A 115,808-nucleotide genomic window follows, 5' to 3' on the forward strand; every position below is an offset into this window, starting at 1 on the left:
TTTTGTCATGTTGCAGCCTTTTGCCAAAATAATCAAAATAAAGACTGAAACAGTCTTTGTTAATGCATTGTACCTGCGATGGGGACTCTGAGCTTTCCCTATCCCATTATGCCTAAGTCATGTGCAGGACACTGGCATCCAGCATAAGCAGCCATTGGATGTAGAGCTGCTGGGGGTGTAAAACACTGCTTTCCATTGTCATCAGATGTTCTGGGGGTTGAGGACAGTGTTTTGTATGTCGGCCGTTTCAATTCTCAAGTCTGATGTTCTAGCTCTTCTGTTTTTTTTGTCTTTTTTTCTTTCCATTTTTGACTTCAAAAGTCCCTAACTTTTTATTTTCCTTGTACACAGCGGTGTGGGGGCTGCATAACAAATTGCACTTCATAGTGATGTATTTAATATCCAATGCCCTGTACCTGGAAGTGATAATTCCAAATGCAGTAAAATCGGTGAAAAAATGCCTTTGTGACGTTTTTTTGTAGACTTTGTTTTTACAGCTTCCGCTGTGCACCCCAAACGACATGTCTACTTTATTCTGTGGGTCAGGGATAATATATTTATTTAGGTTTAATAATGTTTGTATACATTTAGAAAAATTAAAACCACCTGTACAAAAAAAGAAGTCATTTTTCTATCTTCTGGTGCTAATTTTTTTGACGCTATCTTTTTCATACTTTGGTGAATGGAGCTGTGTGTGGTGTAATTTTTTTTTTGATATGAGATGACTCTTTCAGTGCTACCATTGTGAGGACTGTACAGCCTTTTGACCACTTTTCATAACATTTTATTATATGTTGTAAAATGGCATAAAAGCGACATTTTCAACTTTGGATGCTATTTTCCATTATAGGGTTTAACTTGTATGTGGTAAATACAAAGAAGGTGCATGGTGAAGGATTGGGGAATCCAATCTGGCAGGTGGTTTGTAAGTGGTTGTTGTGGGGTGGAGGCACAGGTGGATTTGGGATCACCCATATGACAGCTGTCCACGGTCACATATACACTTGCCTCTGTCCGCAGCGCTCATCACCTGCACGACGCTGCCAGTGATGCAGCAGAGCACCCGGTTACCTTGTGCATAGGGTGCTTTCTGTGGCTTCACTGGCCGCCTTGTGCAGGTGATGAGCACTTCAGATACAGGCATGTATATATGTGGCCACAGACAGCTGTCATACAGGGCGACACTAAACCACAACCTTTAGTGCACAGCTCTCTGTGTGAGCAGCCCCAGCAGCTCCTGACCTCTCTTCTCTGCTCCGCTGCTGTAGGCTCCATTCTGTGAGCTGCCTCACTCCTCATTCTGTTTCCCTGGGCTGAAGAGAAGGAGGGATGGGCACTGATCGGCTGCTACTGTCTCACTAAGGCAAAACTAGTGAGAGCAGAGCCGATCACCTTCAGGCTGCAATGGGCCAGTATCATTGGAGTTCTCCCGCGTGCGACACAATTTTATGCCTGGCCCGGTGCTCCAATGATAAACTTTGATAAGGCAGGGGAGATCGTACGCGTGCCTGCAGAGAGGGCACTGCCCTAGGGTACTTTTAAGCCTAGGCTGTCTGATCAATCCTACCTAAACTGCCATACTACAGAATGGCAGTATATGTGGCTTTTGTGCTACCAGCACAATGTAACAGATCTGCATAAATGATACAGCCTCAGGTCCCAGATGACACCAGGATCCTCACTCCCAGATGATGCTACAGCAACAATCAAATGGTTAACACCCGCAATCGGTGGGTATTTGATGCAATATGCAGTAAATACCCGACTTTTATGGAAAGGGCTCAGCCCTTTACCCCTCTCCATACAATCTTAACAGACTAGTAACTAATTCATTAGGGGGTTAAAGGAAATCTACCTTCAAAATTAAGCATGGATAAACCAGGGACACTTATTCCTAGATCCAAGCACCGTGATTGTGGTAATGTTCTTATGTTATCCATGGCATCCTTCCTTCTAAAATCAACTTTTAAAATTATGCTAATGATCCTTAAGGGCTCGTGGCAGTCTTACCATGCTCTCTTTACAGGCTGTTTCACTGTTACCCCCTCTGCTTGGGTGGGGGTGGGGGAAGTGTTCCTACTGTGTAACAGCCCAATGGATGTGCTCATTGGTGCAGGAGGGTGGGGTAGTGGAGAGTGACTACATCTCCTGTATTATACATCTCTTGGGAGGAAAGGGTCTCCATTATTATTATCTGCTTCACACAATCTCAATTAATGTACTAGTTATCGGACAAAAGGCAGCATTTGCGTTCCCTAGATGATGAGCAGCATGACAGTGTAGTTCTCGGACCAATACCACTTGTGCGTCCTTGATCAAAATGAATAGAGCAGCAAGCTAAAGGGGTATTCTGGGAATATGAACTTCTGGTACAAAAACCCATGATGCTATAAGTAAATGAATATACCAAAACTCAATGTCATTAGTCACAAAATGGAGCTTAAATAGTTTGATTTTATGATTCACAAAATGTTATGGCCTCTCTACAGTAAGCAGAGTTATCACCAAGATGGCCGCCACAGGAAACTACAAATCCCATGATCCTTATAACCCCTCCTCCCTCTTAGGCTCTGCTCCCAGTGATGATATAATAGACTGTCCTGCTCTGTTACCATAGTAATGATGTATAAACACCACCATCACTGCACGTCACCACAACACTGGCCATACTGGATGTACTGCAACCAACCGATTAAGGCCAAGCAAAGTGGTGATCGCATGACCTGCCCAGGCAGGACATGTGATGTGGACATGTGACCAGCGGCCATCTTCTGTTCTGTGTCTCCTCCGTGCGGTGAAAATCATCGGACTGATTCAGAGCAAAATTTTAAATAACAACTCATTACATATTATCTTATATTTTAAAGACCCATTTGTATATATATTATGCTGATTCCTGGAATACCCCTTTAAGCATGGACCCACTGTTCTGTCGATTCTCTATGGCACTGCTGGAGTGTTTAAGACCGTAAATACAAAGGTAATCTCTCCAGAACCTGCTGCTCCATGTATTTGGCAGAAGGGGCCCCTCACTCTTGTGATCCAGTAGGTCAGGAATAGAAATATTTGGGATCTTCATTTACCTCTAGCCTAATATTCCCATAATATTGTATGATAGTTGTTGTAATAATGCAGAGCAATATCCCGGAATGACACACTGTACTCATTGATAAAATCTTAATTTATATGTTACCATATGCCAGCAGCAGATTTGCATGGAATGTTTTAATGGAATGCACAGGAATATCTGAGACGTATTTAGCAGCAGAAGAGTTAATAACATATTACACATTTATAATTATATATTCACATTTACCAAGTACAGAGACAGAATAGTAAAATACATTGTAGCTCAGCGCTCACTATATGCCATCGGGGACACGAGACGCTTTCTTGGGTTTCTTCCTTCTTTCTTTTTTACCCTTTCCTTCCTTTCGGTTTTTCCTTTTGGGTTTTTCAGTGCTGGGTCTTGTTTCTTGTGGGGGTGTCGTCGTTATACCCTTGAACATGTCATTCTTGATGGTCGGGGTAATAGTTGTAGCTCTAGAATCTACATTCCTTATAGGTTCATCATTAAGGATATCATTGAATGGATCCTGTCCTATGTCCAGTATGGAGTCCATTGGTGTGTTCACCACCAAACCCCTCTCATTTTTGGCGATCTCCTCACCCCAGATGTCTTTAGCAGGAGATTTGACCTTTTCCTTGTTGAGCCGATTCTTTCTTTTACCTTTAAGACCTTTTCCCTTTTTGTTTTTCCTTTCTTTCTGCTTTGTCTTGTCTTTCTTCTTCTTTGCAGCGTTTGTTGTGGTGATCTGATCGGGGGACGTGGTCGGGCTGATTGTCACCATGATCTTCAGAAGATCCTCCGTTGCTTGCATGACTTGTCCTAGAGTTGGCTGTCCTGGTGGTAGCTCTAAAGATGGAGGTTGACTAGGTTCTTCATCCTTTGTCTGGACAGGCTTATCGATGAGATCTCCTCCGTAGTCATAAAGTCCAGACTCTCTAGGAACGGCGACTGTTATGTTTTTATACTTTTTACACCTGCATGGAAAGCAATGGGAACATTATAGATAATGGCTACATACACAAAATGGAACAAATCTGTGCAGCTTGCTACTCTTTCTGCTTCCTTATACTTCAGGTTTGCTATTTCTATTAACGGATTGTAAGAAGGTTCCTATAACAAAGCTGATTATAGGGTTTCTGCTGTAGTTCCACTACAAAAGAAAATCAGCCCTATATGCAGGGATGAATCTAAAGTCTGTACTGCCGGAGGCGAGCTAGAGAACTGCACCCCCTTCATCCTATCCAGCAGTAATAAATCAGATTAAACTTTTTTTTTTTGTAAGTGGGTTCTTCCATGCTGTGCTCTTACACTCTTGCATTGGGTGTGAAAAGACACTATTTTTAATCGCAGGTCACTGCACCCCTGATGCTGCCCTTCATCTTACTGCAGGTGGTGCTGCCTGAGGCAAAAGTGCTTCTCATTAAAGGGGATGTGTGTAATTTATAAAAACAATAGGGTTATTTCACTACTTCACTTACTACCTTACCACATATCAGTCAAATGACCATGAAGGTAGGTCTTTAAAGCATAAAGACCTTTTTAGAAATGAATAATGAAGATGGTGATAATGACCATAGGAACATATTTCTAGAATCAATTATATTACAGTGTCCTTCTTTTTCCTCTACCTTTCTTCCCTATTTAAGCAGTTTGTGTAAATCAGCTTTCTGTTCTGTATCCACTGAAAGCTGAGAGTCTGGCTTCAGTCCATGGATAGTCTAATCTCCTCAGAGAGCTGAATCATCAAGGGAAATATTCTTTAGGTACATAGAGAGTTAATCATTAGCCTCCTTATCTGTCTGCAGTGGAAAGTCCCTAAAATAGGGGTGTAACTACAGTGGTAGAAGCCATAACAGCTGCTATGTAGCCTGCAGTGTCAGGGGGCCCCGTCATCTGACCAGACACACTAAAGAATGGAGGATGTGCAGCATTATATACATATTATGTTGTACAGTATAATATGGATATAACTTATATGTGATTTATATATGCTGTATATGTGATGTGTGTATGCTGTACATCAGTATAGGACACTGTGTCCGTGTATATGTGATGTGTTCATGCACTAAATGTGTGTGAGTGTATAAATGACTGTGTGTATGAGAGAAGAACTATGTTTGTCTATGTATGTATGTTGAGTGTAATATGTATATGGGGGACCCCAATCAGAAGTCTGCTATGGGACTGCCTCTCCTAGTTACGCCTCTGCCTCACATACACTGCTCACTGCAGGAGAAAGAGCAGAAAACATCCAGAGAGCGGTTGTTTTAGATAATAAAGTATATATATTTTTTAAAAAACCACTATGACCTCCAATATTAATTTCTGAAATAAAAGGTCTAGTTATGTTTTAATATTGTTCGTGATGCAATCTCTGCAGTAGCTGGAGACTGTCAGAAACATCAAAATATTAAGCCTACGTGCAAATCATGATGAAGAAGTTGTAGTTTTCAGTCATCTCAATCATGTCTTGGTGGCTGCTTCGTGGTGCTGTTCTCTTATGGACTTGGAGATGAAATAGCTTAATTGTTTAGCTACTGACATTCACACGAACATATGGGGGACGTATATACGTCCCCCATACACTTCTATGGGCTCACGGCCCTGTACAGGAGCGGTGCGGTGCAGCACACGTGTCCTACATGTCCTATCTTTCTACGTAATATGGCGCCGTGCGCTGTATATTCCTGTAGAGAGGGGCGGGGGTGAGCTGCGCTCATCCCCTGCTCCTCTCCGCAGCGCGGATCTGTGCCCGCCGTACTACGGTATGGCGGGCATACATCATGTGAATGTAGCCTAACAGTATATGTGATGGTACAGTAGATTCCATTCTATCCGTTACTTACCAGCCATACCAATGCCTCTCCACACACTGCTCCGTAACGGAGAACTCAAAGCATTGCACCTGGATGACATTGAAGAAAGCCTGTCCCACTACACGGGAAGCCGTGTCATTCACTCTTCGAAGGCAATCTTTAAACCTAGAGAACGGAAATAATTAGATATTTCACTAAAACTTATCCTAATATTGAGTTTACCTAAAATTCTGAATAGACCAATGAAACTGCATGTTATAAGTGATGATTACCTTCCCAATACTGTGAACTATGATCAAGTAATTCAAGGGAAAATTTTAAAAAAAGCACCTAAAATCTTAAGCTTGTCATACACTCTATGGGGGAGATTTATCATTGGTTTCTGAGGTAAAACTGTTCTAGTTGTCCATGGAAACCAATCAGAGCTCAGATTTAATTTTATAAACATATGTGGGAAAATGAAAGCTGAGCTCTGATTGGTTGCCAGGGGCAACTAGAACAGTTCTGCTCTAGGAGGCCTATGATAAATCTCCCCCTGTGTAACTATTTCTCCCAGAACCCACACTTCTTGACAATCCCTAAACAGTGGACATCTTCTGGACCATTACCCCAACAAAAGCCCAGTTGGACATCAAGATGTTAAAGGAAATTTGTCATCCAAATTAAGCATGGATAAAGCAGGGACACTCATAGATCCAGGAATCATTCCTGTGGTAAATCTTCTTTTATTTGTCATAAAATCAACTTTTATAATGACGCTAATATATCATAATCACAGTGCCTGGATCTATGAGTAAGTGGCAAGCTTTGATTGATGGTAGATTTCCTTTATGTGTAAAAAGATATAAAAGATTCAGCATAAACCACTAAAATAAATTAGGCGCATCTTTAGATTACCAGATTAGGAAATCGGTGCCTTTGGGTTAATAAAATATGGAAGCTACAATTTTTTTAATTTGAATCTTCTATATTACAAATGTTCATTTACACAACCCAAGAAATACTTGTTTCATTATTAATTTTAATTTTGTGCCAACCAAAGGAACCCACATGTAGGCTCTTTCATTGTAGTTTATAGTCAAGGACATGGTCTGATATCAGTTTGTCCCTTTGTCTCCTCATCTTGTCCTTGCGGATGGTGCCTTGTTTTATGGTCCAGTGGTTAAACATTGCATTCCACTGATAAATCGGAGCGAAGGTCGCCATGATTGGAGGTTTCCATCCCCTGTTATTAATGACTGAATGTCCGATCAACCACACTGCCAGATACAGAGTCATAGGTACCATATATTCCATAGCCATGATCTGAAGCTTCTGAGCCCCCCAAGAGACACCTTATTTGTCCTCATAGATCCTGAGCCCTGGTACAACAGGCCCCCTTTACAATCTCTAAAGTTACATCTCGGGCTTAAAGTATATATACAAACCTATATTCCTCCATAGTATCTGCAGGCCCAGTATTGCACATATATCTCCATAGACACATCACATTAGTGCTTGCTAATGGGGAGGATATAGCAGGCCACTTACTGGGTGTCACACTGACAATGACTGATGGTGTGCCAGAGGAAGTTCCTGTAGCCATAGCTGGAGGTAAAGGGATGGATGACGTGTTCACAGTGATCGTGAGTCCTACAACATGAGTCCGTCTCTTTATGCTCACCTGTACGACAACAGAGATAAAGAAGACATTGAGAGAAGTTTCCAAATGATTGACTACTGAAATGGAGGATACATGCTCCCCCTATGTATAATATCATTGTTTTCATAGAACCAATAGTAAGCTGGGTTAATTATTTTTCAACGGAATAGGGTCACTCGGCCGTTTTAACCCTTTAGGGCTCTTTAAAATATAACTTTAATTCTTGTACAATTAAAAAAAGTGAAGAAGAGAGTAGAGGTTAGCCAACTTTGGTTTTTTGATCTCTTGATCTCTCAAGTTCCTTTTGAAAATATCTTAGCTTGTGTTTCAGTCTATCATTTTGGTTAGCATTCAAACGGGAAGATTTAGGGGAAGATTTAGGATTGGGGTAGGGTAGTTCACACAATGCACACATCCCACTCTGTCTATCTGCAGTATCCTATACCTGTTAGCTTTCCCCTCGTCTCCCTCTACACCTCGTTTTGTATAGAGCTCCTCCGTGCAAGAGCCTAGCTGACTTGCTATTTTGTTGGCTCCTCTGTATCTCTGCGTTAAAACCTAGCGTCAACCCCCCCCCCCCTCCCCCGGCATGTTTCACCACCTAGCGTGGCGCCCTCAGGGGTTTTAAGCTAAAAAGTCAGGGGAAAAAGTCTTACACAAAGTGGTTAAATTAAAAGTATTTATTTCAGTATTTAAGGTCCTTGGAGGCAGGAAGAACCTAGGCCCCTGGATGTCTACACTGCAGTCTGTTTTAGGTATTAGATGTTATAATTTTGAAAATGGTATAGAGGGCTTTATATAGATTATAGAAGAATATGGAGAAAGTTTTATAAATTATAAATATTTTTTATGTTGGGTGGGGGCCAAATATAAATTGTAGATCATAAAGGGCCAAATATAGATGATTGGGGAATTTTGAGGAGTATGTCTAGAATCAAGACAATGCGTAAGAACTGCAAGGTCCTGGCTACACCTCATGGCACTGCCTTGTTAGAGATGAAGGGTCCTCATTAGCTGCTCTTAGGGCAGGTTTCTCCTCCACCTCCCTGATTCCAGTCTGTGTTTGTAGCCTCCTGCCCTCTGCAGTCAGTCACAGCTAGACCCCCTTGGCTGTCATGGTCCATGGCTATTAACAATATTTATCAGTGTGTGGTCTTTTTTATGCCGATGGGTGGATCAGGGGGCCACCCAGACAGTTGAGAAACCTTAACTGGACGTCATAGTGATTGGCTGGTGTGAGGTATGAGATTTCTTTGCATAAGATTTTGCATCTAGAAAAATGTAGATTGTAACAATTTGCATTGTCTGTATCTCTTATTAAATTGCATCTGCATGTGGCCTTCAGTACAGGCAGTCCCCGGGTTACATACAAGATAGGGTCTGTAGGTTTGTTCTTAAGTTGAATTTGTATGTAAGTCGGAACTGTATATTTTATCATTGTAATCCCAGACAGAACTTTTTTGGTCTCTGTGGCAATTGGATTTTAAAAATGTTGGATTGTCATTAGAATCAATATTAACACTAAAGCTTCATTACAGACACCTGTGATAACTGCTACAGCTGATCATTGTAGCCTAGGACTAAAGTACAATAAATTATCAATATCCAGAGGTGCGTTTGTAACTAGGGGTCGTGTGTAAGTCGAGTGTTCTTAAGTAGGGGACCACCAGTACATGTTACTATAGAGTAGTCGACAACTATTGGACTATGGTCAGCATTCTGGTGGTGTGTCCTGGGCCATAGCCATCAGTTTTCATTTAGGTGCATTTTGCGGATGTGGTTTAGGTTTCTTTTTAAGCTTAGATTGTCTCAAATATGGTTACAATATCGCTTTGTTTAAGGGGTAATGTACAGGGTAGAGTGACTTATGACAACAGATTTAAAACTGCACCGTAGTGTTCTGAAAGTTGATACAGTCTCCAGCCATAAATAAATTCCCATTTGGGGCTCCAGGAGTGTGTATGGCAATGATGGGTAAGGTGCACAGGGATCATTAACGGCTCAGTACTAACACTGTATATGGGATTTAATCTTGTGTTTGAGTTGTCACTGGACGGAATAAAAGGGAACAGGACCGTTGTGTTACATATACTGGATATTAGTTTTGTAACTTATCTGTGATGTCATTTATTTTTATTACTTGCTTGTATTTGCTATTGACGCTTAGTATCTGAGTTTGTTGGAATCCAATTCCTTGATTTTATTTATGTATGATGATTGTAACATAAGTATAAAATAAAATCATTTTTATTGAATATATGTGGTGTATAACTTCTTTTTCTGTGTATGAATACCATGTTGAATTAGGCACACACCATTGGACCCATACACCTTAGTAGCCACAGTGGTCAGAAAGACACTTCCATTGCATAAAATGTAATACTGTGTTTGTGTGAAGATATGATAGGAGAGCTTCAAGTTAAACAGACATGTTTTGTTGTATTTTGACCTTTTCACCTTTAAAAGACATCTACTACCGGGATGAAGGACTGAAAAGCAAGCACACTGACATGCAGGGGTGTGCCCCCTCTGGCAGGATCCGCCCTTCTTTAAGCTTCTTATGCCTTGTTTATAAGGAAAAAATGGTTTTAAAAATTATGCAAATTATTTTGATCGGCTCCAGTCCCTTAGGCTCATTTGCATAATTGTAAAAAGCTTTTTTTTGTAAAAACCTGGGGATAAGAAGCATAAACAAGAGCAGGTCCTGACAGAGGGGGCACACACCAGTATGTCTGTGTGCTTGGGTTACAATCCTTCATCCTGGTGGTAGATGTCTTTTAAGATTTATCTATCTATCTATCTATCTATCTATCCATCTATCACTTCTATACATGTTTAGTTAGTATAGTAAGTAGTAGTTAGTTAGTAGGTTGCATTCATGTATACCTTATTCAGATGAATGGGTGAGTTTTATGTGCTGATATTTGCTCTGTGTGTGTGAATATACCCCTTGTAGTATATGGAAAAGTCTGGTTTATTTTACAAAATGAGTAAGAAGCTGTCACAGGACTTATCTCTGTGTGTGAGATGATGCTCCTTGTTCTTTCACCTACTTGTCCAATCAGTTTCCTTAGTATTCGATGTTTGGACTACTATTACATGTAACATTCTCCCATTCATTCTGCTCATTCAGACTCACCCCCTCCTTCAATAGTCCACTATTATCTATGTGGGAGAAAGACCAAGAAAACAGTGGGCACAAACACACTGACGTCTATATATACTGCTCAAAAAATAAAGGGAACACTCAGATAACACATCCAAGATCTGAATGATTGTTCTGTACAACGTTGAATCACATTGATTTTTAAGCGGACAGTTTGATTTCACAGAATTTTGCTCTATTTGGAGTTATTGTGTTGTTTAAGTGTTTTTCTTAATTTTTTGTATATATATATATATTAGCATTGGAAAAATAGTTTGTATTAATATTAATAGACTGATCTATTTCCCATAGTCCAGACATAGTAGGTGCAAAGTAAAGTATATATGAGTCCTCTACTGTTTCAATAGGATTACTGCTTTGCGTTCAAGAATTTATGATAATCTGCAAGGTTATGGTAAATTCCTGAAAGCTCTTAATGCAAACATGACAGATATGTAATTGCTGGCCAAGGTCTAGATCTGCAGCTCCTAGTGCTATGCCAAAATCATAAGAAGACTAAGAAAAATCACAAAACAAGTCCACACTGAAAAGTAACATTTTGCTGGATACGTCTCATCTATATAATTAAGCAACAATCCATAGAATAAAGTAGAGTAAAATCATTTCTTACCTAGATCGCTTTCCTGTTCCGCATTGTTCCCAGCTCCACACCACAGGGTCCCTGGATAGGTGAAGCCCCTCTTGACTCTGTTGTGCTTCCCTGTAGTAGATCCTTTCTGTCTAGATTTGTTAGACGAATCTGCATTCAAGAAGATCAGGCATGCCATTCTGATTTCTGCAAAGCCCTCAAAGCCAAGGTCCAACAAACCATCTTGTCTTCTTCTTTGACACTGGGAGATAAAGTCTCTGAGAGCATCAGCATCTTCATCCAAAGAGCAGGAGACCAGCTGCCTCCTCTTGTCCCACATGGAGGTCACCAGTTCTTCCCCATCAGTCACCTGGTACTGGACATGGTGGCCCTGGAAGGATATCCTGGAACATCCATGCACATCCACATTTCTCTGGTCACCAAGGGCTCCCAACACCCCATATACAAAGCAGAAGAAGAAGAAGAGAGGCGGCATCTCTCCCCAGGCCCCCAGCAAGTTCAGCACCACTATTAGGAGACAGCACCAGGCTGGAGCCAACTCTGCTTATAAGGGGATTTGGCAAGATGGTATGAGCACAGACTTTTAGGGAGGAGGGACTTGTGGATCAGTAATGTTTCTCTTTCTTTTAGCCCTATAATATAGCAGTTTTAGCAGCAAATTTCTGCTGCTGCTATGTGCTTGGGACATCTAACCTTATTCTACAATCCTGGCAGATCAAATGTCTAACCCTCCCACATGTATCTAGTTCTCTATACATAGGGATACAGATCTTTTCATCCATTGAATCTGGGACCTGTTGCTTTGTGAGAGCTGAAAGCTGTCCAATGAATAGAAAAAGGCCATTTGTACATCATCTGCAGCATTCAGGAGGCTGAGCGTCCCCGGGTAACTCTTTGAGTCTGAATAGGATTAAATCTGTACATGGAGATAGAAATAAAAGTCTCTTTCGAATATATATCTCCTGCTCAATATTTGTTTGTAACTTTATGCTTATTAATTTTTCATGATAAAATGAAAATTTTCAATTAAAACCTAAATATAAAAATGCAAAAACACAAAAAAGTAAATGGTAATGTCAAGGTAATAATGTTAGGGATGTAACTTTATAGTTCCACGTACTGGGTAATGCAGGGTCATCACTGGAGGAAATGATTACCTACATCCCAAACATCAGAGGTCTGAGCAACCTATGTGTAACCTAGTGTAATATATGTGATAAATTAGTTTAAAAAACAACTATAACAATAGTAGACTAGCAAGAACCCTGAAAATTCACTTTAAGGGGGTTTTTCATTGAAACCACAATGTAACGAAAATGGGCTACATTTGGATAATTAACATAATGAAAGTTTACTGGTTCAGATATTGCTGTGCCCTAATTTTCACTTCCTGGTATCTTCGAAAAAAACAGGAAATCATAAAGTTAAAGTGGGTCAACAAGACAGCCAGTGATTGGTCATCTATGAGCATTTCCTGTTTGTCGGGACAACATGCGCAAAACAACATGCGGACTATATGTCTATTGCAGCTCATCCTCATTAAAATAAATCTCCCAATACTAGATACCATCAATGGTCCAGTTTCTAATTATGGACAACTCCCTTAAGTGACTTTGTATCTGTTTTATTCACACTGACCATTGTTATTGCACATTAGGTTGACATTCCCGCCTATTCAAGATGTGGGAACTGTCAGAAATGTAACTTCTGAATTATTTGACAGCATAAGGTCACTATTCACATGTTCAGGATTTGGGACTAGCATTCTGCGGATGATGCATGTGAAAGGAGTTAGGTATGTCTAAGGCAAATCAGAATTGTGTGGACATTCCGTAATTTAGTCTCACATCACATTTTTGAGATATTTTAGTACATCCAACAGGTCTTCTTCCTTGAGTATTCATTTTACATACAAAGCTATAGCATATAATGATTTACTCAGAGGGGTTGACCACAACTACTGAAAGTTTATCAGGATAAGTACAATCCCCTAGTAGGGTCAACAATATTGTACAAAACCTTTTAAACTTCCTCTGTCGTCAGTGGCTTATGGGACTTCTGATGATGTCCCATGTCCTGTGACACTTCCAGTGGGGCCAGGAGGCCGAGGACTAACCTGTGCTCATTCCTGGATGCACAGCCCTTCCCTCAAACCAATCCCATGACATGCGCATGGAGTGGAGGGAGGAGGTATATAATAAGTGGTAATAAGTGGCGGTCAGTGCTCACCCCCTGACATCACCGGAAGTCCCAAAAGCGGCTGCCTGCAAGTCAAGTGACCCTCAGCTCCTACAGAGAGAAGAATTTTACCAGAGTAAGTACAATATGGATGATGCTACTAGGAAATTGTACTTATCCTTGTACACTTTGGTATTAGTGGTCAACCCAACCTATTTTTAGTTTTCACTTAACTTTTAACATTTGATGTAGCTTTGCAAGAAGTACAGTTGATAAAAAGTGATATGACAGGACACGACTACACAGGCTTTCTTTGTAGTCTGTAACCATGGAGACATAATAATATTTTTAAATACCTACAGTATAAAGATATTTTTTCAGCGTCTGAGCTGTTTTCTAATTGTTATATTCCAATAGTTATTATATAAAAGTTTCATATGTGACATGATGTTTCTGGTTTCTAATTTTCATTGTCCTAAATAAGAAATCAATTTTAAAATATTAGAATAATGTTGTACAGGAAGTCAAGTTGTTTTAGCTTTCTTTCCTGAACGAGTGCCTCTTTTGTCTATGGACAATGTTTGGTATTGCAGATTATCCCTACTTCACTGAATTATGCAATACCAGTTGTCTCCTATGGACCAGGGTGGCATTGTTTCAAGTCATTGAATTATAAACTTAATTTGAAGTAGCTTTCTCTGTAAGAAGTATTACGTGTACCACATATGACTTGTCTAGTTATCCCAATTTGCCATTGATTGAACACTGGAACTGAAAACTAGATGAGCCTTTATATTGAAGAAATGGACATAATTCAGAATTTTCAGCATAAAAAATAACCCTCCCATTTCAGCTGATCTGTCTTCTTGCATCGGCAATATGCATGAATGCTTCATAGATTCAGCTGTGAGTACAGACTACATCCTAGTGTACAATACTAATCCCCTTCCCAGTGAACTAGAGTTACCTCCTCAACTTGGTCACCTAACTCCCAGGGGCGGACGCTGGAAGTGTTGCTGTGGTGGTTTGGTGGTGTGATGCAAATGGACCCATAGGATTCCTCTTTTCTCAATTAGTCCCCAAGCACCACATCATTTGTCATTCTGCCTTTCATGTTGTTGTCTTTTATTATTACTATTCCCTCCGTCCCTGGGGAAAGGCGCCTATTGTGCTCTGTGGCACAGGCTGTGACCTATTTCTAGTCTGTGATCTGCAGGGAATGGAAAAGAAAGAGTCTCTTTATTACAGCACATTAATCAAAGTTGTATTAAGAGACCCGGCGAGTTTTCATGGGGGATTACAGAGAAAGCTGTGAAGTATGTAGATACATTCCACAGCTACGCGGCCACCATTGGTCATCTCCCATCAGCTGTTGTACTACCGGCCCCTCTGATGTCAGCAGATCCCTACTGAATTCTCATGTATATCAGATATCCACAGATATAGTCAAGGTTGTGCACAACAAAAATATAATCTATAAGCAGAGTTATTGACCCAAAAATGATTGGTCATGGAAGCAAATGATTCCTCACTATTTCCTAGGTCAGTGATGACACTCACTATGGGCACCCTTGCTGACACCCCAGCACAGAGTTAACCACACAGGACTCAAGGCTTCCTTCTGCAGTCCCAGGAAGCCCAAAACATGCCATGTTCAGCACCATTTTAAAGTAACTCAGTGCGGGTGGAGTGAGAAGGTGTGAACAGAGCTGGAACATCATTAGAGCTCCTACTCCTTGCCTCACTATTCTACCTGTTCAGAGGAACCTGGATGGAAGCTGCAGTGATAATCCAAATTTCTCCTTCTCTTTTCTACTGTATTGGTGTCCTATGGACATGCAACATCCCCCACCGGGGCCTAGCCTTTTCTTGGGGCCTAGAGACAGCCGGGGCCCGGAATACCTGAGTGGCTGGCGGTTGCGGCCTAGGCACGCTAGTGTCACGGTGCTTGGCATGGGGACCGGAGGGCTGTCCTACAGCCTGGCAGGTCTCCAGCAGGGTGGTGTTGGCAAGAATAGATGAGGGAGAGGATGCTAGAGTAGTTCTCCCTGGGGCAACCCTTTGGAGTCTGGAGTATGAGTCCCTGTGTGGGGCGCCCGTGATGGTGACAGCCATAGTAGCAGGGACCAGACAGAGGCAGACGTTGAACAAAAGTAACTTACAGTTCTTTATTGGAACCGACAGGAACAGTAGATAACGTGCCTTGACAAATAGTAGAATGCTGGAGATGCAGTTGGAGAAGGAGCCACAGGAGTAGATCACCAGCCTGGATGCAAGGGCAGGCTTGAAGGTAGCTGTGTCCTAGTAGGATGCTTCAGCTTGTCCTGGGTTGCTTCAGATATCACCCTTGAAGGAAGAATGATATCCCTTTGTTCTCACTAACTAACTCTCTCCACTCCACTCAGGCAGGGAGCTGAGCTCTCCTGCTCTGGTCTGGTGTGCTGACTGCACTGACTCTTCACTCTAGACCAGGGGTCAGGAACCTTTTTGGCTAGGAGAGCCATGAACACCACATATTTTAAATGTTATTCCATAAGAGCCGTACCATTTGCATATACCCCCAGTAGATATGTAGTTCCAGTGTCACTGGTGCCCCTGCGATCTAGGTCTTCCCGGGTTCCTATAAAAACTGGCGGCTACCAGATAGCCACAGCACATGCACCCCAGTAGATAGATAGTCACAGCAAAAAAAAAAAAATTCTCTTACGAGCACTCCCTGCAGCTCCTCATCGCTCCCACACTCTTCTCTTTGACCCAGGCTTAGATGATAGCGGCGATGGCACCTAGGTCTTACAAAGGACATAGGCAGCAGTAACATCGCTGCCTGTGTCCTGTGATCAGTCTAAGAGACACACAGCAGCCATCACTATTTATTAAAGATCTGTCTGAGAGCCAGATGCAGCCAACAAAAGAGCCATATCTGGCTCTCGAGCCATAGGTTCCCTACCCCTGCTCTAGACTAACAAGTCTGACTGAGCTGTTCAGACTCCCTGGTCTGACTCACTCTAGAACTTTCCTGACCAGGGGTTTTATTACTCCCACTGGTCAGGTGGTGGTTCCTCCTCCAATCGCATTCCAGCTCACAGATACAATATCAGAACACATGTGATTGGTTAACACAGATTACATCACATTCTACACTTAACTTCTGCCTTACCATGCAGGATCTACCGCTGCAGTGTTCCCCTGTGTTATGTAGTGACCTGCTGTGGGGTTGATCAGACCCTACACAGGCTGCAAGCTACATGGTGGGGCGTATTCGCAACAACCCCTCTGCCTTGCATCAGCAGGGGTGTTGCAGACATCAATATGATTGTAAGCGGTGACAGAGCAATGAGTAATAAATTGCTGTGTTGGCACTTTTCAAAAATGAGTGGATTTTGGTTGTAGTTTGGGCACTCAGTCTCTAAAAGGTTCCCCATCACTATCCAAGGTGGTCAGCCCATGTACAAAGGGGTACTAGTTAATTTGTATTACAAGTATCCTAGTGACAATTGGCTGGCAATCCTCAACTAAGGTTGTCTATTATGGCAATACTCAAACTGGGGTTTGGGGGTTCTGGACAACCCATATGATGTGTATAGAAGTGTCCTGGCTATACTAACAGCTTACACATAGGATTGGACATCCACTATTAACAAGGTACCCATGGGGAAATAGGATTCTTATAACTCTTGCAAAAAAGGCAGTACATGATAGAGATAAATGCTGGTTCTAAGAAGGGTTCACAATAAAATCTCAGAAAAACAACACATAAAATATAGCACTTTGTCTCTTATTTATTAAACTAAAACACAGAAGCAGTGAGCATTTCTCCCAACTTTTGGGCGAGAAAAAGAGTGACAAATAGCTCCTCCTCCTTTTTCTAAACCACACCCATTACCTGCCCATTGCCCCACCCACAAGCATAGTATAATATTGACCTTAATGGCCCCCACCTAGTATAATGCTCCCTTACTGTGCCTAAACCCCCTCTTTCATTTTATCCTCCCTCTACATTTAGTTGACACTTTTATCTCCCCAAACTTATATATATAACTATCTGTTGTCCTATCCCCACCCCTCCTATTACCTCCTGTCATCGATGCTGCTGATCTTCCAATTTCTGTGGCCCCAGTCCACTGTTCCAGGGTATTAAACAAAAAAAAATGTTACCTACCTTCGCTCATCCACCGCAGCAGTTTTACTTCTTCTTCTCCTGAGTTCACACTGTGACTCAGAAGAGGAAATGGAGCCAGCCAAGGGGAGGAACTACCTTCTAACATGACTCCTTTAGACATGTTAGGAGGTAACAGGGAGTTGATCCCACCAACTCCTGTCCCTGATGCTTCAGTTGCTCTGCAGCTGTAAAGTACGGGATCAGTAGGATGAGTGACAAACTGGGGGAGAGAGGGACAGCCCAGGACAATCTCCCAACTGCCCTGGAAGGCAGGACAGCGGTTGAAAACCAGGATTGTTCTGCTGAATCTGAGACAGTCGAGAGCTATGGCAGTGGGCTATGGAAGTAGCTTATTGCACCAGATTAATCATCCAGCATCAAACATAATAATTAATCTGGAGCAGGAGAGATATGTCTAGTTCTACTCTACACTGGTCTAATAATCAACAACACATTAATACATGTCCCTGAGTGTGTGAAAAATGACATCCTTACTGCATCCATAAGGAGAGGGTCTCTAAAAGCAGTTGATTAATTGATTATCAGCAAATGTGACCACCTCTTTATAAGCAGTAGTTAGGGCAGCGTCCTGGTTTGCAACATTAAGGCAAGATCAGCTATGATTGTAAAGAAACAATTATTATAGGGTTATGAGGCCATTGTTATAAGGAAATTTTGAATGCAGGTACAGCAATTTCACAAAGAGATTATGGAATTAGAGGCAGTATTTGATGAACATGTGTATTCAAGATATCTTTGCATGTAAATTTGTGGAGTATCCAAAGGATCGTCTTAACCAATTACACAGTGGTTTGTAGTTAAAATTCGAGTTAAATAAAAGATAAAGGAAAAACGGTATAACCAAACTATGGAGCAAGGCACAAAAAATTCAAAAGCAAGGCAGATACATTTTTAGGTCCATCATCATCCAGTCTGAAAGACTACGTCACATTCCCTGTTTATTGTGCTGGTCTGAGAGGTAGATGAAGGTTAACATGTTAAGATGTTTTGCTCAGATGTCTAAGTCATCCCATCAGCCTCCGATAAAGTTGTATGGGGCTGGTCTTCTTAGCCAGAGATTCTTTTCCAGTGGTTTATTTACTACCTCCTGGTTCATGTTTTCAATTTTTTAACTACTTTAATATCTTGTCTTGGAATGTTTGACATGCTCCAGAAAGTGGGTACACTCTTATCAGGGTGGTCTATATGCAGCAGACATGGCGCTAGTGTGTAGGGATGCTGCAGGGTTGGTTTGCCACGTCCCCAATCTGATTGAGGAGGTGGGGCCTGGGGGGAAATTATGGGTCAATCAAGCTTTATTAAACAAGAACCAAAACAAAGATATGTTTTACAAACATGTATAAGAATCATAAGTACAGTATAGTACTGAAAAGGAAAAGGCAATAAAACGGTTACAAGTTCCGTTAGCTAAGACTCAACACTTATGGAGTAGGTGCCCCGTGATCACTTTGCAGTCTGTCTGTTGCAGACCATAAGTAAGTGGGTAGCATGCGTATTTGTTGGCGATTGTGAATAAGTACACAATAAAGATGATGGGGACGGTGGTGACTCCAACAGAGTCCAATAGGTGCCGCTGGCTCTTTACACCACTCAATCACTCATAGTATGCGTCAGCAGTGCAGTCTTTATGGTCTGCTAGATTCAAACCCATCAGGACTCCGAGCCACCTTTGTGAACCTGAGTGCTACCACTACTCTATTCGGACAGATCATGGCATCTATAGATGGGATGCAACTTTAATATTGGTGGAAATATGAGTATCCCTAGGGTCTATTGACTGACTAGATAAGCTAACGTATTAACAAGAACAAAGAAGAGAGAAGAAAAGTTAGGGAAAGGATAGGAAATATAGAACAGGAAATAGGTGCCATAGGACACCGAGTGTTAATAGGGGTCTAAAAGGAGGGAATTTAGAGAAAGAAAAAAGAAAACACATAAAAGGTGAAAAAGGGGGGGGGGGTCAGAGTTTGGGGATGAGCCCTCTGCTGGGGAGAAATTATCCTGTGTGGAAAGATACTTCATCTAGATATCAGCTCTGGTAGAAATACTAAGATAACTACAAGTTATTGCTGCTAATGGTGGCTTGAATCATGGGAAAGGGACTTGGTTCTTAAAAGATGACTTTTCAATTTTGGCTTCAATTTTTGGTCGAATCTTACGTTGTAATTACCTAATTTTAGGTCTTTTTAAGGACCAGATATTTTTTATTACTGCAAAGAGGATATGCTTTACATTTCTCCTGGCGTTATATATATTCAGCTATAGCTACATATACTTTTCCATAAGCTCCTTCTAATTGTGACAGCTTAGAGACACAAGGACTCGACATGGAGCTACAACGCGCCTCACAATGTACTTAGTCATGTCTGACCTTTGAACAATGCTCTCACAGAGGGTCTCCTGTGCCATGGTGAGAAAATCCAGATTGGTTTTGCCCCTTCTATTGTAAAGACATGGGAAGCAATAATGGCCTTGACCGAGGCAGCAAATCAAAGATGCCAGGAAGTACTGCAGGTCATGATGGCTTTTGGTGAATGAATTAAAGGGAATACTGTTATCCGGTCATGTAGAAGCCTCCTGTGTTACAGCCTTATTTCCACTTTTTCATCAAATACACAAGTAAAATGTATTTAAGTCCCTTAAATGCACATAATAATATATGAGTGACACCAACTTTTCAGACACAGCGAAAAAAAAGCGCTGTTACAGATAATCTGTCCTAATAACCAGAGAAAGGAACAGGTACAAGTAGACAGCGCCATTCTCAGTGAAGTTGCTGATCCGAATAATTGAACTTTAGCTCCTGGTATAGAGTATATCCCCAATGGGATATGTATTCAGGCCTTGGGGAAGGGGTATATTCTGGGCTGGGGTAACTAGCTGGGGTAACCCAGAATATACCCAGGTATAATATGGGATGGGGTTATTATGGCCTGCTATACTGGCAAAATATAGGATATGTCGTATGTTTTCTGGCACAGCTTTATGGCTCTGACAATACTGTGTATCACTCATTGAGTTGAATGTGCCCTCTCTGTGTTACCCGTATTAAAACTGCCCTCCTTCTGCAATATTTCCTGCTGTGCTTGAAGCCTTCTACACCGCCCAATGATGTCTAATTCATATAAGTGACAGATACAGAGCCGGTCTTTCATCCCAGAATACAAAAACCTAGGATCTCTTCTCTATTGAATCCTGTGAATATAAGACATAAATATTGAGCTTGGCCGTTAAACCTAAAGTTTAATGTTCTTGAGCGGGGATGAGTTTTAACAAAAGCTTGAAGTGTGTGTTCTGTAAAGCTGATGATACACGTTATACTTATGTTGGCTGACCCCACAGATGGGAACGGCTGACCCTCTAATGTGTATTGAGGCCTCCAGACTCTTCTCCTAACAGACAGGGGCAGGTCAGGGATAAAACGTATGACCTGCTTTTCCCATGTTAGAAAATACTGTATTTGATAACCAGTTGCATTTGATAAAGTGACATTTTTCCAGCCTATAAAAAGTCTATCATAATCTGGTAATTAAAGGAAACCTACCACGACGGATCTACCTATTAAGGTAGATTTGGTGGTAGTTGCATATAACGAATGTAAGGATAGCCCCTTTTAGGGCTAATCCTTTAGTCCCCACAATCTTTTAGAAAGTTTAATGGCCTTGATATGCAAATTTTCGAAGCAGGCTACTGGGGCGTGGAGTAGCCGGGGCTGAGGCTACATGACACGGCCACTCCAGGCCCCAGTAGCCTCTTTGATCCTCCTACCAGATATCTTCAACTCGCAGCTACACGGAGCTACGCCCACTCGTCCATGAAGCCGGAGATCTGCGCATGGCTTTGGCGCAGAGATCGCGCAGCCGCTGCACGCTGAAGATATCTGGTAGGAGGATCAAAGAGGCTACTGGGCCATGGAGTAGCCACAACGTGAAGCCTCAGCTCCGGCTACACCACTCCCTAGTAGCCTCTTTAGAAAATTTGCATATCAAGGCCATTAAACTCTCGAAAAGATTGTGGGGACTAAAATATTAGCTCTAAAAAGGGCTATCCTTACATTCGTTAGATGCACCTACCACCGTATCTACCTTAATAGGTAGATCCGTGGTGCTAGGTTTCCTTTAAAAGCATTAGGAGCCTTCCCCTTTAATCGTGCAGGGATTTGTGTACTTTGACACTATTGTAGATCGCATTATCGTAACCCCTAAATGTCTCACTATGCCTTATTCAAACATTATCAAAGAAGCTAATTTGCTTCTAAATGTAAATTGCCAGTAATGAAGCTACAATTACCATCGCTAATGAATGTATTACTGTACATTGTGCAAACTGATTGGCTCTTAAGAGGGTCAGTGGTTTCCCAATTACTTCCAGCCCTGCCAGAGGTCTCTCCCGTTCATTCACCTCCAGTGCGGGTCCCACACAATCCTCTTTGAGGCAGCATACTTACCATTCTAGGCGGCAGCTCAGCTCAGAATGAGGCTTTGTATTCCGAAATGTGAATAAAAAAAGAAAGTGGCGTGAGATGGTGTAAGGAGACCCCCACTGAAAAGGGAATTTATACAATATGCTTTAAAGATCTAACTCTAATCCACCTCCCTCCCCAGTGTAAGGCTGGATCCAAAACTTTCCTACTGCTTCTCTATTAACTCTTGCTTTCCTTCCCTAAAAAATAATGTCCTTTCAAGCATTCCATCTTTTATTCATCTTTTATGTTTTACCTAAAATAAATTAACTCCAAATGAGCAAAGAGTTACTTTTTGTCTGAGATTATTCACTTTTAAGGTCTGGAGGAGGAGCCTCATTTCAGATAAATAGAACCATCCTGGAGTCATTTTAGAGATGAGAATCTCACTGTTCAAATCACATCAGGCTTGTGGTTCTCTGAGATAGGAATGTGACTTGAAGATACAATTCCAATTATTGTCTGTAACTAGCTCTATTTCCTGTTCTGTAGGTTCCACTATTTGAAAGATTAGATTTTAATCTTTACAATGACTCCAAAACCCTGGTTCTCGGTGCTATGGGTGTGTTCACACATTCAGTTTTTCAGATGCAGTTTTCAAAGCCAAAGGCTCTCTTTTTTAAACTCCACTTCTGGTTTTTGACATCGAAATCTGCATCTGAAATACTGAACATGTTAAAGGGGTTATCTGGGTTTAAAAATTTTTTTATGGCCGGGCTGGGGAGGGCTATTTAAACATAATAAACATGTACTTACCTCCTCCGGTGCTGCCGATGTCCCGCGCCGCGGCCCGTCTTCTCCGTGCGCCGGTTTCAGTACAAGGGCGCACAGGGAGCTTCCGGCCAGCCGGATGCTCCAATGCGACACCATCTCCCAGCGCTTACAACGCTGAGAGATAGGGACGGATGGGAGGAGCCGTCCACAACGCGGACCGGAAGCTCCCTGTGCGCGGCTTCCGTGCCCCTGTTTGTTTACAGGGGCATGGATCGAAGGGACCGCGGCGCGGGACATCGGCAGCACCGGAGGAGGTAAGTCCATGTTTATTATGTTTAACTAGCCCTCCCCAGCCCGGCCATAAATTTTTTTTTAAACCCGGATAACCCCTTTAACATACTCTAAGATAGGGGCTTTTTTAAGTGACAACCCCCCCCCCTCCCACTTCTAACACTGACTCGTCTAAGGCAAAAAGTGACTCTTTTCAGTCTGTTGGCATATGATTTTGGAGGCGATTTAAAGGGAACCTACCACCACGGATCTACCTATAAAGGCAGATCGGTTAGTAGCTGCATTTATAGGGCGTGAGGATAGTAAGGTGGCTGTGCGGTCACTGCACTGAAGCGGAGCTGCTCAGCCGCGGGCCTGCTGTTCTGTGCATGCGCAGATGGCAGGTTTCGCGGACGAGGGCGCACAGCTACAAGGCTACTGGGGCGTGAAGTAGCCGTGCCGTGTAGTCTCAGCTCCGCCTAATCCACGCCCCAGTAGTCTCTTTACAAAATTTGCATATTAGCGAAATAAAAGTTAGTAAAATATTGCTGAACGTGATTATTAGCCCTCAAAGGGCTATCCTCCCGTCCTATAGTTCCACCTACCACCCGATCTACCTTTATAGGCAGATCCGTGATGGTAGGTTCCCAGGGTAAACAGGGCATATTAGAAAATATATTTCATACCTGCTATACCAATACCTGCTATTGGTTTAGTGGTGTAAACACTGGTGAAAGAGTCACTTTAAATGCCTGTTAGCAATATACCATGGCCCTCTTTTGACATATTCACTAGGAAAAGTTCCTTCCAATAGAAGGGTATGACATATAGATAAATAGAGACATATGTCACTTATAGGCCATTTTACACTGCTGAGTTAGGTTTAAAATCAGTTTATGTGTCACAGGAGAAACGCAGGAGTGTTGTTCTGAATAGCGGTATATTCCTATCAGAGGATTCAGAAATTTGTGCTGTTTTGTGAGTAACGTATTGGAAGAAGAAGGACGCACGGAAGCAAGAGAATCGGGAGCTCCGGTCAGAACTTATTTTTTTTATGTGTAGGGTAAATGAATCAGATTTGTGCTTTATCAGAAGACTGCACAATATCGTATTGTAAATATTAAGGTTTGTGTTATAACAGTGTACAGGTGGTCCCCTACTTAAAGACACTCGACTTACAGACGACCCCTAGTTAGAGACGGACCTCTCTGCCCCCTGTAACCTCTAGTGAACCTCTCTGGATGTTACTATAGTCCCAGGCAATGATCAGATGTAAGGCGTCTAATGAAGCTTTATTGATAATCCTTGGTCCCATTACAGCAAAACATTTTGAAACTACATTTGTCATTGGGGCAAGAACATTTTTTGGCTGGTGCTACAATTAGAAAATATACCAGTTCCTACTTACATACAAATTCAACTTAAGAACAAACCTAAAGAACCTATCCTGTAAAACGTAATGAATGGTATATGTATATATATATATATATATATATATATATATATATATATATATATATATATGTTAACAGAGCACCATTCAGATACTGCAGTTACTTTCTTCTATGACATCGCAACATAGAACATAGAATGTTAGTTGCGTCTTCAGATATTGCACCACTAAACAGTTACCAACTGTTACCTGCTGAATACCGGACTGTAAAATGGATAACCAGGGTTTTACTTTTTCCATGTTTCATATCCCTATGAGTTACCTCAATATGCAAAGCTACAAAGCAAGTTGTAGGAACAACTTCCAGCCATACTCTCGAGAACATGAGCTTAGACAGATCCGGGATTATCCTTACAGGTTTAAGAGGAAGTGTTCCAAGGTACATTAGTTACTAGAATAAAATGGGTGAGGCTGAGTTTGATTAGCTGTATATTTGGCATATATTATTATATATTTACACTGCCGTATAAAATATACTATAACAATGAGTGACATTGTTAAATTCGGGACACCAAAGTCCGGTTCCCGCCAGGATCCATTGCTGCTCACTGATCTAGGAAATCACCACTTCAGAGTGGATGTCAGGATTCCCTAAGCAAAGCAGATACCAGCATTGAACTCAGGTCATGGAAGAAAGTTGACTATACGAAGGGTATCTCCATTTTGTAGATGGAGGAATCCCAGTGGACACAAGATGTATTACATCATTATGTAAAATCCTTGTCAGGCTGCATTCACACGATCGCATGGTGGACGTATGTAGGGCCGCAAACTTGCGGCCATGCATACATCCCCCATAGATGGCAATGGCCGCACGGAGCGATACGGTGCCACACAGGTGTAGCAGTGCACCGTTCCGTACACAGGGAAAAGATAGGACATGTCCTATCTTTCCCTGTTGTGTGCATGGCCCTTATGCCCTGCATTTATATGGAGAGGGGAGGGGTCACCCCTCCTCCTCTCGATTGCACCAGACATATGCCGTATGGGCATACGTTCGTCTAAATGCAGCCTTAGTGATAGGATCCAATCCCCAGACTTCTTGGATGGGAGGTGGGAACATAAATAGTGAGCCATAGGCTCAACTACTGTCTATGGGAGAATTTTCTGTAACTATAGATGTCAGTAGTGTATAAATCTCAATTTACAGCAATACTGTATGTTAATAATAATATAATAATAATTTTTATAAATAAACAATTTTAGCATGAAAAAGTACAGGTTTTTTTTACAAAATATAAAAAAAACATTCACAAAAAACCCTAATTTAAAATTTAAATGTGACAGCGACGTTTTGGCTTTGACCAAGTCTTCTTCAAGCCGAATCGTCACTGTCATCTAAATATGGAATAAAGAGGATCACTTTCTATAGACTTATTTTGTGCAACCACTTTAGCATTTTACCTTAATTTATTGTGTTGATTATTATTGTAAAATAATGCTTTTTCTCTCCTTAGCCACCGAGGCTTGACACCATAACTGAGCACCCTGATGAAGATGATCCAGTGCTTACAGAAAATTCAGGGACACCCCAGTCACCTCCACAAAAACCTAAACCTCTAGAATCTAATGTTACAGAAAGAGATTTCACTAAGAAGCCAACATGGGGCAAAGCATCAGAGACTTCTGCCCCTCATCGTATGACCGCAGGGTGAAATCTTAAAAGCTGGACTGGAATCAGAGACAATCTTAATAAATTACTTCAGTCTCATATACTGTGTGCAGATATGTTGTTTGGGTTTTTTTGGAAAAATTCTGGTATATTTTAGATAACTGACGCTATTGGTGTCTTTCAGCTGCTTATCTTATTCTCCACATTCCTTAGTGTGTATTTCCATCCAGTGAAGAGATAGGGATACATTTACTTACCCGGTCCCTCGGAGTGCAGCGATAATGCACTGTGTCACGATTCACTAAGATCATGCACCCGATATCCTGCATGTGTCGCTTTCCCCCTCAGGTCCGACAGAGTTCACCATCTTCTTCCCGGTTCATGTAAGTGCATTGGATACGACACAATTTGAATCTGAAATCCCGCGCTCAGTCCGAATCCGTTGAATCATCTGACGGTCCACCCCCGATTTCTGTCGCATGAAATCCAGCGCAAAAATCCGTAAATAAGGCGCAATAGGCGCAGCAAGGGGGATATTGTTTAATGACTGTAGATAGAGGAGCTCTGTGCTCTTTCCTATAGTCCAGACGCTCATAAGAGGAAGCAGGTAGACAAGAAGGTGGATTCATATAGAATAATATTAACCTTAGGGGAAATTCTCACCTTTCTTCTCTATGAAGTGGAAAATAATTGTATAACACTTTTTCATTCTTCTTACAATGAAAGCAAGAACAGGTACGTGCTGCATGGACTTCATATCTGGACACCTGAGATTCTGTACTCCTGGAATGACTGAAAGGTTGGAAAATAACCAAGGAGGCTGTTATCTTTGGTAATAAAGAAGCAAAAGGGATAGTGGTAAATCTTTCCAGGGGGATGGGGGGGCACTATCAGGAATCGGGATTAAGATGAAGTTATAGAGAATGAGTAGTTAAAGGGATTGTCCAGAAGTTGAAAAACATGGCTGCTTTCTTACAAAAATAGCTCCTATCCTGACTATGGGTGGTGTGTGCTGTTGCAACTAAACTCCATTCATTTCTATACAGCTAAGCTACAGATCATGGTCGTGTACAGCGTTCTGTTTGGAAGAAAGCAGCCATGTTTTCCAACTTTTGGACAACCCCTTTAAGTACTGATTCTTCATAGCTTCAACTTAATCCTGATTCCTGGGAGTGAACCCCCCGGAAAGATTTACTAGTATCCCTTTTGCTTTTTTATTGCCAAAGACAACACCCTCCTTGGTTAATTTCCAACCTTTTATTCATTCCAGGAGTATAGAATCTCAGGTGTCCAGATATAAAGAAACAGCTCCCCTCCTGACCATGGGTAGTGTGTGCTGTTGCAACTAAGCTCCAGTCATGTCTATACAGCTGAGCTGCAATACCGGCACGAACCATCATCAGGTGTGGCGCTGTGTTTGGAATAAAACAGCCATGCTTTTCAACCGCCAGGCAACCCTTTTTAAGGGGTTGTCCAGGAATTTATATGCTCTGGATAGTTCACCAATATCTGATTGGTTGGGGACCATCACACAACCGATATCAATTCCTAGACAACCCTTTTAACATGTGCAACTTATCAAGGGGCTGACACTTCTTTGATTCCCTATGACAACAGGGTCAGGCACAATTGCTGCCCTATACACCTATGCCCCATGCTGACCAGCAAAAATAAACCTAAGCAACCACAAGACAATATTAGCTTATGGATCATGGCCTTAATAAAAAGATTCTTACAAAATTAGGTTTCAGTTTTAATGCTTTAAGACCATAGCAATCTGTGACCCACATTGGGAGGAATTTCTGTCTCTCTTCTGAAAAAAAGATAAATAGAAATGAAGGAAGAACATGTATTTGCTTACAAATGATTAGCAAAGTAACTATGCATGTTATGTAACAATTACTATGTTATGCTTCTTTTCTCAATGCCCGCCCTGTCCCAGATATACTATTGTCTAGTGCTAGTGCTTCTCAATAAATATTAGAATATCCACTAAAACTCAATCTTTTTTTCCAATACCGTGTATACTCGAGTATAAGCCGACCCGAGTATAAGCCGAGGCCCCTCATTTTGCCACAAAAAAGGGGAAAATCTATTGACTCGAGTATAAGCCGGGGGTGGGAAATGCATTGGCCACAGCCTCCCCAGTATATAGCCTGCCAGCCCCTGCCCCAGTGTATATAACCCCCCCCCCCTTGTGCAACACAACAATACCATTGCAGCGGATGGATCGCACAGAAGATCTACGGGGGCCGCCGGAAAGGTAAGTTTTGATTTATTTTTTTGACTCGAGTATAAGCCGAGTTTGGGTTTTTCAGCACATTTTTGTGCTGAAAAACTAGGCTTATACTCGAGTATATAAGGTAATTCAATTCAAAAAGTGAAACTCCTATATTAGGAAGGGTGCGTTCAAACGTTCAGTTTATCAGATGCAGTTTTTGAAGTCCAAACCAGGAGTAGAGTTAAAAAAGAGGAGGAGCAACTTCTCTCAATGGCCTCAAAAACTGCATCTGAAAAACTGAAGTGTGAATGCACCCGAAGAGTCATTACAAACAGAGTGAACTTTTTCAGGTGTTAATGTTGATCAGCCAAGGAAAAACCAAAAGTCATTGGCCCAGCTCTATTAAACTGGTTGCGCCAGTTTTCTGTCTGACTTTGCACTAGAAAGAACGTGCAAACTGCTTGTACATGTAATGTACTGATGTGGAGTCAAACCGTGTGCCACATTTACTACTGCGACTTGACAGAAATGTGGTGCACTCAGTTTAAGCATGATCAGTGCATCCAGGGTTAATAATCTGGTGTACCCTGCACATAGTACATTTTACATCACTATTGGTACTATTGGGTTATCGGAGGGTATAAAAAAAACAAACATCGGTGGCTGGGATGAGGTGGGTTAAAAAAAATAAACATGTACTTACCTCCAGACGCCCTCCCAGCCTCCAGAGCTGCAGTCTCTCTGGTCCGTGCTCCATGTAAACAAACAGGGGCACGGAAGCTGCATTCAGCTTCTGGCCGACCAAGGTGGTCGGCCACACCCACCCGTCCCTATGCCCAGTAGTATCATGCAGGATGGGTGGACGTGGCAGGCTGGAGGCTGAGGCTTCTGTGACCCTGAGGCTGGGAGGGCATCGGGAGGTAAGCACAAAAACCAATGGGTTTTTTTATGCCCTGGGATAACCCCTTTAACCCAAAACACCTTCAAAGGATTCCTAAACATTTTAAAAGGTCCCCTTGTCTGGTTCAGTAGGCAACACAATTATGGGGAAGATTGCTGACTTGACAGATGTCCAGAAGACATTGACACATCTCACAAGTAGGGTAAGCCACAAACGGTCATTGATAAAGAAGCCTGGCTGTTCACAGAGTGCTGGATCAAAGTATATTAATGGAAAGTTGAGTGGAAGGAAAATGTGTGGTAGTAAAAGGTGCTCAAGCAACCAAGATAACCGTAGCCTTGATAGGATTGTTAAGAAAAGGGCATTCAAAAATTTGGGGGAGATTCATAATGAGTGCACTGCTGCCGGAGAGCGAGAGTCAGTGCTTCAAGACACAGACGTATCCAGGACATGGGCTACAAGTGTCACATTCCAAGTGTCAAGCCATTCGTGACCAATAGATCCCATTAGAAGTGTCTTACCTGGACCAAGGAGAAAGAGAACTGGACTGTTGCTTAGCGGTCCAAGGTGTTGTTTTCATTTTTCTTTGGCTGTAACTCAAAAAGTTCATTCTGTTTGAAATGAACAATAGCTAATAGCTTTCTGCACCATCCTGTTATATAACTATAGACACAAGGGTTGGAGTCAGTGGTGGCAGGAGCAGGGTCAGCACCCAGAGAATCAGAGAATCTTACTTTGAAGCTGTGATTGTATTTGTGATTGATTCTTTGTATGCATGCTCATATCATTATCTGATTAGGAGCTGAAGGATCAATACATTTAGAGCTGCTTCCAGCCGCCTTATGTGTTCAGTTATTTCCAGTTTTAAACATAAGACATGTTCTGTATACCAATACGGTTCTCTGCTCTTCTCTCTCACCTCCCCTATGGTCAGTCCAAAGGCCTCTCAGTAGGCGTAGACTATTTATCCGCCTAGGAATATCAGCAGTCTACGCAGAGTAACTATTTCCCCTTATAGCAGTGGATGAATATAGCCTGGGCTTGAGTTACATAACAGGGCGAGGAGCAAGCATACCAGCCAGGGAGCAGAGTGTGAGAATTCCCAAACTTTTAACACTTTAAAATGCCAGGTAAGAGGAAACCATGTGGAAAGTGGGTGCATTGCAGGGGCTTCATGCAGTCTGTGGCATAGAATGAATGTAACTTCTCTTAAGTAAGTGGATATCTATGCAAAAATACAAAACACACCCAACCATCTATACTGCACAATGCAGAGCGACCAAACCCCCTCACTATCCAGTGAGGGGCTCACACAAAGCAGGGACAGTGCTTCCTGATTTATCCATATGTTGAAATGGCAAAGTTATATTTCTAAATTTTCCACTGTAATAACACAATTTCATTGTGTGTAAAATCCACTTCATTCCAGTATAGCACACATACAAGATCTAGGGTGTTGGATATTGTCTGCATCTGGTTGATATGCTCATTGTATGCAGTAATGAATGTGTTTTTCTAACCACTTCAGATGCCCTGTTAGATTTGCTGTATAAATGTATGTGTTACTGTGCCTTCCAAAGACTACTGTAGGATATATTGCCATTTGTAAGAAAACGTGGCTTCCTGGTCCACTAAACATGGTGTGAGCTGCTGGGGAACTGTCATTTACTGTATGTGCTGTGCCACATGTGCAGGTTAATAGTAGTAGTCATTCTGTACAGTGCTTATCTACGCAGGATAAGGCCTTTGTTGCAAGAATGTATGGGCACCATACAGCCGCTTCCATTTCAATGGGCAGTAAGGTCGTCCATTTAAAAGGCTGCATAGTACACTGTATTGTACCATGAAAATTTTTAAATTATTATTATTATTAAAATTATACAGCATGTCCTATTTTCCTATTTCAATTCCCCCTATATAAGTCTACGGAAACATTTAAAATATGTTTTACATGCTGCAAACGTCTGTGCACCATATGCAGCCATATTTAGGTGCAGAACCAGAGACCAGAACTAGTGGGAGGTGCATTCTGACAGCCAATAGTCAGCCAGCCATCAGCTGCCAGCTCACCGTATTTGAGGATACGGTAGGTATACCGTAACATACGTGCACATGCGGATGAAAAACATCACATATGTAAAGATTCATACAGCACAGAAATACAGGACTGGAGAAATCATCATATGTTCACATGAAAGGGGCCTAAGAGTAATAGTACTGCATGCTGCCTACATATAGATTAACTGTCGTCATATGTTGTGCCACGTATGCAGGTTAATAGTAGAAGTAGTTTCGTTCATATATGCAGGATTAGAGTAGTAGTACCATGCAGTGGCCATACATACAGAAGAGTAATACTGTAGTCATTTACTGTGTGCATATACGCAAGATAAGAGTAGTAGTACCATGCAGTGGCCATACATACAGAAGACTAATACTGTAGTCATTTACTGTGTGCATATACGCAAGATAAGAGTAGTAGTACCATGCAGTGGTCCTACATACAGAAGACTAATACTCTAGTAATTTACTCTGTGCATAAATGCAGGATAAGAGTAGTAGTACCATGCAGTGGTCCTACATACAGAAGAGTAAAACTCTAGTAATTTACTCTGTGCATAAATGCTGGATAAGAGTAGTAGTACCATGCAGTGGCCATATATATAGAAGAGTAATACTGTAGTCATTTACTGTGTGCATATACGCAGGATTAGAGTAGTAGTACCATGCAGTGGCCATACATACAGAAGAGTAATGCTTTAGTAATTTATTGTGTGCATATATGCAGGATAAGAGTAGTAGTACCATGCAGTGGCCATACATACAGAAGAGTAATGCTTTAGTAATTTATTGTGTGCATATATGCAGGATAAGAGTAGTAGTACCATGCAGTGGCCATACATACAGAAGAGTAATGCTTTAGTAATTTATTGTGTGCATATATGCAGGATAAGAGTAGATACAAACAGAAGAGTAGTATTAACATATTGAATAGTAGACAGCCCAAAATGCCCACCTTATAATCCATTTCTGATGTTGCTTTCTGAATGTGACCCTGGTAGCATAAGTTAAATAAGTGACAAACATTCTTGCCCTGAGCTTATAGTAAGTAGTTGTAGGTACGCCTGTGTAGTTACCAGAGAGTCTGGATTGCCCAGGAATGAGCCAGCAGATGCTAATGTGTGAGGGGCATACAGTTTGCCACCAGTTGCCACAGATATGCAGCTGGGGTGTTCAATCCCAGACTTTTAACTCTAGGGACATGTTTCTTGGCTAAGCCGTGTAGGCCAGTATAGAGGCTCACACCCCATTGGCTACAATACACCACTGGAATTGGATCATCCTTCTAAACCTTTTAAAAACCTATAACAGGTCCAAATATGGCTAAATGCTGGAATAAACGCCCCCAACAAGTGTAACTACTATAAGAGATTATACTATTGATTCCAAATAGTTTTCTTGCTTAAACCTATTGAATACTGGATTCAGATTTGTATGTATCTTGTCTGTCCTGGAACTAGATCTCGGCTCTTAAAAAGTTGTCTGACCGAGATGACACTCGTTCATATCCATATTTGGATGTTAGGCCTCTTTCACACTTGCTTTGCAGATCACGTCTGATCAGGGTGCGATCAGGGTTTGGTCAGTGAAAAACTGAGTTTGCAGTCAGAGTTTGTTCAGTGTCTCAGTTTTTCACATGTGGTTTTTTTTGTGTGTTTTCAATGCGTCTTACACTCGCAGGCAATGCGCATGAAAAAGACTCACTGTGGTCTATCTATGGTTTTAAAACCGTTGCACTTGCATGTGTCTCAGAGTGTGATGCGTTTTTGATGCGTCTCCATAGAGTTGCATGGAGCATTTTTCATGTGTGTGACTTTCAAAAGTAGAGCGTGCTGAGATTTTAATATATGTGTGTGTATGTGAAAAAAAAATACAAGTGTGTGACAACACGTGTGTGAAAAACGTGACTGTGGAAGGGGCCTTGCTCTGTTGCCAGAATAGAGAGAACACGGCCCACATTTACTAAGAACAGTGCAGTCTGTACTATGTGCAGTTACCTGTGTAGTGTGCAGGGGGCGCCAGATTCATGAATTGTATTGCATGTTCTTCATGAATCTGGCGCCCCTGCACTGCTCCAACAGAGTGCACCAACTTTTTTGGTGCACCTTTAACACAAGGGGGCAGATTTACTTACCTGGTCCATTCGCGATCCAGCGGCGCATTCTCTGCGGTGAATACGGGTCTTCCGGCGATTCACTAAGGCAGTTCCTCCAACGTCCACCAGGTGTCGCTGCTGCACTGAAGTCCCCCGAGGTCCGCCAAAGTTCACGATGCTAAACCTGGTGAAGGTAAGCGCGTGTCCAGCAAAAATTTTTTTTTTTTAAATGTGGCGGTTTCTCGTTGGGTTTTCGTTCGGCCATGCCCCACAATCCGATCACGTGCGCCAAAAACCTGGGCAATTCAGGGAAAATCGCCGCAAATCGGCAATATTCGGGTAACACGTCTGGAAAATGCAAATCGGCCCTTAGTAAATGACCTCCACGGTTTGTGACACGCAAAATTTGGGAGAAAAGAGAGGTAGGCACTCACCACGTTTTCTTAAAATTCTTCGTTTATTCGTACATCCTTAAAAATGGCATACACAGGGAGAGGAGAATATTGTGCTAAGGAGCGTTCCAGGGACGAGTCGTTTCGCGTTACTGTCAACGCTTCATCTTGCCACTTTTGTCGGACTCTGCATGTTAAATGTGTCGCATGGTCCGACTGTGCTCTGGAAAGCCCATTTCAGTGCAACATTTTTGTTCGAGTATAGTGCAGCTGTGCCACAAATGTGTCCCAGACACTTCTTAAATGCTTGTGGAAGCAGTTCGCACTGAAAAAAATGTGCAAAGACTGACAGAAAACTAGCACAAACTCTTTATTAAATGTGGGCCAGTCTGTTGGTATCCAGAACCCACCCCCCCTCCCCCAACCAGGGTCTATGCCCTAAATCCCAGTACTGTACCCTATATAAGGACAGACCTTATAAACTAATACTGATGGGAAAGGAGATGTGTTTTGGATGGATCTTCTAAAGAAATCTATCATTGTAAGTATTTATATTGCAGCCACTGACTTTACAACCTGTGGTGATGAACCCTTTGCCTGAGAAAAGTACATTACAAATGTTTGTTGTCATTGGGAAAACATATTCTCAGAAAATAAAATACATTTTATATCACTTGAAGTCTGCAACTCATCACTTGTCCACTTGGACTTGTACAAGAAGCCAGAGAAGAAAACCCGAGGCTGGTATCTGTCATTAATGGCTCCTAATGAAAAAGGACCTACCTATGCTTGGCTGGACCCCTCCAGGCTCTACTGTCACCAGGAGGTTAGTTTACTACCATAAATAGATACATTTTATGGGTTATGTTGGGAGTTTGAGTGCGGGTATTTTTGTTGGAATTTCTTTACAATGTTTTTCAGGCTGTGTATTACTTTTCTGGCCACATCAGTAGGGGTTGTCAGGTTTAAAAATCGCATTTACAAATATCATATTTTAATGGAAATCTACCATCAAAATCAAACATGATAAACAAGGTCGGACTAGGGGGAGTGGATTTGATTCTGGGTTCCTACTGCTATATGAAAATATTGCTTGCATATTTTTAGACCTTCACATTTGGCCCCTCTCATCTCTCCATATTATTGTGGCCCCTCTCATCTCCTCCTTATATTGTGGCCCCTCATCTCTCCCTCATATTGTGGTCCCTCATCTCTCCCTCATATTGTGGTCCCTCATCTCTCCCTCATATTGTGGCTCCTCTCAACTCCTCCTCATATTGTGGCCCCTCATCTTATCATATTGTGGCGCCTCATCTCTCCCTCATATTGTGGTCCCACTCATCTCTTCCTCATATTGTGGCCTCTCATCCCCCCTTATATTGTGGCCCCTCATCTCTTCCTCATATTGTGGCTCATCTCTCCCTCATATTGTGGTCCCACTCATCTCTTCCTCATATTGTGGCCTCTCATCACCCCCTCATATTGTGGCCCCTCATCTTCCTCATATATTGTGGCTCCTCTCAACTCCTCCTCATATTGTGGCCCCTCATCTTCTCATATTGTGGCCTCTCATCACCCCCTCATATTGTGGCCCCTCATCTTCCTCATATATTGTGGCCCCTCTCATCTCCTCCTTATATTGTGGCCCCCCATCTCTTCCTCATATTGTGGCTCATCTCTCCCTCATATTGTGGTCCCACTCATCTCTTCCTCATATTGTGGCCTCTCATCACCCCCTCATATGGTGGCCCCTCATCTTCCTCATATATTGTGGCTCCTCTCAACCCCCCTCATATTGTGGCCTCTCATCACCCCCTCATATTGTGGCCCCTCATCTCTTTCTCATATTGTGGTCCCACTCATCTCTTCCTCATATTGTGGCCTCTCATCACCCCCTCATATTGTGGCCCCTCATATTCCTCATATATTGTGGCTCCTCTCAACTCCTCCTCATATTGTGGCCCCTCATCTTATCATATTGTGGCGCCTCATCTCTCCCTCATATTGTGGTCCCACTCATCTCTTCCTCATATTGTGGCCTCTCATCCCCCCCCTTATATTGTGGCCCCTCATCTCTTCCTCATATTGTGGCTCATCTCTCCCTCATATTGTGGTCCCACTCATCTCTTCCTCATATTGTGGCCTCTCATCACCCCCTTTGATTTTAGAAGGAAGGAGACCATAGATATACAAATATAAGACGATTACCACAGTCACTGTGCCTGGATCTATGAGTAAGTGTCCCTGTTACCCTAGTTTATCATTATTGAATTTGATGTTTTTGTTTTAAAGTTTAAATTAAACTACTTACCTAAATTTTAGCAAAACATAAAAAGAAAGATTATAATTAGTCATTTAGGTTATTCTGTTAGCATATGGCATGTCTCAATTCCTAATATACACCAGAATATAGTATCCACGAACCACAGTAAAATATATATAATCTCCATTCAGATAGTATTTTTTACCACATCTTGCAAGACTACACCCAGAATACACAAATCTATGTTGGAGAGGATGCAACCTTCCAGGGAACCTTTTCCACATATGGTGGAGCTGCCTCAAAAATCACTAACTTTTGGCATCAAGCCTCAGATCTGATAGCAGGAATGTCAGAGGGAATAATGACGCTCTCTGTAGAGAAGCTGCTCTCAAATATTTTACTAGGAACATTACTAAAAGAGAAGAACATCAATAAATATAACGGGTAATACATCAAATATTATCAGCTGCTATTATCAGAAACTGGGAAACAAATTGCTCCCTTACAATTCCAAACATTCCTGAAGGAAAGTTGGAAAATTGTACAATGCATGTGGGAAAAATGTGGAGTTTTTGCAATAACCTGAATCAAAACTGGCGTTGCTGGCCACATTACATAAGATTGAGACATAGAATACGACAAGTAACTCTATACTAACGTAGAATGTGTTGCTCCTCACCCTGGGTGTCCCTCTATTTGCCTGCATCATGTCCAAATAGATCCCAGAGATAGGATCAATGCATTGTAAACAGTTCTGTTTTTTCCTCTTATTGCATAACTTTTTTTGTGGAAAATTTTAGTTAAAAAAAATATTTTAGACATTGATGTAACCATACTGACCCAAAGACTGAAGGCTTAATGCAAAATTTAGAAACTAAGAATTAGTAAATACTAAATGTTGCTATCAAAAATACACTCTGCATTAAGGGGATTGTTAAAGAAAATCTCCCACCAGGATGAAGGATAGTAAACCAAGCACGCTGACATACTGGTATGTGCCCCCTCCTGGAGGATCTGTTCTTCTTTTAGCTTTTTTCCCCTGTTTTTTTTAAAGGGGCTTTTCAAATTCTGCAAGTGAGCCCGTCGGGAAAAAAAACCTAAAAGAAGAGCAGATCCTGCCAGAGGGGGCACACACCAGTATGTCAGTGTGCTTGGTTTACAATCCTTGATCCTGGTGATGTCCTTTGAAAGATTACAGTTTTTGGAATACGAAAATAAAAAATGGCTTGACATTGTGCACCTTACACATTTGACTTTATTTATTTAAACATCCCCCTTTTCAAAACATAAAGATCCAGGTAGGGACCATCACTTAAAGGGATTGTCCACTTTCAGCAAATAATTGACATGGTTTGTGTAATGAAAAGTTATACAATTTTACAATATACTTTCTGTGGACAACCCCTTTAACTGCATACTGCAATATAGTTTAAACAAATAGATATTCCAATATTAATGATTGGTCTCCAATCTTTTATTTAGGCCCTACAGGACTGCATTGAAGATTTGCTACAACCCTTTAAGAATGACCAGATAGATCTTGTTGCTGGGATTGATGCAATGGGATTCATTTTAGGTAAACCTCACAAACATGCAATACAATGTATGATTTATAAATCAATATAGTACAACTAGATTTAGGTAAGTTTAGGTGTATTTTATCTTAGCAAAAAAAATATTTATTTCTCCACTTCCTCCTTTCTCTTCTAAGCTCTTCATTCTGAATTGCCTGATGAGGCTGTCTTTGTCTTACAAGACAGACTGTCAGCTCACTTCCATCCCTGGACTGTGCTCACTTGAGTATGAGCTGAGGAGGGCTTTTTCGCCATAAAAAATGTGTTAAAAAAAGTTGGCTTATACTGGAGTATAATAATAATAACAATCTTTATTTATATAGCGCCATCAAATTCTGTAGCTCTTTAAAAATTCATATAGATAGGGTGGTATGTTGGCTTAGTGGTTGCATTACAGCCTTGCAGCGCTGAGGTCCTGGGGTCAAGTCCCAGGGTCATCATCTGTAAAGAGCTTGTATGTTCTCTCCATGTTTGCATGGGTTTCCTCCGGATCCTCCCACACTCCAAAACATACATAGGTTGATAAGATTCCGAGCCCCATTGGGGACAGCGACTGATCCAGCAAACTCTGTGCAGCGCTGTGTAATCTGTGTGCGCTATATAAATAAATAATAATTATTATTATTATATACAGTATTTATAAGTCTCATCTAGTAGGACATAAATATATGGCACAAGATAAAATCAACTAAAAAAAACGTATTAAATAATAAAACCTTTAAAAAATATATTACTAAAATGAAATTTTGATGAGGACATGAAGCCACAAAGTCAAGGTTTTAATACTTTTACAAATGCCTATGCATTGGGCTCCCCCTAGTGGTAGCTGGTAATTTAATCAGCTCTATGAGGTGAAAGAAGTTTTTTTTTCATAGAAAAGCAGAAAAAGTATTATATAATCAAAAAATATTACTTGTCAATTTTACTGCTGTAGATTTCATATAAGAAACTGAGACTTCTAGACCAGAACTCAGCCCCAGCTTTTTGTCAATTATATAACTAAAAGGAACCTGTCATCAGGAACCCTTTTTCTAGCTCCCCATAGAGAAGAGTGTGCACATGGCCAAAGTGATTTTATAATAAAACTGGCTTTTTCAGGTAAAAAGAAAAGTTAGATGAAAGTTTACCTTTTTCTCTGTCCTGTGGCCAGTGATGAGTGGTCCCCCTCCCTCCCCCTCATCCTGGGGAAACTGCTCCGTAATGTGTCTATTTCAAATAGGAGGGATATATGCATTTAAAAAAAAATTGGAAATAGACGTATGATGGGCCGGTTTCATGAGGGAGGGGGGAAACCGCTTCTCACTGGCCACTCCCATGTGACATGGCTCTGCAGAGGGAAAGGTAAACTTTCACCTCACTTTTCTTTTTATCGGAAAAAGCCACTTTTAATATAAAAACTGTTTCTTAGTGTTCACACGATTCTCGATGGGAACATGGGGTAGCCAGAAAAAGTGCTCCTGATGACAGGTTCCCAGGTTTTTTTGAGGCACCAAAGTGAGCGTCCCCTTAAATGCTAGATTATAGAAAATGACATTTTCGTTCTCTAAATTCCAAAACCTACAGAGATATTAGTGTTAAATCGTAAAGTATAATTGGTCTCAATGGTTCATAACTGCAGCATATTTAGACCACTATCCAGGCTCGGACTGTCCCACAGGTGAACAGATGGATCCACCGGTGGACCCCTGAGTTAGGTGGGCACCCTGGCCCTGTATTAGTACTGCTGGACAAGGTACTCTCTCTGTAATTTATACATATATTTAGCATAGAGTATCTCAACTATCCTATGAATATATACAGTGGCGTAACTAGAAGCTGATGGGCCCCAGTGCAAAGTCTGTGCCAGGCCCTTTAAACTATAATGTATGGTTTATAGTAATAGTCTTCTCATATGGGAAAGTGACACCATAAGGGCCCCCTAAACCTCTTGTGCCCAGGTGCGATCGCAACCTCTGCACCCCCTCAAGTTACGCCCCTGTATTTATACGATTTTATTAATAGATTATGCAACAAACTTATAGCTGTGCTGGGCCCCAAGATCAGATTTTACTGGTGGGCCCAGGGTATCTCAGTCCAACATTGCCACTATCAATCTTACTTGAGTCAATGAGTGAAATTTATTAGGAATGGTCTGTCGTAGATCAGGGTGTGCTCTGCCCTTCTCCCTTCCCTCCCTCTCTGCTCACTATTTGGAAAAGTGGCGTGAGGGTTAGAAAACCTTTAAAAAGTGGTTCACAGCCAGGAATTGTGACATCTATCATACGCCAGAAATCATGTGATTGACCCCAGGATAACTACTCTTTACTAGTGTGTTTACTATTCAGGGAACCATTCCAAAACCATCAGTTCTGTTATGAAACAGACATTAAGGAGAATTTCCAGAGAATTAAAAATGTATTTGCTTGGTCCAACAAATTTGTCCCTCTAACCATAATTTTTATTCATGTGTACTACCTATCATAGCATAATAATAGCAAACGTAAGCATAAGCAGGGTCCACCAACATGCCTGGAACTTCCCCTTAATAGAAAATCCTGCTAAAACATATAGGGGGAAACTCATTATTTTTGGCACTATGTGTTCTCTTTTGGTGCTCGATGTTAGTGGTGTTTTGCACTGTGATGCTCAGTGGTTAGCAAGACAGACTTGCAGCGCTGGGCCTCTGAGTTCAAGTTCCATTCAGGTCAACATCTGCAAAGAGTTTGTATGTTCTATCTATGTTTGCGTGGGTTTCCTCCAACACTCCAGTAGCACAGCGTCTTTTCCTAGAAAGAGCAGTGCACAGGTCATCTCTAATCCTGGACAACCCCTTTAAGTAAATGATGTGTCTTATAGAACTGTTGCATGGTTTGCTTTATTGTTGCTGATTCACTAGATGTGACGTTAATTTCTATAATGTTTTCTTCTCACCCAGGAGCTGCCATCGCCTCACATCTAGGGAAAGGGTTCTTAGCCATCAGGAAAGCTGGACACCTCTGTGTTAAGACTTATAGCCAGTCATATGTTGACTACTCTGCAAAGGAGAAAAATATGGAGATCCGGACAGATGCCATTAAATCAGGTGAGAGGTCATTAGCCGTATATTAACAGCAATGCACACAGTCACGCGTCTCATGGAAACATAGGTCCACCTGTAGCCCATTGCATTGAGATGCATAAGGCGTTGTCTGGGGTGTCTTCCCTTTCCGTGGTGGTCTTTAAATAGTTGGCTACAGCTATTCCCTGTTACTAGTACAGGCAGTCCCCGGGTTACATACAAGATAGGGTCTGTAGGTTTGTTCTTAAGTTGAGTTTGTATGTAAGTCGGAACTGTATATTTTATCATTGTAATCCCAGCCATAACTTTTTTGGTCTCTGTGACAATTGGATTTTTAAAATGTTGGGTTATCATTAGAATCAATATTTACACGAAAGCTTCATTACAGACACATTTTATAACTGTTCCAGCTGATTATTGTTGCCTAGGACTAAAGTACAATAAATTACTAATATCCAGAGGTCCATTTGTAACTATGGGTCGTATGTAAGTCGAGTGTTCTTAAGTAGGGGACCGCCTGTAGTCTCTTACTAGTGGGTAAATCTCCATGAAAATTTCCTGTAAATGGTAATTTTCAGGATTCAGCTCCCATCTTCGAAATGCACATTCAGGGGTGGTGCTCTATGAAAAAGTTTGAACACCCCAAAAAATTTGCCCACCGCTCCCTTTGTCTAGGTATCCTAGACAGAAGTTCCTAAAACTTCGATCTTAGGCCGTATTCTCAAGAGAGAATCAGACCTTGTGTTTCACAGAACTTTTCATTTCAATGAGTGAACTTGGATACTTCCTGGTTGTGTGAATGGAGTCTTAAAGATTTGGAATCTAGAATCCAAGTGTCTCATGCCCAGTGCACGGCTGTTTTTATAGGAATGCGAATCTTACTAGTGGATCAGTGGATTGAGACTGGAGGAACGATGAGAGCTGCCATTAAATTGGTGGAAGATCAAGGAGGGGTCGTTGCAGGTAAGAACCTAATGAAGGAGTAATTGTTAGTGGTTTGGGGATATTTTGACCAGGAGAGGGACTTGTACTCTACTTATGTATATAAATCCAACAGAGGGGCATAACTAACCCCTCAGAAAATATACATATTTGTATAGTCACACATTTATACACTTCTTATAGATTTATATCTGGGGCTCAAACCCCTAATCATTGTAAGGTGACTTTCAAATTAAATGAGTCTGTGTCCAGCGCTGGAATTTGACTAACTTGAATGAAAAGACAAGACCTGTCCTTGCAGGAAGTTAGCAACAAGACTAATAAGTTTATTGAGGGACGGACATTTATAGAAAACCATAAGGCTCTTTACATAAGGCGTGTAATTAGGAAAGCAGCAACTATAATTGGGTGTTCTCACCCAGGAAATGTAATACTATTGGATGTAAGCATGCAAAGGAGTCTAATACTATTGGCTACATGCAAATACTGAAACTTCACATAAACCAAATGTCCAGATGTCCACCTGGATACCTTCCACTAGGTGGTGCTAGTGAGCACTAAGTCTTTGTTTGAAGAGGGAAACACCCAAACTTAGTTATCACTACACAAAGTTATGTGAAATAATGCTGAATCTTTAAAATGTCCGACAATATGTAAGATTGCGTCTGAGTCCAGTGTAATATCTTTAACAATTCCCCCCTTTTGAGCTTTGCATGGCCTGTAACTTTTGTCCAGGGTGACCTCCTCAAACTCCAGGTACCCACAGGTAGGCTAAGCCCTTACCTGCTGGACTTGTTAACTCTTCACCAGATCCCCTGGAGGCCAGTCACTCGGGGGTTACAGGCCTGCATACTCAAATTACATAATTGTGTTTCCATAGTTTATGGGTTTATTAACAGGCTGGTTCTTCAACAAGACGGTATCCTCCACACCGGGACTTCTCCTGTCATGGTTCTTACCACCTGGACGGCCATCTGGGACATGGTGGACTTGATGAGGGGGACCACACAACACGCAATAAGTGACGAGAGCAAAATCACAATCCCCAATATCACCCCCACTTAAAGGAAACCCTTCCAATCTCCCAACTACAAAGTGAAGGACAAAGTGTCCACCCCAGAGTTTCTCTCGAGTTCCCTGGACAGTCCTTCAATCTCTTCAAGTGCATGGGTAATGGATCCATAGGGGGCGATGTCATCCGGGATGTACATGCGACAAGCCACTCCCACCATCTTACAGACTCCTCCCTTCTCAGCAAGGATCATGTCCAAAGCGGTGCGGTTCTGGGAAGCATCTCGGATACAATCACAAATCTCTGTTGATTACAATACAACCAGTTAACCCAACCAACATCTTTGCTCATAGCTCTCTGGGGAATAATGGACTCTAGACCTGCCCATATCTGATTGTGGGCCTTGTACTCATCCGGGACCCCCCTTGGTGCTCCCACTGTATCTATATAAACGTTGTCATCTAGGGGCTTCTCTCTTCTAGAATCCTTTGGGATTCTCTACCTTTACTTTATGTGTCTGATCAAACTTATCCCTGGGGATCCCGAGGAAGGAATACACAAGTGTTATCACAGCACACTCACCTTCCCAGCCTCTAGGCCTGACCTGACTCTCCTATCCCCACAAATCCAGTACACATCAGACACTGCTAATACAGGGTTATCTGTGCGGTCGGTGTTATAGAAGGTCATTGTCTTGTCTGCACCAACCGTAGGTAAAGTCTCCTACCCTGGGGGCATCCTGGTCACCCCTATAGTTACAGTGATAGTCATGGTTGGGGTGTCCCTGAGCATACAGTCAGTCAGAAGAGACCAGCTAGCAAGAAGAATAAGTAAGTTTGCAATAGTAAGTGTGGGAAGCATGCTGACTTCCCTCTAGCTTCACACACGTGGCACTGGTCAGCAGGACTCGGAAAGGACCATCTTAGCGAGGCCTCAGACTCTCTCTCTGGTGTCTCTTTACCATCACGTAGTCTCTGGGCTTCAGGTTATGCATCCTGAGGTCTCTGTCTGGATCTGAAAAAGGAATCAGAAACACTTTTGCGGACCTTTTCCAAGGCCTGGCTCAACTGTATGGCATGTTCCACCTGGTTTCCTGCCATCAGCTATAGGGTCTATGGGAAGTAGGGGCCTAGTCTGGGTGCATAGCCAAAAAATACTTCAAAGGGGGACAATCCCATCTTTCTGTTGGGGGTGTTCCTAACTGAATGGTGGGCAGCAGGAAGGCACTCGCACCATGGTTTCCCTGTTACTTCCATGGCCTCCCGTATCTCTAACTTAAGAGTGCCGTTTAGTCTCTCAAACCCACAACTAATTCGGGAAGGGCAAGGGGTGTGCAGGGCCTGTTCTACACCCAGGAGGGACAAGGCTTTCAGTCTTTACCTGTCCAGTGAAGTTGGTTCTGCGACCGGACTCTATGGTCTCTGGAAGTCCAAACCTGCAGAAAAATCTCACTCACCACCTTCTTGGCTGCGGCTCTGGCAGTAGCCTTGGTCATGGGAGAAGCTTCTGGCCACCCTGGAAAGAGATCAATGCACACAGGCACGTATTCCTACGTACCACTTTTTGGTAGCTGGATAAAATCCATCTGCAGTCTTTGGAAGGGATACAGCGGCTTGGGTGTCACCTTCTGTGGGGTCTTTACCACCTTACCCGGGTTGTGGCGGGTACAGACTATACAGGCTTTCACTAGTCTAGTGACAGGGGTAGTAATGCCCGGGGCAAACCATTGATGGTTTATGAGCACTAGCATGGCCATTTTGGATGTGTACGTGTCCGTAGGCTACTTGACTTACTGTCGGGTGCAGGGCTCCGGCCAGGCACACCCTCTCTCCCAGCATCCAGGTCCCATAGGCATCTGGGCTCCAGCTTTCCTCCACACTCCCTTCACTTCTGATGACTCTCGGGCCACCAGGGACTGGAACACCTGTGGATCAAACTTTTAGCTCAGAACTCAACGCTGAGACTTCAGGACAGTCTCCGGGCTCCATCTGTGCAGCTGCCTTCGCCATCCCGTCAGCCATATACTTGCCCTTGGCTTGTGGAGTTACCAAATTGTGTGTGCTTTAACTTTACTATCCTCACCTCTTGTGGACGTAAGAGAGCATCCATGAGCTCTATAACCAGCGTGCCATGCTTAAAGGGGTTCCCTGCAGAGGTGAGGAAATCTCTAGCCTTCCATATGGGTTCATAGTGGTGTTTAGACCCCAGAACTATACCTTGAGTATAGATGTTTGCCCTTTTACCTTCCACCAGCTGTAGCACTTCCCTGAGTGCCATCACTTCACCTCCTGCGCTGACCTGTGTGGAGGGAGTGGTTCTGCTTGTACTACCTCATGTGCGCCACTGACCACTGTATATCCAGTGTAGAACCGTCTGTGTTCTCCTGCAGACCTGGAGCCATCTATGAGAAAAAAAACTCAACATCTGCGTTACTCACCCTTCTCTCCCCCTCTCTGAATCCTGGAAGACTGGCGACAGAATGAAGGATTCAGAGCTGTGCACCTTCTCAGTGTATCCTGGGGCATCAGGAGTGCACACTGGAGTCTGAGCTGTCTGGCCTTTGCTCAGATGCTTGGGCTGTACTTGGGTGAGGACACTGTGCAAGGTATGTGGGGTTTGCACTGTAACTCACTGGCCTTGCTGAGCAGATTGCTGGCTGCAGCTACTGACACCTGAGGGGCTCCCCTCATGACTGAGTCTAACCGGGCCTAATAATGGGCCACTGGGGAGGCCACCACGTTCCTGGACTAGACACCTGTGGCGTGACCTAGATACTCAATGCAAAATAAAACAAAAGTTTGATCCAGTGGGATGTGCTTGAGGCCGGGGCAGACAGGATTTGCCAGCTTAAGGCTATGGAATGCATCAATTGCCTCTTGACTAAGGGCAAATGGGGAAGAGGCAATTCAGTCAGAAAGGGGCAGCATTGGGCTGGAGGCAGCAGACCTTATCCCAGGCTGCAGGAGCTGGCCAGTCCTAGAAACATGTGAAGAGGCTTAGGGCCTCAGGGCAGGGGCACATTCTGGACTGCCAGCTTTCTTTTTCTCTGTCAGGTGTCTACCTGTGGCTGAGAAGCAGTGGCCTAGGAAGACCACCTTCTCCTGGCAGTACTGGAGTTTGTCTCCGGAAACTTTGCAACCCTTCTGGAATAGAAAACACATAAGGTCAATAAATGCATCCTGGCAAACAAAAACAGTAGGTCCTCCACATACTGAAAAGGAGAACATCCAGTAAGGGGCTAGTGTGCCAGTCTACTCCCTATAGGACCGTGTAGTATGGAGTACTGGCTGGGGGAGTTTTACCCCCCTTGTGGGAATCTGCATCAGATATACTGAAATACTACACTGGTAAAGGCAAATAGGTACTGGCAATCTTCATGTAGGGGCACAGAGAGGAGAACATTTGCCAACAGGGAAGAGTTCTACAATGAAAGGCACTAACTCTATTTGGGGGGGGGCTTTCAGAAGAGGGGGACTATTCTTGCTGACATCCTTGTCCATTACCACCCCCTTGTCCCGCCCTGTTGGGGCCGTCTACGTTTCCTAGAGTGTGTCTCTTTGTATTCTTATCACAAGCAAATTCCTTTAAGTCTTTTAGATTGTCAGCTCTGTTTCCCCCACTCAACACAGATGCTTTCTGTGTGCTTCAAGGCCACTTCTCACAGACATAGATAAGACAAAACAAAGCCCAGCTGCACAGAGATCTCCCCCTGATTAACTCTTTCAACTCCAGAAAGCAGGTACCAGAGACTGCAACACTTTTTCTAGTAATTTTTCTGCAATTGTCAAGATCAAATAAGTTTAAAAATAAAATAAACAAAATAAACAAACAGCGTTGCACACTCAAGACCCTTAGCAAATGTTTGAAATTAGTGAAAATATTCACCTGCCGGCATTTATTTCAAACGTCCGCCAGGATGCCTCAAGGGTGACTCGGCTGCTATCCTACAACCAGCCTACAGTGTAGAGTTATAGGCAATTAACTTTCAGGGACTTGAAAAGAATATACTGTCTTAAGATGGCCACCACTGAAAAATGGTAGGGCGTGTCATCTTCTCTAACCCCCAGATACGGGGGTGGAGTCTAAGAGGGTGCTCTTCTGCATTCCAAAAGATTTTTTTTTTTTTTTTTTTAATGAGCACTCTCTAGGATTCCTGTCCCTCTGCCCTGGTCCGTCCATCCGTAGTCACTGGTCTAAGTCTCCAGCAATCAACCCCATCCACTTTCCTTTGTCATTAACTCTCTACTTACATCAAAACAACCTTCTGCCTGGGTGTGCCACTTTTGTCTTTGAGCCAGCCACCATTCTCATCAAGTGCTGTCTCCTACCTCTGCACACTCAGGGAATCATCTAACATACCCAAAAACTTCAATACCTCATAACTTCCTTTTACCCACTCTTTACCTTTCCTGTGTGACACTATGTCAGTTGCCTTTTTAGGTCTGCAGTGTCCAGCTACAGTCTTACTTTGCTCACTACCCATTTTGTGGAATCTGTGGAATACCTGATTTTGTTCAAGGGCTATAGATATCCTCCGTACATACAGCTCCAGACTACCCCGCTAACTATCAGTAAGTACAAATTAGAGACCTTCACACAATATTTCAGAAATCAAGGAGAATCCTCAACTGTAAAATTCCCGTCAGTGTCCTTCCTGCCTCTACTGTCCTTTCCGCATCACGGGGCCGCATCAATCCCGAAGGAACGATACGTAAATTTGGCCAGAATTTGTCTCTGCAAACTTCCAGATTCTATCCGCGCTTACATGAACAAAATCTCAACACCATCACAAACTTTCTGAACTATCTCAACAATCCACAAGAGGGCACTGCAGACCTTTTTCTACAACATACATTGTCACGTCCAGTCTCTGTCAGTCACCGTACAAGTGATCCTTTGCCGAAATCATCGTGAACATACTATTATATATGGACATTTAAGGCAAAGTACATAATATCACACAAGGAGATGACCTTACCCAGTCCCTTTCAGCCAGTGAAACAGAACTACAGTCAAGGTAGACAAAAATAGACTTGACTTACCCCGACGAGCGCTCATTGTCAGTTCTGGTCACTGGCCGCCTGGACTCTTGCGGAGGTCACCTCGATGGTTAGATGTCCATAAAAGTATGCCCAACCCAATGGGACGCCAATTCTTATAGATTTATATCTGGGGCTCAAACCCCTAATCATTGTAAGGTGACTTTCAAATTAAATGAGTCTGTGTCCAGCGCTGGAATTTGACTAACTTGAATGAAAAGACAAGACCTGTCCTTGCAGGAAGTTAGCAACAAGACTGATACGTTTATTGAGGGACGGACATTTATAGAAAACCATAAGGCTCTTTACATAAGGCGTGTAATTAGGAAAGCAGCAACTATAATTGGGTGTTCTCACCCAGGAAATGTAATTCTATTGGATGTAAGCACACAAAGGAGTCTAATACTATTGGCTACATGCAAATACTGAAACTTCACATAAACCAAATGTCCAGATGTCCACCTGGATACCTTCCATTAGGTGGTGCTAGTGAGCACTAAGTCTTTGTTTGAAGAGGGAAACACCCAAACTTAGTTATCACTACACAAAGTTATGTGAAATAATGCTGAATCTTTAAAATGTCCGACAATATGTAAGAAGGCGTCTGAGTCCAGTGTAATATCTTTAACAACTTATGTGCACATATTTAGGCACTAATATACATATATACACTTACACAGATCTGTCCACAGTAGATGCTAACCACATGGGGGGAGAGCAAGGCAGGAATTAGAAATGAGAGATCCCAATTCCTGTTGTTCTGCTGCCCCCTTCCTCTCCCCCGACATTTATCTGATCTGATTCATGTTGTGTACTGTGAAAGATTTGCACTGCTATATATATCACATATATGTACAATGTGTAGCATGATATGTATATAATGTTTCACATCCTCCATTGTTTATTGTGTCAGGTCTGATGCCAGGGCCCCCTGACCCTGGGGGTCCCATACCATCTGCAATGGCTGTAATAAATGTAGGGCCAACCTTCATGGCAATGATGTGGATGACAATATATACACAAGTCACTGGATCAAGCATTGTCTTTATCTTCTAGGAATTGCTACCATCTGCATTGAGGACAGCGAAGGAGGAAAGTGGGTGAGAGAAAGCTACAAATGCTCTGACTGTGTCCCCGATGACTTAAGGAACCAGTTCAATGGACACTTCTTGGAGAGTTTTCACGCCTTCCATGCCGAGAACAATAACTGATATCCTCCCTGGTTGTCCCATAATTCCCTACATCTATTATTATCTGAATGAATAGTTGAAATGTCACTCTCTAAACATCTTATTTGCCATAGGTGTGATAATAAGATGTGTCTCAGATACTGTAATATGTCAGTATCTCAAGATCTCCAAGTATCTTGGTGTCCAGCTGTTTTTCACAATGCTGCAAGGAGAGCAATGAAATGAGAGTGAGCAAGTGATATTTCTTTATGGCGGCTCTTATTAAAATGTGAACTATATGTACAGCTTCATAGTTCAAGAAATTTTTGTTATAGGAAATTTGATTGACCTGCTTCTCAAAGAAATAAAGTGAACTTTTAAACTAAAGGAGTGTGGTGTCTCCTTCTCCTGACCACCCGATGCCATAGTCTTACAGACCAGGCACATGAGCTAGACCAGTGGTGGCGAACCTATGGCACGGGTGCCAGAGGTGGCACTCTGAGCCCTGTCTGAGGGCACCCAGGCCATCACCAAAGAGGAGACAAGGGATCTTCATGGTTTCCCAGACAGCCCATGACTTTCTGCGCTCAGTGCTATCTTAAAGCGACAGTGCTGCCTGAGACTACAGGAGGAATGGGAAGGTGGGGGCAGATCTGGATTATCATTGTCGCTTCAGTTCAAGGCCCGAAAATTCTTCCTATTTAGGGGAACCTGAATTTGTCACCCTTTCTTTCTACTGTATTGGTGTTCTTAGGATACTGATACGATTGAAAGCTATGACAGAGAAGGGAGCAAGAAGTTACTGCTTAAATTGTACTTAAATGTTGACACTTTGAGATAAATGAGTGGGTTTTGGTTGTAGTGTGGGCACTCAGTGTCTAAAAGGTTCGCCATCACTGAGCTAGACTTTGCAACAATACTTAAAGGGATATTCCCATTTCAGCAAATGAATGATATTGTTTGTATTATACAACTTTTTAATACACTTTCTGTACCACTTTCCTGTTGGTTTTCTAAATCTCTGCTTGCTGTCAATATATAGAAAGCTTCTATGTTTACTTCGAAACAGAAATCTGACCATGGTCACACAGGTGCACGGCTCGTTATAAGACACAGCTCTGATTACTCTGTGTGATACTAATGAGCCATGCTTCGTGCACCATGGTCAGATTTGTGTCCACTGGAAGTAAACATAGAAGCTTTCTATAGAATGACAGCAAGCAGAGATCTAAAAAAACATGAGGATTTAATACAGAAAGTGCAATTCGAAAGTTGTATAACTTTTTATAATGCAAAGAATTGCATTAATTTGCTGAAATGGGAATACCCCTTTAAGGGTCAGTCATTGACTTATAGGGGCTCATTTACTAAGGGTCCGAATTGCGCACTTTCGTTGGGTTTCCCGACGATTTCCGATTTGCGCCAAATTGCCCCGGGATTTTGGCGCACGCAATCAGATTTTGGCGCATCGGCGCCAGCTTTAACGCAACAGAAATTGGGGAGTGTGGACGTCGGACAACCCGACAGATTTGGAAAAACCGCTGAATTTAAAAAAGAATTTGTGTCGCAATATCAGCACTCACATGCACGGGACGAAGAAGGTGAACTCCAGCGGACCTCGACGCTGCAGCAACACCTGGTGGATATCGGGTGCACGGACCTTAGTGAATCCCGGCAGACCCTAATTCTTGTGGGAGAACACGCCACTGGATCGCGACTAGACCGTATAAGTAAATGTGCCCCATAGAGGAGATACATCAAAATAAGTTGCATGTAGAAGATGGTTTTCTTGCTCCAGATGTATGTTTCCATACATCTGCAATGTGTTCTTCACACATATTGTTCTTCACATACTATTGTGAAGAACACCGTTCGGCACGTGTGTCTTCGGATAAGTTAGCAGATGTACGGAACAGCGCTGACAGGATGATCTGCAGTCGGCTCTTCTCCTCCCTGCAGTGTGGAGACACAGACAGCGCAATCTATGAGTCATAAATGGGCTGTCTGTGGAGGACAGAAGGTGCAGGGAGAGGCCGCTCTGCCCACACTTCTGCCTCTCTACAGCCCCAGATGCCAGGGCCCCCATAGAGAGAGGACTGATCCCGGGGCCCGGCCCTGTCTACAATAAAACAAATGTACAGCAACTGCACCACTAAATTCCCCTTTCTTTAATCCTGCCGCTATGAGTAAGAAAATATGGTAAAAATGTATGAATTCAGGCAACTTAATCACCACATCGATAGATCATCAAATAAAATCTACACAGCTGACAATTTCTTTAATAGAGGCCCCTGCATGTTCATAATTGGACACTTGCAAACTTTCCCAAACCATCATTGTTTATTAAAACTCCTAAAATTGATACATTTCCATTTAAACATTGTCCTCATTAAATAACATCAGCATAGATGACCCCCATCCCACGCCACCCCAAGAGCATCTAAATTTCTACATTCATTCCTGATTGCAGCAGATCTGCTGGTAATGTATCATTTAGGCACCGCTGCCAGCCCGGGCATAAGTGACATCCTCTGCCCATCTACCACTAATATAACAATACAATAATACATATAAATATATTAATTCCTCTGGACACTGTACTGCCATGTCTGCTGCCCACAGTATAGATGGCAGAGCAGGTACATGATCCAACTAGCAGGCAGGTGCCACCTGAGCATTCCGTGACCTCTGACCTGTGACCTGCACACGGCCAACTGTCAGTTACCTTCAACTGTCGAAGGCAGCGACTGGATTGGATTGTACTGGATTCCCAAAGATGGCGTCTACAGGACACAGAGAAAGCGAGAAGAAGAGGAAGAGAGAAGAAGAGATGAGGAAGAGAGAAGAGAAGAAGAGGAAGAGAGAAAAGGTGAAGAGGAAGAGAGAAGAGGACAGCAAGAGCGGATTGAAGATAAAGAGGAGAGGAGAGATTGCCGGATTATTAGAGGATGACGGGCCAAGACCGGGCAGCAGCCAGGACCCTGTAACATCAAGCCCCTACCCCGACTTCTATGTCTACCGCCTCACCATCCATCAGGTGCTGGGTAGGGGCGGCTTTGGGAAAGTAAGTGGCATCATTTCTTATTGGTTACATTTTGCCTTTGCCGTTAGTTTCTGTTAACAGACATTTTTATCCAGTGAATGTCTAGAGCTGAGAATCTCCAGTAATATTTGTAGCCATATGTATGATATGTGGGGTCACACTGAGATTGGGAAAGATACATTGTTATGTTTTTTATTTACTTGCTTATTTTTTGTTATTTACTTTGCCATATTATGCTTATAGTTATGTGTTCAGCATTGTATTTGTTTCCTTCCGGTCAGCTCTTGGGTCTAATTGCTACCCATTGGACTAAATCCAATATCCAGACAGTAGAGCAGCAAAGGCGCCTGTAAGGGGAATGGGTCCAACACGGATCTTCTCCTGACAATGATTGCTGCATTTCCCAGCAGTCACACTAGGGGGAGCTCTATTCAATATACTTTTTAAGTTCCTTTAAGAGCAATAAAAGCTGTATTTTTTCTATCCACTGAGCTCCCCCTAGTGGTGATTGTATGCACAAAGTTTCATCATTAAGAGATAGATAGTAGAGATTACAGGCAGTCCCCGGGTTACATACAAGATAGGTTCTGCAGGTTTGTTCTTAAGTTGAAATTGTATGAAAGTCTGAACTGTATACTTTATAATTGTAGCACCAATCAAAATGTTTTTGGTCTCTGCGATAATTAGATTTTAAAAATTGTATTTAAGAGTGTTTTATGCCATTTTTCTGCTGTAAATACATTGAAAAATATCATGATTTGATTGAGCTCCATTTTTAAAAAGCATGAGGGTGAGATGGTTTAAGTGGTTTTAAAATAAAACTTTCCCGCTTCACAAAAATATGACATGGGCCTAATACATTCTGCTATCAGGGCCTTGATATCATGTAGATAACTCAGTGTACCCCACTGTCATAGTGGAAAAGTATTTTTCAAGGAAGAGATGGTTTTAAAATATTGTCAACAGATTTATTTTGTAAATGATAGCATAAAATAATAATACTACAGGTGGTCCCCTACTTAAGAACATCTGACTTACAGACGACCCCTAGTTACAAACAGACCTCTGGATGTTGGTAGCTTACTGTACTTTAGCCCTAGGCTACAATTATTAGCTGTAACAGTTATCAAATGGGTCTGCAATTAAGATTTATTATTAATCCTGGTTTTTAAACATTTTTAAAATCCAATTGTCACAGAGACCAAAAAAATTTTGACTTGGGTTATTATAAAGAATACAAACCTACAGAACCTCTCTTATATGTAACCCGAGGACTGCCTGTGCAGAGCCACCTGTCTGACCATAGCCTGACTACTGTCATTTTAAAGATTGTGCACTGGTGAGCTGGTTGGTGCTTTATGTGAGGGCTGTACCCCACTGTCATAGCCAGAAGAAATGTCTCACCCCCAGCAATTACTCAGCTATCGTATGTAATAAATGTATAAGTATCTCCCCTTTCCATCTTTAGGTGGTCCTGGCGTCATTCCCTGGCCGAAACACCTTCATGGCCGTGAAAGTTGTCCTCAAAACACCGGACAATACAGCAATGTTGATGAGAGAGCGACGGATACTCCAAAAAGCCCGAGAGTGCCCATTCCTATGCCATCTGTATGCCGCACATCAGTCTCAGCACGGGGCGTATTTAATCACGGAGTATCTGTCCGGCGGCAGCCTGCAGGCGTTAATCAGAATGTGCGGCAGCTTGAACATCGATAATGTGAGATTCTACACAGCAGAGATAGTATGTGGCCTCCAATTCCTCCATGGACACAACATCGTCCACAGAGATCTAAAGCCAGGAAACATCATGCTGGATAGAAGTGGGCACATCCGCATCATCGACCTGGGCCTTGCCCGCGATGGTGTCACCTCCTCCAATAAGACCCGTGGAGTGGTGGGCACAACCTGTTTTATGGCCCCAGAGGTGCTGCTGGATGAGGAATATGACGCAGCAGTTGACTGGTGGAGCCTGGGGATTGTTGTGTCCATAATGTCATCCGGATACTCCCCATTTTACTATGGGCCCATCAGGAGTGAGGCGGTCGAGTCCATCATCACCGAAATGCCAGAAATACCACCCTGGCTGGCCTCCGATTTAAAACATCTGATTAAAAACCTGCTGCGGAAAAATCCTGAGATGCGGCTGGGTGTGTCCGGTAACATCAGACACCATCCCTTCTTTGACAGCATTGGCTGGGAGGATCTTGAGGCCGGGAGAGCACAGCCCCCATTTACACCATTCAGGGCCGTTCTGAAGAACAAACACCTGCAGTGGCCGGGAGATGAAACACCTACTAACCCCGTGGCCGAATTCTCCTACATGTCACCTAGCTGGGCCCGGTAAGATCCTTCTCCTGTACAAAGTTTACATGTAATAGCCATTACTAACCTGATGTAGTCTCTTCCATAATCTTCTCCCTCCTGTCCTTCATTATTATTGCTCCTAACAATTACTATGTCTCTGCTTATTCTTAGGATGATGGAGAGATCCAGATTGTAAGATCTATGACTGGTGAGTTCTCCATATATCCATATCTAAGCACCTATAACAACACATCTATATACACATGACATATAATATAACATAACACATAACATATACACATTACAACAGATTTTCCCACATGTTTATTAAAAACAATTTCCTCTAAATTACCTTCCATGAGTTTTTGGAGAATCTAGTAGATCAGTATTATCCCCTCTATCTTGGATCCCTCATGGGTAGGACTAACAATACATGATATTGGAAAAGACAGTTTTGAGCTTTTTACAGAAATTTCCACATTTATATATTAGACACAAATCTCATAAGAATAAATATTTTCATGTTACATTAGTTCTCTTGTCTATATATGTACAAGTGGTAGAAGTAACATTTCCCTCTTGTGTCTTGTAGGATCAGCCCGTGCCACTGCCCAGAACTTAATGCCTCCTGTACCCACCTCTGCTGCTGTGTAAGACCTCGGCTCGCCTACAACATCCTCTCTATGACATCAGGTTGCTGTACATTTCCATCATGACGTTGCCTCGGTGCTTGGCTTCGATCCTCTGATATCCGGCAGCGTCTGACATCACTTCCCTCCTGAAGAAACGTCCGGCTCCTGGAGAGGCCTGTGTGTCCTGCTCAGCACAGGCCTGGTAAGTTACACACACTACACACACATAGATACACTGATAGACACTTAGATAGATGTAGGTATAGACACACACATACATATATAGGATAGGTGTAGATATTGGCTTTGGTCCTGGGAATTGTTCCGATCGCCATATTTGGGGTCAGGAAGGAATTTTTCCACCTTGAGGAGCATTAGTTTGCTCTTCAAGGAGGTTTTTGCCTTCCTCAGGATCATACAGAGCCATAAATAGGTATAGTATGATAGATTTACAATCCTAAAAAATATATAATTTATATAGAAAATATTAGACAAGTAAAATATAGATTTCCCCTCCCCCACATATTAGAATGAATAATGTAGGTTATAATATGGATAGCAGATGTAGTTAGATGATGGTATTTGATCCTGGGATTTGTTCTGATCCCCATATATGGGGTCAGGAAGGTGTTTTTTGCCTTCCTCTGGATCAACTCAGCCATAAATAGTTTTAATGCTAAACCTCTTCAAATTATTATTAATTATTAATATAAATAAAATAAAGAATAATCCTCCCACCCAAAATAATAGATGTAGTCTCATAATAATCATTTACATAGAAAAGATTAGAGAAGTAAAAATATACACCCCCTCACACACTAGGTAAGATAATGTGGGTTAAAAAGTGAATAGTGTAGGTAAGTAATTATTAATTAATCTAAATAAGAAAAAAATCTAAAAATCTAAAAAAAAATAGGTGTAGTCTCATAATAATATTTTACATTGAAAATATTAGAGAAGTAAAAAATCTAGACCCCCCTCACACACTAGGTAAGATAATTTGGGTTTTAAAGTGGATAGTGTATGTAAGTAATTAATATAGATAACAAAAAAAATCTAAAAAAAAGGTGTAGTCTCATAATAATCATTTACATAGAAAATAATTGATAAGTAAATATACCGTATTTATTGGACTATAAGACGCACTTTTTAACAAGAAAAAAATCTTGCTAAAAAGTCCCTGCGTCTTATAGACCGGAGGTCAGGAGGATCCAGCACTGCCAGACCCTCCTGACCGCTGTAAGGGAGATCGGGTGATGCCCTGATATAGAGCTGTACCCGGTCTCCCAGAGAGGAGAGCATCCATACTGCTCTCTTCCTACAGGTACAGGACCCGCGGTGATATCAGAAACTGTGACTGATCACATGTGTCTTACATCACCACAGGTCTGATACTGCCATGCTGCCCTGGGACAGGGTAAGAAGAAGGGGAATGGGGGAAGTATGTGTGTGTGTGGTTCTGTGTGTGGTTTTGTGTAGCTGATCTGTGTGTGTGTAGCTGAGCTGTGTGTGTGTAGTTGAGCTATGTGTGTGTAGCTGGGCTGTGTGTGTGGTTCTGTGTGTGTAGCTGGGCTGTGTGTGTGGTTCTGCGTGTGTAGCTGAGCTGTGTGTGTAGTTCTGTGTGTGTAGCTGAGCTGTGTGTGTGGTTCTGTGTGTGTAGCTGAGCTGTGTAAGTGGTGTTGTGTGTGTAGCTGTGCTGTGTGTGTAGTTGGGCTGTGTATGTGGTGTTCTGTGTGTGCAGCTGAGCTGTGTGTGTGGTGCTGTGTGTGTGGTTCTGTGTGTGTAGCTGAGCTGTGTGTGTATCTGAATGGATGATGTAGAGCTGAGTGGGTGTAACTATGGATGATGCAGGGCTGAGTGCGTGTAACTATGGATGATGCAGAGATGAGTGCGTGTAATTATGGATGATGCAGACTGAGTGTGTGTAACTATGGATAATGCAGAGCTGTGTGTGCTATGCTTTAGTGCGACCAACAGGGATATTTTAATTGGTGAAAAATATATTTTTCCTTTTTTGGAAGCCTAAATGTGGGGTGCGTCCTATAGTAAGAAGCGTCTTATAGTCCGAAAAATACGGTAGATTCCCGCACACACTAGGTTAGATAATGTAGGTTATAATGTGGATAGTGTATGTAAGTAATTATTAATATAAGTAACAAAAAAAAAATTAAAAAAGCTAAAAAAAAAATAGGTAAAGTTTCATAGTTTTAATAAATTTATGAATAAATGGTAATATAGATAATAGTAATATAGCTTAGATTTATAAAATAAAATACACAAAATATTAATAACAAAAATGATAACGATAAATAAAATATTTTCCCCACCCCCTTACATCTTGGTGTCTGTGTCTTTATTTCCCTTGGATTTCCATGTAGTGTTCTAATACACTGGTCACCACAGTCGTCCCTGGAACATCCAGTCCTGGGTCGCACCCAAAGAACTTTAGGAAAAATAACCACCCCTTCCCCCAGTAGTCCTCTTCTCCTCTGTACGACCACTGTACGCTGAGCTGAAGCCGGCAGACGTGATGATGTCATCACACTGCGTCTGTCGGCATCAGAGCTGCACACTGCACAGAGTAGAGGAGAAGAGAACTGCAGGTGCCTCAGGGGTGGGGAATGGTGAATATATGACTGGTTTTGTAATTATTCACAGTGAAAAGAAGTAGGGAGTGTGGGTGGTGATCTGCATGGAGGGGGCATACATCAGGAGGCTACATATAGGTGTCCATTATAAGTATGGGTGGGGCTAGAGAAAAGGGAGTGTTATGATGTCCCCTTTTCTGTGTCCAGCCCTTATAAGGAGGGGCCTATGGAAAAGGGGGCACTATATTGAGGAGGCTACAAAAAAGGATACTATAATGAGGAGGCTGCAGAAAAGAGAGCCCTACAAGGAGGGAGCTTCAATAAATGGGGCACTATATGGAGGAGACCACAGAAAAGAGGGGACTATAATGATGAGGTTGCAGAAAAGGGGGTACTATAAGAAGGGGGCATCTGGACAGAGAGCACTGTAAAGGGGACACTATAAGCGGGGCTGGATTAAGAGTGGTGGGGGCCCCTGGGCGCAAACTGGTGGGGCAGTTCCAACAATGTTTTTTCAATTAAGCCAATGTTGCTTAAGGAAAATAATGATGGTTCTCCAGATTTCCCAGATAAGGGACCGGTCACAAGTAAAACACATGCGCCCGGTAACCAGCACAATGATTTTTCAATAATTTGAATGAAAGACACTGGGAGTTGGTTACCGATCGCATGCATTTCACTGGAAACATATGCAACCAGGCTGCAGCCCACCCCTGTGCGCTAATGTTGTGTTAGGAAACGCAGCACTAGCGGCACGTGTGACTTACCAGAATTACCCTTACACTGATAGAAAACTGATTTACAAACTTTCTACTAACACAGTGTTTCCTCCAAGCCGAGCAGTGATCAGTGAGTAAACATACTCACGGCTCATTCTATCCTATTTGCTGCCTGAGCCGGATTTCAAAATCCTTACAAAATGACCAATAATTGAGGACATCCCTACACAGCGTCATACACAAGCTGATGTTGTCTCACATTAGTATCAGTCAGTGACATAGACATTAGCGGCATCCAGTACCTTACAGGTGATGATCTGTACAAAAGTGGAGAAAAAACGGGGCAAAAAAGGTTGGGGGGGGCGCTGGACGGCCTGAGTTGGTGGGGTGTCTACACCAGCAATTGGATTTGACTGATTCAGCCCACACCAGAAGATATTTTTAGGCTATGGACTCTTTAATGGATGGATTAAAATTGCAATTACAAAGGCAAGAACTTAAATTAAGTTAAAAAAGAAATAAAACTGGTACTTGTGAACGTACCTATGCATGTAGCAGTGAGTCTATGAAATAATAGTCCAAAAAGTGACGCGTTTCGGGAGGATGCTCCCTTCTTCTGACTAAAAATGGACATATGGTGTTGTACACAGATACTTACATATATATAGAGTAGACAATATCATTAATTAGACACAGGAGTGGTAAACAGAGAACCAATAGGATAAGAGATGGGTGAATTGATATGGGAATGACATATGTAAATTAGGTAGGTACTTACATACACCTCGTGCACGGCTGAGTTTCTGTGCACGCCGGCGGTTGCGCAGTGAGGGAGGCTCATCGCGCGCGCCCGGAGCGAGATGACGTGTGTATGGGAGGTGCGCATGCGCACTACCTCGCGGTGAAGTCCGGGGCGGTGTGCGCATGAATGGATAGTGGCTGTGTTCTAACGTGCTGTATAGAGAGAGGCGCGTGCGCACAGCCGCGCGGAGGGAAGCCGCAGCGGAGTGCGCATGCGTGAATGAATTCTGCCTAGGACTGGGAAGATAAAAAGTCCTGTACTACAGGAGGAATGAAGATGGGTATGTACATATATATAAATGGATGGGGCGAAGGAAATTGTAATTAAAATGAAAAATAAAATGAAATAAATAAATAATGAATGGAAAAGACTTGTGGCTAGATGTGCAGAAATTGAAAGATGAATATACATATGAATAGACAATATAGAAATATATAAATATATATAAATAAATAAATAAATGGATAAATATGAATAAATCAATATGAATCAAAACCGGTATCCCTATACATATGAAGACATGAGAACACAATTGGGTAAATAGAAATATATAAATATATATAAATAAATAAATATGAATAAATACCGGTGTCCCTATACATATGAAGGCATGGTAACACAAATTGGGTAAGTAGATGCGGTGAGGTTGATGCATCATAGAGAATCTTAGAGAATGCATGGGGAACATATGTGTAAGAGGATGTGGAGCGATGCAGAATTGCAATACATAATAATGCACATACATAGATGGGTAGAAATATTGGAGAGTAATTCGTAAAATGGATAAGTAAAAATAAAGGTAACAATTTGCAAATATATAATTAGATTAATTAATAAATAAAATGAGATTTAGATAGATGTTAAAAGATGAATGGTGATGGTATTGAGTTGGTCGAGGGTGAAATGTACAATGTGTGTGAATGAATGGGATGAGCGTAAAATGAAGTGAAAAATATATATAAATATGGATACATGGATGGATGGATGAAGACATGTAAAAATGGGTCCAGAGATGGATCAAACGAATGGATGGGTGTCTAGAAGACACTTTCTAGACTTTCATTTAGGCCGGCGGGCATTAAGGTCTGTAATTTAAAGATCCAGTACATTTCCCGATTTTTCAGCTTATTAAAGCGTTGGGGGATATTTGGACCTATATGTTCTATTGGTGTCACCTTAAAATCTTTATAGTTTTTATTGTGATGTATGGCTGCGTGTCTAGAGACACTATGTAGACAGAAGCCATTGGTGATGTTGGATCTGTGTTTGTTCAGTCTCTCTCTTAGCGGTTGTATGGTACGCCCTACATACTGTAACCTGCATGTACATTCTATCATATAGATAACATAGTTGGTACCACAGTTGAGAAAGCTTTTTATGTCGAAGGTCTCTCCAGTGGTGTTTGACTGGAAATTGGTCTTTCTATGTGTTATGGTTTCACAGCATTTGCATAAACTTCGATTGCACCTAAAACTCCCAATGGTTCTGGGAAAAAAAGAAAGTTTGTTAGTGGTCTGGGTACGGAGTCGGCTGGGGGCCACTATGCTTTTCAGCGTTCGTGATCTCCTGAAAGTCACCTTGGGGTGGTGGGGGATGATATTCTTGAGATATGGGTCGTGGTGTAGAAGGTCCCAATGTTTTCTGAAGATCTTTTTGATAGCCACACTGTCATTGGAATAGGTGGTGATGAAGTTGATCTCATGCTCATTGGTGTTGTTGGGGCGATTGGATGGTACCAGACAGTCTTGTTGTGTAAGGGACCCTACCCTCTCAGAAGCTGATGCTATTAGCTGTGGGGGGTACCCTTTAGCTTTGAAGCGTTCCGCTATAATCTTACTTTGTGTATTGTAGTCTTCTGTCTTGGTACAGTTTCGACGTATCCTTTTGAATTGGCCATAAGGAATGTTGGTCTTCCATTTCTTAAAGTGGCTGCTGGAAAAATCTAGGTAGCTGTTGCTATCTACTGTTTTGAAGTCATCTCGCTCCGGGCGCGCGCGATGAGCCTCCCTCACTGCGCAACCGCCGGCGTGCACAGAAACTCAGCCGTGCACGAGGTGTATGTAAGTACCTACCTAATTTACATATGTCATTCCCATATCAATTCACCCATCTCTTATCCTATTGGTTCTCTGTTTACCACTCCTGTGTCTAATTAATGATATTGTCTACTCTATATATATGTAAGTATCTGTGTACAACACCATATGTCCATTTTTAGTCAGAAGAAGGGAGCATCCTCCCGAAACGCGTCACTTTTTGGACTATTATTTCATAGACTCACTGCTACATGCATAGGTACGTTCACAAGTACCAGTTTTATTTCTTTTTTAACTTAATTTAAGTTCTTGCCTTTGTAATTGCAATTTTAATCCATCCATTAAAGAGTCCATAGCCTAAAAATATCTTCTGGTGTGGGCTGAATCAGTCAAATCCAATTGCTGGTGTAGACACCCCACCAACTCAGGCCGTCCAGCGCCCAACCTTTTTTGCCCCGTTTTTTCTCCACTTTTGTACATTTTCATCACTGGTCCATCGGCTGATGGTACCAGTCACCAGGGGATCTGTGGAGCTGCAGGAACGTGTTGGACTCTAAGGATTACAACTTTGGAACTATACAATGCATAATACCAAGTGGTAACCAGGTGAGCACTTTTCGCCTACTCCTTATCCTGCTACTGTGACGGTATCACACGAGGCGCCGCCCTCCCGTTGTTCTTGTTTCTCTCTCATTTACACAGCCAACCGGAAGTTTCACGACCGGGCACCGAACACTGGAGTGATCTCTTGGCTTGCCCCGCTGCATTGTGTATCGTCGTTACTGTTGTGGATTAAGGAAGTTACCAACAATAATAGTACTATTATCATTATATATTATATTTTATATTTTATACTATCGACACCTTTAGCCCTACCATCATCTTACTCTTTGCTTTTGGTCACGCACGTTGTGAATATGAACAAAAAGAATACACGACTCCACCAAAGAGAACTGAATTTTGTGGATTTTACGAAGTCCACCCCAGATATTTCTTCATCATCAGCAAGTACTGTTATACAACCACCTAAAGAATCAGAGACTCAGACTATATCCAACCTTTTCTCACGCCTTTCAAAAGCGATGAGATCAGAAACCCAGCATCACCTTGATAGACTTTTTTTAACTACCTATGTAAAAGAGAACATTATACCACGAGGGCTCAGATTACATCCCGAGCCCGCTTTCAAAAATGATACAGAGTTTGTTAAACTTTGGGACTCTCTTTTACATAATTGCTCTATATCCATGTTAAAATGTTTATGTGACAAAAGAGCCCACCTTACAGATAGTGCCACTCTCTCCATAGACAACATCCTTTCTGAATTAGCACCCCACGCACAACACCCAATATACAAAAAACTTGACCAACAACTTACTACGGACATTGACACTTTAGAAAAAGAGATACTCACCAAGAAACTAAAAAAACTTGATAGAGACAGAAATGACTATAGGTCAGGAAACATTAAATTCTGGACCAAAGAAAATAGAGCTAGGCGCCATCACACTAAGACTAACATATATCCCATCAACTACCAAACACAAGATCAGTATCCCACAATATCAGGCCCCCAGACGAGAAAAGACTATCCGACTGTCCGTCAAAATAAACCCCGTCCATCAGGCACCCATAGCTCCTTCACCCGTGGCCGTACCTTCAAACCATCCAACACACCGCCTAAAACAATCACGAGGTCTTTTGATACCACTCATATAAACAAACCCAATATCACCAGAGACACAGGCACTAGACCTAAAACTGTTTCATATAAGCCACAAACAAATATTCCGTCTACTAATAATCCCTTCCCATTACATCTGGATTTACAAAAACCCATACTACCCTCTGGTAAATTCAGCAATGATGAAACCCCATCCATAGATCTTAACCTAACCATTCTCACCACACACCACAATAGCCCTACAGAATCCAATTCTCCAGAGGATAACCAACAATTCTTCACCCCAATTTTACATCCCCACCGCACGATCACCTCCACAGAAATCACACATACGCTAGAAGCCCCCTCGTCCAACGAATCGATTTCTTTTTTAGGGCTTCCCCAGGAAGTGAGGAACACCCCAGTGTTCCAATACACCATCGATCCCCGCATTAAAGAAACGGTCTACAAAGCTCCCCCACTAGGCCTAAAAAGAAAAAATCTAGAAAAAGAGGAGCCAGAGGAGGAAAACATAGAAGAAGACACCTTCACCTCCGGAGAAGACTCCCTACTAGAAACACCGAAACACAAAAGACAGAAATAGGCCTTCCTACCCTACCCACCCCAACCATTAATACTCTGGGTACTGAATCATCCGATGCTTCACTAAACACAGTGAGAATCTTTAACCTTTCATCCTATATTTTAAAGGAGCAGGAGATCAAGATATTAGAAAAAGGCTTGTCCTTCTGCCCAGCCTCTTCCTCCAATGATTTCGATCTCTTTGTCGATTTAAATAAATTTATCAGAAAACTCACCTTAAAAAGACATTTCAATATACAGAAAGAGTCGGATAATACTTCTGATTCTCCCATCCCTGATAATACCACGAATCCGTCATTGTTTATACACACAGATTTAAAACCAAAGTCTTCCTTTTACCCTACCCATCACAAGGGTAACTACGTGGAAACTTTCTACTCCCTAGTTTCCTCAGATCTTCAAAAACTACATACAACATCTAAGAATAAACATAAATTTAAACATAATATCACTCATGCAGAAAATAAAGCATTAACTCAGTTGGCTCAGAACACTGATATCACTATTAAGGCGGCAGACAAAGGAGGTGGCATTGTCATTTTGGACAGAACTAATTACATTAAAGAGGCCCACAGACTCCTCTCCGATACCACATTCTATAAAAAACTAGATAATAATCCCACCCTTCCCTTTAAGAAAGCTATGTATGAATTTTTAGACGAAGGATTTACACTAGGGATACTGAATAAGAAAGAATTAAACTATCTGAAAATAGAAGAACCGGCCTTAGCTTCCTTCTATTTTTTACCCAAAATCCACAAGGATGCAAGAAACCCACCTGGACGTCCCATAATTTCTGGGATTGAATCCCTTACCACCAACTTATCCCACTATGTAGATATTTTCCTCCAGCCATATGTACGCAAACTAGAGTCCTTCACACTGGACACCTCTGACCTCCTGAAGCATGTCCTAACATTTCCCTGGGAGGATAACTACCTCTTCATCACAATGGACATAGCGTCCCTATATACAAATATTCCACATGACCAAGGTATCCGCGCCATCTCTCATTTTTTGAATAATGATCATGACATGCCCGAAACACAGTGCAACTTCATCACCAGAGCTATTGCCTTCATTCTAGAACACAATTTCTTCTCCTTCTTGGAGAACATCTATCTTCAGCTAAGGGGTACGGCCATGGGTAGCAAATTTGCACCCAGCTATGCAAATTTATTTGTGGGACTCTTCGAGGAGTTAAACGTCTACACACATGTGCTATTTAAGCACTGTGTGCTATACAAACGTTATATAGATGACATATTCATCATCTGGAAAGGGAGCAGAAAAGAGGCGGAAGAATTCATCTTTGATATCAATAAAAATGACTGGTGCCTCAGTTTCACCCACAATATTGTCTCCAATGAAGCAGAATTCTTAGATATTGTAGTCTGCCACGAAAAAGGAAAAATCCACACGAAAACACACTTCAAAACAGTAGATAGCAACAGCTACCTAGATTTTTCCAGCAGCCACTTTAAGAAATGGAAGACCAACATTCCTTATGGCCAATTCAAAAGGATACGTCGAAACTGTACCAAGACAGAAGACTACAATACACAAAGTAAGATTATAGCGGAACGCTTCAAAGCTAAAGGGTACCCCCCACAGCTAATAGCATCAGCTTCTGAGAGGGTAGGGTCCCTTACACAACAAGACTGTCTGGTACCATCCAATCGCCCCAACAACACCAATGAGCATGAGATCAACTTCATCACCACCTATTCCAATGACAGTGTGGCTATCAAAAAGATCTTCAGAAAACATTGGGACCTTCTACACCACGACCCATATCTCAAGAATATCATCCCCCACCACCCCAAGGTGACTTTCAGGAGATCACGAACGCTGAAAAGCATAGTGGCCCCCAGCCGACTCCGTACCCAGACCACTAACAAACTTTCTTTTTTTCCCAGAACCATTGGGAGTTTTAGGTGCAATCGAAGTTTATGCAAATGCTGTGAAACCATAACACATAGAAAGACCAATTTCCAGTCAAACACCACTGGAGAGACCTTCGACATAAAAAGCTTTCTCAACTGTGGTACCAACTATGTTATCTATATGATAGAATGTACATGCAGGTTACAGTATGTAGGGCGTACCATACAACCGCTAAGAGAGAGACTGAACAAACACAGATCCAACATCACCAATGGCTTCTGTCTACATAGTGTCTCTAGACACGCAGCCATACATCACAATAAAAACTATAAAGATTTTAAGGTGACACCAATAGAACATATAGGTCCAAATATCCCCCAACGCTTTAATAAGCTGAAAAATCGGGAAATGTACTGGATCTTTAAATTACAGACCTTAATGCCCGCCGGCCTAAATGAAAGTCTAGAAAGTGTCTTCTAGACACCCATCCATTCGTTTGATCCATCTCTGGACCCATTTTTACATGTCTTCATCCATCCATCCATGTATCCATATTTATATATATTTTTCACTTCATTTTACGCTCATCCCATTCATTCACACACATTGTACATTTCACCCTCGACCAACTCAATACCATCACCATTCATCTTTTAACATCTATCTAAATCTCATTTTATTTATTAATTAATCTAATTATATATTTGCAAATTGTTACCTTTATTTTTACTTATCCATTTTACGAATTACTCTCCAATATTTCTACCCATCTATGTATGTGCATTATTATGTATTGCAATTCTGCATCGCTCCACATCCTCTTACACATATGTTCCCCATGCATTCTCTAAGATTCTCTATGATGCATCAACCTCACCGCATCTACTTACCCAATTTGTGTTACCATGCCTTCATATGTATAGGGACACCAGTATTTATTCATATTTATTTATTTATTTATATATATTTATATATTTCTATTTACCCAATTGTGTTCTCATGTCTTCATATGTATAGGGATACCGGTTTTGATTCATATTGATTTATTCATATTTATCCATTTATTTATTTATTTATATATATTTATATATTTCTATATTGTCTATTCATATGTATATTCATCTTTCAATTTCTGCACATCTAGCCACAAGTCTTTTCCATTCATTATTTATTTATTTCATTTTATTTTTCATTTTAATTACAATTTCCTTCGCCCCATCCATTTATATATATGTACATACCCATTTTCATTCCTCCTGTAGTACAGGACTTTTTATCTTCCCAGTCCTAGGCAGAATTCATTCACGCATGCGCACTCCGCTGCCGCTTCCCTCCGCGCGGCTGTGCGCACGCGCCTCTCTCTATACAGCACGTTAGAACACAGCCACTATCCATTCATGCGCACACCGCCCCGGACTTCACCGCGAGGTAGTGCGCATGCGCACCTCCCATACACACGTCATCTCGCTCCGGGCGCGCGCGATGAGCCTCCCTCACTGCGCAACCGCCGGCGTGCACAGAAACTCAGCCGTGCACGAGGTGTATGTAAGTACCTACCTAATTTACATATGTCATTCCCATATCAATTCACCCATCTCTTATCCTATTGGTTCTCTGTTTACCACTCCTGTGTCTAATTAATGATATTGTCTACTCTATATATATGTAAGTATCTGTGTACAACACCATATGTCCATTTTTAGTCAGAAGAAGGGAGCATCCTCCCGAAACGCGTCACTTTTTGGACTATTATTTCATAGACTCACTGCTACATGCATAGGTACGTTCACAAGTACCAGTTTTATTTCTTTTTTAACTTAATTTAAGTTCTTGCCTTTGTAATTGCAATTTTAATCCATCCATTAAAGAGTCCATAGCCTAAAAATATCTTCTGGTGTGGGCTGAATCAGTCAAATCCAATTGCTGGTGTAGACACCCCACCAACTCAGGCCGTCCAGCGCCCAACCTTTTTTGCCCCGTTTTTTCTCCACTTTTGTACATTTTCATCACTGGTCCATCGGCTGATGGTACCAGTCACCAGGGGATCTGTGGAGCTGCAGGAACGTGTTGGACTCTAAGGATTACAACTTTGGAACTATACAATGCATAATACCAAGTGGTAACCAGGTGAGCACTTTTCGCCTACTCCTTATCCTGCTACTGTGACGGTATCACACGAGGCGCCGCCCTCCCGTTGTTCTTGTTTCTCTCTCATTTAGGTGATGATCTGCTCAGGGACTTTTATATTTCTTCTCCCGCTCGTGGTTCATCTTCCACAGGATGCGCCAGATGTTTTCAGCTCCCAGCAGCTCATCTCTCACACTGCAACCATAAAAATACCACAGTCACTTACATTATAATGTCACCTGGATAACAGTGTTACTAAATAGTATACACCCCTCACAACACAACTGGTCACACCCGACTGTCTCCCACAATAAAAAAAGCCAGTGTGGGGCCCTAAAAATGTACTTATAACATACACTAGATTACCCAATGCGTTTGCAATACATTTCAAAACACAAAGCAAACGCATCATGTGACTGCAGACACAATAATATAATGAGTGCTTTTAATACTATACTATACAGTATTCAGGAATCCAACAACAGGGAAGCAGCACTCCAAATTGAATAGAGGTATTTATTTCACCAGTGGAAAAAGATACAACGTTTCAGCTAACTCTATGTAGCCATTTTCAAGTATACCAAACAACGATACAAGGCGGGTTTATATCCCCCGCAGGATGTGACATCATCAGTGAAAACAAGTATAGTTAATCATATACATTTAGCCCCATAAGGGTATATTCAAAACATACAATGTGATATGTGTATTAAGCCCCATACATATACGTGTTGATAAAAAAATATAAAATATTAATCAACTTGCAACCCGGCGTACCGCTCAGCCACTTGTTTGTAAATAACGACACAGCGCATGTCCCGAGGCATTGCTAGGTAACCCGACTCAAACATAAAACAGATCACTTGTTACTAAACCTGCACTCTGCTGAATATTAGTGACTGATAAACCCACACTCACAGATAGTGACAGACCTTGTGTCGATGTAGGAGGGGTCCGGAGGTGACCAGCTGGGACCTTGTCATCGCGTTGCGGGACCTTATACCGCCACGACCCTCTACTCCAGTGGTTCTCAACCTGTGGGTCGGGACCCCATCGGGGGTCGAACGACCAAAAACGGGGGTCGCCTAAAGCCATCGGAGCCGCAATTTTAATGTGTTTTTACTGCGAGTTGCATGGTTTGGGGTCACCACAGCATGAGGAACTGTATTGTGGGGTCACAGCATTAGAAAGGTTGAGAACCACTGCTCTACTCTCACAGCGTTGTCTACTACTCGTGTATCCACCGTACTCTCGCAAGAAAACATCTGACGGGTCCGGAGTGAACCTGGAGGTGGGCATGCGCATTTCAGGTTCGTGTACAGGTAAGTATTGTGAAATGTCCATGCCGATGAGGTGAATTTTGCCCAAAATTTTATAAATGTACTTCTTTGCAATATTACTCGCTAAGGTTAGATATAGTGGGCTGACATCATCATTATCGATCAAAAAGTCGGGGTCTTCTAATCCAGGGTCCATGCAGGTGACCACACATTATTGGATATCTTATGAGAAACATAGAAGTGTGGACACTAATAGAACATATAATCGGTCTTGCATGATGTATAAATGGTGGCTGGTGGTAAACACTCGGGTGCGGTTGTTGGAAAGCTTCATGTGAATAGTGATCTACGTAAAAAGAGAGAAAGAGAAGTCCAATATTCCGTTCCTGGACACGAGTGTCTACATTGAAGGTAACAGACTAAAGACCGACTTTTTTGTTAAAAGCACTGACCGAAACAACCTTTTGAGATTTGAAAGTGCACATCCTAGGCGGACACTTGACTCCCTCCCTTACAGTCAGATGGTAAGCGTACGCAGAATTGTAGACGATTCAAGTCAGGTCAACGACAGACTTACTGAAATGTCCAAAAAATTTCTAGCTAGAGGATACCCTACCCAAACAGTCAGATGACACAGGGAGAGGGCAGAGAAACTTGAAAAATCATCTCTCTTGACAAAAACGCACGTGACAGAATACCATTTGTAACAACTTTCGGTCCACATAGCCAAAATGTAGCAGAGGTAGTCTGGAAACACTGGCCAATTTTGTCTCATTCTTATAGGGACATTAGAGAATTTCAGGCACCCCCTCTTTTTTCTTACAAACGTTCAAAAAACCTGAAAGATCATTTGTTGAAGGGCGACTTGGGACCGATTGACAGAAAGAGCAATTTAGCATCTACCCTTAAACCAGGATGTTTTCCATGCATGAGCTGCGAGAACTGCAGCTACATGATTAAGGGAGAGGTTTTAATTAACGCAATGAATGGCAGGAGATACAACATTAAACATCATCTTACTTGCAGGTCCAACCATGTCATCTATGTTCTGGTGTGCCCCTGCCCGAAAGTATATGTAGGGGAAACAACGACAGAATGTAGACTGAGGTTACACAATCATCGGTTGTCCATTAACACCTTGAAACTAGATTTACCAGTGCCAACACTCTTTAATGATTGTGGCCATACTATTCACCAATTGAGATTTTGTATTATTGATCATGTACCTCACCTTCTGCAAATTCTTAATAATATGAGCAATCTAGAAGGCTGCAGTATGGCCACTAGTGATGTTGTAGCCCTTTATCCCTCTTTACCCCACCATCTCACTCACAATCAGGATATTGGAAAAACACATAGAAACATACAGTACCTACAGTACACCACTCAAGGCATACATCATTATGGTTACATAATTCCTTCTCAGCAACAATTATTTTTTGTTTGATGTTGATTTTTATTTGCAAGTGAGGGGGGCCCCGATCGGAGCTAGATTTTCCCCCTCACTTGCAAATATCTACATGATAGCCTGGGAGGAATTTTTTGTGTTTTCCCCATCCAATCCCTACAAAGACAACATTAGATGGATGGGAAGATTTATAGACGACCTCAGGGGTCCTCCAGAAACATTTCAAGATATGCTATCCTGGATTAACATAAACAACATGAACCTTAAATTTACTTATGATGTGGGGAATCCTTGATGTAAAATTACACATAGATGAAGGTAACATTGTGGTCTCACCTTTCAGAAAACCTACAGCGGGTAATTCGATTCTACTATCCTCATCCTGCCACCCTAAACATGTTACTAATAACAACCCATATGGTGAGTTCATTAGACTCAAACGTAACTGTTCCAACGAAGAAATTTTTATAAGGGAAGCTGCCCTTGTCACAGAGAGACTAAAGGAGAGAGGCTATAGCAACCATCTCATCTCCACATCTTTTAATAGGGTTAAGAAACAATCTAGATTACAACTTCTAAACAAAAAACATGACAATTCTACTTAAATTGCAACAGGTTACCTTCTCCACTCAATATAGCAACCAATTTCATAAGATTAAACAAATTATTAAGAAATACTTACCCATTCTTTTATGTGACAGCGATTATCACGAAATCATTAGCTGGGGAGTTAGATTCGTAGCTAAAAAAGGTAAGACCATAGGTTCCACTCTGTCCCCCAGCCTGTTCATCAGTGAAAAATTGGAGGTTGATAGAAGAACTTGGCTAGACTTTCCAGGTTGCCACAAATGTGGCCATAAGCGCTGCAAAGCTTGTGAATTCATCATGCGAGGTGACTCTTTTACCCCGTGTGGGACACTGCGCACGCACCACATAAAATCATATATCAATTGTAACACTTCCTATATCATCTACCTGGCATCCTGCATCACTTGTAGAGTACAATATGTAGGATGTACTACTTGTCCGGCCAAAGTACGTATAACTCATTACCTCCCTCACCCGTCACTTTAGAGATGTCCATAAAGGCGACATCTCTAGTTTTAGATGAACAGGCATTGAAAAGGTGGAGACTTGCAGAAAAAGCTTCTGAATAGAGAATCCTATTGGATTTTCGTTCTCGATACTAGACAACCAAAAGGTATGAATCATAGACATGACTTGATAACCATTTATTAAAAAGAAATATGTTGTACCTTACCCGTATGTCTTATCTAGATATATAACACTCATCTTGTAAAGTTCATCTTTCCTGTTTTGTATCTTTGCCTGTATGTGATGTCTCATGTTAGGCACTTGCAGTATGTCTTTCTTTTTTTGTGAAGGGTTAAACTTTTTCCCCTCCCTCTTTGTCTCACAATTTCGGTCATGTGACCGTCTTTGTTAGTTTTATATAAAGTGTTAGACTCTACCTGTTTAATTATCTTTACTGTAAATATACCCAATGTACTGATGCACCAATAAAAGCAAGTTTTAGACCGTGGGAGACGTTGCGCTGGAAATCTTTTCTAAATTGTGTCGCATGCAACTATTTTTTCGGCACTGAGTCGGACTGTGCACCTGATTTAACTTTCAAACTCTGACGCACGCCCTATATTAAAGGTGTACCACAAAAAAAATGGGCCAGCGCAGTGAAGCGACAGATTTTTTAGTGCAGTTTCCGACATTCTTAGTAAATGTGAGTAAATGTCTCTGGGTCAGCGCACACAGGGGGTCATTTACTAAGGGCCGATTCACGTTTTCCTGACGTGTTACCCGAATATTTCCGATTTGCGCCGTTTAGCCCTGAATTGCCCTGGGATTTTGGCGCACGCGATCGGATTGTGGCGCATCGGCACCGGCATGCACGCAACGGAAATGGGGGGGGGCGGGCGTGGCCGAACGAAAACCCGACGGATTCGGAAAAACCGCCGCATTTTTTAAAAAAAACTTCAGTGCAGGAACTTAATAAATCCCGGCCGTACCCGAATCCAGCGCAGAGAACGCGCCGCTGGATCGCGAATGGACCGGGTAAGTAAATCTGCCCCACAATTCTGTTTCCCCTGTTTCATGTCTATCTGCTGTCGGCTCTTTGCATCACTGCAGAGCTGTGACTGGGAGTCCTGCAGGAGGCGATGACATCACTACGGTGGCCTAGAGCAGAAGGTGTGATGTAGTGATGTCATTGCACCTCTTACTGCAGACTAAGATGATAAAAAGTGAGGAGAGAAGAGAGGTAAGAATTATCTTTTATTTTAATTATACGGAGTGCGGGAGACTTTAATCTGGGATCATTACTTAGCGTGGGGGGGGAGGGGGATTTTTTGTGTTGGGGCCATCTTCAATCTGGGGGTGTTATTCAGTGTTGTCACTATACAGTACAGGGTATACTTCAGAGTGGTGGCAGTATTCATTGTGGATATATTATTTATCCCCCCTTATACTAACACCCATGGGCGAAACTTGAGGGGGTGCAGATGGTGCAGTCACAACCGGGCCCTAGAGGATAAGGGGGCCCAAAAGGTGTCACTTTCCCATATGAGAAGACTAATACTATAATCCATACATTATAGTCAGGCCCTGGCTCAGAATTTGTACTGAGGCCCATCAGCTTCAAGTTACGCCACTGCTGGCACCGCTAGCTACACATCTGGTCTCTACAATCAGGGCCAGATGAAGGGTCCAAGCAGTATGGAGCACCTCATTTAGGATGGGGCCCCCCCAGCTCGGCAGCCGATGCAGGGACCCTTCCCACAACAATATATGTGAAAAAAAGATACCAGATAGTTATAGTGTTTCAAATATCAGCCTAAACTCTACAAAAAAAAGAAACATTGGTATCTTTAGTTTCAATTGGTTCATAAATTCCTACCTTTACTAAACCAATTTAAATTTTGGTCCATGACAAATCAAAAAATACTCCCGCCTATTACCAAATAATGGCACCACAATACTGTAACCAGTTTAAGCCATAAGACCAATATACCAGACAATAGCGCTACCATTTCCAAACTGCAGCACAGCATCGCCACAACATGAAGATAATACCAACATCCGGATAATGAGCACAAGACTCTATACACAGACCAGTAATACCAATAACTTACCAACTATATTCTCCATTTACTGATGATATTATCATTATACAAACACGAGCAAAGGACAATATCACTAATGACACCTCTGTACAAGGCCCAAATAATAACACTAAACCATGATTATCACCACTACATAGTGACTGAATAATACTGCAATACTAAATGATAACGTACATACACAGACCAGTATTTACCACCATATAGTGACCATGTAGTAGTAGGTACCAGTCCTGCACAGAGGACCTGTCCTGCACAGTCATGACTTACAGGTGACGTCCCTGATGTTGTCTCTTCCCTTCTGTCTGATCTTCCAGGAGATTTCTTCCATCCATGACTCATCTCTGTGGGTTTATAAAACAAACATGGTCAGCATCATCCTACATAATCCTCACACCTGACCCTCACATACAAAACTGGCCACACTGTGCCCCAAATATATATCATATATAGCCCTCACCCCCCAACTAACCACACTGTGCCACCACATACATGATATATACCGCTCATCACACCACAACCGACCACACTGTGCCCCCATATATATCCCTCACACCACAACTAACCACACTGTGCCCCCATATATATTATATATACCCCTCACACCCCAACCGACCACACTGTGCATCCATATATATCATATATACCCCTCACACCACGACTAACCACACTGTGCCCCACATATATCATGTATACCCCTCACACCACAACTGACTGCACTGTGCTCCCACATATATGCTACCATTACCGCATACGCTACCATACATCATGACTGAATAATACCACCACACCACTACCATTACCACTGCATCATGACTGAATAATACCTTCACACCACTACCATTACCACTGCATCATGACTGAATAATACCAACACACTGCTACCATTACCTCTGCATCATGACTAAATAATACCACCACACCACTACCATTACTACTGCATCATGACTGAATAATACCACCACACCACTACCATTACCCCTGCATCATGACTGAATAATACCACCACACCACAACCATTACCACTGCATCATGACTGAATAATACCAACACACTGCTACCATTACCTCTGCATCATGACTGAATAATACCACCACACCACTACCATTACCACTGCATCATGACTGAATAATACCAACACACTGCTACCATTACCTCTGCATCATGACTGAATAATACCTCCACACCACTACCATTACCTCTGCATCATGACTGAATAATACCACCACACCACTACCATTACCCCTACATCATGACTGAATAATACCACCACACTGCTACCATTATTACTGCATCATGACTAAATAATACCACCACACCACTACCATTACCCCTGCATCATGACTGAATAATACCACCACACCACTACCATTACCACTGCATCATGACTGAATAATACCACCACACCGCTACCATTACCCCTGCATCATGACTGAATAATACCACCACACCACTACCATTACCCCTGCATCATGACTGAATAATACCACCACACCACTACCATTACCTCTGCATCATGACTGGATAATACCACCACACCACTACCATTACCCCTGCATCATGACTGAATAATACCACCACACCACTACCATTACCACTGCATCATGACTGAATAATACCACCACACCGCTACCATTACCACTGCATCATGACTGAATAATACCACCACACCACTACCATTACCCCTGCATCATGACTGAATAATACTACTACACCGCTACCATTACTCCTGCATCATGACTGAATAATACCACCACACCACTACCATTACCCCTGCATCATGACTGAATAATACCAACACACCGCTACCATTACCCCTGCATCATGACTAAATAATACCACCACACCACAACCATTACCCCTGCATCATGACTGAATAATACCACCACACTGCTACCATTACCCATGCATCATTACTCAATAACACCACCACACTGCTACCATTGCCCCTGCATCATGACTGAATAATACCAAAACACCGCTACCATTACCCCTGCATCATGACTGAATAATACCACCACACCTCTACCATTACCCCTGCATCATGACTGAATAATATCACCACACCACTACCATTACCACTGCATCATGACTGAATAATACCACCACGCCACTACCATTATCCCTGCATCATGACTGAATAATACCATTACACCTCTACCATTATCCCTGCATCATGACTGAATAATACCACCACACTGCTACCATTACCTCTGCATCATGACTGAATAATACCATCACACCGCTACCATTACCACTGCATCATGACTGAATAATACCACCACGCCACTACCATTATCCCTGCATCATGACTGAATAATACCATTACACCTCTACCATTATCCCTGCATCATGACTGAATAATACCACCACACTGCTACCATTACCACTGCATCATGACTGAATAATACCACCACACCACTACCATTACCCCTACATCATGACTGAATAATACCACCACACCACTACCATTACCCCTGCATCATGACTGAATAATACCACCACACCGCTACCATTACCCCGTGAATCATGACTGAATGATACCACCACACCACTACCATTACCCCTACATCATGACTGAATAATACCACCACACCTCTACCATTATCCCTGCATCATGACTGAATAATACCACCACACCACTACCATTACCTCTGCATCATGACTGAATAATACCACCACACCACTACCATTACCACTGCATCATGACTGAATAATACCACCACACCACTACCATTATCCCTGCATCATGACTAAATAATACCACCACACTGCTACCATTACCCCTGCATCATGACTGAATAATACCACCACACCACTACCATTACCCCTGCATCATGAGTGAATAATACCACCACACCACTACCATTACCCCTGCATCATGACTGAATAATACCACCACACCACTACCATTACCACTGCATCATGACTGAATAATACCACCACACCGCTACCATTACCCCTACATCATGACTGAATAATACCACCACACCTCTACCATTACCCCTGCATCATGACTGAATAATATCACCACACCTCTACCATTACCACTGCATCATGACTGAATAATACCACCACACCGCTACCATTACCCCTGCATCATGACTGAATAATACCTCCACACCACTACCATTACCCCTGCATCATGACTGAATAATACCACCACACCACTACCATTACCTCTACATCATGACTGAATAATACCACCACACCACTACCATTATCCCTGCATCATGACTGAATAATATCACCACACCTCTACCATTACCACTGCATCATGACGGAATAATACCACCACACCGCTACCATTACCCCTGCATCATGACTGAATAATACCACTATACCACTACCATTACCCCTGCATCATGACTGAATAATACCACCACACCACTACCATTACCCCTGCATCATGACTGAATAATACCACCACACCACTACCATTACCTCTACATCATGACTGAATAATACCACCACACCACTACCATTATCCCTGCATCATGACTGAATAATATCACCACACCTCTACCATTACCCCTGCATCATGACTGAATAATATCACCACACCACTACCATTACCCCTGCATCATGACAGAATAATACCACTATACCACTACCATTACCCCTGCATCATGACTGAATAATACCACTATACCACTACCATTACCCCTGCATCATGACTGAATAATAGCACCACACCGCTACCATTACCCCTGCATCATGACTGAATAATACCACATTATATCACAAAAAAAATGGACCAATTGTCGCGGCAGGGGGTTTATTATACAGAAGGACATAAAGCTGCCATTGGCAGAAAAAATACCCATATCCGGACAAAGAAGTGTAATGTCTTGTTGTAAAACGTCACTTTTATTAAACGTCAAATTAAAAAAGAAATATGTGTGGAAGCATTACTGCAAAATGCTTTAGAGGATGGGAATTAAAAATGGGTCAATGAGGAGTATTTACTCCCTACTAATGTATCACATTAGCATCATGCATGTAATCTGAGGTCTCTTGGGCATAGTTGTGGCGTAGTGGGCAAGGTGACAGACTACCGCTGGATCTCCAGTATATGGGGTTGCTTTTGGGTGGCTTGGTCTAGGGTATTGTGACAGATATTCATCTGTCCACAATCCTCTCAGAGGTAATACTACATAAATTCCAATAGACGTCTCTCTGATATCTATGTATGAGAGTTGACAGACCAGTTACTACTGACCTCCTGTAAGTGTATGTGGGTTAGTCATATAAAATGACCAGAGCCCTACACAGCAGGAGATTGTGAATATATAGCGTTCTGCTAGCCACACTATGCTGTAACTGAGAAATGCAAGCTAACTGATTGTTTACTGTGGATTTGACTCAGAGACTAACTGTACTGCTGATTAAAAAGAAGTTACACATAAGCCCCCCGACATGTTTCACCAGCAAGATGGCTTCATCAGGGGTAGGGCTATTAGTGAAGCTAATAGCTAGACCAAGCCACCCAAAAGTAACCCCATATACTGGAGATCCAGCGGTAGTCTTTCACCTTGCCCACTACGCCACAACTATGCCCAAGAGACCTCAGATTACATGCATGATGCTAATGTGAAACATTAGTAGGGAGTAAATACTCCGCATTGACCCATTGAACCTACTCTACTGTGTTTTTAATTCCCATCCTCTAAAGCATTTTGCAGTAATGCTTCCACACATATTTCTTTTTTAATTTGACATTTAATAAAAGTGATGTTTTACAACAAGACATTACACTTCTTTGTCCGGATATCGGTATTTTTTCTGCCAATGGCAGCTTTATGTCCTTCTGAATAATACCACCACACCGCTACCATTATCACTGCATCATGACTGAATAATACAGCCACACCACTACCACTACATCATAACACCACCATACCGCTACCATTACCACTACTGTCTTCTTCATTACAGCCTCTATAGCGCCCCCTGTAGTCTGGGATCTCTTCTTCATCCGGCATAACTCCTAGTTCGCCCCTAGATGTCTCCAGCTCTTGGCAGAAAACTTTTGCCCTTAAAGATACCGCAATCACTTACAGTACAATGGCACCTGGGTGTGTGTATATATATACACACTCACCGGCCACTTTATTAGGTACCCCTGTCCAACTGCTCGTTAATACTTAATTTCTAATCAGCCAATCACATGGCGGCAACTCAGTGCATTTAGGCATGTAGACATGATCAAGACAATCTCCCGCAGTTCAAACCGAGCATCAGTATGGGGAAGAAAGGTGATTTGAGTGCCTTTGAACGTGGCATGGTTGTTGGTGCCAGAAGGGCTGGTCTGAGTATTTCAGAAACTGCTGATCTACTGGGATTTTCACGCACAACCATCTCTAGGGTTTACAGAGAATGGTCCGAAAAAGAAAAAACATCCAGTGAGCGGCAGTTCTGTGGGCGGAAATGCCTTGTTGATGCCAGAGGTCAGAGGAGAATGGGCAGACTGGTTCGAGCTGATAGAAAGGCAACAGTGACTCAAATCGCCCCCCGTTACAACCAAGGTAGGCAGAAGAGCATCTCTGAATGCACAGTACATCGAACTTTGAGGCAGATGGGCTACAGCAGCAGAAGACCACACCGGGTGCCACTCCTTTCAGCTAAGAACAGGAAACTGAGGCTACAATTTGCACAAGCTCATCGAAATTGGACAGTAGAAGATTGGAAAAACGTTGCCTGGTCTGATGAGTCTCGATTTCTGCTGTGACATTCGGATGGTAGGGTCAGAATTTGGCGTCAACAACATGAAAGCATGGATCCATCTTGCCTTGTATCAACGGTTCAGGCTGGTGGTGGTGGTGTCATGGTGTGGGGAATATTTTCTTGGCACTCTTTGGGCCCCTTGGTACCAATTGAGCATCTTTGCAACGCCACAGCCTACCTGAGTATTGTTGCTGACCATGTCCATCCCTTTATGACCACAATGTACCCAACATCTGATGGCTACTTTCAGCAGGATAATGCGCCATGTCATAAAGCTGGAATCATCTCAGACTGGTTTCTTGAACATGACAATGAGTTCACTGTACTCAAATGGCCTCCACCGTCACCAGATCTCAATCCAATAGAGCATCTTTGGGATGTGGTGGAACGGGAGATTCGCATCATGGATGTGCAGCCGACAAATCTGCGGCAGCTGTGTGATGCCATCATGTCAATATGGACCAAAATCTCTGAGGAGCTTCCAGGACCTTGTTGAATCTATGCCACGAAGAACTAAGGCAGTTCTGAAGGCAAAAGGGGGTCCAACCCGTTACTAGCATGGTGTACCTAATAAAGTGGCCGGTGAGTGTATATATGGCTGCAATAGAGGGCCACCCACTATACACTGTCATTTTCATTAATTTATATAAAGCTGCCCCTGCTATACAGCAACCCCTACTAAACAACTCCCCCCCCCCCCAAAAAAAAACAATGGCCATTTCATCCATACAATGATCTCCCCTATCCAAAGCTGCCCCTCTAAACAGCACCCCTCTTGCCCCCTAAACTTTCCCCCCCAAGTTCACTAAGCAGTGGCTTTAAAAGTAAATTGCAACCCCCCGCCGTCCTTTATACATGAATTACACCCCTGTCCAGGGGCATTGCTAGGGTGGTAAAAGATCCGGGGCACGGGCCCCAATGGAGACGCAAATGAGATCAAACCGAGGCCTGTCCTAGTGCCATGTGTGAACACGCTCCAAGAAATGTCCCCCATACAGCCCCCCCGCACAGTAAGTAATGTGCCCACACAGCCCCCCCATGTTCTCCCCCTACCCTAGTCCCTATCATGTCTTCCCCCTCACCTCACTGATGCAGCTCTGTGCACTGCTTTCCCCGGCAGGTCATGTGATCATGACATCATCACAGGTCCTTAAGCCTCGGAACTTCTGGAGGCTAGGTCCTTGCAGGTGAAAGCAGCGCCTGCACTCCTTCTCATCACAATCTGTGTCTTCAGACACAGATCTTGATGAGAGAGGGAAGGAATCGCCCCGGCAGCCAGAAGTCCTGCTGACCCAAGGAGATTTGGGGAGCTGGCCAAAAGATCCGTATAGACTCCCCTGCCCCCTATACATGAACTACACCTCAGCCTGTCCTCTATACAGTGCATCTATATATGAACTACACCCCCCATGTCCTCTATATATGAATTACACCCCCCATCTTCTATACAGTTCATCATAAATGTCATCATCTGTTCCCTCTATATATGAATTGCAACACCCCTGCCAATACATGGGCAGAGGAGTAGTTGTGAATAAGGCCCTCAGCCTGTTAGAACCCATCTAGTGAGTCTGATCAACTCATAAAGAGATTCTGTAGATTCTGCCTGACGAGGCAAGGGTTAAGTGGATGTGATTCTGTCTACCAATTGTATTTCACCATGTACACTGGAGTGTGATTGGAGAGTTAGCCACCACCTGACCAGGATAACAAAACCCCCAGACGGGAAGGGGCAAGTCCTTTTACCAGAGAGGTCAGATCTTAGAGCACCTGCTCTTACCACAGGCCTCAGCTGTCACTATAGAGCACATCCTGTCACAGAGGAGAGAAACAGTGTCTGTGCACCATCAGCACTAACACTCAGCTAAACCCAGGACACAAGCTGCAGCTTCCACAATTGGACACAGCTACATCCCCTTTACAGTGGCGCCTCAATATATAAATTACACACCCTGTCCCCTATAGTGTGGCTGCCTATATATAAATGACCCCCCCCCGTCTTCTTTACTGAACCCTTTTATAACAGTAAAATAATAAAGGTTCACTTACCTTTCCAGACGACCCCCCGCATTACTGAAAGGATGATGTGCAGTCGGCTCTTCTCCTCCCAGCAATGCGGAGACACAGACAGCGCGATCTATGAGTCAAAGATCGGCCGTCTGTGGAGGACAGAAAGTGCAGGGAGAGGCCGCTCTGTCCACACTTCTGCCTCTCTATGGTATCATATACCATGTGCGTGTCAGTATGGGGTTGCTAATAGCTTTTAGCAGCCCCATACTTAGTAGCTGATATCCGTAGCGCCCCAGGCGCCAGGGCCCCTGAGAGAGGACTGATCCCAGGGCCCGGTGAAAGTGCTCCAGGAGCGCCAATGTAGATCCGGCCCTGTCTACGATAAAACAAATGTACAGCAATTGCACCACTAAATGCCCCTTTCTTTAATCCTGGTCCTATGAGTAAGAAAATATGGCACCAATGTATGAATTCAGGCAACTTAAGATAATCACCAAGTCGATAGATCACCAAATAAAATCTACACAGCTGACAATTTCTTTGATAGAAGCCCCTGCATGTTCATAATTGGACACTTGCAAACTTTCCCAAACTCCTAAAATTGTTACATTTCCATTTAAACATTGTCCTCCTCATTAAATTACATCAGTATAGATGACCCCCATCCCACGCCACCCCAGGAGCATCTACATTTCTACATATCTGCATTCATTCCTGATTGCAGCAGATCTGCTGGTGCTGTATAATATGGGCACCACTGCCAGCCCGGGCATAAGTCACATCCTCTGCCCATCTACCACTAATATAACAATACAATAATACATATAAATATTTTAATTCCTCTGGACACTATATTGCCATGTCTGCTGCCCACAGTATAGATGGCAGAGCAGGTACATGATCCTACTGGCAGGTAGGTGCCAGCTGAGCATTCCGTGACCTCTGACCTGTGACCTGCACACGGCCAACTGTCAGTTACCTTCAACTGTCGAAGGCAGCGACTGGATTGGATTCTACTGGATTCCCAAAGATGGCGTCTACAGGACACAGAGAAAGCGAGAAGAAGAGGAAGAGAGAAGAAGAGATGAGGAAGAGAGAAGAGAAGAAGAGGAAGAGAGAGAAGGTGAAGAGGAAGAGAGAAGAGGACAGAGAGAGCGGATTGAAGATAAAGAGGAGAGGAGAGATTGCCGGATTATTAGAGGATGACGGGCCAAGACCGGGCAGCAGCCAGGACCCGGTAACATCAAGCCCCTACCCCGACTTCTATGTCTACCGCCTCACCATCCATCAGGTGCTGGGTAGGGGCGGCTTTGGAAAAGTAAGTGGCATCATTTCTTATTGGTTACATTTTTATCCAGTGAATGTCTATAGCTGAGAATCTCCAGTAATATTTGTAGCCATATGTATAATATGTGGGGTCACACTGAGATTGGGAAAGATACATTGTTATGTTTTTTATTTGCTTGCTCCACAAAGGTCATATTATGCTTATAGTTATGTGTTCAGCATTGTATTTGCTTCCTTCCGGTCAGCTCTTGGGTCTAATTGCTACCCATTGGATTAAATCCAATATCCATAGACAGTAGAGCTGCAAATGCACCTGTAAGGGGAATGGGTCCAACACGGATCTTCTCCTGACAATGATTGCTGCATTTCCCAGCAGTCACACTAGGGGGAGCTCTATTCAATATACATTTTTAAGTTCCATTGAGCAGAATAAAAGCTGTATTTTTTCTATCCACTGAGCCCCCCCTAGTGGTGATTGTATGCAGAAAGTTTCATCATTAAGAGATGTATAGTAGAGACTGTTCATTGTTTTATACCATTTGTCTGCTGTAAATATATTGAAAAATATAATGATTTGATTGAGCTCCATTGTTATAAAGCATGAAGGTGAGATGGTTTTAAATTAACACTTTCTCACTTCAGAAAAATATGACATGGGCCTATTACATTCTGCTATCAGGGCCTTGATGTCATGTAGATCGCTCAGTGTACCCCACTGTCATCGTAGAAAAGTATTTTTTCAAAAAAAAAGATGGTTTTAAAATATTGTCAAAAGATTTATTTTGTAAATGATAGCGTAAAATAATAATACTACAGGTGGTCCGCTACTTAAGAACACCTGACTTACAGACGACCCCTAGTTACAAACAGACCTCTGGATGTTGGTAGCTTACTATACTTTACCCCTAGGCTACAATTATCAGCTGTAACAGTTATCAAATGGGTCTGCAATTAAGATTTATTATTAATCCTGGTTCTTATGACAACAAAACATTTTTTAAACCCGATTGTCACAGAGACCAAAAAAATTTTGATTTGGGTTACAATGATAAAGTATACAAACCTACAGAACCTCTCTTATATGTAACCCGAGGACTACCTGTACAGAGAATCTGACACCTGTCTGACCATAGCCTGACTACTGTCATTTTAAAGATTGTGCGCTGGGGAGCTGGTTGGTGCTTTATGTGAGCGGTGTACCCCACTGTCATAGCCAGCAGAAATGTCTGACCCCCGGCAGATTACTCAGCTATCGTATGTAATAAATGTATAAGTATCTCCCCTTTCCATCTTTAGGTGGTCCTGGCGTCATTCCCCGGCCGAAACACCTTCATGGCCGTGAAAGTTGTCCTCAAAACACCGGACAATACAGCAATGTTGATGAGAGAGCGACGGATACTCCAAAAAGCCCGAGAGTGCCCATTCCTATGCCATCTGTATGCCGCACATCAGTCTCAGCACGGGGCGTATTTCATCACGGAGTATCTGTCCGGCGGCAGCCTGCAGGCGTTAATCAGAATGTGCGGCAGCTTGAACATCGATAATGTGAGATTCTACACAGCAGAGATAGTATGTGGCCTCCAATTCCTCCATGGACACAACATCGTCCACAGAGATCTAAAGCCAGGAAACATCATGCTGGATAGAAGTGGGCACATCCGCATCATCGACCTGGGCCTTGCCCGCGATGGTGTCACCTCCTCCAATAAGACCCGTGGAGTGGTGGGCACAACCTGTTTTATGGCCCCAGAGGTGCTGCTGGATGAGGAATATGACGCAGCAGTTGACTGGTGGAGCCTGGGGATTGTTGTGTCCATAATGTCATCCGGATACTCCCCATTTTACTATGGGCCCATCAGGAGTGAGGCGGTCGAATCCATCATCACCGAAATGCCAGAAATACCACCCTGGCTGGCCTCCGATTTAAAACATCTGATTAAAAACCTGCTGCGAAAAAATCCTGAGATGCGGCTGGGTGTGTCCGGTAACATCAGACACCATCCCTTCTTTGACAGCATTGGCTGGGAGGATCTTGAGGCCGGGAGAGCACAGCCCCCATTTACACCATTCAGGGCCGTTCTGAAGAACAAACACCTGCAGTGGCCGGGAGATGAAACACCTACTAACCCCGTGGCCGAATTCTCCTACATGTCACCTAGCTGGGCCCGGTAAGATCCTTCTCCTGTACAAAGCTTACATGTAATAGCCATTATTAACCTGATGTAGTCTCTTCCATAGTCTTCTCCCTCCTGTTCTTCATTATTATTGCTCCTAACAATTACTATGTCTCTGCTTATTCTTAGGATGATGGAGAGATCCAGATTGTAAGATCTATGACTGGTGAGTTCTCCATATATACATATCTAAGCACCTATAACAACACATCTATATACACATGACATATAATATAACATAACATATACATATACACATTACAACAAATCCACACAACACCCACAAGATTATTAAAAATAATTTCCTCTAAATTACCTTCCATGAGTTATCTGTTTTTGGAGAATCTAGTAGATCAGTATTATCCCCTCTATCTTGGCTCCCTCATGGGCAGGACTAACAATACATGATATTGGCAAAGACAGTTTTGAGCTTTTTACAGAAATTTCCACATTTATATATAAGACACAAATCTCATAAGAATAAATATTTTCATGTTACATTAGTTCTCTTGTCTATATATGTACAAGTGGTAGAAGTAACATTTCCCTCTTGTGTCTTGTAGGATCAGCCCGTGCCACTGCCCAGAACTTAATGCCTCCTGTACCCACCTCTGCTGCTGTGTAAGACCTCGGCTCGCCTACAACATCCTCTCTATGACATCAGGTTGCTGTACATTTCCATCATGACGTTGCCTCGGTGCTTGGCTTCGATCCTCTGATATCCGGCAGCGTCTGACATCACTTCCCTCCTGAAGAAACGTCCGGCTCCTGGAGAGGCCTGTGTGTCCTGCTCAGCACAGGCCTGGTAAGTTACACACACTACACACACATAGATGCACTGATAGACACTTAGATAGATGTAGGTATAGACACACACATAGATATATAGGATAGGTGTAGATATCGGCTTTGGTCCTGGGAATTGTTCCGATCGCCATATTTGGGGTCAGGAAGGAATTTTTTCACCTTGTGGAGCATTGGTTTGCTCTTCAAGGAGGTTTTTGCCTTCCTCAGGATCATACAGAGCCATAAATAGGTATAGTATGATAGATTTACAATCCTAAAAAAATATATAATTTATATAGAAAATATTAGACAAGTAAAATATAGATTTCCCCTCCCCCCATATTAGGATGAATAATGTAGTTTATAATATGGATAGCAGATGTAGTTAGATGATGGTATTTGATCCTGGGATTTGTTCTGATCCCCATATATGGGGTCAGGAAGGTGTTTTTTGCCTTCCTCTGGATCAACTCAGCCATAAATAGTTTTAATGCTAAACCTCTTCAAATCATTATTAATTATTAATATAAATAAAATAAAGAATAATCCTCCCACCCAATATAATAGATGTAGTCTCATAATAATAAGCATTTACATAGAAAAGATTAGAGAAGTAAAAATATAGACCCCCTCACACACTAGGTAAGATAATGTGGGTTAAAAAGTGAATAGTGTAGGTAAGTAATTATTAATTAATATAAATAAGAAAAAAAATCTAAAAATCTAAAAAAAAAAATAGGTGTAGTCTCATAATAATAATTTACATTGAAAATATTAGAGAAGTAATAAATCTAGACCCCCCTCACACACTAGGTAAAATAATTTGGGTTTTAAAGTGGATAGTGTATGTAAGTAATTAATATAGATAAGAAAAAAAAATCTAAAAAAAAAAAAAAAAAAAGGTGTAGTCTCATAATAATCATTTACATAAAAAATATTAGTGAAGTAAATATTTATTCCCCCACACACACACTAGGTAAGATATTGGGGTTATAAAGTGGATAGTTTAGGTAAGTAATTATTAATTAATATAAATAAGAAAAAAATATATAAAAACCTCAAAGAATAGATGTAGTCTCCTTATAATCCTTTACATAGAAAATAATTGATAAGTAAATATACCGTATTTTTTGGACTATAAGACGCACTTTTTAGCAAGAAAAAATCTTGCTAAAAAGTCCCTGCGTCTTATAGACCGGAGGTCAGGAGGATCCAGCACTGCCAGACCCTCCTGACCATTGTAAGGGAGATCGGGTGATGCCCTGATATAGAGCTGTACCCGGTCTCCCAGAGAGGAGAGCATCCATACTGCTCTCTTCCTACAGGTACAGGACCCGCGGTGATGTCAGAATCATGTGACTGATCACATGTGTCTTACATCACCACAGGTCTGATACTAGCATGCTGCCCTGGGACAGGGTAAGAAGAAGGGAAATGGGGGATGTATGTGTGTGTGTGGTTCTGTGTGTGGTTCTGTGTAGCTGATCTGTGTGTGTGTAGCTGAGCTGTGTGTGTATGGTTCTGTGTGTGTAGCTGAGCTGTGTGTGTGGTTCTGTGTGTGTAGCTGAGCTGTGTAAGTGGTGTTGTGTGTGTAGCTGTGCTGTGTGTGTAGTTGGGCTGTGTATGTGGTGTTCTGTGTGTGCAGCTGAGCTGTGTGTGTGGTGCTGTGTGTGTGGTTTTGTGTGTGTAGCCGAGCTGTGTGTGTATCTGAATGGATGATGTAGAGCTGAGTGGGTGTAACTATGGATGATGCAGGGCTGAGTGCGTGTAACTATGGATGATGCAGAGATGAGTGCGTGTAATTATGGATGATGCAGACTGAGTGTGTGTAACAATGGATGATGCAGAGCTGTGTGTGCTATGCTTTAGTGCGACCAACAGGGATATTTTAATTGGTGAAAAATATATTTTTCCTTTTTTGGAAGCCTAAATGTGGGATGCGTCCTATAGTAAGAAGCGTCTTATAGTCCGAAAAATACGGTAGATTCCCGCACACACTAGGTTAGATAATGTAGGTTATAATGTGGATAGTGTATTTAAGTAATTATTAATATAAGTAACAAAAAAAAAATTAAAAAAGCTAAAAAAAAAATAGGTAAAGTTTCATAGTTTTAATAAATTTATGAATAAATGGTAATATAGATAATAGTAATATAGCTTAGATTTATAAAATAAAATACACAAAATATTAATAACAAAAATGATAACGATAAATAAAATATTTTCCCCACCCCCTTACATCTTGGTGTCTGTGTCTTTATTTCCCTTGGATTTCCATGTAATGTTCTAATACACGGGTCACCACAGTCGTCCCTGGAACATCCAGTCCTGGGTCGCACCCAAAGAACTTTAGGAAAAATAACACCCCCTTCCCCCAGCAGTCCGCTTCTCCTCTGTACGACCACTGTACGCTGAGCTGAAGCCGGCAGACATGATGATGTCATCACACTGCGTCTGTCGGCATCAGAGCTGCGCACTGCACAGAGTAGAGGAGAAGAGAACTGCAGGTGCCTCAGGGATGGGGAATGGTGAATATATCATTTGTTTTGTAATTATTCACAGTGAAAAGAAGTAGGGAGTGCGGGTGGTGATCTGCATGGAGGGGGCATACATCGGGAGGCTACAGATAAGAGGCCATTATAAGTGTGGGTGGGGCTAGAGAAAAGGGAGTGTTATGATGTCCCCTTTTCTGTGTCCAGCCCTTATAAGGAGGGGCCTATGGAAAAGGGGGCACTATAATGAGGAGGCTGCAGAAAAGAGAGCCCTACAAGGAGGGAGCTTCAATAAATGGGGCACTATATGGAGGAGACCACAGAAAAGAGGGGACTATAATGAGGAGGTTGCAGAAAAGGGGGTACTATAAGAAGGGGGCATCTGGACAGAGAGCACTGGAAGGGGGCCCCTGGGCGCAAACTGGTGGGGCAGTTCCAACAATGTTTTTTCAATTAAGCCAATGTTGCTTAAGGGAAATAATGATGGTTCTCCAGATTTCCCAGATAAGGGACCGGTCACAAGTAAAAAGCATGCGCCCGGTAACCAGCACAATGATTTTTCAATAATTTGAATGGAAGACACTGGGAGTTGGGTACCGATCGCATGCATTTCACTGGAAACATATGCAACCAGGCTGCAGCCCACCCCCGTGCGCTAATGTTGTGTTAGGAAACGCAGCACTAGCGGCACGTGTGACTTACCAGAATTACCCTTACACTGATAGAAAACTGATTTACAAACTTTCTACTTAATCCAAGCCGAGCAGTGATCAGTGAGTAAACATACTCACGGCTCATTCTATCCTATTGGCTTCCTGAGCCGGATTTCAAAATCCTGACAAAATGACCAATAATTGAGGACATCCCTACACAGCGTCATACACAGGCTGATGTCTCACATTAGTATCAGTCAGTGACATAGACATTAGCGGCATCCAGTACCTTACAGGTGATGATCTGCTCAGGGACTTTTATATTTCTTCTCCCGCTCGTGGTTCATCTTCCACAGGATGCGCCAGATGTTTTCAGCTCCCAGCAGCTCATCTCTCACACTGCAACCATAAAAATACCACAGTCACTTACATTATAATGTCACCTGGATAACAATGCTGCTAAATAATATACACCCCTCACAACACAACTGGTCACACCCGACTGTCTCCCACAATTAAAAAAGCCAGTGTGTGGCCCTAAAAATGTACTTATAACATACACTAGATTACCCGATGCGTTTGCAATACATTTCAATACACAAAGCAAACGCATCATGTGACTACAGATGCAATAATATAATGAGTGCTTTTAACCCCTTAATGACCGCCCTATCGGGTTTTTACGGCGGTCATTAAGGGTACTTCTTCTGATGCGACGCCTTTCTACGGCGGCGCATCAGAAGAAGTTTTCGGGACACCGGGTCTCGCTGCAAACACACCGGGATTTAACTTGCAAACTCTGACGCACGCCCTATATTAACCCCTTAAGGACGCAGCCATTTTGTAGCTTAAGGCTCAGACCCATTTTTTGGACTCTGACTTGCGTTGCTTTATATGGTTATAACTTATCACTGTTACTTATCAAAGTGATTCTGAGAATGTTTTTTCCCCACATGTTGTGCTTCATTTTAGTGGTAAATTTTGGCTGATAAGTTTTGTGTTTATTTACAAAAAAAAAAAAAAGAAAAAATTATGAATTTTTTTAAAAATTTGCCATTTTCGAAATTCCAAGTCATTGCGTTTTCAGGCAGATGGATTTACCACCTAAATAAGTTGCTGAATAACATTTCCCATGTGTCTACTTTATATTTTCATCATTTTTGAAATGTCTGGATAATATATTTTGATGTCACGCGGCTTACAAATCGAATAGCAATTTTTCGGATTTTCAGAAGTGACTATTTTGGGGATAAATACAGTTTTGAATGAAATTTTACATGTTTAGTATCAAACCCTCCCCCCCCCCTATGTTATCAACTCATTTTCAAATCTGCGACCCTCAAGCTATCAGACACAGCTTTTAGGAAGATTGTTAACCCCTTGAGTACAGAGACCCCCCACATGTGGCCGCGACATGTTTTATGGGGGCACAGCGAGGCGCAGAAGGGGAGGAGCACCCTGCAGCTGCCAGGATTTTAGTTTCCTCATTGGCCCCTTTTGTAGGCTATACATTTTTTCAGTTTTTCGTTATTGGGGCCACGTGACGGCATTTTTTTTGCTGGGTGAGATGCTTTTTCCTGTGTTGCCATTTTGGGGTTGGTATCCCCCATTGTTGAAAATGTAGGAACTATTTTTTGAGGGCAGGAGTAGAAAAGCATCAATTCTGTACTGGATATTTTACCTTTATTTTCCTGTGTTAACCATATAACCTAATAATCATGTTATCTTTATTTTACAGGTCGATAAGATTACGGGGACCTCAGACATGAATATTTTTTTCTTAGGTTTTACTAAATTTGTCAAATGCATTGCCGTCTTCCAAGTGGCATAACATTGTTACTTTTTTGGTTACAGAGCTGCTTGATGGCTTGTTTTCTTCGGGACATGTTGTACTTTGCACCAGTATCATTCTGGAGTACATATGTTTTTTTGATCACTTTTTATTGCAAATTTTGTGGGATTGAGTATGTAAAAATCATAACTTTTGAAGGGTTTATAAGAGTTTTTTTTACGGTGTTTATCATGCGGGTTCAATAATGATTCTACCGGTTGCGGTTGTTACGGATGCAGTGATACTATATGTATTGTGTTATTATTTAAACCTTTTTTTAGTTATATATCTCTTTATATGTTTTTGGGCTTATGGGCATTTTTATTGATTTCTAACTTTATTTTTTATTGAATAACCTTTTTTTTTCGACTTTCTTACAGTTTCCACCATTGGACATGAACAAGCAATCATCTGATTGCTTGTTCACAATAATACTCTGTAATACTGATGTATTGCAGGGTATTAGCAGTGTCAGCCTATGCACATGCATAGGCTGGCACTCTGCCAGTAAGATGATGTCACAGACGCCATCTTGCTGGCAGTTCTTGCAGATCGGACCCCAGAGTTGCTATAGCTATATAGTGGTCGCAGTGTTCATGGTGGGTATATTATTTATCCCCCCTTATACTAACACCCAGGGGAGAAACTTGACCCTAGAGCAGTGGTGGCGAACCTATGGCACTGGTGCCAGAGGCGGCACTCAGAGCCCTCTCTGTGGGCACCCAGACCATCGCCCCAGCATGAAGTTCACTAGACTGGACTCAAAGAATCTTCCTACCGAATCTTCCTACTATGATAGGGGAATTTCCCCTCCTCCTTTCAACTGCATTGGTGTCTTTAGGAGGCTGAATGATCGAAAGTTGTCAAAGAACGAGGAGAAATAAATTGCTGCTTAAATTGCGGTGCTGGCACTTTGCAATAAATAAGCGGCTTTTGGTTGAAGTTTGGGCACTCAGGCTCTAAAAGGTTCGCCATCACTGCCCTAGAGGATAAGGCTATAGTCAGGCCCTGGCTCAAAATTTGTACTGAGGCCCATCAGCTTCAAGTTACGCCACTGCTGGCACCGCTATCTACACATCTGGTCTCTACTATCAGGGCCAGATAAAGGGTCCCAGCAGTATGGAGCACCTCATTTAGGATGGGGCCCCCCCCCAGCTCGGCAGCCAATGCAGGGACCCCTCCCACAACAATATATGTGGAAAAAAGATACCAGATAGTTATAGTGTTTCAAATATCAGCCTAAGCTCTAAAAACATTGGTATCTTTAGTTTCGATTGGGTCATAAATTCCTACCTTTACTAAACCAGTTGAAAGTTTGATCCATGACAAATCAAAAAACACTCCCGCCTATTACCAAATAATGGCACCACAATACTGTAACCAGTTTAAGCCATAAGACCAATATACCAGACAATAGCGCTACCATTTCCAAACTGCAGCACAGCATCGCCACAACATGAAGATAATACCAACATCCGGATAATGAGCACAAGACTCTATACACAGACCAGTAATACCAATAACTTACCAACTATATTCTCCATTTACTGATGATATTATCATTATACAAACACGAGCAAAGGACAATATCACTAATGACACCTCTGTACAAGGCCCAAATAATAACACTAAACCATGATTATCACCACTACATAGTGACTGAATAATACTGCAATACTAAATGATAACGTACATACACAGACCAGTATTTACCACCATATAGTGACCATATAGTAATAGGTACCAGTCCTGCACAGAGGCTGCAGTGTCATCCAATGACTTACAGGTGACGTCCCTGATGTTGTCTCTTCCCTTCTGTCTGATCTTCCAGGAGATTTCTTCCATCCATGACTCATCTCTGTGGGTTTATAAAACAAACATGGTCAGCATCATCCTACATAATCCTCACACCTGACCCTCACATACAAAACTGGCCACACTGTGCCCCAAATATATATCATATATAGCCCTCACACCCCAACTGACCACACTGTGCCACCACATACATGATATATACCGCTCATCACACCACAACCGACCACAATGTGCATCCATATATATCCCTCACACCACAACTAACCACACTGTGCCCTCACATATATTATATATACCCCTCACACCCCAACTAACCACACTGTACCCCAAATATATATCATATATGGCCCTCACACCCCAACCGACCACACTGTGCCCCAAATATATATCATATATAGCCCTCACACCCCAACCGACCACACTGTGCCCCAAATATATATCATATATAGCCCTCACACCCCAACCGACCACACTGTGCCCCAAATATATATCATATATAGCCCTCACACCCCAACCGACCACACTGTGCCCCAAATATATATCATATATAGCCCTCACACCCCAACCGACCACACTGTGCCCCAAATATATATCATATATAGCCCTCACACCACAACTGATCACACTATGCCCCACATATATCATATATACCCCTCACACCACAACTGTCCACACTGTGCCCCCACATATATCATATATACCCCTCACACCCCAACTGACTGCACTGAGCTCCCACATATATGCTACCATTACCGCATACACTACCCTGCATCATGACTGAATAACACCACACCACTACCATTACCCCTGAATCATGACTGAATAATACCACCACACCGCTACCATTACCCCCGCATCATGACTGAATAATACCATCACACCTCTACCATTACCCCTGAATCATGACTGAATAATACCACCACACCGCTACCATTACCCCCGCATCATGACTGAATAATACCACCACACCACTACCATTACCCCTGCATCATGACTGAATAATACCACCACACCACTACCATTACCCCTGCATCATGACTGAATAATACCACCACACCACTACCATTACCCCTGCATCATGACTGAATAATACCACCACACCACTACCATTACCAATGCATCATGGCTGAATAATACCACCACACCACTACCATTACCCCTGCATCATGACAGAATAATACCACCACACCACTACCATTACCCCTGCATCATGACTGAATAATACCACCACACCGCTACCATTACCCCTGCATCATGACTGAATAATACCACCACACCACTACCATTACCACTGCATCATGACTGAATAATACCACCACACCACTACCATTACCCCTACATCATGACTGAATAATACCACCACACCAGTACCATTACCCCTGCATCATGACTGAATAATACCACCACACCACTACCATTACCCCTGCATCATGACTGAATAATACCACCACACCACTACTATTACCACTGCATCATGACTGAATAATACCACCACACCACTACCATTACCACTGCATCATGACTGAATAATACCATCACACCACTACCATTACCCCTGCATCATGACTGAAAAATACAACTACACCACTACGATTACCCCTGCATCATGACTGAATAATACCACCACACCACTACCATTACCCCTGCATCATGACTGAATAATACCGTCACACCACTGCCATTACCACTGCATTATGACTGAAAAATACCACTACACCTCTACCATTACCCCTGCATCATGACTGAATAATACCACCACACCGCTACCATTACCCCCGCATCATGACTGAATAATACCACCACACCACTACCATTACCCCTGCATCATGACTGAATAATACCACCACACCACTACCATTACCCCTGCATCATGACTGAATAATACCACCACACCACTACCATTACCCCTGCATCATGACTGAATAATACCACCACACCACTACCATTACCACTGCATCATGGCTGAATAATACCACCACACCACTACCATTACCCCTGCATCATGACAGAATAATACCACCACACCACTACCATTACCCCTGCATCATGACTGAATAATACCACCACACCGCTACCATTACCCCTGCATCATGACTGAATAATACCACCACACCACTACCATTACCACTGCATCATGACTGAATAATACCACCACACCACTACCATTACCCCTACATCATGACTGAATAATACCACCACACCAGTACCATTACCCCTGCATCATGACTGAATAATACCACCACACCACTACCATTACCCCTGCATCATGACTGAATAATACCACCACACCACTACTATTACCACTGCATCATGACTGAATAATACCACCACACCACTACCATTACCACTGCATCATGACTGAATAATACCATCACACCACTACCATTACCCCTGCATCATGACTGAAAAATACAACTACACCACTACGATTACCCCTGCATCATGACTGAATAATACCACCACACCACTACCATTACCCCTGCATCATGACTGAATAATACCGTCACACCACTGCCATTACCACTGCATTATGACTGAAAAATACCACTACACCTCTACCATTACCCCTGCATCATGACTGAATAATACCACCACACCGCTACCATTACCCCCGCATCATGACTGAATAATACCACCACACCGCTACCATTACCCCCGCATCATGACTGAATAATACCACCACACCACTACCATTACCCCTGCATCATGACTGAATAATACCACCACACCACTACCATTACCACTGCATCATGACTGAATAATACCACCACACCACTACCATTACCCCTACATCATGACTGAATAATACCACCACACCAGTACCATTACCCCTGCATCATGACTGAATAATACCACCACACCACTACCATTACCCCTGCATCATGACTGAATAATACCACCACACCACTACCATTACCCCTACATCATGACTGAATAATACCACCACACCACTACCATTACCCCTGCATCATGACTGAATAATACCACCACAGCGCTACCATTACCCCTGCATCATGACTGAATAATACCACCACACCGCTATCATTACCACAGCATCATGACTGAATAATACCACCACACCACTGCCATTACCCCTACATCATGACTGAATAATATCACCACACCACTACCATTACCACTGCATAATGACTGAAAAATACCACTACACCACTACCATTACCACTGCAGCATGACTGAATAATACCACCACAGCGCTACCATTACCACAGCATCATGACTGAATAATACCACCACACCACTGCCATTACCCCTACATCATGACTGAATAATATCACCACACCACTACCATTACCACTGCATTATGACTGAAAAATACCACTACACCACTACCATTACCCCTGCATCATGACTGAATAATACCACCACACCACTACCATTACCCCTGCATCATGACTGAATAATATCACCACACCACTACCATTACCACTGCATCATGACTGAATAATACTACCACACCGCTACCATTACCCCTGCATCATGACTGAATAATACCACCACACCACTACCATTACCCCTGCATCATGACTGAATAATACCACCACACTGCTACCATTACCCCTGCATCATGACTGAATAATACCATCACACCACTACCATTACCACTGCATCATGACTGAATAATACCACCAAACCACTACCATTACCCCTGCATCATGACTGAATAATACCACCACACCACTACCATTACCCCTGCATCATGACTGAATAATACCACCACACCACTACCATTACCCCTACATCATGACTGAATAATACCACCACACCACTACCATTACCCCTGCATCATGACTGAATAATACCACCACAGCGCTACCATTACCCCTGCATCATGACTGAATAATACCACCACACCGCTATCATTACCACAGCATCATGACTGAATAATACCACCACACCACTGCCATTACCCCTACATCATGACTGAATAATATCACCACACCACTACCATTACCACTGCATAATGACTGAAAAATACCACTACACCACTACCATTACCACTGCAGCATGACTGAATAATACCACCACAGCGCTACCATTACCACAGCATCATGACTGAATAATACCACCACACCACTGCCATTACCCCTACATCATGACTGAATAATATCACCACACCACTACCATTACCACTGCATTATGACTGAAAAATACCACTACACCACTACCATTACCCCTGCATCATGACTGAATAATACCACCACACCACTACCATTACCCCTGCATCATGACTGAATAATATCACCACACCACTACCATTACCACTGCATCATGACTGAATAATACTACCACACCGCTACCATTACCCCTGCATCATGACTGAATAATACCACCACACCACTACCATTACCCCTGCATCATGACTGAATAATACCACCACACTGCTACCATTACCCCTGCATCATGACTGAATAATACCACCACACCGCTACTATTACCCCTGCATCATGACTGAATAATACCATCACACCACTACCATTACCACTGCATCATGACTGAATAATACCACCACACCACTACCATTACCCCTGCATCATGACTGACTAATACCTCCACACCACTACCATTACCCCTGCATCATGACTGAATAATAACATCACACTGCTACCATTACTCCTGCTTCATGACTGAATAATACCACCACACCGCTACCATTACCTCTGCATCATGACTGAATAATACCACCACACCGCTACCATTATTCCTGCATCATGACTGAATAATACCACCACACCACTACCATTACCCCTGCATCATGACTGAATAATACCACCACACTGCTACCATTACCCCTGCATCATGACTGAATAATACTACCACACCACTACCATTACCCCTGCATCATGACTGACTAATACCACCACACCACTACCATTACCACTGCATCATGACTGAATAATACCACCACACCACTACCATTACCACTGCAACATGACTGAATAATACCACCACACCACTACCATTACCACTGCATCATGACTGAATAATATCACCACATCACTACCATTACCCCTGCATCATGACTGAATAATACCACCACACCACTACCATTACCACTGCATCATGACTGAATAATATCACCACATCACTACCATTATCCCTGCATCATGACTGAATAATACCACCACACTGCTACCATTACCCCTGCATCATGACTGAATAATACCATCACACCACTACCATTACCACTGCATCATGGCTGAATAATACCACCACACCACTACCATTACCCCTGTATCATGACTGAATAATACCACCACACCACTACCATTACTACTGCATCATGACTGAATAATACCACCACACCGATACCATTACCCTGCATCATGACTGAATAATACCACCACACCGTACCATTACCCCTGCATCATGAGTGAATAATACCACCACACCACTACCATTACCCCTGCATCATGACTGAATAATACCACCACACCACTACCATTACCACTGCATCATGACTGAATAATACCACCACACTGCTACCATTACCCCTGCATCATGACTGAATAATACCACCACACCACTACCATTACCCCTGCATCATGACTGACTAATACCACCACACCACTACCATTACCACTGCATCATGACTGAATAATACCACCACACCACTACCATTACCCTGCATCATGACTGAATAATACCACCACTACCATTACCACTGCATCATGACTTAATAATACCACCACACCACTACCATTACCACTGCATCATGACTGAATAATAACATCACACTGCTACCATTACTCCTGCTTCATGACTGAATAATACCACCACACCACTACCATTACCACTGCATCATGACTGAATAATACCACCACACCACTACCATTACCCTGCATCATGACTGAATAATACCACCACACTGCTACCATTACCTCTGCATCATGACTGAATAATACCACCACACCACTACCATTACCACTGCATCATGAATGAATAATAACATCACACTGCTACCATTATTCCTGCTTCATGATTGAATAATACCACCACACCGCTACCATTACCACTGCATCATGAATGAATAATAACATCACACTGCTACCATTATTCCTGCTTCATGATTGAATAATACCACCACACCGCTACCATTACCTCTGCATCATGACTGAATAATACCATCACAGCACTACCATTACCACTGCATCATGACTGACTAATACCACCACACCACTACCATTACCCCTGCATCATGACTGACTAATACCACCACACCACTACCATTACTACTGCATCATGACTGAATAATACCACCACACCGCTACCATTACTCCTGCATCATGAATGAATAATAACATCACACTGCTACCATTACTCCGGCTTCATGACTGACTAATACCACCACACCACTACCATTACCACTGCATCATGACTGAATAATACCACCACACCACTACCATTACCACTGCATCATGACTGAATAATAAAATCACACTGCTACCATTACTCCGGCATCATGACTGAATAATACCACCACACCGCTACCATTACTCCTGCATCATGACTGAATAATACCACCACACTGCTACCATTACTCCCGCATCATGAATGAATAATACCACCACAACACTACCATTACCCCTGCATCATGACTAAATAATACCACCACACCACTACCATTACCACTGCATCATGACTGAATAATACCACCACACCTCTACCATTACCACTGCATCATGACTGAATAATACCACCACACCACTAACATTACCACTGCATCATGACTGAAAAATACCACCACACTGCTACCATTACCCCTGCATCATGACTGAATAATACCACCACACCACTACCATTACCCCTGCATCATGACTGAATAATACCATCACACCACTACCATTACCCCTGCATCATGACTGAATAATACCAGCACACCACTACCATTACCACTGCATCATGACTGAATAATACCACCACACCACTACCATTACCCCTACATCATGACTGAATAATACCGCCATACCACAACCACTGCATCATGACTGTATAATACCAACACACCACTACCATTACCCCTGCATCATGACTAAATAATACCGCCATACCACAACCACTGCATCATGACTGAATAATACCATGACACTGCTATCATTACCACTGCATCATGACTGAATAATAACATCACACTGCTACCATTTCTCCTGCATCATGACTGAATAATACCACTACACCACTACCATTACCCCTGCATCATGATTGAATAATACCACCACACTGCTACCATTACCCCTGCATCCTGACTGAATAATACCACCACACCACTACCATTACCACTGCATCATGATTGAATAATACCACCACACCACTACATCATGACTGAATAATACCATCACACCACTACCATTACCACTGCATCATGACTGAATAATACCACCACACCACTACCATTACCCCTGCATCATGACTGAATAATACCACCACACCGCTACCATTACCACTGCATCATGACTGAATAATACCACCACACTGCTACCATTACCTCTGCATCATGACTGAATAATACTACCACACCACTACCATTACCATTGCATCATGACTGAATAATACCACCACACCACTACCATTACCCCTGCATCATGACTGAATAATACCTTCACACCACTACCACTGCATCATGACTGAATAATACCACCACACCACTACCATTACCACTGCATCATGACTGAATAATACCACCACACCTCTACCATTACCACTGCATCATGACTGAATAATACCACCACACCAGTACCATTATCCCTGCATCATGACTGAATAATACCACCACACCACTACCATTACCCCTGCATCATGACTGAATAATACCACCACTACCATTACCACTGCATCATGACTGAATAATACTACCACACTGCTACCATTACCCCTGCATCATGACTGAATAATACCACCACACCACTACCATTACCCCTGCATCATGACTGAATAATACCACCACACCACTACCATTACCACTGCATCATGACTGAATAATACCACCACACCACTACCATTACCCTACATCATGACTGAATAATACCACCACTACCATTACCACTGCATCATGACTGAATAATACCACCACACCTCTACCATTACCACTGCATCATGACTGAATAATACCACCGCACCGCTACCATCACACCTGCATCATGACTGAATAATACCACTACACCACTACCATTACCCCTGCATCATGATTGAATAATACCACCACACCTCTACCATTACCACTGCATCATGACTGAATAATACCACCACACCAGTACCATTATCCCTGCATCATGACTGAATAATACCACCACACCACTACCATTACCACTGCATCATGACTGAATAATACCACCACACCACTACCATTACCCCTGCATCATGATTGAATAATACCACCACACTGCTACCATTACCCCTGCATCCTGACTGAATAATACCACCACACCACTACCATTACCACTGCATCATGATTGAATAATACCACCACACCACTACATCATGACTGAATAATACCATCACACCACTACCATTACCACTGCATCATGACTGAATAATACCACCACACCACTACCATTACCCCTGCATCATGACTGAATAATACCACCACACCGCTACCATTACCACTGCATCATGACTGAATAATACCACCACTACCATTACCACTGCATCATGACTGAATAATACCACCACACCTCTACCATTACCACTGCATCATGACTGAATAATACCACCGCACCGCTACCATCACACCTGCATCATGACTGAATAATACCACCACACCACTACCATTACCCCTGCATCATGACTGAATAATACCACTACACCACTACCATTACCCCTGCATCATGATTGAATAATACCACCACACTGCTACCATTACCCCTGCATCCTGACTGAATAATACCACCACACCACTACCATTACCACTGCATCATGATTGAATAATACCACCACACCACTACATCATGACTGAATAATACCATCACACCACTACCATTACCACTGCATCATGACTGAATAATACCACCACACCACTACCATTACCCCTGCATCATGACTGAATAATACCACCACACCGCTACCATTACCACTGCATCATGACTGAATAATACCACCACACTGCTACCATTACCTCTGCATCATGACTGAATAATACTACCACACCACTACCATTACCATTGCATCATGACTGAATAATACCTCCACACCGCTACCATTACCACTGCATCATGACTGAATAATACCACCACACCGCTACCATTACCCCTGCATCATGACTGAATAATACCACCACACCGCTACCATTACCACTGCATCATGACTGAATAATACCACCACACCTCTACCATTACCACTGCATCATGACTGAATAATACCACCACACCACTACCATAACCACTGCATCATGACTGAATAATACCACCACACCACTACCATTACCCTGCATCATGACTGAATAATACCAACACACCACTACCATTACCCCTGCATCCCTGCATCATGACTGAAAAATACCACCATACAGCAACCCCTACTAAACAACTCCCCCCCCCCAAAAAAAAAAAAAACAATGGCACATTTCATCTATACAATGATCTCCCCTACCCAAAGCTGCCCCTCTAAATAGCACCCCTCTTGCCCCCTAAACTTTCCCCCCCCAAGTTCACTAAGCAGTGGCTTTATAAGTAAATTGCAACCCCCCACCGTATACATGAATTACACCCCTGTACAGGGGCGTTGCTAGGGTGGTAAAAGATCCGGGGCACGGGCCCCAATACATATGTAGGGTCTTACAGTAATGCCCCCTCCTGTACATAACTCCTCACATGTGGCTGTGCCAATAACAAGGTTACTTCTAGTATATACAGCTACAGACAACACAGGAGAAATCCCTACGTGTTACATCCAGTGACTGCAGGTGACGTCTCCTCCATCTTCTCCATTAGGCATCACCACATTTTATGTTCCTCATTGTCCCTACATCTTGGTTCCCTGACAGTGTTATCCTGGTGCTACCCCTAACAATCTCCCCCAAATACTGAAAGGCTGCGCTCACACGTTTGTCGTGCATTTAAACAAAACCAGGCGCGTGTTACCCATCACTTGTGTATTACTGGAAACGCAAATGAGATCAAACCGAGGCCTGTCCTAGTGTCATGTGTGAACACGCTCCAAGAAATGTCCCCCACACAGCCCCCCCGCACAGTAAGTAATGTGCCCACACAGCCCCCCCATGTTCTCCCCCTACCCTAGTCCCTATCATGTCTTCCCCCTCACCTCACTGATGCAGCTCTGTGCACTGCTTTCCCCGGCAGGTCATGTGATCATGACATCATCACAGGTCCTTAAGCCTCGGAACTTCTGGAGGCTAGGTCCTTGCAGGGGAAAGCAGCGCCTGCACTCCTTCTCATCACAATCTGTGTCTTCAGACACAGATCTTGATGAGAGAGGGAAGGAATCGCCCCGGCAGCCAGAAGACCTGCTGACCCAAGGAGATTTGGGGAGCTGGCCAAAAGATCCGTATAGACTCCCCTGCCCCCTATACATGAACTACACCTCAGCCTGTCCTCTATACAGTGCATCTATATATGAACTACACCCCCATGTCCTCTATATATGAATTACAACCCCCATCCTCTATACAGTTCATCATAAATGTCATCATCTGTTCCCTCTATATATGAATTGCAACACCCCTGCCAATACATGGGAGAGGAGTAGTTGTGAATAAGGCCCTCAGCCTGTTAGAACCCATCTAGTGAGTCTGATCAACTCATAAAGAGATTCTGTAGATTCTGCCTGACAAGGCAAGGGTTAAGTGGATGTGATTCTGTCTACCAATTGTATTTCACCATGTACACTGGAGTGTGATTGGAGAGTTAGCCACCACCTGACCAGGATAACAAAACCCCCAGACAGGAAGGGGCAAGTCCTTTTACCAGAGAGGTCAGATCTTAGAGCACCTGCTCTTACCACAGGCCTCAGCTGTCACTATAGAGCACATCCTGTCACAGAGGAGAGAAACAGTGTCTGTGCACCATCAGCACTAACACTCAGCTAAACCCAGGACACAAGCTGCAGCTTCCACAATTGGACACAGCTACATCCCCTTTACAGTGGCGCCTCAATATATAAATTACACACCCTGTACAGTGGCTGGCTATATATAAATCCCCCCCCCCCTCTTCTTTACTGAACCCCTTTTATAACAGTAAAATAACAAAGGTTCACTTCCAGACGACCCCCCGCATTACTGAAAGGATGATGTGCAGTCGGCTCTTCTCCTCCCTGCAATGCGGAGATACAGACAGCGCGATCTATGAGTCAAAGATCGGCCGTCTGTGGAGGACAGAAAGTGCAGGGAGAGGCCGCTCTGCCCACACTTCTTCCTCTCTATGGTATCATATACCATGTGCATGTCAGTATGGGGCTGCTAATAGCTTTTAGCAACCCCATACTTAGTAGCTGATATCCGTAGCACCCCAGGCGCCAGGGCCCCCATAGATAGAGGACTAATCCCAGGGCCCAGTGAAAGTGCTCCAGGAGCGCCAATGTAGATCCGGCCCTGTCTACGATAAAACAAATGTACAGCAATTGCACCACTAAATGCCCCTTTCTTTAATCCTGGCCCTATGAGTAAGAAAATATGGCACCAATGTATGAATTCAGGCAACTTAAGATAATCACCAAGTCGATAGATCACCAAATAAAATCTACACAGCTGACAATTTCTTTAATAGAGGCCCCTGCATGTTCATAATTGGACACTTGCAAACTTTCCCAAACTCCTAAAATTGATACATTTCCATTTAAACATTGTCCTCCTCATTAAATTACATCAGTATAGATGACCCCCATCCCACACCACCCCAGGAGCTTCTACATTTCTACATATCTGCATTCATTCCTGATTGCAGCAGATATGCTGGTGCTGTATAATATGGGCACCACTGCCAGCCCGGGCATAAGTCACATCCTCTGCCCATCTACCACTAATATAACAATACAATAATACATATAAATATATTGATTCCTCTGGACACTATTGCCATGTCTGCTGCCCACAGTATAGATGGCAGAGCAGGTACATGATCCTACTGGCAGGCAGGTGCCACCTGAGCATTCCGTGACCTCTGACCTGTGACCTGCACACGGCCAACTGTCAGTTACCTTCAACTGTCGAAGGCAGCGACTGGATTGGATTGTACTGGATTCCCAAAGATGGCGTCTACAGGACACAGAGAAAGCGAGAAGAAGAGGAAGAGAGAAGAAGAGATGAGGAAGAGAGAAGAGAAGAAGAGGAAGAGAGAAAAGGTGAAGAGGAAGAGAGGAGAGGACAGCGAGAGCGGATTGATGATAAAGAGGAGAGGAGAGATTGCCGGATTATTAGAGGATGACGGGCCAAGACCGGGCAGCAGCCAGGACCCTGTAACATCAAGCCCCTACCCCGACTTCTATGTCTACCGCCTCACCATCCATCAGGTGCTGGGTAGGGGCGGCTTTGGGAAAGTAAGTGGCATCATTTCTTATTGGTTACATTTTGCCTTTGCCGTTAGTTTCTGTTAACAGATATTTTTATCCAGTGAATGTCTAGAGCTGAGAATCTCCTGTAATATTTGTAGCCATATGTATGATATGTGGGGTCACACTGAGATTGGGAAAGATACATTGTTATGTTTTTTATTTGCTTGCTCCACAAAGGTCATATTATGCTTATAGTTATGTGTTCAGCATTGTATTTGCTTCCTTCTGGTCAGCTCTTGGGTCTAATTGCTACCCATTGGATTAAATCCAATATCCATAGACAGTAGAGCTGAAAAGGCGCCTGTAAGGAGAATGGGTCCAACACGGATCTTCTCCTGAAAATGATTGCTGCATTTCCCAGCAGTCACACTAGGGGGAGCTCTATTCAATATACATTTTTAAGTTCCATTGAGCAGAATAAAAGCTGTATTTTTTCTATCCACTGAGCTCCCCCTAGTGGTGATTGTATGCAGAAAGTTTCATCATTAAGAGATGTATAGTAGAGACTGTTCATTGTTTTATGCCATTTGTCTTCTGTAAATACATTGAAAAATATCATAATTTGATTGAGCTCCATTTTTATAAAGCATGAGGGTGAGATGGTTTAAGTGTGAGGTTTTAAAATAAAACTTTCCTGCTTCACAAAAATATGACATGGGCCTTTTACATTCTGCTATCAGGGCCTTGATGTCATGTAGATCGCTCAGTGTACCCCACTGTCATAGTGGAAAAGTATTTTTCAAGAAAGAGATGGTTTTAAAATATTGTCAACAGATTTATTTTGTAAATGATAGCATAAAATAATAATACTACAGGCGGTCCCCTACTTAAGAACACCTGACTTACAGACGACCCCTAGTTACAAACAGACCTCTGGATGTTGGTAGCTTACTGTACTTTACCCCTAGGCTACAATTATCAGCTGTAACAGTTATCAAATATGTCTGCAATTAAGATTTATTATTAATCCTGGTTCTTATGACAACAAAACATTTTTAAAATCCAATTGTCACAGAGACCAAAAAAACTTTGATTTGGGTTACAATGATAAAGTATACAAACCTACAGAACCTCTCTTATATGTAACCCGAGGACTACCTGTACAGAGAATCTGACACCTGTCTGACCATAGCCTGACTACTGTCATTTTAAAGATTGTGCACTGGAAAGGTGAGCTGGTTGGTGCTTTATGTGAGCAGTGTACCCCACTGTCATAGCCAGCAGAAATGTCTCACCCCCAGCAATTACTCAGCTATCGTATGTAATAAATGTATAAGTATCTCCCCTTTCCATCTTTAGGTGGTCCTGGCGTCATTCCCCGGCCGAAACACCTTCATGGCCGTGAAAGTTGTCCTCAAAACACCGGACAATACAGCAATGTTGATGAGAGAGCGACGGATACTCCAAAAAGCCCGAGAGTGCCCATTCCTATGCCATCTGTATGCCGCACATCAGTCTCAGCACGGGGCGTATTTCATCACGGAGTATCTGTCCGGCGGCAGCCTGCAGGCGTTAATCAGAATGTGCGGCAGCTTGAACATCGATAATGTGAGATTCTACACAGCAGAGATAGTATGTGGCCTCCAATTCCTCCATGGACATAACATCGTCCACAGAGATCTAAAGCCAGGAAACATCATGCTGGATAGAAGTGGGCACATCCGCATCATCGACCTGGGCCTTGCCCGCGATGGTGTCACCTCCTCCAATAAGACCCGTGGAGTGGTGGGCACAACCTGTTTTATGGCCCCAGAGGTGCTGCTGGATGAGGAATATGACGCAGCAGTTGACTGGTGGAGCCTGGGGATTGTTGTGTCCATAATGTCATCCGGATACTCCCCATTTTACTATGGGCCCATCAGGAGTGAGGCGGTCGAGTCCATCATCACCGAAATGCCAGAAATACCACCCTGGCTGGCCTCCGATTTAAAACATCTGATTAAAAACCTGCTGCGGAAAAATCCTGAGATGCGGCTGGGTGTGTCCGGTAACATCAGACACCATCCCTTCTTTGACAGCATTGGCTGGGAGGATCTTGAGGCCGGGAGAGCACAGCCCCCATTTACACCATTCAGGGCCGTTCTGAAGAACAAACACCTGCAGTGGCCGGGAGATGAAACACCTACTAACCCCGTGGCCGAATTCTCCTACATGTCACCTAGCTGGGCCCGGTAAGATCCTTCTCCTGTACAAAGCTTACATGTAATAGTCATTACTAACCTGATGTAGTCTCTTCCATAGTCTTCTCCCTCCTGTTCTTCATTATTATTGCTCCTAACAATTACTATGTCTCTGCTTATTCTTAGGATGATGGAGCGATCCAGATTGTAAGATCTAAGACTGGTGAGTTCTCCATATACACAAATCTCATAAGAATAAATATTTTCATGTTACATTAGTTCTCTTGTCTATATATGTACAAGTGGTAGAAGTAACATTTCCCTCTTGTGTCTTGTAGGATCCGCCCGTGCCACTGCCCAGAACTTAATGCCTCCTGTACCCACCTCTGCTGCTGTGTAAGACCTCGGCTCGCCTACAACATCCTCTCTATGACATCAGGTTGCTGTACATTTCCATCATGACGTTGCCTCGGTGCTTGGCTTCGATCCTCTGATATCCGGCAGCGTCTGACATCACTTCCCTCCTGAAGAAACGTCCGGCTCCTGGAGAGGCCTGTGTGTCCTGCTCAGCACAGGCCTGGTAAGTTACACACACTACACACACATAGATACACTGATAGACACTTAGATAGATGTAGGTATAGACACACACATACATATATAGGATAGGTGTAGATATTGGCTTTGGTCCTGGGAATTGTTCCGATCGCCATATTTGGGGTCAGGAAGGAATTTTTTCACCTTGTGGAGCATTGGTTTGCTCTTCAAGGAGGTTTTTGCCTTCTTCAGGATCATACAGAGCCATAAATAGGTATAGTATAGATTTACAATCCTAAAAAAATTATAATTTATAGAGAAAATATTAGACAAGTAAAAATATAGATTTCCCCTCCCCCACATATTAGGATGAATAATGTAGGTTATAATATTGATAGCAGATGTAGTTAGATGATGGTATTTGATCCTGGGATTTGTTCTGATCCCCATATATGAGGTCAGGAAGGTGTTTTTTTCCTTCCTGTGGATCAACTCAGCCATAAATAGTTTTAATGCTAAACCTCTTCAAATTATTATTAATTATTAATATAAATAAAATAAAGAATAACCCTCCCACCCACTATAATAGATGTAGTCTCATAATAATAAGTATTTACATAGAAAAGATTAGAGAAGTAAAAATATAGACCCCCTCACACACTAGGTAAGATAATGTGGGTTAAAAAGTGAATAGTGTAGGTAAGTAATTATTAATTAATATAAATAAGAAAAAAAATCTAAAAATCTAAAAAAAAAAATAGGTGTAGTCTCATAATAATATTTTACATTGAAAATATTACAGAAGTAAAAAATCTAGACCCCTCTCACACACTAGGTAAGATAATTTGGGTTTTAAAGTGGATAGTGTATGTAAGTAATTAATATAGATAAGAAAAAAAATCTAAAAAAAAAGGTGTAGTCTCATAATAATCATTTACATAAAAAATATTAGAGAAGTAAATATTTATTCCCTCACACACACACACTAGGTAAGATATTGGGGTTATAAAGTGGATAGTTTAGGTAAGTAATTATTAATTAATATAAATAAGAAAAAAATATATAAAAACCTCAAAGAATAGGTGTAGTCTCATAATAATCATTTACACAGAAAATTGATAAGTAAATATAGCGTATTTTTTGGACTATAAGACGCACTTTTTAGCAAGAAAAATTCTTGCTAAAAAGTCCCTGCGTCTTATAGACCGGAGGTCAGGAGGATCCAGCACTGCCAGTCCCTCCTGACCGCTGTAAGGGAGATCGGGTGATGCCCTGATATAGAGCTGCACCCGATCTCCCAGAGAGGAGAGACTCCGTACTGCTCTCTTCCTACAGGTACAAGACCTGTGGTGATGTCAGAAACATGTGACTGATCACATGTGTCTTATATCACCACAGGTCTGATACTGCCATGCTGCCCTGGGTGTGTGTGGTTCTGTGTGTGTAGCTGAGCTGTGTGTGTGGTTCTGTGTGTGTAGCTGAGCTGTGTGTGTGGTTCTGTGTGTGTAGCTGTGCTGTGTGTGTGGTTCTGTGTGTGTAGCTGAGCTGTGTGTGTAGTTCAGTGTGTGTAGCTGAGCTGTGTATGTGGTGTTGTGTGTGTAGCTGTGCTGTGTGTGTAGCTGGGCTGTGTATGTGGTGTTATGTGTGTAGCTGAGCTGTGTGTGTGGTTCTGTGTGTATAGCGGAGCTGTGTGTGTATCTGAATGGATGATGCAGAGCAGAGTGTGTGTAACTATGGATGATGCAGAGCTGTGTGTGCTATGCTTTAGTGCGACCAACAGGGATATTTTAATTGGTATAAAATATATTTTTTCTTTTTTGGAAGCCTAAATGCGTCCTATAGTAAGAAGCGTCTTATAGTTCGAAAAATACGGTATATTCCCGCACACACTAGGTTAGATAATGTAAGTTATAATGTGGATATTGTATGTAAGTAATTATTAATATAAGTAACAAAAATAATCAAAAAAGCTAAAAAAAATAGGTAAAGTTTCATAGTTTTAATAATGTTATGAATAAATAGTAATACAGATAATAGTAATATAGCTTAGATTTATAAAATAAAATACACAAAATAGATAGCTTTAAATAAAATATTTTCCCCACCCCCTTACATCTTGGTGTCTGTGTCTTTATTTCCCTTGGATTTCCATGTAATGTTCTAATACACGGGTCACCACAGTCGTCCGTGGTACATCCAGTCCTGGGTCGCACCCAAAGGACTTTAGGAAAAATAACCACCCCTTCCCCCAGTAGTCCGCTTCTCCTCTGTGTGACCACTGTACGCTGAGCTGACGCCGGCAGACATGATGATGTCATCACACTGCGTCTGTCGGCATCGGAGCTGCGCACTGCACAGAGTAGAGGAGAAGAGAACTGCAGGTGCCTCAGGGGTGGGGAATGGTGAATATATGATTGGTTTTGTAATTATTCACAGTGAAAAGAAGTAGGGAGTGTGGGTGGTGATCTGCATGGAGGGGCATACATTGGGAGGCTACAGATAGGAGGCCATTATAAGTGTGGGTGGGGCTAGAGAAAAGGGAGTGTTGTAATCCTTCCCTTTTCTGTGATCTGCCCTTATAAGGAGGGGCCTACAGAAGAGGGGGCACTATAATGAGGAGGCTACAAAAAAAGGATACTATAATCAGGAGGCTGAAGAAAAGGGAGTCCTACAAGGAGGGGGTTTCAATAAATGGGGCACTATATGGAGGAGACCACAGAAAAGAGGGGACTATAATGAGGATGATGCAGAAAAGGGGGTACTATAAGAAGGGGACATCAGGAGAGAGAGCACTCTAAATGGGAGCTGCAGGAAAGGGGACACTATAAGCGGGGCCGGATTAAGAGTGGTGGGGGCCCTTCCAACAATGTTTTTTCAATGAAGCCAATGTTGCTTAAGGGAAATAATGATGGTTCTCCAGATTTCCCAGATAAGGGACCGGTCACAAGTAAAAAGCATGCGCCCGGTAACCAGCACAATGATTTTTCAATAATTTGAATGGAAGACACTGGGAGTTGGTTACCGGTCGCATGCATTTCACTGGAAACATATGCAACCAGGCTGCAGCCCACCCCCGTGCGCTAATGTTGTGTTAGGAAACGCAGCACTAGCGGCACGTGTGACTTACCAGAATTACCCTTACACTGATAGAAAACTGATTTACAAACTTTCTACTAACACAGTGTTTCATCCAAGCCGAGCAGTGATCAGTGAGTAAACATACTCACGGCTCATTCTATCCTATTGGCTCCATGAGCCGGATTTCAAAATGCTGAGAAAATTAGTAATAATTGAGGACATCCCTACACAGCGTCATACACAGGCTGATGTCTCACATTAGTATCAGTCAGTGACATAGACATTAGCGGCATCCAGTACCTTACAGGTGATGATCTGCTCAGGGACTGTAATATTTCTTCTCCCGCTCGCGGTTCATCTTCCACAGGATGCGCCAGATGTTTTCAGCTCCCAGCAGCTCATCTCTCACACTGCAACCATAAAAATACCACAGTCACTTACATTATAATGTCACCTGGATAACAATGCTACTAAATAATATACACCCCTCACAACACAACTGTCACATCCAACTATGGATGTTATTAAAAAAGCCAGTGTGTGGCCCTAAAAATGTATTTATAACATACACTAGATTACCCGATGCGTTTGCAATACATTTCAAAACACAAAGCAAACGCATCATGTGACTGCAGACGCAATAATATAATGAGTGCTTTTAATAATATACCCTACCCCAGTATTAATTTACATACAACCTTATATACAGTGCAACCCTGTCTAATTTATATACTATGTATATTATCTACAGCCCCTCTCAAATTAATTTAGATACAGACCCCTCAAATTTATTAATGTGTATACCACCTGCATATAAATATAAATAGGCCCCACCCAATTATTAAAGGGATTTTGCCAACAATCAAGGTGCTGATCGGTAGGGGTTTCCATGATCATGAAAATGGAGGTCCGAGGTACAGTTGTATATACAACCAGCCCCCAGGATAATATAGCCACCAGCCCCATGTAGTAAAAAGTCACCAGCCCCCAGTAGTATATTGCCATCAGCCCCCAGTAGTATATAGGCACCAGTCGCCTGTAGTATATAGCTTCCAGTCACCCGTAGTATATAAAGCCAGCCTCCAGCGGTATATAGGCACCAGCCCCCTATGGTATATAGCCACCAGTACCGTGTTCTATATAGCCACCAGCCCCCTGTTGTATATAACCACCAGCTCCCTGTAGTAAATAGTAACCTGTCCCCTGTAATAAATAGCCACCAGTAGTATATAGCCACCAGTACCCTGTAGTAAATAGCCACCAGCACCCTGTAGTATACAGCACCCAGTAGTATATAGAAACCAGCCCCCAGTAGTATATAGAAACCAGCCCCCAGTAGTATATAGCCACCAGTCCCCTGTATGAAATAGCCACCAGTCCACTGTAATATATAGCCACCAGTCCACTGTAATATATAGCCACCAGCCCTGTGTAGTAAAAAGCCACCAGCCCCCTGTAGTAAAAAGCCAGCCCCCTATAGGATATAACCACCAGTCCTATGTAGTAAATAGCCACCAGCCCCTTTTAGTAAAAAGACAGCCCCCTGTTGTATATAGCCACCAGTCCCCAGTAGTAAATAGCCACCAGGCCCCTATATAGCCACAAAATAATAAACTATATACTCACCTTTCCTTCCAGTGATACCACGACGCTGCAGCCTCTTTCTTTGGGCAGCCTGCCGGCCTCTGTGAAGACACAGCTGCCACCGCTGGGGGAGATCGCCAATGCACTGTTTCGTCAGCAGCATGTAGTAATCGGACCCCGGCAGCATGACGTCATCACACGTCATTGCCGTCCCATCACTACATGCTGCCGCGATCTCCCCTGCAGTGCCAGCTGTGTCTCACTGACACAGCTGCCATCCAAGATCCTTGTGTGCGATTCGAGCGGCCACGGGCTGCAGCGCATCGCACACAGAGACAGTCAGTGAGTCAGCAGATATGAGTTGCTGACTGTCCGAAACTGGTGAGGGCCCCTTTAAAAGTGAAAGTGGTGAGGGCTTCAGGGCGTGCACCGCGGAAGCCCCTCCTTTCTTCCGGCCCTGACTATTAGTAGGAGCTTCTTGGAAAGGTGGCATAATGTAAGATAAATTTGGGTACTGGGTATGGGTGGGAAACACAATTATTTTTAGTAGTTAAGTATTAAGGGACTTAAAGGGCATTTTCATTTAATTTAAATCATTTGCCTTATGTAAACATTTCTTCAATTGGATGTCCTCAGGGCAAGGACCTCAAGGTAGTTTTCTCCGAAATACTACCTGTACCACGTGCCACACCAAAAAGGCAGCGGGAAATCAGGGAGATAAATAAGTGGCTCAAAAGTTGGTGTAGGAAGGAGGGTTTTGGGTTCATGGAGAACTGGGCTGACTTTTCTGTCGGCTACAGGCTCTACAGTAGGGATGGGCTGCACCTCAATGGGGAGGGTGCAGCTGTTTTGGGGGGGGGGGGGAAATGGCTAGAAGGTTGGAGGAGTGTTTATACTAGAGACCTGGGGGGAGGGCAACTACACTTGAGCAGGGCAAAAAGACAGTGTAGATAGAGAGCTGGGAAGAGTCATAGTCCATGGGGGAGGAAGGGGGGCTGGAATGAGATTGGGGAATAAGTACAAAAGGAATACGGACAGGGAAAACCATAAAAAGTGCATGTACACAAATGCCAGAAGCCTCACAAACAAAATGGAGGAACTGGAACTCTTAATGTTGGAGCACAAATATGATATAGTGGGTATCAGCGAGACATGGCTGGACAGTAGCTATGACTGGGCTGTTACTATAGATGGTTAAAGTCTTTTTAGAAAGGATCGTATAAATAAAAAAGGGGGAGGGGTTTGTTTTTTATGTGAAATCTTGCTAAAGCCGTCCTGCGAGATGACATCAGTAACGCAAATGAAAATGTGGAGTCCCTATGGGTGGAGATAAGGGGAGGGAAAAAGAATAATAAAATATTACTAGGGGTTTGTTATAAGGCTCCAAATATAATGGAGGCAGCAGAGGAAATGCTGATAAGTGAAATGGATGCGGCTTCAAAGCACAGGGAAGTACTTATCATGGGGGACTTCAATTACCCAGATATTGACTGGGTGGCAGAAACCTGCAGGTCCTTCAAAGGTAGCAGGTTTTTGTTGACAAGAAAAGACATTTACCTGTCGCTACTAGTCCTGGAGCCAACAAGAGGGGGGCAGTGCTGAACAGGTTACAGGTTGGGGGGAACCTTGGTAATAGTGACCATAACATCATTGACTTTGTATTACACTTTACTAAGAATGTTAGTGGAGGGGCAACCAGCATAATAAAATTTTCAGCAACTAAGGGCAGACCTTATAGGCATAAACAGGGACAATGGGGCTCATTTACTAAGGGTCTGCGGACTTTTGTCGGATATTCCAACGTTTTCGGGGATTGCACGGCTGGGACAAGCATTTGTAAGGGGATTGTGTCGCACACGATCAGATTTTGTTGCAACGGTCTCGGCTTTCATGCAACAGAAATCTGGGGCCGGGCCATCGGACGATCCGACTGATTCGGACTGAGCGAGGGATTTAACTTTAAAGTTGTGTCACAAGACATGTAGTTACATACACTGGGAAGATGAAGGTGAACTCCGGCAGACCTGAGCGGGGAGCGACACATGCAGGATTTAGGGCGCACAATCTAAGTGAATCACAGCACAATGCATTCCGGATCAGGGAACGTGCCATGGACGGGTAAGTAAATGTGCGACACGACAAGTGACTGTACTGTGCCCCCCACATATATCATATATACCCCTCACACCACAACTGACTACACTGTGCCCCCACATATATCATATATACCCCTCACACCACAACTGAGCACACTATGCCCCCCACGTATATCATATATAAATTACACCCTATCTGTCCGCTACACATTGGCTCCTCTGTATGCAAATTACCCCCCCCTGACCCCTATACATTTGCTGCCTCTGCCTGTTTATATATATATAGATTACAACCCCCCCCTGTCCCCTATACAGTGGCTCCTTTATATACAAATTACACCCCCTGTCCCCTATATAGTGTCTGCCTATATATAAATTACACCCCGATGTCCCCTATACAGTGGCTCCTTTATATATAAATTACACCCCCTGTCCCCTATACAGTGGCTCCTTTATATATAAATTACACCCCCTGTCCCCTATACAGTGGCTCCTTTATATATAAATTATACCCCCTGTCCCCTATACAGTGGCTCCTTTATATATAAATTACACCCCCTGTCCCCTATACAGTGGCTCCTCAACCTATAAATTACACACCCTGTCCCCTATACAGTGGCTCCTCTATATAAATTACATACCCTGTCCCCTATACAGTGGCTCCTCAACATATAAATTACACACCCCTGTCCCCTATACAGTGGCTCCTCTTTATAAATTACACCCCCCTGTCCCCTATACAGTGACTCCTCTATATAAATTACACCCCCCTGTCCCCTATAGAGTGGCTGGCTATATATAAATTACACCCCCCCCCCCCCCCCCGTCTTCTTTACTGAACCCTTTTATAACAGTAAAATAATAAAGGTTCACTTACCTTTCCAGACGATCCCCCGCAGCGCTGACAGGATGATCTGCAGTCGGCTCTTCTCCTCCCTGCAGTGTGGAGACACAGACAGTGCGATCTATCAGTCATAGATCGTCCATCTGTGGAGGACAGAAAGTGCAGGGAGAGGCCGCTCTGCCCACACTTTTGCCTCTCTATGGTATCAGTGCCTTAAAGGCACAGGCACCATATACCATGTGCTTGTCAGTATGGGGCTGCTAATAGCTTTTAGCAGCCCCATACTTAGCAGCTGATATCCGTAGGGCTCCTGGAGCCCTGTGTGCAGGGCCGGATCTACAGCCCCAGATGCCAGGGTCCCCATAGAGAGAGGACTGATCCCGGGGGCTCGGCGCAAGTGCTCCAGGAGCACCAATGTAGATCCGGCCCTGGCTACCACACTGGGTCATTAAAGGGGTTATCCGGGTTTTAAAAATTAGTGAGGGCCAGGCTGGGGAAGGCTATTTAAAAATAATAAACATCCACTTACCTCTTCCGGAGCCGCCGATGTCCCGCGCCGCGGTCCCTTCGATCCGTGCCCCTGTTTGTTTACAGGGGCACGGAAGCCGCGCACAGGGAGCTTCCGGTCCACGATGTGGCCGGGTCCTCCCATCCGTCCCTATCTCTCAGCGTTGTAAGCGCTGGGAGATGGTGTCAGATGGGAGCTTCTGGCGAGGTGAGTACATGTTTATTATGTTTAAATTGCCCGCCCCAAAGACCTATGATATAGATGGTGCTGGTAGAGGTTTATTAGGTCAATTTCTGCAGAAATATTACCTTTAAGGTTGTTTTTTGGAAGATTAATAGTCTGGTAGGACAGTAGTAGCCACCAGTAATAAAACTTTTACTAGCAAAGTTATCAAGAATGAGGGACTGTTGCTGTGCAACGGAGTATGATAAATGCCCCTCTGGCAGCGCCGGATACTGGAACATCTTCATGCTTTAAAATTGTGGCGCACGTTCCAACTGTTTACCGGAACACCCCTTTTAGGACACAAAACTGGTGCAAACATTTCATATATACATGTGCAGACAGTTTGCACGTTCTTTCTAGTGTAAAGTCAGACATAAAACTGGTACAAACACCATGGGCAATAAGTTGAAACGTCATTATTTTTTAAATAAAAAA

General features: G+C 42.7%; 4 protein-coding genes across 5 annotated transcripts; 3 read left to right on the plus strand and 1 right to left on the minus strand.

The window, feature by feature from the left end:
* Window positions 1-3,163: 3,163 nt before the first annotated feature.
* Window positions 3,164-11,978, minus strand: PROCA1 (protein interacting with cyclin A1). The gene is made up of 4 exons (XM_072138263.1): window positions 11,305-11,978; window positions 7,417-7,549; window positions 5,917-6,051; window positions 3,164-4,044 (listed from the first exon to the last, which is right to left on the minus strand). Exons 1-4 carry the CDS (start codon window positions 11,756-11,758, stop codon window positions 3,363-3,365), a joined length of 1,404 nt encoding a protein of 467 aa, XP_071994364.1. The 5' UTR covers window positions 11,759-11,978; the 3' UTR covers window positions 3,164-3,362.
* An 18,268-nt stretch (window positions 11,979-30,246) lies between these two features.
* Window positions 30,247-49,228, plus strand: LOC140116743 (adenine phosphoribosyltransferase-like). The gene is made up of 6 exons (XM_072133180.1): window positions 30,247-30,404; window positions 34,503-34,648; window positions 37,568-37,661; window positions 40,574-40,720; window positions 41,564-41,659; window positions 48,746-49,228. Exons 1-6 carry the CDS (start codon window positions 30,398-30,400, stop codon window positions 48,898-48,900), a joined length of 645 nt encoding a protein of 214 aa, XP_071989281.1. The 5' UTR covers window positions 30,247-30,397; the 3' UTR covers window positions 48,901-49,228.
* Window positions 49,229-51,571: 2,343 nt separating this feature from the next.
* Window positions 51,572-109,150, plus strand: LOC140119351 (protein kinase C theta type-like). Its single transcript, XM_072138264.1, has 6 exons — window positions 51,572-51,922; window positions 53,370-54,241; window positions 54,377-54,413; window positions 54,798-55,862; window positions 86,079-86,556; window positions 108,491-109,150. The coding sequence occupies exons 1-3, from the start codon at window positions 51,635-51,637 to the stop codon at window positions 54,399-54,401; spliced, it is 1,185 nt and encodes a 394-aa protein (XP_071994365.1). The 5' UTR covers window positions 51,572-51,634; the 3' UTR covers window positions 54,402-54,413; window positions 54,798-55,862; window positions 86,079-86,556; window positions 108,491-109,150.
* LOC140119352 (protein kinase C theta type-like) lies at window positions 104,021-109,150 on the plus strand. 2 transcript variants are annotated; one of them, XR_011853365.1, is made up of 5 exons: window positions 104,021-104,366; window positions 105,681-106,552; window positions 106,688-106,724; window positions 106,840-107,908; window positions 108,062-109,150. XR_011853365.1 is itself a non-coding variant. In XM_072138265.1 (4 exons), exons 1-3 carry the CDS (start codon window positions 104,079-104,081, stop codon window positions 106,710-106,712), a joined length of 1,185 nt encoding a protein of 394 aa, XP_071994366.1. In that variant the 5' UTR covers window positions 104,021-104,078; the 3' UTR covers window positions 106,713-106,724; window positions 106,840-109,150. The 2 variants fall into 2 exon arrangements, 1 of the variants encoding a protein (XP_071994366.1); XM_072138265.1 differs by having other exon boundaries at window positions 106,840-109,150.
* Window positions 109,151-115,808: the final 6,658 nt, after the last annotated feature.

Source organism: Engystomops pustulosus, chromosome 2 (assembly GCF_040894005.1).
Source record: "Engystomops pustulosus chromosome 2, aEngPut4.maternal, whole genome shotgun sequence".
Lineage (NCBI taxonomy): Eukaryota > Metazoa > Chordata > Amphibia > Anura > Leptodactylidae > Engystomops > Engystomops pustulosus.

What these genes read in the sequence shown, in the direction of transcription:
- LOC140116743 (XM_072133180.1), top strand. An exon ending in TGCAATGGGATTCATTTTAG is followed by an intron (nt 37,662 to 40,573) that starts GTAAACCTCACA and finishes CTTCTCACCCAG; the next exon opens with GAGCTGCCATCGCCTCACAT. An exon ending in TCAAGGAGGGGTCGTTGCAG is followed by an intron (nt 41,660 to 48,745) that starts GTAAGAACCTAA and finishes TTTATCTTCTAG; the next exon opens with GAATTGCTACCATCTGCATT.
- LOC140119351 (XM_072138264.1), top strand. Translation starts at nt 51,635, where the DNA reads ATGGCGTCTACAGGACACAGAGAAAGCGAGAAGAAGAGGAAGAGAGAA. An exon ending in GTAGGGGCGGCTTTGGGAAA is followed by an intron (nt 51,923 to 53,369) that starts GTAAGTGGCATC and finishes TTCCATCTTTAG; the next exon opens with GTGGTCCTGGCGTCATTCCC. An exon ending in ATGTCACCTAGCTGGGCCCG is followed by an intron (nt 54,242 to 54,376) that starts GTAAGATCCTTC and finishes GCTTATTCTTAG; the next exon opens with GATGATGGAGAGATCCAGAT.
- LOC140119352 (XM_072138265.1), top strand. Translation starts at nt 104,079, where the DNA reads ATGGCGTCTACAGGACACAGAGAAAGCGAGAAGAAGAGGAAGAGAGAA. An exon ending in GTAGGGGCGGCTTTGGGAAA is followed by an intron (nt 104,367 to 105,680) that starts GTAAGTGGCATC and finishes TTCCATCTTTAG; the next exon opens with GTGGTCCTGGCGTCATTCCC. An exon ending in ATGTCACCTAGCTGGGCCCG is followed by an intron (nt 106,553 to 106,687) that starts GTAAGATCCTTC and finishes GCTTATTCTTAG; the next exon opens with GATGATGGAGCGATCCAGAT.
- PROCA1 (XM_072138263.1), bottom strand. Translation starts at nt 11,758, where the DNA reads ATGCCGCCTCTCTTCTTCTTCTTCTGCTTTGTATATGGGGTGTTGGGA. An exon ending in CATTGTCAGTGTGACACCCA is followed by an intron (nt 6,052 to 7,416) that starts GTAAGTGGCCTG and finishes TCCGTTCTCTAG; the next exon opens with GTTTAAAGATTGCCTTCGAA. An exon ending in GAGAGGCATTGGTATGGCTG is followed by an intron (nt 4,045 to 5,916) that starts GTAAGTAACGGA and finishes CTTTCCATGCAG; the next exon opens with GTGTAAAAAGTATAAAAACA.